The following is a 144,179-nucleotide window of genomic DNA, read 5'->3' as shown; positions in this document are numbered from 1 at the left end:
GTTCTTGTATTTCTGCAATTCAGGTTCCAACAAATACCTTGAAATTACATGAATCAGAGTGAATCCGAGTCACACAGTTGTAGAGTCTGTCCATAAATGAATTCCAGTGTGATGAGGTTCAGTACTTTGTAATGAGGGAAGGAAGAAGACAAGGGGTCGGCGATGACTGGGACTCTCGTTTTATTCACTCAAGTTGAAAACATAAACAAAAAGGTGCGCACGTAGCGCGTTCACCGTGCAACAACACAGCATAAACTCAGTCCGTAATTCAGAATACAAATCGTCAGCTTCTCTCTCTGTCCGCGGCAGCACACGAGGTCCCAGTCACTCTCTCTCTCTCTCACTCTCTCCCGATCGTGCTTATATCCAGTCTCTCCACGCCAATTACTGAAATCAGACACAGGTGTTCATCATCTGCACTTGACCCACTTACTCACCGCTCGCTTCCTTCCTCTCTCTCCCGCTACAGACTCCGCAGAACCACGCCCCCCTCGCCACATACCCCCACCGCCCGACTCAGGCCGGGGAGCCATCCGGTCTGCAGCCTCCCCCCCCCTCCTCCTGGAGAGGAAGTCGGCCACAGCCATCTGTGCACCTGGCCTGTGGATCACCTGAAACTTAAAGGGTTGTAACGCCAGATACCAACGGGTGATCCGCGCGTTGGTATCTTTCATGCGGTGGAGCCATTGCAGGGGAGCGTGGTCCGAACAGAGGGTGAACTCCCGCCCCAGGAGATTATACCGGAGGGTGAGAACGGCCCACCTGATGGTCAAACACTCCTTTTCTATGGTGCTGTACATTGTCTCTCTCTTCGAGAGCTTCCGACTGATGTACAGCACCAGCCGCTCTTCACCCTCCACCTCCTGGGACAGGACAGCGCCCAACCCCCTGTCCGACGCATCTGTCTGCAACATAAAAGGGAGAGAAAAGTTAGGAGCATGTAAGAGCGGTCCGCCACACAGAGCAGCCTTTATCTGGGTAAAAGCCTGCTGACACTGCTCCGTCCACTGAACCGTATCTGGTGCTTCCTTTTTAGTTAGATCAGTAAGCGGGCTGGCGAGGTCCGAATAATTAGAAACAAACCTTCTATAATATCCCGCCAGCCCCAGGAACTGCCTAACCTCCTTTTTGGTCTTGGGTCTTGGACAAGTCGCAACCGCTGCAGTCTTATCAATTTGGGGACGCACCTGTCCATGACCCAAGTGGAAACCCAGATATCTGACTTCCACACGCCCAATTGCACACTTCTTCGGATTGGCCGTGAGCCCAGCCCTTCTCAGCGTCTTCAGTACAGCGCGCAAATGCTGCATATGTCGCTGCCAATCACCACTATAGATGATGATATCATCCAGATAAGCAGCGGCATATGCAGCGTGCGGCCGGAGAATTCTGTCCATCAGACGCTGAAAAGTCGCTGGGGCCCCGAACAACCCGAACGGAAGAGTAACAAATTGGTGTAATCCGAACGGCGTTGTGAAAGCTGTTTTTTCTTTGGTCATGGGAGACAAGGGGATCTGCCAATAACCCTTAGTTAAGTCCATTGTCGAATAAAAACGAGCAGTACCTAGCCGATCAAGCAATTCGTCAACTCGGGGCATTGGATATGCGTCGAATTTCGACACAGCATTCACCTTCCTGTAGTCCACACAGAACCGCACTGAGCCGTCCGTTTTAGGAACTAAAACTATCGGGCTCGCCCAGTCACTGTTGGATTCTTCTATCACTCCCATCTCTAGCATTGCTTCTAATTCGCTCTGAACCACTTTTTTCTTGTGTTTAGGCAAGCGATACGGCCGACTGCGAATTACCACGCCCGGCTCGGTCTCAACATGGTGCTGAATGAGATTCGTTCGACCAGGCAGGGGCGAGAACACATCAGCAAATTCTGCTTGTATTGTCCTTACATCAGTGAGCTGGGAGGGTGAGAGGTGGTCTCCCCCAGGAGCCAGAGCGAGAGATTGGGACTTTGAACTCACTTCTGGACCGAGATCCTCCTCTCCGCTCACTACCATCGCCAGCATCACTGATTCTGCCTCAGACCATTTTTTTAGTAGGTTGAGGTGATATATTTGATGTGCTCCGCCCCTATCCGTTCGAGCTACTTCATAGTTGAGATCCCCAACTCGCCGTGTGACCTCAAAGGGTCCTTGCCACTTCGCGAGTAATTTTGAACTTGAAGTAGGGAGTAATACAAGCACTTTATCTCCCGGTGCAAATTGACGCAGTCTAGCCCCCCTGTTGTACAGCCGACTCTGTTTGTCCTGTGCCTGTAACAAATTCTCCATAGATAGCCGCCCCAACGTGTGGAGTTTTGTTCTCAGATCCAGGACATACTGAATTTCGTTTTTACTATTAGAAGGTCCGTCCTCCCAAGTCTCTCTAAGGACATCCAACACCCCACGGGGCTGACGTCCATAGAGAAGCTCGAAGGGGGAAAACCCCGTGGAGGCTTGCGGGACCTCCCGTACAGCGAACAAGAGGGGTTCTAACCACTTATCCCAATTTTTGGCGTCTTCGTGTACGAACTTTCGAATCATGGTCTTTAACGTGCGGTTAAAACGTTCCACCAGCCCGTCCGTTTGTGGGTGATAGACACTGGTTCGGATCGATTTAATGCCCAATAATTCGTAAAGTTCGCGAATCGTACGTGACATAAACGCCGTGCCTTGATCGGTGAGAATTTCTTTCGGAATTCCCACCCGGGAGATTAGTTGAAACAGTGCGCTCGCCACGCTTTTCGCGAAAATAGTGCGGAGCGGCACTGCTTCAGGATACCGTGTTGCATAATCCACCAGGACTAAAGCAAAGCGGTGTCCCCGCGCTGACCGTTCTAATGGCCCGATGAGGTCCATACCAATTCGTTCGAAGGGGACCTGCATTAATGGTAGGGGGCACAATGGTGCTTTTGGGTTGGCCGGTGGATTCACCAACTGACATTCACGACAAGACGCGCACCACCTGCGCACGTTATCGTGAATGCCCGGCCAGAAAAATCGGGCCATGAGACGGTTAAGTGTAGCCGTTTGTCCTAAATGCCCGGCCATTGGATTACAATGAGCCGCCTGGAAAAGCATTTCCCGACCGCTTTTAGGAATCAATAATTGAGTTGTATCTTGTTTTGTCTGGGAGTCTTGGGTCACCCGATACAACTTATCTTTCAAAATTGCAAAATATGGATAGAAGAGCGGTTGTTCAGGTTGAAGAAGCTGACCGTCGATAGAGCGAACCTGATCAAATGCAATTTTCAGCGTTTCATCCTGGGACTGTTCCAGGGGAAAATCATCACGCTCTGTGAGGATTGTTTGCTCTGGAGCACTCTGTTCCCCTGAAACAGACCCCAGAGGTTCCGGATCAGCCTCTCCCAACTGGGCAACCGCTATTCTACTCTCATCTCTTTTCCCCCAAGAGGCATCCGCACATAAATACCCCAATAATTGATTAAACGCTGGCCAATTGGTCCCCAAAATTATCGGATGCCGGAGGTGCGGGTTAATAGCCACCTCTACACTATGTTTTTCTCCCCTAAATTGAATTTCCACAGGCAGAATAGGATAATTCACCACTTCCCCGTGCACACACCGCACCTTAACCATGCGGCTATTATCCAATGCCCTAGGTTGAATCAGGCTTTGATGTATGGAGGATTGGTTACATCCTGAATCCACCAAAGCCTGATAGGTACCCCCCTTGATACTTACTGGTATTTGGTACAGGCCAGCCTGATCGAGGGCAGCCTGTGGCGCGTCGGGGACCCGGATCAGTGTCCCCACCTCCATCACTGGACACCGGTCGATGAAATGACCCGGATCCCCGCAACGCCAACAGGCCGGCCCAGACTTTACCGCCACCCTGGCGGCAGGAAGTGGGTCAGGTGATTGGCGTGGAGAGAGCGGCGGGGCACTTTGGGTTGCGCACAGCCCAGGGGTCGAGCTCCCTCCCCTGGGAGGTGCCCTGGGCGTCACCGTTGGTTCCGTCGAAAAGCCCGTCCTCCACCTTGGTGCTGGCTTCGGCTGGAACCCTCCACGTGTCCGGGGAAGTGGCACAGGCCTAGGAGAGAGAGAGGGAGAGGGGGGAGAGAGAGAGAGAGAGAGAGAGAGAAGCAGATGGAAGGGGTTTGCCGACCCCTGGGCACGCCATCATCTGGTCCTCCGCCAGCTGGATGGCCCGGTTCAGCGACGTCGGGCGGTGGCACTGGACCCACTGAGCAGTCCTCCTCGGTAGTCTAGCTACAAACTGCTCCAGTACCACACGATCGATGATATCCTCGATGTCGCTTTGGTCGGCCATCAGCCATTTGCGGCAGGAGTCCCGGAGCTGTTGTGCCATGACGAAGGGCCGGCCGGACTCTTCCAGGGTCAGCGACCTGAACCTCTGTCGATGTTGTTCCGGAGTCCGACCGACCCGCTGGAGGATGGCACGATTGAGGTCTTGGTAGACCAGGAGATTCTGGACTGGCAGTTGGTGTGCGGCTAGCTGTGCCTCCCCGGACAGCAAAGGGATCAGCCGCATTGGCCAGTCCGCTTTGGGCCATCCCCGATCCTCCGCTGACCTCTCAAACAGGTCCAGAAACGCCTCTGGATCATCTTGTGGACCCATTTTGTTGAGAGGCAGCTGTGATGATGTGTCTCTTGCTGGGGGGATGGCCCGAACCTCCCGGTCTACCCAGCTCCGGAACAGCTCGCGGTCTTCATGCTGCATCGGAGGAGCGCCTCGAACCGCTTGTCTTGCTCCTCCTTGATCGCCAGCAGGTGTTGATGTTGTTCCTGGTGAAGACCGGCGAGCGACTGGATGATATCCGCAAATGGCGTTGCTGGTGGGGTCTGCATGGCGGCGGCGTTCTTCTCCCTTCCCGGGTTTCGGCACCAGTGTGATGAGGTTCAGTACTTTGTAATGAGGGAAGGAAGAAGACAAGGGGTCGGCGATGACTGGGACTCTCGTTTTATTCACTCAAGTTGAAAACATAAACAAAAAGGTGCGCACGTAGCGCGTTCACCGTGCAACAACACAGCATAAACTCAGTCCGTAATTCAGAATACAAATCGTCAGCTTCTCTCTCCGTCCGCGGCAGCACACGAGGTCCCAGTCACTCTCTCTCTCTCTCACTCTCTCCCGATCGTGCTTATATCCGGTCTCTCCACGCCAATTACTGAAATCAGACACAGGTGTTCATCATCTGCACTTGACCCACTTACTCACCGCTCGCTTCCTTCCTCTCTCTCCCGCTACAGACTCCGCAGAACCACGCCCCCCTCGCCACATCCAGATATCTTGATAGTGAGCTCTTTCTTTAACCGGTGAGCAAGTTGGGCTCCTAGCAGTGCTGCACATAGTTCTAATCTTGGCATTGACAGCTGCTTTTTTGGTGCAACTCGTGACCGTGCGGTTAAGAGTGCTACCTCCACCCGGGTTTAGTGGATCTTCTGTCCGCAAGTATCCAACACATCCGTAGGCATGTTCTGAAGTGTCACAAAATATGTGAATTTCTTGCACACAATCAGTTTGGTCCATCTCAGCACTCATGTAACACCGGGGAAGTCTGATCTCATTCAAGTGTTGGATGCCTTTCCCATATCTTTCAAGCCTCTAAGAGGTCACCAGGAGTAGAGGGTCATCCCATTCTCACTTTTTGTTCCACAACTGCTGCACGATTATTTTTGCCCTGGTAGTAAAAGGAGTGATGTATCCAAGAGGGTCATATAAACTGGCAATCATTCTGTATTGCACAGCCACCGAAGCCCTAAAGCTGGTTCTTGAGGATCCATTTCACTCTGATTAAGTCAGTGTGCTCTGAGATAATACTTCCTTCGGCAGATGATGAATGATAACTGCAGCATTACTAGCCCACTGTCTTAGCTCAAAACCCCTCATTTAACAAGTAGCTTCCTCATTTTTTACACAAGAGCTTGGGCTATCTCATTTGAAGGAAAGCTCTGTAACCAATTGTCAACGTAGAAGTGCTGCTGGACAGCTTTGCATACGTCAAAAAAATCCCTGGTGAAACATCCCTTTAATATTGCTACTTATGGTGAAAGAATGCTCTCTAAAACGCAGCAGAATACCCAAAAGGGATGAACTCAAGTTTGGTCCTGGTAAGAGTTGCTCGTTCAAATTGTGTCCCTGAAATGAAAATGAACAATTAAACACAATTCTGTTCTTTCCATTATGTGTTACTATATGCTGAGGGATAAACCAGGATTCTTTGGGGCATTCCTTTTCTCTGGAAACTTTGGTTGCATATCCTTCATGTTCAAGTTTGGCAATCTCTGCATTATAAGCAGCAGCACATTCTGGATCTTTGATGAGACGCTTCTCAGTATTACGAAGGTTAGCCAGAACTGCTTCAGGGGGTGCTGACAGAGTGGCCATGTTCTTTACACGTAGTAAAGGAGTGAACTCTGAAGGATTACAAATTTAAGAATTTAAGTCAGATATGCTTTAAGAATCTTGTATTTAGCTTTTAAGGTTAAGATGATGATATCACACGAATGATTCTGCTCTGCTCAGCAAAGCTGCAATTCCTGTTTTCTCTTTATTATCTTTAATGGCTCTTGGAGCCAGAGCCACAGCCCAGACGTTGAATCGTTAGGCTGATTGGATTAGCACATATGCGTTTGAATGGTTATGCTGATTGGATTGAGACTGGTAATACTCTGAAGTCTGGGGCGGGTTCCTTAACCTGTATACTTCATTTGCATGCTTTGTTCAGTCTCCACCTCTATGTAATCCCTCCCCTCTTTGAAAAGTATAATTACAATGAATACTGTATTATGATCTGGGTTGCAGTGAATGCTTTCCTGATTGTGTAAACTTTATTTGGCTGGTTAATGGAAGACAGACAGATAGTCACCAAAGAGCCCTGCAACACTCGCAGATCCTGTCTCACGGTTCTCAGTGTGATGCTCTCTGGATCACCTTGTAACTTTAACTTCTCTGCTGCTTCTTGAAGGAGAATCGTCTTCTCTGAACCGTCATCCAATATAGCATAGGTTTCCAGCATGTGATTACCATTACGTAAGAGCACTTTACTGATTTTCAACAAAACTTGAATACATCCAACTCTCCGATCAAGGTAAAGAATGTCAGTTGAAGTAGAACTTACTAGACCACAAGTCTAGTGACCAGTCTAGCTGGCTTGACATTTACTTCATGCAATGCTTGAACATGTTTACCTTTGCAGATGTCACAGGTAATTCTCAGACGACAGTAAGTCGCAACAGCAACAGTAGGAGCAATACGTTTTCGACTTCCCTTGAGGTTGAGGCATTGATTTCTGCTCAGAAGTGTTGTAAGCAGAACCAAGAAGCACAGTTGTTGACTTACTCTTCATCTTTAAAACTCTGACGCTCTCTTTGCTTGGTACCTCCTTTCCATGGCTCATCTGAACACTTGAATATCTCCTCTTGTATCTGTAATTCATATTCGAGCCAATCTGCAAAATCTAGAAGGGATGGTACTCCTCTCTTTAAGGGGTAGAGATATCATCTAAAGTTAGCTCGAAAGTCATACGGTAGCTTGTTTGCTAACCTAGCTACATGTGAACCACAAAAATGTTCGACATCACCCAGTTGTTTTAACATCCCAACCAATGCTTGTACTCTCAATGTGAATTTGCGCAATCCAGTAGAATCACCATTCTGGGCAACAGGTCCATCCATTAATCCAGCAATTCGACACAGAGCAAGCTGATGGGGCTGACCATAAAATGTTGAATAAGTGAAGCCATTGTATCTGAGTAAGGGCGACAGGAATTACAATAAGAATCAGCTATCAAAAGTGCTTCTTTGAACTTCAAATGATCCAGTAAAATCTGGTACTTAAATTGGTCTGTGGAATCTTATGGAAGGATATTCTTCAACAAAATCCTGAGTCTAGCAAACTCTCGTGTCCTCAGATGTAAAATCAGGGATGGACGGCTTGTGTCCCCCGATATGTCATCTCTTGTACACCAGCTTGGGTATTAGAAAAACTGTGGTATCTGTGTGGAGGCACTGGTGGAGGCCTAACATCTCGTCTTACTGGTCGACAACTTGGTGCCATGGTACTGGTACATAGATGGAACTGGTAACCTCTGCATTTCAAGTCTGCAAATGCGATCTCGAAGATCTTCCATCATATCAAGCTCTGTTTCTTTAGAAGGACGCAACTCTTTATTATGAACTATTATCGGAGGGGGTTGCTGTGGCCATTCTTCTTCGACAGCTGCTGGCTGATATACAGTGGGTACGGAAAGTATTCAGACCCCCTTAAATTTTTCACTCTTTGTTATATTGCAGCCATTTGCTAAAATCATTTAAGTTCTTTTTTTTCCTCATTATTGTACACACAGCACCCCATATTGACAGAAAAACACAGAATTGTTGACATTTTTGCACATTTATTAAAAAAGAAAAACTGAAATATCACATGGTTCTAAGTATTCAGACCCTTTGCTCAGTATTTAGTAGAAGCATCCTTTTGATCTAATACAGCCATGAGTCTTTTTGGGAAAGATGCAACAAGTTTTTCACACCTGGATTTGGGTATCCTCTGCCATTCCTCCTTGCAGATCCTCTCCAGTTCTGTCAGGTTGGATGGTAAACGTTGGTGGACAGCCATTTTCAGGTCTCTCCAGAGATGCTCAATTGGGTTTAAGTCAGGGCTCTGGCTGGGCCATTCAAGAACAGTCACGGAGTTGTTGTGAAGCCACTCCTTCGTTATTTTAGCTGTGTGCTTAGGGTCATTGTCTTGTTGGAAGGTGAACCTTCGGCCCAGTCTAAGATCCAGAGCACTCTGGAGAAGGTTTTCGTCCAGGATATCCCTGTACTTGGCCGCATTCATCTTTCCCTCGATTGCAACCAGTCGTCCTGTCCCTGCAGCTGAAAAACACCCCCACAGCATGATGCTGCCACCACCATGCTTCACTGTTGAGACTGTATTGGACAGGTGATGAGCAGTGCCTGGTTTTCTCCACACATACCGCTTAGAATTAAGGCCAAAAAGTTCTATCTTGGTCTCATCAGACCAGAGAATCTTATTTATCACCATCTTGGAGTCCTTCAGGTGTGCTTTCCTGTGTCTTGCACTGAGGAGAGGCTTCCGTCGGGCCACTCTGCCATAAAGCCCCGACTGGTGGATGGCTGTAGTGATGGTTGACTTACTACAACTTTCTCCCATCTCCCGACTGCATCTCTGGAGCTCAGCCACAGTGATCTTTGGGTTCTTCTTTACCTCTCTCACCAAGGCTCTTCTCCCCCGATAGCTCAGTTTGGCCGGACGGCCAGCTCTAGGAAGGGTTCTGGTCGTCCCAAACGTCTTCCATTTAAGGATTATGGAGGCTACTGTGCTCTTAGGAACCTTAAGTGCAGCAGAAATTTTTTTGTAACCTTGGCCAGATCTGTGCCTTGCCACAATTCTGTCTCTGAGCTCTTCAGCCAGTTCCTTTGACCTCATGATTCTCATTTGCTCTGACATGCACTGTGAGCTGTAAGGTCTTATATAGACAGGTGTGTGGCTTTCCTAATCAAGCCCAATCAGTATAATCAAACACAGCTGGACTCAAATGAAGGTGTAGAACCATCTCAAGGATGATCAGAAGAAATGGACAGCACCTGAGTGAAATATATGAGTGTCACAGCAAAGGGTCTGAATACTTAGAACCATGTGATATTTCAGTTTTTCTTTTTTAATAAATGTGCAAAAATGTCAACAATTCTGTGTTTTTCTGTCAATATGGGGTGCTGTGTGTACAATAATAAGGAAAAAAAAATGAACTTAAATGATTTTAGCAAATGGCTGCAATATAACAAAGAGTGAAAAATTTAAGGGGGTCTGAATACTTTCCGTACCCACTGTACTGGTAGAGGAGAATTCTCTTCTGATACCTCCCTAGGTTGTGAAGTACATTCAAAAGATAATGCTTCCGTTGAATTCGAAGTTGCCTACACCCCATCTTGGTACAGCTGCCTCTGTAGCTCTGATACAGTCTGATACAGTCTTTTATTATCCTCTTGCATCTGATGAAAGGAATCTGCCATAGACTGAGAATACTGTGAGGTAATCTGTGGTGAACTCTTACGAACTGGTCTGTTCTAAAGGGGGGGTCTTCATCCACTATGCTCCAATAAGTCAATGTTGAGTATTGAGAGCAAGATCCCTTCTCTTTGGCTCTCTGCATTGACCTATCAGCAATTCTCTCATCAGGAACAAGCTGCTGATTTGCTGCTGATGGTAGTTCCACCTCATACTGACTCATCCATGTGGGTGGGCAAATAAGCCGCTTTGGACGAGCAATATACGACATCAACATCCATAAACATACACAAACAATATTTAATAACAAAAGGATAACAAACAATATTATCCATGGATAAAGATAAAAGGTACCCACCAAACAATCTGTACACATAATCATCCTACACAAACAACAATATATATATGAAAATACAAACGATCAACTTACACTTGATGCACGCACACAGTCCACGTATCAAAGCCCAGTCAAGGCCATCACTGCCCTTAGGCCTCAACTACCATTCACATGGCTTCCACCATGTCTATGTGCTCAAAGAGGAAATGGGGGTGACAGATATTTAAAGGAACAGTCAGTATCGCCCTCTACTGGCTCATTTCCTTCAGAACATTTCATATTTTCTCTCTTTCCGTTAAAATAAACCTACCATAAAAATTATAGATCCTTCATTTCTTTGTAAGTGGGCAAACTTACAAAATCATCAGGGGATCAAATAATTATTTTCTCCACTGTAGGAAAGAGGTGGAGGATGTGCAACATTCATAAAGGAAGGGGTTCCATTTAGAGAACTGGGAAAGGGAATTGATGAGGAAAATGCAGTGACATCAAAGTTTTCTCCAGAGCAGCTGTATATATATAAATGAACTAAATGAATAACTTTTTTTACAACAAAAATGAACCATCACTGAACGTACATAAGATGCTATTTTCTCCTAGAAACAAACTTTGTTGCATTATTTTCCTGTTATCACTGTAAAGCTGCTTTGAAACAATCTGTATTGTAAAATAAAGTTGACTTGACTTGATGGAGATATGGTAAAAAGGGGAAAGAGTGACTATAATCAATTATCATAATGCCTGATAAAGCCTGGAACTAAATAATCTATTAAATGGTGCATTCAAGTCAGGTCGTAAAGATCATATTTACGAGTTGAACATGAACACCACCACAATGACGCAAATTTTCGCGATTTTCTTTAAGCTCCTATCTTTACGTGTTGGGGGCGTGTCAGTGAACAATACTGTACCACAATACTTCAAGGTATTTAGCAGTGATATTGTCAGGCTTTTTTACAGCGAATAAAAAAGCTAGTTAGCTAATTGCCTACACAATACATTATAGCATTATAATATAACAATATAATATGTAACAATCAAATATACAGGCTTCATAAATTAATTAAAAACATAAAAGCAAAACACGCCTGATGCACATTCCTTGTTCTTCATTTTCTAGAAGTAGAGTTTAAGAACCTTGCTGTATTTTTGTGTAATTAAGAGAAAGTACACCACCATCTTACTCAGACGAAAGTGACTTGAACGCACCTGCCGTCGTAAACACGACTTCCCACCTCGTAAATACAAACTTCTCAGGAGGACTTGAACGGGGAAATAAATAATGCAATTGATGAACCATTCACATTGGCAGAGATGATGATAGCAACAAAATGATCAAGACAGGCACCTCTAGGGAAAGATCGGGTAGGCTATGTAATGTTGAAAATTTAGGGGAAGGAGCATTTTTGAAGCTGTTGTATCTCTATAATAAAGTGTGGGAGGAAGGTAGACTGCCAAATGCGTGGAAAGAGGTTTCCTCTCAAAGAGGTGATTCCAATAAAGAAGCCTGGACCCTTCAAAACCCTTCAAAACCAACAAGCTGTAGACCCCATTGCCCTTACCTCAAATGTTTGCAAAATAATGAAAACAATGGTTACAGAAAGGCTAACAAATGAAATTGAGAAAAAAGGAATGCTGGCAAGTATTCAGAGTGGATTTAGGAAAGGAGGAAACACTATGGACTTAGTGATAAGATTAGAAAATGAAATAAGGAAAGCTCAGGCAAACAAAGAGGCGGTAATTGCAGTATTCTTGGAAAAAGCGTATGACATGATGTGGAAGGAAGAAGTGTTAATTAAGCTTCATAAGATGAGAGTTGGGGGAGGGTTTTCAATTGGATAAAGGATTTTTTGTTTGGGAGGAAAATCCAAGTGCGCATTGGTTCGGAAGTTTCAAATCAATATTGTTGGAAATAGTACACTTCAAGGTAGTGTTATTAGTCCATTACTCTTCATAATAATGATCAATGACATATATTTTCTAAGTTACCAGCTGATAAAGGGAGGTCACTTTTTGCAGATGATGGGGCCCTGTGTAAGAGAGGTATGAATATGGAGTATATAACCAGGAGAATGCAAGAAGCAGTGGATGAGGTGACTGGGGATGCAGATTTTCAACAGAAAAAAAAAAAACAAATGGTCATTTTTACCAATAAAAGAGTTGAGGAAGGTCTGAAGATAAGGATGTATGGGGAAGAAATAGAAAGGGTTGGAACACGTAAACTTCTTGGAGTGAATTTTGATTGTCGGTTAACATGGGCAGAGCATATAAGGAGAATAGATGGGAAAGTGTAAAAAAGTAGTGGAAGAGAATTGGGTGCAAGCTGTGCATCATTAAAAAGAATATATGTGGCTGTGAAAAGTGTATATGTCCGCAGCAAGATCTCTTTAAAAAAAAAAAAAAAATTGGATGTAATTCAGTCACAAGCATTAAGAGTGTGCAACTGGGCTTTTAAAACTACATCAGTTGCTGCGTTACAAATAGAAATGAGAAATGCCGCTGGACATAAGGATGCAGATGATCGCTAACTACTGGGCTAATTTGCAGGGGCACAATGATGAACATCCCACAAAAGGGGTGCTAAAAGAATGTTGGGAATATGGGAAATGTAAAAAAGATAGCTTTGGATGAATAGGAAAGGAAATAGTAAAAGTGATTGGGGTGCATGATGTGAAGATTAGCCCTACAGATGTATGCCCAGCAATGGCTCCATGGAAGATGATATGTCCTGAAGTAGATTGGAAATTGTTAAAAATAAAAGAAGAGGCAAATATTGACTTAGCAAATGCTTTTAATGTTCATATAAAGGAAAAGTATAAAGATTTTATATACTGCAGATATATACTGATGGACAAAGAAACCAGAGACAAGAGTGACAGGACTTGGTGTGGTAATTCCAGTGAAAGGAACAGAAGTAAATAGAAGAACATCAAATAATCTAGGTGTGTACACAGTAGAGATGGTAGCAATTTTGGTTGCTCTGAGATGGGTGGAAAAATCAAACAATTAAGTTTTGATTAATGTGGCAACAAGAGTTCATCATAATGCAGAAATTACAAAGACTCATTTTACTGCATCTACGACATTGTGTTGAGTTGAAACAAAGTGGACAGAACTGGGATTACTAATAAACAACTGATTACTCTATGATATAAAATAGTGAAATCATACCTGTTTCAATTATAACAGCCCTCTCAGTCCAGGTGGACTTGAACTTTGGCAGAAGGATTGCTGCAGCAATCAGTTCAGGGTCTTCGATCATCCCACCGAAGCACTTTTGGACACCAACCTTAATTGCTCTGATATGTGGCAGACACATCTTGGAGGATGTCTCCAGTCTGCTGAGTTTTGCTCGTGGTCTCAGACTGAAGAATGTTCAAAGCCTTCACCACAGGCTTCATCACAGTGCAGTACTCAGTCAGGAAAACAATTTCAGCTGGACTCAGCCTGTATGACATAAAATATATACACCTTTTAGCAAATTTCCTGCAGGAATAGGTGTGGAATGTATAGCATGTATAGGTGTGGAAAGTATGGAAATGTATTTTGACAAGTAAGAAAAAACAAAGAAAAGGGTATCAAGAAGGCTAACTTTGGGTACTGATTTTCATTTGTGTCATTTCATACTTGAAAAATAAAAAAAACTCAAATTTTTACTTTGAATTCTTCACAGACATTTCTGACAACCATTTCCCCCCTTATTCTGTACTGACAATGAATGTCATCAAGAGCACCTGACAGGACATTAAAAGTGTGTGACCCTTTCAATCTCTGGCAAGCAAGTGCAGCGGATCTCCTCTCCAAGGTTTCCTCATCTATCCAATGAGCTGTGACCCCTATGTAACTTGGCTGGTCAATCAGTAGTGGTGGCAACATAGCTGACTTTACTGAGGTGCAACATCAAAGTCTTCTTCAGCTGACTGGCAGCTCCCTCAATTCTGGTCCGGAGAGTGGGCCTGGAAATGACCTTGCATTGAGGATTCAGTGTGAGTAAACATTACGTCTCTCATTTTTGCTTGATTGGGATTTCTGATGGTTCCAGGGTTCCCTTCTGTGTTGTCACAATGTCACCGAAGGCCTTTAGCTTTGATGGATGCCTTCTCTGTAACAAAAATATTTTCATCATTATGTAAATCAATGCCATGTTCATTAAACACACTGCATTTTAAATATTTACATTTATAGATAAGGTTTTCTACACACATCACATTTTGTCTTTTACATTTCATAATGCACAATTCTTGCTCACTGAGCCTGAAGATATGAACATGACTGAAAAAAAGTGGAAGTCGGTATGTCTATACTAATGTCAGCGTCATATTCATATTAAAGAGATAGTTCAGTCGTTGGGTTGTATGAGGTACTTATGCCTAGCCAATACCTGCAGTAGACAGTGCTCAGCACTCTCCTTGTTTGAAGGAGCATAGAGATAGCCTACACTGAGAATGAAGACAGCAACAACAACAAAAAACATTTTATCCTCCTAAAAGAAGTCTTTTTGTGTGTGTTGTTGTCCCTGTGCTCAGCATTGTAGCTCTTTGGCTCTGTCCCAGTACCTGCAGACTGGAAGAACTCGCTCTTTGAGAAAAACGTCAGGCAGTGAGCGTTTTCTTTCGACGCAAAAAGGTCGACTTCCGCCCTGCCGAACAGGCGCCACAGTAGCTGGACTGTCTGGGGGTGCAGGGACCATTCTCCCGGGGGGAATGTTGTCTCTGGACAGTCTGTCTGGGCCGACATTCAGGTGGCCCGGCACGTGCGCGGCTCTCAGCGAGCGCAACAAGCGATGAGCCCACACAAGAAGGCGTTCTGTCAGTTTGCAGAGATTCCTGGATCTGACACCACCCTTTCGGTTCACGTAGGACACCACGGACATATTGTCTGAGCGGACTAGCACGTGGTGGTCCCGTATATATGGGAGGAAGCACTTGAGCGCGTTCTCGACCGCTATCATCTCCAAACAGTTTATGTGGAGGCATTTCTCCTGGTCTGACCACAGGCCAAAGACCGGTTTGCCCTCGAAAAGAGCACCCCAACCTAAGTTGGATGCGTCTGTCGAGATAACTTTTCGGTGCGAGACGGCTCCCATTGTCACTCCCCGCTGGTACCAGTCGGCCGCTAACCAGGGTCTCAGTGCTGAAACGCAGCTCTGAGTCACTCTGATTCGTATGCCGCCGGACACCCAGGCTCGGTGAGGCACTCAAGCGTTCAACCAGCGTTGTAGCGGGCGCATACGCAGTAGACCCAGCTGAAGCACTGCTGCAGCTGATGCCATACAACCCAACATCCTCTGAAATGTTTTTAGAGGTGCGGCGCTGCCCAACTGGAAAGACGCGGCCAGGTGTCGGATACGGCGCGTGCGCTGTGTTAACAGCCCGGCCGTCATTGCCACAGAGTCCAGTTCCAAACCCAGAAAAGAGGTTGACTGACTGGGCAGTAATGAGCTCTTGGTCCAGTTGACCGTGAGACCCAGGCTTTCCAGGTGGCTGAGAAGCACTGTACTGTGAGAGATAAGTTCTTCCTCTGACTGTGCTAGAATCAGCCAATCGTCCACATAGTTCAAAATCCGCATGCCCTGAGCTCTCAGGGGAGCGAGAGCCGTGTCCATGCACTTGAATGTGCGGGGTGCTAAAGACAGGCCGAACGGCAGGACGGTGTACTGATATACCCGACCGTCGAAGCGTAAAAGCGTGACTCGCTCAGAGAAGGGGGTACCGGTTCTATAGCCCCTTGCACAGAAGTTTCGTTATTTCTGCACGAAGTAGGTGTACTACTTCCCCATTCACTCTCGTCTCGGTTCGCGCTTGAAAGCGCGGGGACGGCGAGCGAACTGCAATGAATAGCCCTCTCTTACTGTGCTCAGCACCCATTCTGACGCACCCGGAATAGCTTCCCACGCTTTCGACACATATGGCTAGGGGCAGAATGGCCTCCGGGCTCTGATTGCCGCGTTCCGCGGACTCGAGAACCTGATTCGGAGGCGCGGGCGCAGAGCACGCGCTCTCGGTGCTTGGATACGGCGGCTCGCATGCAGCGATGGCTGGCCGGTTTACACACAATGTCCCGGTGGCATATGACGGGGAACATATTGTGCGAGGAACGGCGCGCGAGAGTGGCGCCGGGAGTTAAGTGTTTGTGTGAGCGCTCGAGGGCGGGCACAGGACTTACATTTGACCGGTAGTGAGAGGCCGTGTAACAGAGCGGGCAGTGAGTAGGTGTGGGCACGGGGATGTGGACACGTGACCTACATCTAACACTCGAGCGGCTTTTGTCCGTTTTATGAGAGTGGGCTCTGAGAGAGACAAGGGGTTTATAGTGCTTGTGTGTAGGGGTGAACACAGAAACGTGGGCACATTTTCTACACTTGAAACATGCGGCATGAGCCGGACACCCAGACATAATGCTCTTTTGAGATTTCTCTGGGTCGCCCTGATAACGGCGGTTGTGTGCAGGCGAGCGGGTTGATTTACCGGCTCGTTGGCTGCGAGGTAAACATCTGCAGTAGCCATGACAACAGGGACTGACAGAGCGTTTTTTTTTTTTTTTTTTTTTTCTGGGGTGCCGTAAAGACGGTGTTTGGGTGCGAGCGAGCGGGTTGTATAACGCGCTCGTTGGTTGCAAAATACACATCTGCAGTCGCCTTTTTAAGGGGACTGACTGACAGAGCGAAATGCTTTGACGGCTCATATGTTTAGACGCTCAAAAATACTCAAGCACCATCCTGTGAGTGGGAGGGTGCGAGAGGCGGGTTTGCTTTCTGTATGTAAGAAAGCTGGCCGCGAGCTCGGAGAAGCGAACAGCATAACTTTTATCTGCCGCCAGACCAGGATTCGAACTCGGGTCTCTGTCGCGAAAGCGTAACATTCCGCCACTGAGCCACAGGGAAAACACATAAGCTTTCGGTAGCGCGAGCTTATAAGAGAGCGTCATGTTATGTGTCAGCGTTCGTTTGCAGGTGTGCGTGTATTATAACAGGCTCGTTTACTGCAATATTAGTATTTCCAGCCGCCTGAACTTAGAGGGGACTGAGAAATGTGTGAGAATTGGAGGTTGGTCCGCGGCGGGACTAAAACTCTCTCTTCCTCCTTTCTCCTTTCCTCCTTTCGGCACACGGTACTGAACATTGCTCGTGACTGCTCATTGATTCTCTGACATCCCTTGAGAACGGCGCAACTTGCGCGGCTCAGACAAAGAGAAAAGAGACAAAGACAAAGACAAAGACAAAAAAAGACAAAGAGAGCGGGAAGATGTTGTAATAGGCGAATAGCCAGAGAGCGTCATCATGTCTTGTGTCGGCGTTTATTTGCAGGCGTGCATGTATCATAACAGGCTCGTTTACTGCAATATAGATATTACCAGTCGCCTGAACTTAGGAGGGGACTGAGAAATGTGTGAGAAATGGAGGTTGGTCCGGCCTTGGCGGGACCAAACACCTCTTTTCTCCTTTCGCCGGTGAGTGACGCGCGCAAACGGGGCGGGGTAGCTTTCTTGTGGCGTAAAGGAAGCTAGCCTGTGACCGTCCGTTTCTGACATCCCTTGTGGGGCGCCGTTTGCGCGGCTCGAACAGAGGGGGAGAGTGCGTGTTTTGCGTCAGCGTTAGTTTGCAGGCGTGCGTGTATTATAACAGGCTCGTTTACTGCAATAACGGTATTTCCAGTCGCCTGAGCTAACGAGGGGACTGAGAAATATGTGAGAACTGGAGGTTGGTCCGTTCTTGACGGGACTAAACACTCTATTCTCCTTTCGCCAGCGGGGTAGCTTTCTTGTAACGTAAAGGCAGCTAGCCCGTGCGCTTTCTGACATCCCTTGTGAGCGGCGGTTTGCGCGGCTCGAACAGAGGGGGAGCGCGAGGAAGCTAGCTCAGACGGTCCGCTTCTGCCAACCCTTGTGAACGGCGCAGCTGCGCGGCTCGAACAGAGGGCGAGAACGCGAGGAAGCTAGCCCCGTGACCATCCGCTTCTAACGTCCCTAGTGAGCGGCGCAGTTGCGCGGCTTGAACAGAGGGAGAGAGAGAGCGGGGAGAGAGGTGCGAGGCAATTGAAACAAGCCTCGTAGGAAATTTCTCTTTTAGACAGAATGTGTGTCGCAGAAAAAGGATATGACGCCAGATAGCGTAGCAGGCACGGCAGGCTGAAGGCGGCGAAGACGACCGACTTCTCCAGGAGCTGTCCTAAGCTTGGAGTCCAGCGATGCGTAGAGCTTCGCTGAAGACATGAAAATCAGAATTTCAGCCTGTGAGCCCCTCTTTTATACACGCTAGCCACACCCATTATGGCGGGCTGAGGCGCGTGGAGGGCGCGAAGCGCCCTCATTGGGTGTGACGTCACGCAGGGCTCACTGGTAGGCTGCTGCAGTTGCCGCAGGGCAGCCAATGAGCACGCTTATACAGCCTGCTATGGTCTGCTGGCTGGCGCACTGTGTTGACAATAAATACAAAATTAAGGATAATTTTTTGGCTTCAGATCTCGAGAAAAGACAACTTCACCCGTAGCGTAAGCAACTTACGCAATACGAGAGAACCTCTCGTAAGAGAACAGTGACACAAATAGATATAAAAAAACAGAACAGCAGCTAGCGCTCTTGGGCCGCACCTGCAATAAAAACACGAATAGTACATTAATTGTAATTTCACCCCTCCCAAAAGAAGAAACCCACCATAACGTTTCTTACCTCGTAGGGGAAATTAAGCTATAGTGAACTTTATGCTACCTGCGCTCGCCACTTCACGCACACATTCCTGATGACAAACATATATTTAGACCGTAATCTGCGACGGAGAAAAGGGCAATACGGCAAACAACTCACCAGAGAGGGCAACGCAAATCGAAATGGGTAGCCTGTTCCTACACACAGAGAAGAATGACAATGCCCCACTTAAACAGGCGTTTTATCACGCCACTAGAACCTGACGCACCTCCATGATTGCGCCGCACAGGTGTAGCCTACTCAATATCAAGCTGCGGTTCAACGCCACTTGCCATTTGAAATATACGCAACCATTAAAAGTTACCTACTTCCAATGAGCCAAAACGAACATTACAGATTCTCACCCTGTCACATAAGGGTAAAAATTGTATTGATGTTCAGCAAATAAAAACCAGATATAATACAAATGAGCAAATGATAAAGCTTGGGTTGCTGAGTATTAGATCCCTTACTTCAGAAGCACTTATTGTTAATTATATGATTACAGACTATAGTTACATGATTACATGATTATAATCTAGATGTGCTGTGTTTGACAGAAACCTGGCTAAAACCAAACGATTACATTACTTTAAATGGTTCCACCCCGCATGATTACTAACATGAACCTTGTCTGAAAGGCAAAGGGGGAGGTGTTGCTGTAATTTATAGTAATATTTTTAGAATTACTAAGAAGTCTAGTTTCAAATATAATTCTTTTGAAGTGTTGGTGCTTAATATAGCAATATATAGTGTAAATGATAAATCACGTTTGAGATTTGTGCTGACTACTGTATACAGGCCACCAGGGCACCATACAGACTTTATCAAAGAATTTGCTGACTTTCTATCAGAGTTAGTACTGGTTGCAGATAAAGTCATAATTGCTGGTGATTTTAATATACATGTAGATAACGAAAAAGATGCATTGGGACTGGCATTTAAAGACATTCTTAACTCTATTGGAGTTAGACAACATGTGTCAGGACCTACTCATTGTCGTAATCATCCCCTAGATCTAATATTATCACACGGAATCAATGTTGATGCCGTTGAAATTCTGCAGCAGAGCGATGACATCTCAGATCATTATCTGGTCTCATGTAAACTTAATTTAGCCAAGGCTGCAAAGCCGACTCCGTGTTACAAATATGTTCGACCTATCTCTTCTGCCACTAAAGATTGCTTTATTAATAATCTTCCTGATCAGTTTCATCATCTCAGCATCCCAGATAGCTTAGAAGAACTCGATATTGCGACAGAAACTTTTAACTCTCTCTTTTCCAGCACTTTAGACACAGTTGCTCTGTTGCGCTTAAAGAAGATTAAAGGAAATAGTCCAACGCCGTGATACAACAAAGAGAGCTCGATTGCATACAGAGAGGCCTGAAAAGCTGCTAGATCTGCTTATTTTTCAACCCTATTAGAAGAAAATAAACAAAACCCTAGGTATTTATTTGAAACAGTGGCTAAACTAATGAAAAATAAAGCTTCAAGCCCAGAAGTTTCCAAGCAGCACAGCAGTAATGACTTTATGAACTTCTTAATTTATAAGATTGATAATATCAGGAAGAAAATTATAACTGCAACCATCTACTACAGTATCGCATCAGGGAGTGCATTGTAGTCTCCCTAAGGAAACATTTTATTCATTCATTGCTATAGAAGAGGAAGAATTCGTTAAACTCGTTAAATCATCTAAATCGACAACATGTATGTTAGACCCTATACCGACTAAGCTACTGAAAGAGATGCTTCCAGAGGTCATAGATCCTCTTCTTAATATCATTAATTCATCTTTGTCATTAGGATACGTACCAAACACTTTTAAGCTGGCTATGATTAAACCACTTGTTAAAAAAACACAACTTGATTCTACAGAATTAGTCAATTACAGGCCGATCTCGAATCTACCTTTTCTGTCAAAGATACAAGAAAAGGCGGTATCCTCACAACTATGTTCCTTTTTAGAAAGAAATTATATCTGTGAGGATTTTCAGTCAGGATTTAGACAATACCATAGTCCTGAGACTGCTCTAATTAGAGTTACAAATGATTTGCTCTTATCATCTGATCGTGGTTGTATCTCTCGATTAGTGTTACTCGATCTTAGTGCTGCATTTGAAACTATTGACTACAACATTCTTTTAAATAGACTCGAAAATTATGTTAGCATTAATGGAATTGAATTAACATGGTTTAAATCATACTTATCTGACCGTTATCATTTTGTAGCAGTAAATGAAGAGATGTCTCATCGATCAAGTTCAGTATGGTGTACCACAAGGCTCAGTACTAGGACCATTGCTTTTCATTCTGTACATGGTACCCTTGGGAGATATCATTTGGAAGCATGGAATCCGTTTTCACTGTTATGCCGATGATACTCAGCTCTATATTTCTTCACACTCAGACGAAACTTCCGATTCACAAAATTAACGGAATGTATAGGTGATATAAAAAATTGGATGACTAGTAATTTCCTACTACTTAATTCTGAAAAAAACAGAGATTCTAATTATTGGACAAAAAACGTCCTCACGTAATAACCTAGAATACTGTCTAACACATGATAGCTGCTATGTCAAGTCTTCATCGTCGGTTACTGGAACCTGGGTGTGCTCTTTGATACCAATCTTTCATTTGAAAGTCACGTGTCTAGTATCTGTAAAACCGCATTTTTCCATCTTAAAAATATATCTAAATTACGTCATATGCTCTCTTTGACAAATGCAGAACAATTAGTCCATGTGTTCATGACATCAAGGCTAGATTATTGTAATGCTATTTTGGGTTGTTGCCCTGCACGCTTAATAAACTAATTACAGATGGTCCAAAACGCAGCAGCTAGAATTCTTACCAGAACCAGGAAGTATAACCATATTACCCCAGTTCTGTCAACACTGCACTGGCTCCCTATTAAACATCGTATAAATGTTAAAATATTGCTGATTACTTACAAAGCACAAAATGGTTTAGCTCCGCAGTACTTGAGCGAGCTCTTAACGCATTATAGTCCTTCACGTCTACTGTGATCTCAAAATTCCGGCCAGTTGATAATACCTAGAATATCAAAATCGACTGCTGGCGGTAGATCCTTTTCCTATTTAGCACGGAAACTTTGGAACAATCTTCCTAACATTGTCCGGGAAGCAGACACACTCTGTCAGTTCAAAGCTAGACTAAAAACACATCTCTTTGACCTAGCATACACATAACACATTATAGACTTTTATAATTCAATGTTAGGCTGCATAGATTAGGTCAGCCGGAACCGGGAACACTTCCCATAAATCCTAATTTACTTGTTACATAATAAAAAGAATGGCGTCTACGCTAATATTAGTCTCTCTGTTTATCCCAAGGTTTACCGCAGTCTGCCGGATCCAGGCCGTATACAGATCTGATAAAGGACCTGCGCCTGGATGTGACGACAACACAGTCCTAAAGTGTCAACTCCCCTGTGAAGGCCTCCTTCCCTTACCTTTACCTCTGTACAGATAAAATGTTGTCGGGATAATTCGGGTTCGCGTGGCTATGTGGAAGCGATAAAAATTCTGTATTATAAATTTTAAGGCCAGACAAGTAGTTTGTTGAGGGTTGGATTGTAAAGAAGGACTTCACGCCTGCGCACATATATATTCAAACGCGCATACCTATAGACTAAACATGTAATACGCATGTGCACGCCATCAGCGTTCTCACAGGTTCGCGGTTTTAAAGTTTGCGCAGAGAGAACTTAAGGGTTTTCTGTTAGAACGGTGTTGTGTTAGCGGCCTCTAAGTTAATAACTAATGATCGTTGCAACGGAAATGAATCAATCAAAACTAACTTTAGCTGGACAATAACTTTATTCTAGAGCTGCTATTAATCCAAAACAATCTCTGTTACTTTAATTACCTATTATCACTGTAAAGCTTCTTTGAAACAATTTGTAACAACAACAAAGTTATTGGTCTTAACTCTGTTCTTCGGAAAATTGTGAAGATGGCATTGGTCTCCAGAGTCTTTCCTTGGTGACTCAGAGCCATCTTCACAATTTTCCGAAGAACAGAGTTAAGACCAATAATCTTAGACAACAGTTAAAAACGAACCATGTCTTCTGCGACAGCAGGGGCGGATCTAGAAAAATATTTATGGGGTGGCGAGAGTGGGGCAGGAATTTTTGAGGGGTGGCAACATATGGCAGACGTATATATACTGAATTTAATCACAGTTAAATTGGCCATAACTTTTAATTCGTTGCTGCCAATAGGGATGGGTATCGTTCGGTATTACTACTCTTACCAATACTCCTTACCGATCCGGTACTTTAACGGTTTTACGGTTCTTTTTGTTATATTAAAAAAAGGGAAAAAAATAATTTAGAACACAATTAATATTGCTTTATATTTTGAAATGTAAAATAAATATCTATAGCAAAAGAAAAAGCAATGCTTTAACAAAACAAATAAAACATGTATGTTATGCAGAAGGGTGCAGGCTTTTGTGTTTTATATTCAGAAGACATAGGACACCAAAAACAAAGTACAAACACATGGTCAAACAAAAAAGTATACAGTAAAACAAATATACAAATTATATATCCAGTGCTTTAATTTCAGTAATGTCTACTGACATTACTGTTCAGGAGTAATATGGGCTAAAAAGACATCTAATAAAGTCAGATGTAAAATAACACTGCATAGTTTATCATAGATAGATTAAAGATTATATCATTCAAGAGCTGCGACTGATTTTCTCTTTGCTTTTTGTTGTTTGATTCACATTAATGGAGCAATCGTCAGCAGGATTATTAAGACCAAATGCAGATCTAATCATTATTACGCATCATATTTTCTCCCAACTATTAACGCCCATACTTAATCCTATTGTATTTGTTATTTCCCCAGTTGTAACCTGGTTTCATTGCTGTGATATCTGAGAGGAATTGGATTTAATAGGACTGCTTAGCTAATCAAATGATCTATCTCCTAACTGGCACTGTATTGTGTGTTGTAACGTAACGTACGTTGGCGTAACGGCGACCATCAGTAAACGTTATGGATACAAACAATATTTTATATTTTTTATTAAGCTGTTCTTGTCTTTACTAAAAATCAAAATTAGGCTAATCAAAGTAGAGCTTTAATTCTCTGCCCGAGCCCGAGCCCGGACTCGACCCGACCCGGCCCGTATTTCCCGCCACTGTCCTCGGGCCGGGTCGGGTCGGGCCCTTGATAAAGCACGTCACGTGTCATGCGCAGCGTCTCGTACTCGCACTCGCACGCATGATGCATCACACCTGCTGTGCGTGCTGTAGGCTATTCTGTTGCTATTCTAAGTTGCTATTCTAAGTGCGACATGGATCTTGAAGAAGAAAAGAAAAAAATTAAAACAGGATAATTAACTTTCAGCAAGTTTGGAGGAAAATCGGAGGTATGGACACATTTTAAACTAGTCGTGGGGAGTGACAACATAATGTGTTGGCTTTGTCTCATGCATTAAATGCGCACGCTGCTCGACTAAAAAAAAACAACAAAAACGGGGACTTCGACGATGAACAGACAAGCAGTCTTGCCATGACAGAAATTATTATAGTAGTCAGCCTCAGGCCTCAATATCCGCTTTTGTTACTTTTCCAATCCATTCAACTATTTCTGAATAAACAAACAACGCAGTTTGCATGCTTCTTCCTTGTCGCATTAGGTCTATTCATTAAGATAATAATTAATGAATGCACGCACAATTATGAACTTGATAAATGTTACAGATATGTTTTACTATGCACAAACAAATGCCTTTCAACTTACATGTGCAAAATTCAGAATTAAATGAACGTGCTGCAATTTGTACAAAAAGAGAGTCTGTAGTAGCCTAGCCTATAATTGTTTTAGCCATTAAATAAGCACATAGTTTCAAGTTTTGTTTTGAAGAAAGCTTTTCTTTAAAGTGAATTTCGTTTAGTATAAATTGTATCTTAATTTTAATACATTTTTCATCAACCAATTGCCTGGATTTAATACATAAAAAGCAATATAGCAGACATTATAATCATGACATGTAGTCGCCGCGGTCACTTACACCATTTGAAACTCGTAACACACGCTGTCACCGAATTTACAAATGCACATCTTGCTTGTTGCTCACACACATATTATGTTGAAATAACAATATGTTGAAGTAACATTATTAATAATAATACATCTTTAAGAATATTTGATTGAATGCTGAATGTTGTGCTTGTTCAATTTAATAAAATTAAAACTTTAATTGTGATAATATTGAATATTGAGTGGCCAATTTTTGCTCATTTATTAATAGTATTTATATAATATATATAACTGCGCAGCTCCCCCCTGTAGCCTAAATGAGCACAGCAGCACCTGCTTAAAAAAATTCTGGCACGGCCTGGTTATAACCGCCCACATATTAAAAATGGTCGGGTTTAAATCGGGCTCGGGCTCATAATTACAGTGAACGTGTCGGGTCGGGCCGGGCTCGGACACAACGTGCTCGGGCTCGGGTTGGGTCGGGCTTGATTTTTTGGGCCCGATTTAAGCTCTAAATCAAAGGGAAGAGTGCTCTTACAAATCACGAGGGAGCGATTTGACCGCTGATTTTGGCTAACGTAATAGACTCGCTGTTTTTGCTGATGCTGAATCGTCTTTAGCATACAATACATTCATTACAAATATAACTTTAAGTTAAACGTGTGTTTAAACTACACCTGGGGAAACTCACTTCACCTTCAGAGGCTCTGGGGCAGCTCAGTCTCTCCAGTCGGGTTGCAGGGCCACCGCACCGCAGCAGACTCGCTGTGTGTGAGCCAGACTGAGCGAATGCCACTCTGCACGTTTGAATCAGGGACATAACTAAGTATTTGAGGGGCAGGGGGGAGGGGCTAATAATACATTTAAAATTAAAAATTTAATTGTTCACTTTTGGTAAATGTATTGTTTAGTTCACTGTTTTGAGAAGCTTGTGGACATAGTGGCGGGTTGTTTTTACAAGTACAGTTTTTGGATCATCAAAGTTATGGGGGCAGCTGGGGGGACAAGGCGCTAGAGTGTGTGTGGGGGGGGGGGGGGGGCACCTGCCCCCCCTTGCCCTCCTGTAGATCCGCCCATGTGCGACAGAGAGTTTAGGTCTTCATGGGGCGGCAGAATCATTGGTTCTTCAAACCATTCGGCAAGGCACAGAGAAAATTCCTTTTCCATTTCTCCAGCTTCTCATAAGCAAAGCAAATACCAGATACAAGGTGCCTTTACTGCTCAAATTATTGATATACCTGAACAGACTTATCCAGTGCAGATCCTCCAGTGACACTATCAACATCTAAGATGCATCCCTCTGGAGGAGTTTCAGAAGGTTAAACCTTTGTTATTAGTGGGAGCTGATCATCCTCACCTTCTTTGCTCTAAAGAGTGAGTACATTTTGGGTTTCCTGGAAGTCCAGCTGCTTTGCATGCTGGACTGGGTTGGACATTGCAGGGACCTACATCTTTGGGTGAGAAGCTTAATTCCACAACCCAGTGTTTCTTCCAGGCTTCCCTCTACATGGATCAGTTGCATAAGGATGTGGATAAGTTGTGTACTTCCTTGTGTACTTCCTTTCTCTCGGACTCCAAAGCATGGTCTGCATTCTAAGTGTAGTGGGATCACCTTTTTAACAATAGTTTGCGTGGCCCCTTTAAAAATAGCGCACGGATTGCATAAGTGGGTGGGTACGTCAGGTAATCCCGTAGCTATAAAGACACAGGTGAGAGTAGTTTCCTCATGACATTGTAACGATGTGACCTGTTTGTATAGGTCTTGTATCTCCTTCACTCCTCGGGAAAGATTAGTCGGGTGCGTCCAGGCATTGTAGTGAGTGTGTGAGTGTCATACACGTGAAAGAAGTTGCCAGCTGCTGCTTTGCTGCGGCTTAAATAGCTTTTCCAGTTTGGGACGCGGGATTTTTGCCTTGAACGCTCGTGATTGCATTGAATGCTCGCGATTGCATTGAACGTCCTCGCTATTGCCTGTACAACGCTCACGTTGGATTCGCTAAAGCCGTGGCCTTTGATTCTGGAGCCACCTGGTGTTCGCTCACTTCGCTGGTGTAATTTTATTGATTTGTGTTTATTCGTTGTCTGTGTATTTTGTTTAAGTGTGTGTGCAATGGAGTTGAATTGAAATTGTTTTTCTTTTTTAGTTGTTTATTTTGTTATTTGGGTTGGTTGTATAATTTCTTTGTCTTGTTACATTGATACTGCTCAATTACGGAGCGGATTAATTCTTTTTTTTTGTTCTATTTGACTTTGGTTTATTTGGTTGGTGTTGAGTGGGTTTAAATAATTATTGTATTTTTGGGTTTGGTTGGTTTGAAGTGTTTTTGATTTGTATTTATTTTGTTTTATTATTTGAGCAGTGAAATGTTTTATATAAGACATAATATCAAAGAAAGAAACCAACTTGTTTAGTTTATCCTTTTTATTGTGAATTGTTCTTTTGTTAGTATATTCTTTTTGTGTGTTCGGCCTGTGTATGGGTGGCCGGCCTATGTGAACCGACTAAACGAAGCCCATTGGGCTGATTCATTCACATTGATTAAAGTGATTTTTATCATTGATGTTGAGCTTAAGGTGTTTTTAGTAACCAATTGATAAATAAAATTGTAGTCTGTGGTTTTGTCTCTGCTCGTCCTTTTCCTTTAGTGGAAAGCCTGTTTGGGGAGGCTTGAAAATTTGGGGTCTTGAGTATGGGCCTTACTAGTGTTAGTCGATCGAGTCGTTCGGTCACATAAGCAAGATAAGGATGCTCTCGAGTGTCTAGAACAGAAAACAAAGTGTGAAGAAATGAATGGGATTAAGAGATATGTGACTCCTTTACTTCGAGTTAAGAATGCACCTGTTCTTAAAGCATCCAGAGAGGCAGTAAATGTCAGCTTTGCTTCGAATGGAGAGACAGCTGGCTAAGGATCCCACTGTAAGTAATCCAGCAGATGACATCACTCGAGTCAAGAGACTTGCTGAATTGTCTGCTACTAGTTCTTGGTTTCAAGGACCTACCTTTCTATACTTGCCCCATCAGCAATGGCCAAAATCTCTTTTGAAAAACATTTATCTCAATTCCATACCTGGTCAGAGTTGATTGCAGCAACTGTTGAAAACCTCTCTTTGGACATAGGAGACAAGACCAAACCTTCTCAAACACAAGCAGAACTATATCTCCTGCGTCAAGCCCAGATGAAAGATTTTCCTGTGGAATATAAACTGCTTAAAGATGGTCATGAAGTTCCCTCACACAGCTGTTTAGATGACTCGTCGCCAGAGTATGATCCTGTTACAGAGCTGATAAGAGTGGGGTGACAACTCCGTCAAAGTGAGGATTTGGATCCTCAAGTCAAGTCAAGTCACCTTTATTTATATAGCACTTTTTACAATACACATTGTTTCAAAGCAGCTTTACAGTGATAACAGGAAAATAATGCAACAGAGTTTGTTTCTGCTGTACAGCGGATCCTGGAGCTATTTGATTGTCTTAGACCCTAAGAATTATGTAACCAAACATTTGGTTGCTGACTTTGATTCAACTCTGTGCAATCCTGGACCACAAAGAGGTAACAAATTATGCTCAGCTTCGTCGGAAATACTAGGTTCTGAGAGGGCGACAGTAAAAAGTAGAAAGGTGTGCCTTCCATTCCCAGAATGGCTGATCTTCCAGCTTCCAGACTTTGTCTGTATAAACCTCCCTTTTGGTCAACGGGTATGGATTGTTTTGGGCCTTTAACCATAGTAGACATGAGAAGAGGTGTGACATTATCTTTAAGTGCCAGACAACACTGTGTTTTCATTTGGAACTACTTTCTGGTATGGATACTGACAGTTTCCTTCTGGCCCTTCGAAGATTTGTAGCTCTTAGAGATCGACCCTATGAAATATTGTCTGATCAAGGGACTAATTTCAAAGGAGGAGAAAGAGAACTCCGGTAAGCATTTTCTCACCTTAGTCCCTCTCTTCAGGAGTATATTCTAGCATTACGAGTAACTTTGGGAACACAAGTAGTCTCAGAGGAAGTTCTGTATACAGTGCTCGTTGAAATTGCTTAACTCAAAATCTCTCGGCTATGTGTCTTCAAATATTTCATACCCTGATCCCCAAATATCCTAATGATGGTGCGGTGAGATGCATCTCTCCCACAAGTGATGTATGCAGATTCAGAACTACTTACCCATAGAAAGTGGAGACAGTCAAGTTCTTGCGGATCGATTCTGGGCCAGTTTTGTTAAAGATTATCTTCCAAGTCTTCAGACCCTTCAAAAGTGGAAACTTGATGGTAATCATATTGCTCCTTCTACCATATTCATGGTTGTGGACCCCCCAGCTTCCTTGTGGACACTAGCCTGTAGGGACTGTCAGCAAGATTTTACCAAGTTCTGATGGCACAGTGAGAGTTGCTGAAATTTTCAGAGAAGGGAAATTTTTAATTATGGACTAATCAATTGTTAAGTCAATTGTTCTTCCTGAATGGACTGATGCTGAAGTAGTATGCATTTTCTTGAATAAACATATGTACATATTTGGGGGCAGCTGTAGAAAATTCTGCTACCTTGCAATGTGACTTGATTGACTGACCAAATCCTAACTAGATGTACCGCATGGCGGTACAAAATATGACCGCCGCTCAGGCCTGCACTGGCTTTCCACAAAAATAAATGACGTGGAGCAATTTGGCTGTATTGCGTGTTTATGTATATAAGTTGTATATTTTAAAAGACTGTCTGGAGTATTCCTGTGGATCATGGATAATTTAGAGTGGCCAGTGACGAAAAAAAAAGAAAAAAAAACTGGGGGGATCAAAAATCATAATGATTACACCTGTGCTTACTAATTAAGCTCAATCTCAGTGTGTTTGGATATAAGAAGCCACCTGTATTTGTTTCAGACATGTCCTGTGGAATTGTTGAGTTGTTGACAATGTAAGTTCCTTTTGCTCATTTGTTTGATTTCAAGTTTGATATGTTCACATAAACTGTTCACTTGTAAATAACATATCTGTATATTCATTAAAACAACTATATATATATAACTATTGTATATTATATATATTTTTCTATATTGTTACTACTGTATTTATGATATATCACATTGTTTAAATGTTTGTTTCTTATAATTGTTATTGGCCTATTTTATTTCTACTGTGTAATTCCTATGTATGTTTGCACTATGTCTTTACTTTCTTCTGCACTGAAAGCTCCTGTCTCCAAGACAAATTCCTTGTGTGTGTGTGTGTGTAAACATTGACAAATAAAGCTCATTGTGATACTGATTCTTACCGTTAAACATGGTATTACGTGGATGGGAATATTCATATTGAAATAATATGCAGATGACTTGTTGCATGGCAGAAATAGGCGTTGTAAGCTCCATATATGGTTATTTTGGGGAATAGACGGGGTGGAGATGCATGTTCGCACAAAGTTCTGGTTTTATAAAGGGAATTTTTTTTATGCAGATTCTGGCATAGGCTACACATGGTTTATAAATCTGATAAGTTTGTGTGTAAGCAAAATCTAGCTTTTATGCGTACGCACACTTTTAGGATGAAATCTACGGAAAGTTTTATACATGAGGCCCCAGATGACAGCGTGGCATGAAAATTTACCTGTAAGAAGTCTCACAAGATGGTGCTGCATTACATCAATCACTAAAGAGGAACACATGAATGAGGAACTATTTCCAATGGAAATGAAGGGAAACCGAACTATAATCATGGCCTCCTAATCATATACTGATTGGCTTCATCACTGTCTCCTCTCCACCAGTAAGCTGGTGTGTGGTGGGTGTTCTGCACAATATGGCTGCCATCGCATCATCCAGGTGGATGCTGCACATTGGTGGCGGTTGGGGAGATTCCCCCTTCTATGTAAATCGCTTTGAGTGCAGAGAAAAGCGCTATATAAATATAATGAATTATTATTATTAAAATTAGAGTAGGCCTATAATAGTAAATATTAAATGAATCTTAATAAATATAATACTTAATACATTTTTATATTATTAAATATAATATTAAGTAAATCTTAATAACATTAAATAAAACTTAAAGGGGTCATATAATGCCATTTTTGTACAAGCTAATATGATTCTTTAGGGTATAAATTAAAAGTTTGTAATATACTTTAATTAAAAATTATCATTAGTATTGTAAGAAAACACTCATTTTACCTGGTCAAAAACAGCTGTTTTCAGCACGCCGTTTCAGTGCATGTGTCTTTAAATGATAATGAGCTTTGCTCACCCCGCCCCTCTGTTCTGTGCATACACCGTTTCTAACACAATAACACAATAACCATAACGCGGTGTTCATTATAAACGAGGGATTATGAATTATATTGAGAACGTTGTACATAGAAAACATGCCGTAATTTACCCTGAGTGTAAACAGCCGCATTCATCTTGAAGCGTGCAGCAAGCGATTTGCAAAGATTAATATAAATATTAATATAAAGGTTAATAAAACGTTACACTCACTTCAGTTATTCTGCAGGTGCAGCAGGAACACGAATAGTTGGTACCGATCCTTTTTTCACGAGCAGCTTCTTCCAAAACCAGCGTTATACTGACCTCGTTTGTAAAGCTGTCTGGTGTGAAATGATTCGCGCAAACATGAAAGCATGGACATTGATCGTGGGGAATCCCTGTGTCAATGCTTTGGGAATATTCCATCAAAACATCAAAATGACTGCTGTGTTCCTTATTATGAGTTCCTTATTCCGAAGGACAGAACGCCACAATCGCTTAGACGGCATTCTTCTCCAGCATATCAATGCACTATGATGACAGACAGCTCGCTCACGAGCGAGGGCGGGTCTGTGTTAAAACACTGCTGTCAATCACAATCGTGGGAGGGGCGTCGATTTTGTGACTCTCATCCATTTACTTAATTCTATCGTTGGCAGCAGAGGAACCTGGGCTTACCCGCAGAGGCAGTCTCAAGATATCACTCTTATGAAAATTACTCTATTCACAGTGCACACACACTAAAACACACTCAACGACTCATGTCAGTGAAGACCACGACACACAGTGAGGACGTCACCACCTAAATGGTCACTCATCTGCCCCCGGGTGCCCAGGCCCTGCCAACAAATAAAAGAAAAAATACATCAACCAGTGATATGCAAAAAGAACAAAATGATATAACCATAAGTCACAATAATCAAACCAAAATAAACATACAAATTCAAAAAGATAAATCAATTAAAGACATAAACAAGAAAAAGCAAACAAAAGAAACTCAAAACATATCACTGAGAACAGAATTCACAGTGCACTGGAACAGTTCGCTCGAGACAGTTCACTCGAAACACTCGGGTCAGTTCACTTGAGACGGCTCACTCGAGTCAGTTCACTCGAGACAGTCCACTCGAGTCAGTTCACTCGAGACGGTTCCCTCGAGACGGTTCCCTCGAGACAGTTTCCTCGAGACGGTTCCCTCGAGACAGTTTCCTCGAGAAGGTTCCCTCGAGACAGTTTCCTTGAGTCGGTTCACTCGAAACAGAAGACTCAAGACAGTTCACTCAAGACGAAATTCAAAACAGAACACAAAACAGAACAGAACAGCAGCCGATGAGGAGCACAGCAAACAGCAGTTTATGATGAAGCAACGGGCAGATCATTCTCATGCAGGACGCCGCTATTGTCCTTATCGCGTGCCTAAAAACAAAACAAAAAGGTGTTACACCGCGATTCCCTCTCCCTTGGCTTCACGCTCGAGCAGTATACTCACAAAACATGCTGTCCCGGGATTACTATCTCCGAACTATGCAGTAGATGGAGCCAGATGTCTCCGACAAACTCGTTGGCAGAAAGCGCAGATAGATCTTACACTACGTTAAGCATACAGATTAGTCAGATTACCCGCTCAGCCGAAGCAAAACTTCATTTACAAGACACCGTCGCATGCAAATGCTTCCCTTACCTGTCTCAAATGTCCATACTGAACTCTCCAGAAAGCACACAGACTGGCAAACGGCACCGACAGTGAATAAGCAGCTTCAGCGATCTTTTACGAGCAACACCTGACACTGCACTCCAGCAAAAAGCAGCAGGGCGCCTGGGTGACGTCACGGCCATGGATAGTGACGCACACTAAGGATCCGGTAACCCATGCTCTTATACGCACCGGACGCCAGGCCATTGGCCAAACCATGACAAGTAGGAGGGGTCATAACCCTTCCTGCTACAATCTTCCCCTCACTTCTGTATCGTCGCCCCGACGATAAGCAAACCCTTGCCACTCAATTCCAGGGCCTAAAGTGGGCAGAGACAAAATTAAAAAGGAGCCATCATAGCGACAACACACTTAAAATCATTTACAGAGGGCGATGGATAGGCGTCATCATTCCTAAAATCAGCTACAGAGAACAATGGATAGGCATCATCGAACTCAACTCAGCTACCGAGAACAATGAGTGGGTGTCATCGTTCCTAAAGTCATTTACCGAGAACAATGGATAGGCATCATCGTTCCTAAAATCATCCACGAAGAACAATGGATGGGCGTCATCATTCCTACAATCAGCTACAGAGAACAATGGATAGGCATCATCGAACTCAACTCAGCTACCGAAAACAATGGGTGGGCGTCAACGTTCCTAAAATCATTTACCGAGAACAATGGATAGGCATCATCGAACTCAACTCATTCAAGCGGACTGGCACTCATACCGAGAACCGAGCAACACAAGTTCTCTGCTATGACAGCTACACACTGAGAAACAAGTGATGCACAAGTTCTCTTGCCATGACGGCTACACTCTGAGAAACAAGTGATGCAGAAGTTCTCTGCCTTGACGGCTACTCAAAAAACGCGAATGAGATACTGGTTACAAGTTCTCTTTGCCATGACGGCTACACACCGAGAAACAAGTGACGCACAAGTTCTCTGCCTTGACGGCTACTCAATGAAAAACACATGAGATACTTGTTACAAGTTCTCTTGCCATGACGGCTACACTCTGAGAAACAAGTGATGGCAGAGGGCGGTGGGAAACACACTCTGAGGGGCCTATAAGGACACGGGAGAACTCCAATATGGACTCCCCCTTCCGTTGCTTCATGACATTACTGGAATCTCCGCGCTCCGCCTCAGGGCAATAACAAATCTCCTCTCGGGCTTCCCCCTCCAGGTGGTCGAATAAAAAAAAAGAAAGCTTGTTCAGCGATCCCCATATACCACTCTCTCGAGGCACAAAAAACAATCGTTCCGGTGCACTAGCACCAGAAAGTTGGGGCACTACAGGTGGAGCAGTAGAGACACCAGGCAAGGCTGCATCATACCCAGATACACCAGTTACTGGCGCCTGTAGCTGCTGCATCCCGGCACTATCAGCTCTTAACTGAGCTACCAACTCCCGCAACTCCATTAATTTATCCTCCATTTCGAACGATATTAAGTAAACTTACCACCCCGGAGAAGGAGCCAACTGCCCTTACACCAAGCTGCTGTTCTGTTTCCAAAAAAAAAAAGACAATACAAACACACCACAAACCTATTGTCTCTGACCCAATCTGGTGATAACCCTGCCTACTTATGCCAAAATGTAGCAGAGCGGGCGTGGTTTAGCTCAAATTGATATAATTTCCGACTACGCCACCTGGGGAATTTCACCCCAAGAATTTAACACAACCTCTAAACACAGGCACACACAGGTTCTAATCACTGTTGGAATCAGAGACATAGGTAATGAAAAAGATTGTATTAATTATTAAGAGACATAATGATTATAAAAGGCGTGGACCAGCAATCACTCTCATCTATTTACTTAATTCTATCGTTGGCAGCAGAGGAACCTGGGCTTACCCGCAGAGGCAGTCTCAAGATATCACCCTTATGAAAATTACTCTATTCACAGTGCACACACACTAATACACACTCAACGACTCATGTCAGAGAAGACCACGACACACAGTGAGGACGTCACCACCTAAATGGTCACTCGTCTGCCCCCGGGTGCCCAGGCCCTGCCAACAAACAAAAGAAAAAAGACATCAACCAGTGATATGCAAAAAGAACAAAATGATATAACCATAAGTCACAATAATCAAACCAAAATAAACATACAAATTCAAAAAGATAAATCAATTAAAGACATAAACAAGAAAAAGCAAACAAAAGAAACTCAAAACATATCACTGAGAACAGAATTCACAGAAAACTGCACTGGAACAGTTCGCTCGAGACAGTTCACTCGAAACACTCGGGTCAGTTCACTTGAGACGGCTCACTCGAGTCAGTTCACTCGAGACAGTCCACTCGAGTCAGTTCACTCGAGACGGTTCCCTCGAGACGGTTCCCTCGAGACAGTTTCCTCGAGACGGTTCCCTCGAGACAGTTTCCTCGAGTCGGTTCACTCGAAACAGAACACTCAAGACAGTTCACTCAAGACGAAATTCAAAACAGAACACAAAACAGAACAGAACAGCAGCCGATGAGGAGCAGAGCAAACAGCAGTTTATGATGCAGCAACGGGCAGATCATTTTCATGCAGGACGCCGCTATTGTCCTTATCGCGTGCCTAAAAACAAAACAAAAAGGTGTTACACCGCGATTCCCTCTCCCTTGGCTTCACGCTCGAGCAATATACTCACAAAACATGCTGTCCCTGGATTACTATCCCCGAACTATGCGGTAGATGGAGCCAGATGTCTCCGACAAACTCGTTGGCAGAAAGCGCAGATAGATCTTACACTACGTTAAGCATACCGATTAGTCAGATTACCCGCTCAGCCGAAGCAAAACTTCATTTACAAGACACCGTCGCATACAAATGCTTCCCTTACCTGTCTCAAATGTCCATACTGAACTCTCCAGAAAGCACATAGACTGGCAAACGGCACCGACAGTGAATAAGCAGCTTCAGCGATCTTTTACGAGCAACACCTGACACTGCACTCCAGCAAAAAGCAGCAGGGCGCCTGGGTGACGTCACGGCCCCGGATCGTGACGCACACTAAGGATCCGGTAACCCATGCTCTTATACGCACCGGACGCCAGGCCATTGGCCAAACCATGACAAGTAGGAGGGGTCATAACCCTTCCAGCTACACATGTATAGGGAGAATTCAGGTTGTTTGGGACACTTTTTGCCATTTAGATGACTGTGGAAAAGTACAGAACAATCAAAATAAACACTCAGGTAATAACACATTATAGTCACATAACACATCAACTATAGTTTAAATGTTTGTATCGTATATTTTTTTAAAGCTGACATTTAACATTTAAATACAAAAAAAAAAAAAAAAAAATCCACAACACCCAGTAGGTTATAAAATATACCTTATAAAGTGCTCAAAAGTTATAGGGATAATTAAAGGATGGAGTTTACTGTCCTCCAGCGTTTGAATAATGAAGTGCAATAAAGCCTTAAGGGGGTCATGAACTGCATTATATTATTTTATAATGTTTCCTGGGGTGCACTTATAATGTGATTTTTACATAAAAGAAATAAAAGCCAGTTTTCCTTCCCTGATTTTAGCCCTCTGTTTTGAACTCTCTGTTTTAAGGGGCGTGTCTGTTGTGAGACTTCAGTATAAATGCCCACTGCTGTGATAGGCTAACATCTTTGCAATGGAAAGAGCAAAAGCATGGGACACACTTGACTAGCTGAAACATTCTAAGACTGAACTGAACACACTTAAGCCAGGGACACACTTAACGACTGTAAGGCCGATTATGAATGTAATTTGATAAAAAAAAAAATATTTATTTCAGACTCTCTGCAAATCTAATGCAGCTACTGTGTTTTTCCACAACCTGGCACTGCAAAACATTTTGCAGTCTTCAAAGGCATATTTATCGCTTAGTTGCTCGATCCAGTGTTAGCATCACGTATTGATGCATCACGTATTTACATAGTTACATTCCATTTGAAAAATAAAAATATCCAAATGTCATGTAGCTGTAAATTATGATGTTTTAATCAATGGCTGCATTATCATGTATAGTGTGATGCAGAGTCAGAGACGTTCGGATCCAATTGCAGTATTTTTAATAGAGAATAGTCAGGCAGAAAAATATACAGAGATCAGTAACAGGAATGTCCGAAAAAATCCAGAATCATAAACAATACCAGGCAGAGGTCGGGGCAGGCGGCAGACGAATACACGAGAATCAATAAACAGGCAAGGATCAGATAACAGGGAGACAATCAAAGTAGAATAAACGCTCGGAAATGTTAGCTGGGGCAGAACAAGACTTCGCAATGTGTAATAGTTCGGAGGCAGTTTATATAGAGGGGAGAAGTGGATGCACCTGTGCAGGTGATTAGACCTAGGTACGGGGCTGATGGGAAATGAAGTTCAATACTCTGGTGACGGTGTCCTTCGGTGATCAGAGACAGCCACAGAGGTGCGATCTATGACAGAGCCCCCTCCCTGCGAGCGGCTCCTGAAGCGAAGACCATCGCGACGCTGAGGTCTTCCACGGGGTCTAGGGGCAGGTCTTTCAGGGTGGTTCTGATGAAACTCAGTGGTAAGTGCGGGATCCAGTATGTCTTGTGATCTCACCCAGGATCTCTCTTTTGGACCTGCACTGTAACTCCCTGCCTCGGCACCTCGAGTCGAGTATCTCTCTTACTCGGTAGGCCTCCTCGCCATCGATGATGATGGGAGGGGAGCTCTCTTCCGCAACCTCTTCCTGGTCCCTCTCTCCTCTCGGACCACCGGCAGGTTTGAGCAATGAAACATGAAAGGTGGGAGAAATGTGATAAGTGGATGGTAAGGCTAGACGGTATGAAACTGGGGTTATTTGTCTAAGAATCTTAAAAGGACCCACGTACCTAGGATTTAGCTTCTTGCTGGGAAGTCGAAGACGAAGGTCCCTGGATGACAGCCACACCCACTCAGGTCCCCTTCTCCGGTGACGATCAGCCTGTTCTCTGACTCTACGAACCACTCGTTGAAGGTGTACGTGAGCATTGTTCCAGGTCTCTTCACTTCTCTGTAACCATGCATTAACGGCCGGGAGATCGGTTGGCTCCCCGGACCAGGGAAATAGAGGGGGTTGGTATCCTAGTACACATTGGAAAGGGGTGAGGCCCATTGAGGGTTTGAGCAATGAATTCTGGGCGTACTCGGCCCACATGAGGAAACGGCTCTAGTCCTGCTGGTTCTGATGACAGTAGGTGCGCAGAAAGCGTGTAAGTTCCTGATTTAGCTTCTCTACCTGTCCATTAGCCTGTGGATGATATCCGGAGGTTAAACTGACATTGATATTAAGTTGCCCACATAACGCCTGCCAAACCCGGGAGGTAAATTGAGGTCCCCTATCCGAGACTATATCCTCCGGCAACCCATACAGTCGGAAGACCTGCTCTATCAAAGCCTCCGCCGTTTGCAAATCTGTGGGTAGTTTGGCCAAGGGAATTAATCTGCAGGCCTTAGAGAAACGATCAACCACTGTAAGAATGGTCGTGTAGTTCTGGGAGGGGGGTAGATCTGTGACGAAGTCAACAGCAATATGGGACCATGGACGTTGTGGTACAGGTAGTGGTTGAAGTAATCTGGCTGGTTTCTGATGGGAGGATTTGACAATTTTGCAAGTGGTGCATTGATGCACGAAGGTGATCACATCGGCTTGGAGCGTAGGCCACCAGAAATGGTTTGTCACAAGATGAGTGGTGGCTGTGATCCTGGGATGTCCAGCACTGGGAGTATTATGCACCCATTGTAACACCCGTGTGCGAAGGCATAGTGGCACGTAGGTGCGATCCGGAGGGCATTCGGGCGGTGATTGTTCCTCCCTCTGTGCGGGAAATCTCGGTCATTATGTCCCACTGCACTGGGGCGAGAATAAGTGTCGTAGGAAATATGGGATCAGACGTAGGTGAACTAGAGGAGCTGTCAAACTGACGAGACAGAGCGTCGGCCTTGCCATTCTTCGATCCTGGGCGATATGTGACCTTGAAATTGAATCTAGAAAAGAAGAGGCTGACCTGTCTGGGGTTCAGTCGCTTGGCAGCCTTAATATACTCTAAATTACGGTGGTCAGTCAGAACCGTAAAAGGCAAACGAGCTCCCTCCAACCAATGCCGCCATTCTTTGAAGGCGGCCTTCATTGCCAGGAGTTCCCTGTCACCCACATCGTAATTTCGTTCGGCTGGGGTAAGTTTGTGGGAATGGTAGGCACAGGGGAACAGTTTAGCTGGGCTTCCATGCCGCTGTGACAATATTGCCCCGATTCCTGTATTGGAAGCGTCCACCTCCACAATGAACTCTTGTTCGGGATCTGGATGGTGCAGAATGGGAGCTGTGGTGAATTTCTCCTTGAGCAGTTTGAATGCTGCAATACTCTCGGATGACCACTTTAACCGTTGTCCTCCTCCCTGAAAGAGAGATGTGAGTGGCGCTGCCATGATGCTGAAGTTTCTAATAAACCGTCGGTAGAAGTTGGCGAAACCCAGGAAACGGTGTAATTCCTTTACATTGGTGGGTTGTGGCCAGTTAACTACTGCTCGTACCTTGCCGTTGTCCATGGTTACCCCCTTGGCACTGATGACGTAACCCAAGAAGGCGATCTGTGTTTGATGGAACTCACATTTCTGAATTTTGGCGTATAGTTGGTTGTCTATGAGGCGTTGAAGTACTGCTCTTACATCTTGCACGTGAGTTTCGAAAGTCTCAGAATAGATTAGAATGTCATCGATGTAGACAATGAGGTTCTGGTTAAGCATCTCTCGGAAGACCTCATCAACAAACGCCTGGAATACAGAGGGACTGTTGGCGAGCCCGAACGGCATCACGTGATATTCATAGTGCCTGGTAGTGGTTGAGAATGCTGTTTTCCACTCGTCACCCTCCTTGATCCAAATCAGATTATAGGCATTGCGCAGATCCAACTTTGTGAAGTACCTTGCGGTGCAGAGCTGTTCTAGGGCGGCAGGAACTAATGGCAATGGATAGCGAAACTTCACTGTAATCTCATTGAGACTGCCATAATCGATACAGGGACGTAAACTTCCATCTTTTTTCTTCACGAAGAAGAATCCGGCTGAAGCAGGGGAAGTGGATGGTCTAATGAATCCCTTAGAAAGTTGTTCCTCGATGTAAGTTTTCATGGCGTCGGATTCAGGTTGCGAGAGGGGAAAAATTCTTCCCCGTGTGGGAATGGCTCCTGGAATAAGATCTATCGCACAGTCACAGGCTCTGTGAGCGGGAAGCTGAGCAGCCTTACTCTCACTGAAGGTGAGAGCAAGATCGTGGTATTCTACAGGAACTTTTTGGAGATCTGGATTCTCGGAGTGGGTTGAGATTAGGGGTGTCGCAATATACCGGTATTGACGATAATCGTGATATTCAAAGCATGAAATATCGACATCGTGTTAATTTAGAGCAATACAATATACCGGTATTGGCGATATTGGCGTTTTCTAGACGCAGCGCTCATCCGCGCCCGCGCAGCTAGAGTGAAACACTCTGTCCACACCCGAAAAAAGAAAGCTCGCCAGTAGAACAGAGTTCTTCGGCTTCAAAGAAAACAGCACCTTAAAGGTGGTCGCACACCGGATGAGAAGCGCAGCGCCACGTCTTTTTAAAATACGAACACATTCTGTATGAGTGTACACACACCGGACGAGAAGCAAAGCGCGGTTCTATTCGGCGTCTGTCCGCGGCGCCCAGCAACGGCTCAGGACCTTGTTCAAAATCCTGCCGCGACACAGAGCGCAGAAAAAAAGTGTTGAGATGACAGACTCAGCAACTATTGTATTTAATTGTACAGTATAATCGTAACATAGTACAGACATTCTCTCAATTCCATAATGTCCTTAAACATAATGATATTGCTGGCCATAAACTGAGAAAGTGCGTATCCGGTGTGCGATACCTCGAGTTGTCATAGACGCGACGCGGCTATTATTTTACTAGTCATCATGGAATGGGAAACGTGACATTAACTGTTAACAGGGGGTTTCTGTGTTCATATATTTAATAAGGGGTGATTATTAAAATTAAGAACCCCGTTTTCTTTACTCATATTATTTTTGTAGCCTATTTGTATTTGCACTTGATTTTTTTATTCAAATCTGCTATCTGCATGACTTTACTGGTGCCAGTGCAACCACAGGTTTAAGAGCTTTTCAGTTCTTCAGGAAACCTTCAGACAGTGTTTGGCTTCAGTTTGAAACTAGATAAACTTCACATGCTTGTCTTCCTTCACAAAAATTTGCCATAGATTGAGAACGCAAGAAGTAAAAATGCATGTGCCTTGTGTTTATCAGTATGTTTGTTGGGTAAAAAAGAAAAACTATATAAACAAAGTAAAAATTAATTTGACTGATAACTACCCATCCCCCCCTCCCCCTCCTATAGATTCTATAGATATCGCGATATATCGATATCGTGAATTCTTTTGGCCACAATAACCGTGGTGTGAAAAATCTAACATCGTGACAGCCCTAGTTGAGATCGGAGTGATTTTAGTGAGAGGGTGCAGGCATTCCTTTTGACAGGTATTGGACCACTAGATTATCTGTTTTTCAGTCCATGAGATGGTAGGGTTATGCTTCTCCAGCCAGGGCAGTCCTAGAATGATGGGATGTCGTGGGGATTCGATGGTGAATAATTGAATGATTTCAGCTAGTGCTTAGGGTGATTTCTTGAGGGATGTATTGAATCTTGCCGGTACCCAAATGGCGTCCGTCTAATGCTGCCACTGCCACCCGGGATTTACATGGAATGAGAGAAAGATGATGATCTTTAGCGAATGACAGATCAATAAAATTTCCTGCAGCTCCTGAATCTATCAAAGCAATGGTATTTACTATCTCCTTGCCAAAGCGCAGGGTGACGGTTAGTTCAAAGGATTTTGAAGAACAGAGATTGGAACTCACCGCAGCAGAGTCTCGGGATGCTGGTCTGTCAGGACATGTCGCCCTCATGTGGCCGGATTGTCTGCAGTACAAGCATAAGCGATGACGTAATCTTCTTTCTCTCTCTTCGGATGTGAGCCGAGTGTAGCCGATCTGCATAGGCTTGGATTCCTGACTTGCGGAGGGAGATTCGGCGGCTCGGTGCATCTGAGGCACTCGCCGAGCTCGCATCAAGTTATCAAGGCGAATGGTCAGGTCCATTAATTGGCTGAGTGACTCCCTCATCCCGACACGCCAGTTCCCCTTTCAGATCTGTATTGAGGCCCTTGCGGTAGAGTCATTTCAACGGATCTTCCTTCCAACCAGTTTGTGCAGCAAGGGTGCGGAAGGAAAGGGTGTAATCTGCAGCAGAAGATCCTCCTTGGCGTAGGTAAAGTAGAAGCTCGCCAGGCTCTCTGAACTGGCGGAGAAAACTGTCATATGAGGGAAATGACAGGCGTCCCCCCTCCCAAAGCGCTGTCGCCCACTCCAGAGCCCTTCTGGTCAACAGTGAACAAATGAATGACACTCGGCTGTCGTCGGTAGGAAAGAGGTTAGGTTGTTGATTGATAAATAGAGAGCATTGCAAAAGGAATCCCTTACACCTTGCAGATGAGCCATCATATTTATCAGGAAGGGACAGCGAGGATTGCTAGGATTTGTACTCACACTCTGAATCGGCTGATCTGGAGATGCAGCGGCAGGAGCTGAGGCGGCGGCCTGTGTAGAGAGAGCCTGCATGGATCTCACTAGCTCCTCGGTCAGCGATGGAGGTCAGCTGTTGCTGGTGGGCAGCCAGTATATAGGCTTGAGATGATACTTCAGAGGTAAGACGATACATAGCTGCTGGATCCTGTGGTGGCGAAGTCTTCTGTGATGCAGAGTCAGAGACGTTCTGATCCATTTGCAGTATTTTTAATAGAGAATAGTCAGGCAGGCAATATACAGAGATCAGTAACAGGAATGTCAGAGAAAATCCAGAATCATAAACAATACCAGGCAGAGGTCGGGGCAGGCGGCAGACGAATACACGAGAATCAATAAACAGGCAAGGATCATATAACAGGGAGACAATCAAAGTAGAATAAACGCTCGGAAATGTTAGCCGGGGCAGAACAAGACTTTGCAATGTGTAATAGTTCGGAGGCAGTTTATATAGAGGGGAGAGGATGCACCTGTCCAGGTGATTAGACCTAGGTACGGGGCTGATGGGAAATGAAGTTCAATACTCTGGTGACGGTGTCCTTCGGTAATCGGAGAGAGCCACATCTATGACATGTAGCATATCTTTATATTTACTGTCAATTTTTCAACAGCACCGTGAAATTGACCATTTGATAGTTATGCATGCCAAAAAAGTTTGTAAAACATTGATTGCAGTTTACAGTAAATAAACTAAATGGATTCTGAACTTTCTATTCTCTAGCTCTGGTCTCTCTCTCTCTCTCTTTCTCTCTCTCTCTCTCTCTCTCTCTCTCTCTCTCTCTCTCTGACTGTCTCTATTCATTCTCTCTTTATTATCACCTCAGTACCCCTTCAATCAGCCTTTGCCTCAGTCCTACCCCCCTCTCAGCTAGTTGTGTCATACACATTTTCAGTGTCCAGCAGCAAGTGATTTTCTCGTTCATTTGTCCTTTTCTCCTTCTGGTTCTCTCTCTCTCTCTCTCTCTCTCTCTCTCTCTCTCTCTCTCTCTCTCTCTCTCTCTCTTCATGGTGTAATTCTTAATCTTCTTCTGTGGCATGCAATGGCCTCTCTCTTCCACAATTCAGCTTGCTGGACCATCTTTTTCAGCTACAAAAAAGTACCAAGAATTATTTTTTCTTTGTGAATGTTTTTCGATACATAATTTTTTTCAAGCCATACTGCTATTGACCTTTTAATACCTGGATTTCCACCATTTCTACATTTTTACTGGTGTGTCTATACCAGCTTCTCATTGTGTGAGTGTGTGAGGCCTGTGGAGAGGAGGGTGAAAGCATGGACCTTGTCTGGATAACAGTGTCTCTTTCTCTCTTTTTGAAGTGTGTCGAGTGCTCAGGAAGAGGTAAGACTTAGATTAGTAATATATTATTAATACAATAGCATTTTGTAACAATGATCATTGCATCTAAACACAGATGAAAAGAGAAGAAGTTATAGGAATTATAGTTTTGATGCTTCAGTAACGTTTAATTGTGGAACAATTAAAACAGACTAACTGTTTGAGTAAAAAAAATTAAAAGTGCTAAAATACACTGCAAATCTGTTGCAACCTTAATATATTCTTCCTCTTTTTTTTTAGCAAAAGAATGGACATATGCAGGTAATACAGTTCTTTATTTTTTTCCCTCTTGTTCTCCATAATTTTGTGACAGATTTTATTTCACTTGCATTGTGTTATGTAGTTGCGAATAGGATATCATAGATAACTTATATGCATAATGGAAAATACTTATGATTTACTTTGGTTCAGAGCTTCTGTGAAAAAGCCTTGAATTTGGCTATTTGGTTGTTTATATTTCCATATTTGAATCAAGCTTACCTTTTCCCTCAATTATCTATTTCTTTTTCTTTTCAAACTCTGTTACTTCCATTTAATCTCTTCCATAGTAGCATTACATACTCACATGGACAGAGTGCAGAGTTTAGGAGAGAGAGAGAGAGAGAGAGAGAGAGAGAGAGAGAGAGAGAGAGAGAGAGAGAGAGAGAGAGAGAGAGAGAGAGAGAGAGAGAGAGAAAGAGAGAGAGAGAGATGTCCACCGGTGCAAGAGGCTGCATTTAAGTAGCTTAATTTGATACAAAAGAATGGCATGATGAAGAATAGGAGGCTGCTCTGCTTGAACAGCAATGCCATTTTGGAACAGCATTGTAATCTTGTGACATTCTTGTCGTAATAAGGCTTTTGGAAAAGCTTATTTAGCCATATTTAGCATTGCATGCGCTAAACTGGTACGTAATCTGTACTAATGAGTGTCCAGAACTAAATACACAACAGCTAAAAGAATAACAATATGCTGAAATGCAAAATAATGTCCAGGTGAATCTCATGCAACCGAAAAATTAAGCCTATTTTAAAACTGCTTAGATGGTGATGACAACTATATGTCAATTAAGCCTATTTAATATGCAAATTCTCATTATTGTACAGTAATATAATAATTAAGTATTTATAAGGCATGCTTGTATTTTGCTTATTTAATATTTGCAGATATAATGAAGAATATTTGCGTTTTTATTTACAGTAAATTACTGAGAGAAATTAGGGGTTGTCAAAATGTCCTTCACTGACATATGACAAATAATGTAAGAATGACATGATGTATATTGTTCTTTTCTTTGAACAAAAAAAAATATATATATATTTTTTCTTATATGCAAGATTTCTGTTGGAATGATTTCTACTGTTATACCTACTACACACACATTCCAGGACACTTTTTCAGGGCTGGACAATGTGTGTGCCATTGTTGTGATCCAACTCATTATTTCTGAATAAAACAGTTACTTGGTTGAGTGATGCTTTGTTCCCTGTCCATGTTTGGGACAGCATACAAGAAGTAAACTGACAGAGGCATGGAATATGTGGCTTGCAGTTGTCATAGAGATCTCCTTGGCAACCACAGATCAATGAGAGCAACCCAACCTCCCCCTCCCCACATTTTGGAGTGGAACAGGGGTTTGGGGGATATTCGTGGTCAACAGTGAGACTGAGTGGGCCTCTAATCCCTGTGTACACAGAACTGACTTGGCACCAAGCTGAAAGACCCAGACTCATATGCAAAGTTTTCTTTTGTTATCCAATAAAACAACTTTTTTCTGCCTTTATTTTAAATGTTTTTGTTGCTCAGTCCCCCCTTTTTCTTTCAATAGCTAATTTCACTACAGAATGTTTCAGCACTTATAACGTGTGTAGTCTATGGATTTGTAACCATGTATTTCCTCATTAACTTTGCATGACTTAACACTTAGCTAGTACTTCATGAACTTTCAGAACATAATGTAAACACACACATTCTCCCTAATGCTTTATTTTTAACTTACTAGCATTTATATCATTTATAATTCCACACACATTTTCAATGACTGATTCCCATACCAACAATCTCCTCGCTGTGGCACCCTTTTCTGGTTGTGTTAGGTGCTGTGGGACAGCCAGAATGGGCTGAGTTTTTTCCTGACTGTGGTGGTTCCAGCCAGTCACCCATAAATGTGGACACATCGCAAACACTACATGACCCAACGCTAATCCCTGTGCAGCCCCTGGGATACAACCAGCCTGGTAACAAACCATTCACCCTCTCCAATAATGGCCATTCAGGTAAATTTATCTTTTTCACCCATTCAAAATGGTCACACACTTAAGCTACTCCTAGAGATTTAAAACAAAAACTCTGACATCCACATCAGAGTGGATTATGTTCACCCGTTTGGTGATCATTTTGTCAAGTCAAGTCAATTCAAGTCAATTCTACTACTATAATTCTTTTCATGACTGGGATCTTTTATCGCTAGGACCACTCCATCATTCAGTTTCAAAAGATCTGCAAATCCAGCGTCGAACTGGGCGTAGTTTATAAAACATTCCTTGCTGCCCTGGAAAAACAAACTTCTTTGGTGACATTGTTGATTTCGTGGTCTTAAAACAAAATGACAAATCTTTCTCGAGCAAGTCCTGCGCTGCCGACGACTTCCGTAATGCCGCGTTCACACTGCACGATTTTAGGCCCGATTTTCACTTGATTTTACGAAATTGCCGACAAATGGCCGAAATCGGTGGCAAATCGGTGCTCGTTCACGTGAGTGACAATCACTCAGTGTGAATTATCAAAGACGTGATCTGAGAGCATTGCCGATGAGTCGCAGACGCCCGTGAGATATTTGAAATGCTAAATGGCATGCTTGAACCTTCGATTCAAAATCCTGCTGTGTGAAATGTGTCCTAACTGAAAATTACATCGGCGATGACCTACGGCCAGTGAGAAAGCAAGATACAGGGCGGGAAGTTCGAGGAGGAGTTATAGACAAGAATATCAGTATTTTAATAGATATATTTACAATTATACCAAACAGAAACAAAGCACAAACAGTTACAGTTGGGAGAACAAGTATTTGATACACTGCCAATTTTGCAGGTTTTCCCACTTACAAAGCATGTAGAGGTCTGTAATTTTTATCATAGGTACACTTCAACTGTGAGAGACGGAATCTAAAACAACAATCCAGACAATCACATTGGCGTCTGACGCACGCGTGATCTTGCGTTATTTCCTTATCACTTCTTGCGTGTGTTTGTTTATGAAACGGACCATTTGCCAGAAGTTGTGGGCGATTCTTCCTATTGTAAAGTCATGCAATGTCAAACCACCTGTCGCCGATTTATCGTGCAGTGTGCACTCAGAAACTAAATATCTCTAGACAAAGATCAATACACTGACCGTTGCATTGCTCAAAAATGTTTCTCAATTGAATGCTTCCCCAGATAGTCATGCAGTGTGAAAAGAACAGTGATCTGACGAGCTTGAAAATCGTGCAGTGTGAACTTGGCATAACCCGAAATAAGCACTTTAATGGACGTGCTCTTGCTCTCACTCTGGTTGATGTGTGCACGCGCTCTTCCGGGAGAAGTGCCCATACAAGGAATTCCACCCTTTATGACGTCATACAGGGCCATATTAAAAAATAAAACAATAAAAAAAAAACTTCCCGAAACTTAAAAAGGACACCTGAAGGAGGATATTTTGGCACAGAAGTACTCCGTCATACATCCAAATCGTTTTTTGAAACTTTGGCCATGTTTAGGATGACAATCCTAAACTCTTTAACTCTTTCACAGTGTAAATAAGTCACAATGCATGAAATAGCATTAGACATCCCCTTTAAGATTTAGCATTTACTTTAGATAAAGTGATACTGTTTGAAAAAAGTACTTGGATGCTAAATTCCCTGTTAAAAATTCATAAATGCCTTTGCATATTGCAATGAAATTCATACATTTTTAAGAGTGGCTACTACTTTTAAGTGTCACTGTAACAACATTTTAGCATAAAACTGTGTGACAGTGAAATACTGGTTCCCACTTTATATTAAGTGTCTACTATGTACTAACATTTAATCATTTGATACAATGAACTTATTGTGTACATACATTTTTATGTTGTACTTATATTTAAAAAAAAATCCTGCATGTAGTTAGATCTGTAGCCTAATTAATTTCTGTATTTACATCTACCCACCCTTAAACCCAAACATATCACCAATCATGTGCCTGACCTGAACAGTATCCTACCTTAATAGCAGCAAGTATTTTGCAATACAACATGAACACAGTAAGTACATTGTACTCAACAATTATTTTTAATGTAAGTACATAGTAGATAAAGACAGCTAATATAAAGTGTGGCCAAATGCAGTTTGTTAAACATGACCCTCTTCTTTACCTCGAACTTCCTCTTGTTTTCTCACACAGTGCAGATGACATTGCCACATTGGATGGGCTTGGCTGGGTTGCCATGGTATTATAGTGCTGTACAGCTGCACCTGCACTGGGGTAATGGAGTGGGCGTAGCTACAGGAAGTGAACACACCATTAATGGACAGAGCACTTCCGCAGAGGTGTGTGCATGTGTATCAGTGTAAATATTTTTTAAATACAGCTTAAAAATATCTCTAGACAGAGATCAATACACTGACCAAAAATGCTCAAAAATGTTTCTCATTGGTAGATTACTTATGTCTTTATTTATACTGTATGCTCAGAATAGCATACTACTAGGGGGGTCAGTTTTTGCCAAAACGTGCAGTACATAACAGACCAAACTGTATGGAGTGCAGTTTAACACAATGCAATGCAATGCAATCAAGTTTACTGTCCATTTCCAGTGTGAACCTGAAATAATATCAGCTGTGATTTTTAACATCCTTTTCATTATGTGATCATTTACATTTACATTTATTCATTTAGTGACTTACAAATGAGGTAAAGAGGAGTACGGCAAACGATTCATCGTAAAGTGGCAAATAAACACAAGAAGTGCTCATAATACAAAGTTTCAGACATTGCTTAGAGTAGAATAAACTAGAATAGGGAGGGATTAAAGGAAAGGAAAAGCATAGAATTGTTTTTTTTATAATGAGGTAAAGTACTCATGGAAGAGACGAGTTTTCAGCTGTCTTTTGTATATTGTCAGGGATTCTGCATTCTGGATGAAGGTGGGGAGATCATTCCACCAGCAAGGAACAGTGAACGAAAATGTTCTGGAGAGTGATTTTGTGCCTCTCTGTGATGGTACTACAAGCCGTCGCTCATTTACCGATTGCAGGCTTCTGGTAGGGATGTAGACTCGTAAGAGCGAGTGGAAGTAGGAGGGTGCTGAGCCTGTGATAGATCTGTAAGCAAGCATCAATGCCTTGAACTTGATGCGAGCAGCAAGTGCAGAGAGATAAAGAGAGGTGTGATGTAGGCCCTTTTGGGCTAGTTGAAGACAAGATGTGCTGCAGCGTTCTGAACCATTTGTAGAGGTTTGATTGCATATAATGGAAGTCCAACCAGAATAGCATTGCAGTAATCAATCCTAGAAATGACCAGTGCTTGGACGAGAAGTTGTGTTGCATGCTCAGATAGTTTGAGATAGCCTGATCTTCCTGATGGTTTGTAGTGCAAACCTGCATGACCGAGCTATCTTTGCAATGTGGTGTTTGAAGGTCAGCTGGTCCTCAAAGATTACTCCAAGATTTCTGATCGACCTTGATGGGGTAATTGATGATGAACCTAGCTGGATAGTGAAGTCGTGCTATAGAGACGGATTGGCAGGGGGGCAGAGAAGCTCAGTCTTTGCCAGGTTGAGCTGCAGGTGATGTTCTTTCATCCATGCCAAGATGTCCGCCAGACAGCTTGAGATTTGTGCTGCTACTGTGGAATCATCTGGTTGAAATGAAAGGTAGAGCTGTGTGTCATCAGCATAGCAATGGTAGGAGAAACCATGTGCCTGTATGATGGGTCCCAGTGATGTAGTATATATGGAGAGGAGGAAGGGTCCAAGAACTGAACCCTGAGGAACCCCCGTGATCAATTGATGTACTTTGGATACCTCCCCTCTCCAGGCAACCCTGAAATATCTACCTGTGAGATAGGATTCAAACCAGTGTTTCCATGATGCCCAGTGATGAGAGGGTGGACAGAAGGATCTGATGATTCACATTGTCAAATGTATCAGATAGATCCAGGAGAATGAGACCTGATAATTTGGAATCAGCTTTCACAATCCTCAAGGCTTCAGTGACCAGTTGTAATACAGTCTCGGTTGAATGCCCGGTCTTAAAACCAGATTGGTAAACGTCCAGCTGGTTATTATGTGAAAAGAAAGATGATGCCTTGTTATATACAACTCGTTCAAGTGTTTTCTCTATGAATGGTAGAAGAGAGACAGGTCTGTAACTATCTACAAGTGATGTGTTTAATGTGTGCTGATGGGTTTTTTGTCAGTGAAGAAATGAGCAAAATCATTAGCAGTTAAAGAGGTGTTGGAGGGGGACAGAAGAGAGAGTTGAATGTTTTGAAAAGTTTTCATGTGTTTGAAGTGCTGTTGATCTTTTTGTCTAAATATGAAGATTTTGCAGCATGTACTTCAACAGAGAAGGATAAGAGCAGAGATCGATACATACTCAGGTCAGAGTTTGTTTTTTATTTGCGCCATTTTCTCTCTTTCTCAGTTTGGTCCGGTGTTCACGAAGAATATCAGATAACCATGGGTTAGAGGGAGTGGCACGCAGTGTTGGGAAGTAGCTAACTACAAGTAGCAACGCTACTAACTTAACAAAATTTTTCAGTAGCTTGACAGTAGCTCAGTTGCTTTTAAAACAGTGTAGCTTTTCCACCAAAATTTTGGACGAGCCTGCAAAGCATTGAAGCAGTGCAGCCCCTTACGAAAAAAAAGTATACTTCAAGTTCATTTTATGAAGTATACTTGAGTAATGTTCAAGTATATTTTTAAGTATACTTTATGTAGTAAGTATACGAATGTTCAATATGTACTAGTAGTAAACTTGTAAGTGTACTATTTCAATACCGCTTGGGACTAAATTGGCCCACTTGAAGTATATAAAAGTATATGTTTAAGTGTACTATAAGTGTAACAGTAGTAAACTTTAAGTGCACAACTAGTTCATAATTATGTTTCTCATTTGTACTGCAAGTGAACTTATGGGTATACTAGTAGTTTACTATTTTAATACTTGTAGCAACTTTGAAGTATACTCTCAGTAAACTACTAGTTTAGTAGTTTTATACTACAATTTTTCTTTAAGAGAACTTAACATCATACTTATAGTTTACCATTTATATATTATTTTTGCTCTTTTAGTGTACTCTCAGTAAACTACTAGTTTAGTAGTTTTATACCGCAAGTATATTAGAAAGTTTTCTTTTAGTGTACTCTCAGTAAACTACTAGTTTAGTAGTTTTATACTACAAGTTTTCTTTAAAGGTAGGGTAGGTAATCCTGTTCAGAAACACTTTTTTTTATACTGGGTGAAATGGTCCTTCCATCCTGAGAGTAGTCAATACATTATGTGTTCAGAAAAAGGAATGAAAAAAATCAGACCTCTGTAGCAGCTGCAGGACAGTAAAAACTCTGACCAATCACTGCCATTCGGTGCGAATGTAAAGAACCAATCAGATGCCTTCATGTCTCGTGCCCGAGCCCCACTGCGCGCGCTGCCCTGCGTGCACTCATCACATGTCACCGTTCCCGGAAATATTCAGCTCAAAGCACCTGCATGCAGTCAGCGAAGGCAAACAAGGCAAAAACTACTTCCTCGGACCCTGCCCGCACTCTTGAACGACCTCCTCTGCTTCGCCCTCAACCCCGGACCTGTCCTCGAACTGACGATGCGGTACTTGTCTCCGGACTCGGAGTGTACGTTAGTCTTCATTAGAGTCAACAATGTTTTCATCATGGAAACTCTTACATGCAAAACACCGTATATGTTATGAATCTTACACGAAATTCACCTTCATCACAGTGTAACTGATGGTAATGGAAAAACGTGTATCAATGCAACCTGTTTTTAGTTTTGCCTTATAAATATAGCTCGTTACCGAATGAAACTTTACCATTATCGATATGCTAGCTTGATAGTGAGTACTAAAAGAAATCTTATTTGTTTATATTCATAGTGATAAAGTTAGGTATTTTATTACATGTGATTCTGACATGATGTCACTGTATGTACTGCGCTCCTTCCTCTCCACTCGTCTCAGGTAATAAATGCGTCTTCCAGCTGAGCCTGAGCGTTTGGCGTCGCGCGTTCATGTGTTTTGGGGGCGTCGCTTTGGAAGGAGCTCAGAAGGGAGGGGGTGGGAGTGAATGGAAATAATGAGCTGTGTTTATTGCAGATTAAAAGGTCTACAGTCACTCGATTTTTATATTTTCTTTTTCAGAGTACTTACATTTTAATTATGTATTGGTATATAAAGACAGTTTAAACAAATTTGGAATGTTTTTTTTTTTGAAAAATCCTACCTACCCTGCCTTTAAGTGAACTTAACATTATACTTATAGTTTACTATTTATATAAAAATTTTGCACTTGCAGTAGGCCTATACTACTATGTTCAAATGTTATTTTTTATACTTGAAAAATACCTTTACCTTTAACTCTACTTTAATTTTAAAAACCTTTTATTAGCTTCATGCATCCTTTTTTATTAACACTTGAATGTCGGTAAGTTTCATAAAGAAAGGCAACATTTTAAACAAAATAGTTGAGAAAACGTACTCGGTTACCTAACGTAACCTCGGTTCTCTCTAGAAGAGGGAAGCTATGTATAAGCATGGAGAATACGGCCAGCAGCGCGGGCCAGCACAGTACATAAGCACATCATAGGGAGAATATAGAGCGGCTTCGCCGGTCTATGTATAGAGAGTATAACCCCTAGCGCAGCTGAGTGGAGAATAGGCGGCCAGCAACGCGGGCCAGCACCAGTGCACAAGCGCGTGATGGGGGAAATACAGAGCGGCTCTGCCGGTCTGTATATAGAGAATCTCATCCCTTAGTGCAGCTCACCAGAAAAGCTAGTAGTACACGAAAATAGTTTGCACATGAACGACTGGGCAGAACATACATATCGCTTAAACTGATAACAGTTTAGCCTGCAAGGCGGGAACTTCCAGATTATAAAATCTCACGAATGTAGAGGGGGAGGCCCAGCCTGCCGCCATACAAATGTCGTGAATAGAAATTCCGCTGGACCAAGCCCACAATGAGGCCATGCCTCTAGTGGAATGGGCTCTGATGCCCAAAGGGCACTGCAGGTGTTTGGACGCATAAGCTGCATCCACTATCCATCTGGACAGGCTCTGTTTCGAGGCGGCGAGACCCTTGGTGCGCCCACCAAACGAAACAAAGAGCTGCTCAGAACGCCTAAAGGCGGCGGAGCGTGTGACGTAAACTCTCAGCGCCCTGACGGGGCATAAGAGGTTATCACTGTCCTCGCTATCGGATGCTGGCAGAGCCGACAGGGAGATGATCTGCGCCCTAAAGGGAGTGCCAATCGCATTGGGGACGTAACCGTGTCTCGGTTTGAGGATGACCTTGGAGTCATTTGGTCCGAACTCGAGACATGCGGGGCTAACAGACAGAGCGTGTAGATCTCCCACGCGTTTTACTGACGACAGAGCTGTCAGAAAAACGGTTTTGAGCGAGAGGTATTTCAGATCCACAGAATCTAACGGTTCGAAGGGAAACGCTTTCAGGGCCTCTAGGACCAGAGAAAGATCCCAAATAGGAACCGAGGGGGGTCGCGGGGGGTTCATCCACCTGGCTCCTCTAAGGAAGCGGATGATAAGCTCGTTCCTTCCTATTGCACGGCTGCGCGTCGTCTCCACGAACGCTGCAATAGCCGCAACGTACACTTTGAGCGTGGAGGGGGACCTGCCCTTGTCCAACAGCTCTTGAAGGAAGGAGAGCACCCGTGAAACCCCACATGTGTGTGGATCCAGGCTCTTAGTAGCGCACCATTTAGAGAACACTGACCATTTAGATGTGTAGAGCCTTCTCGTGGAAGGAGCTCTAGACTGCGTGATCGTGTTTACGACCCCTTCTGGCAAATCAGCGGGTATCCGTTGATTATCCACGCATGCAGAGACCAGCGCTCTGGATGGGGATGCCAGATTGATCCACCGGCTTGAGAGAGGAGATCTTTCCTCACCGGGATCGGCCATGGGGCTGAGTGCGACAGCCTCACTAGCTCTGGGTGCCAGATTTGGATCTCCCATCACGGGGCTATGAGGAGCACTGAGTGGCGCGTTTCCCTGATCCTCTTGATCACCTGTGGTAACAGCGAGATCGGAGGGAAAGCATACAGCGGGCGGATGGGCCAGGTTTGGGCCAGCGCGTCCTCACTCTTTGAGAAAAACGTCAGGCAGTGAGCGTTGTCTTTCGACGCAAAAAGGTCGACTTCCGCCCTGCCGAACAGGCGCCACAGTAGCTGGACTGTCTGGGGGTGCAGGGAACATTCTCCCGGGGGAATGTTGTCTCTGGACAGTCTGTCTGGGCCGACATTCAGGTGGCCCGGCACGTGCGCGGCTCTCAGCGAGCGCAACGAGTGATGAGCCCACACAAGAAGGCGTTCTGTCAGTTTGCAGAGATTCCTGGATCTGACACCGCCCTGTCGGTTCACGTAGGACACCACGGACATGTTGTCTGAGTGGACTAGCACGTGGTGGTCCCGTATATATGGGAGGAAGCACTTGAGCGCGTTCTAAACCGCTATCATCTCCAAACAGTTTATGTGGAGGCATTTCTCCTGGTCTGACCACAGGCCAAAGACCGGTTTGCCCTCGAAAAGAGCGCCCCAACCTAAGTTGGATGCGTCTGTCGAGATAACTTTTCGGTGCGAGACGGCTCCTATTGTCACTCCCCGCTGGTACCAGTCGGCCGCTAACCAGGGTCTCAGTGCTGAAACGCAGCTCTGAGTCACTCTGATTCGAATGCCGCCGGACGCCCAGGCTCGGTGAGGCACTCGAGCGTTCAACCAGCGTTGTAGCGGGCGCATACGCAGTAGACCCAGCTGAAGCACTGCTGCAGCTGAAGCCATACAACCCAGCATCCTCTGAAATGTTTTTAGAGGTGCGCGCTGCCCAACTGGAAAGACGCGGCCAGGCGTCGGACACGGCGCGCGCGCTGTGTCGACAGCCGGGCCGTCATTGCCACAGAGTCCAGTTCCAAACCCAGAAAAGTGGTTGACTGGCTGGGCAGTAATGAGCTCTTGGTCCAGCTGACCGTGAGACTCAGGCTTTCCAGGTGGCTGAGAAGCACTGTTCTGTGAGAGATAAGTTCTTCCTCTGACTGTGCTAGAATCAGCCAATCGTCCAAATAGTTCAAAATCCACATGCCCTGACCTCTCAGGGGAGCGAGAGCTGTGTCCATGCACTTCGTGAATGTGCGGGGTGCTAAAGACAGGCCGAACGGCAGGACGGTGTACTGATATACCCGACCGTCGAAGGCGAATCTCAAGAATGGCCTGTGACGGAGTATTATCTGGATCTGAAAGTAAGCGTCTTTCAGATCGAGGGAAATAAACCAGTCTCTCGGGCGAATCTGCGCGAGGATCTGTCTGGTTGTGAGCATTTTGAACGGTCTTTTCATAAGAGCTTTGTTCAAATATCTCAGATCCAAAATCGGTCTGAGAGCTCCGTCCTTCTTGGGCACGAGGAAGTAACGGCTGTAAAAGCCTGACTCACTCAGAGAAGGGGGTACCGGTTCTATAGCCCCTTTGCACAGAAGTTTCGCTATTTCTGCACGAAGTAGGTGTGCTACTTCCCCATTCACTCTCGTCTCGGTTTGCGCTCGAAAGCGCGGGGGGCGAGCGAACTGCAATGAATAGCCTTCTCTTACTGTGCTCAGCACCCATTCTGACGCACCTGGAATAGCTTCCCACGCTGTCGCATGTACGGCAAGGGGCAGAATGGCCTCCGGGCTCTGATTGCCGCGTTCCGCGGGCTCGAGAACCTGATTCGGAGGCGCGGGCGCAGCACGCGCGCTCTCGGTGCTTGAATACGGCGGCTCGCATGCAGCAATGGCTGGCCGTTTTACACACAATGTCCCGGTGGCATTGGACGGGGAACATATTGTGCGAGGAACGGCGCGCGAGAGCTTCGCCGGGGGCGAAGTGTTTGTCAGTATGTGTGAGCACTCGAGGGCGGGCACAGGACTTACATTTGAGATGTGAGAAGGGAGAGATCCGTCGCGCTGCGCAGATCCGTAATAGACGCAGGATCCGAGCCTTTCTCGTCCAAAACACGGAGGAGATCGGCTTGGAGGATCTGCAGTACTGCCATGGAGTGCAGGGCTGATGCAGCCTGTCCGGCGGCGGAGAAAGCGCGGCCTACGAGAGCTGATGTAGTCCTGCAGGCTTTAGACGGGAGGGCAGCCTTTGAACGCCATCCAGAGGGCGGGCAAAGGTGCGCTGCAACCGCCTCTTCCACGGGGGGAAAGGCATTATACCCCTTCTCGGCTCTTTCGGCGGTGACCACTCGAGGCCAAGCTGGTCAACGGCCTTAGTGAGGAGGCGCAGAAGTTCCTCATCCTCGCCGGCTCGAGAACGGCCGGACTCCTGGAGGCGGTGGACCATTCCTCGCTGTCAGAGGCAAGGATGGAACAGCTGTCAGTGTCGGCGTCCTCATCCAGCTCATCCGCCTCATCCCCTAAAGCGGCGGCGGCGCGGGCGTCACGCAGGGCTCACTGGTAGGCTGCTGCAGTTGCCGCAGGACAGCCAATAAGCACGCTTATACAGCCTGCTATGGTCTGCTGGCTGCCGCACTGCGTTGACAATAAATACAAAATTAAGGATAATTTGTCACGCAGGGCTCACTGGTAGGCTGCTGCAGTTGCCGCAGGACAGCCAATAAGCACGCTTATACAGCCTGCTATGGTCTGCTGGCTGCCGCACTGCGTTGACAATAAATACAAAATTAAGGATAATTTTTTGCCTTCAGATCTCGAGAAAAGACAACTTTACCCGTAGCGTAAGCAACTTACGCAATACGAGAGAACCTCTCGTTAGAGAATCACATTTTTGTCAAAGACTATGCCTTGATCAGATTCAGAACGATGATCAAACACAGATGGAGTAAATCGAGTCCGACACCCCCACAGCTTCAGTCGTTTTCTCTTAATGGGTTACGCTTCATTTGGAAACATTAAGCAGTTTGGATTTACACGCTGTTTAATGTTTGATCACATTATTTTACATTTGAGTGAGCAATCTTCTATCACTTGTTTCAGCTTCTTCTCCTGTGTTTTGATCCGGAGATTCTGTACTGGAAGATGTGTCATAGCGCCCCCTACCGTATACCAGTGAAAACATGGATAGCTGGAAAATTCAGTCAATGGTGGGGAAAAGTTGAATTAAAGTAAATTCCTATGTACACCAGTGGACTAGCCTACACAAAAATTCAGATACGCAGAATTAGAAACATATCTGTTTTATATCAATATTTTAATCAATATTTTCAAACAAAGTTTCATAAGACTGTATATGAAAAACGATGTAAAACAAGTATATTTAATAGGCTACTCGATCAAAAGAGTTAACACAACTGCAAGTCAAGTATACTTTGAATAATTAAACTTTTAAGTATATCTCGATCAAAAGATTGAGTACAAGTATAGGCCAAATATACTTGGACTTTTCTCTCAGAATAAGTCAAGTACACTTAAGTGTAATTAAGTATATTTTTCAGAAGTATATAAAATGTAAAATCTTTTTAGTTGAAAAGAAGTATACTAATAGAACACTTGAATAAACTTATTTTCCATGCTTATTTTCCCAGGTGAAAAAAAAGTTCACTAAAATACATTTTATTTAAGTGCACTTAGTACACTTCCATAATGTACTTCCATAATGTACTTAAAGTGCTCTATTTTCGCGCACTTATTTTGTACTTAATATACTAAAAGCTTATCTTTAGTACTTCTTAAGATAACCTTAAAATCATCTTAGTGTACTCAACTGTGCTATTTTGAGACACACTGAAGATGATCTAAAGTGTATTTTTAATATACTATTTCAGCTTTTAAAGAAATGTATTTTGTTACCACTTTTAATAAAACTGAAACCATCTTTAATGCATTTTAAATACAATAATAAATTATTTAAAATATAATAATATATAATAAATATATACAAATTATACTTATAATGTATTAATAGGTTAAAAAAAGTGCACTAAAATACATTTTATTAAAGTACACTTCCATAATGTACTTAAAGTGCTCCATTTTCGCACACTAATTTTGTACTTAATATACTAAAAGTTTTTCTTTAGTACTTCTTAAGATAAACTTAACATTTTAGTGTACTCAACTGTGCTATTTTTAGACACACTGAAGATGAACTAAAATATGCTTTTAACATACTATTTCAGCTTTATTTATTTTTTATTTTTTTACCCCTTAGTACAATCCTTCAAGTGAATTGGAGTGATTGGTCTTTGAGTTTGCCTCATTGTTGCATTTCCTTCGAATCAGTGCTCACACCTCAGACATGTTGGAAATTGTTTGATCACAGTGTCTGTGCAAGGGGAAAAAGATGAGTTTATTTTTATATTAAAGCAAAATTATCCTCTGTTAAAAAAGTAACTGTTCCCTTTCAAAAGGCTGCTTCGATGATGCTATTGGGGAACAATGTTCTCTAGGCGACTCTTTAATACTTCTGAGTCGCACTAGTAGTGTCATAGGCTGTCGCCAGTCAAATTCTATTGCCGTGATTGTACAGCTTTTCAAACACTGGTTCACATGGAGGGTGTTCCCCATAGCGTCATCCATGCAGTGTCTCATTCCCTGTTCTCAGGGAACAGAGGTCGTAACCTAGACGTTTTTTTATTACAACACAGTATGATGTTTTGACATTTCCCTCTGTTGTACATAACAGGTGAAAAAGACGTACTGTTAAATGTATTATAAATGCATTAAAGTACATTTGTTTTGTACTAAAAAAACATACTTAAGTACATATTTAATACATTTAATAGTAAGTCTTTTTCACCTGGTGAAAATGGAATTCTTTAACATGGCATGTAATGCTTAGTTCGTATATTTTAACTAGGGCTGGGCGATTGCAATCGTGAGATTGTTATGCGCATCTCGTCAGTAAAGCCGGTTCCTTGATTAGTAGTAAATCGCCATCACCTGCTTTCAGATGGAGCGGCATTTACTACAAAGAGCCGTAGTTAACTGACAAGCTGAGCCATATCGCATTAATAATCGCTGGCGATACGTCCGCGATTTTAATGCGATATATGGCTCAGCTTGTCAGTTCAATATAAAACATTCGTTAACAATTAATGTTAACAAACATTAAACATTCAATATAAAATGTTCATGTAATTCAGAAAAGGAGTTTGTAAAATATCTCTTGAACAACTATGAAGTCTACATGGTATGTCACTGTATCACAGCAAAAAAAGGGCAATTTAACTGTTAACTGAAAAAGTATACCCAGCCAACAAGAATAATAATTATAATGTACAACAAATGCTAATCTTTATTTGTAGCATTAATGTTTTAGTCAGCCCCCTTTGACTTTGAGAGCAAAAAAAAATAAGTGATGTACAGAAACACATACACTCTTCACCTCTGTTAAAAAAGATTTAAGGAAATAAGAAGTAGTGGAAAATATGGTAAGCCAGGACAAGTGACTTGCAGCTGTCCCAAAAAAACAAAACAATTAAATAAACAGATTTTTACATGAATGAACACAAATTAGCCTAGGAAACTAGGAAAAAAATGTTGGTTATTTTTTTTTTTATGAAAAAAACTAAACAGTGAGCTATTTATTTATGCAAACAGCAACTAAAACTTACCAGTAACTTCTGACAGCAGTATCTTCATCTCTTTGAGTCTGATTCGACTTCGACTTGAAAAGCTTGGCTCTGATTGGTCAAACTGAATGTAGTTGAACTGAAAAAGATGTGCTGTTACACCGAGTCAAAAATACGACTGGCAAAGTAAACGTAAATGTAATACAAATCTTACCTAGAAACATAATGAGGTTCCAAATGTCACACGTCATGCAAACTTGAAGATGGGGAAAAAATTAATACAACACTAAACAGTTACGTTTTCTATTAAAGTTAGATAAAAAATAAAATAAAAAATCTAAATGCTGTCATGATCACTCAAGCTTAAGTAGTTGCAAAACATTTAAGAATTCTGTTAATCTTCGAAAGAAAAACTGAGATATTGTAGTCTAATGAAACATGAGAGATTTAACTTATATCCCTCTGATGAACGATTCACCAAAACTGTTCACGTTTGAAAAAATTAATTGCAAAAACATTACCTAATCCATATGAATCGCGTGGTTTCCTCCAAATCCTCTAAAGAAACATGATCGCTCCAGTTTAAATTTAGATTTCTAATCTAAACTAGAAAAGTGCATTTCCGGGGGAACTGCAAAGTGTGCTTGCTCGGGTGCGGTTCACTAACGTTAGCAGGTAGTGGATAAAGGCCTCATTATACTTCTGCGTCGGACCTACGCCAGAGCCTATACGCCGTAGGCAACGTGTTGGTTTTAATTTATACTTCTGTGTCGTTGTCCGCGTTGACGCGCACCTAGGGAGCATGTGAAACCCCGAGGGAGGGGTTCTGGCAGACCAATCACAGCGCTTGTGTCCGAGTAGAATTGACGCGTTGTTACATTTTTGGAGAGGTGTACGTCAGGGTACGCCGTAGCTACGGCGGCAGTTCGACGCAGAAGTATAAATAGGCCTTAAGGGTGCGTTGAAGTTTGCTTGATGTGAGAATATCAACAATAGTACTTTTTTCAAGATTGTGCATATAAAGTTAGGCAAGGCCAAACAGCGTTATCCATGTTGTTGCGATTGCATCGCTAGAGTAAGCTAATAGTGAAACTGATAGCGTTCTTCATTTAATTACAATATGAGGACTGACGGTAGGCTATAAAAATCAGCGTTTCTGTGTAGGTGTTGACAGTCTTCATTTACTGTATCCAATAAGCCAATACAAAACTCACCCAGCTGTTCTGTGGTTGAGTGTTCCCTTTGATTAGGAACAAATTTACTATCTCAAATTAAGGTCAACCGTAATTAGCGATGCTTTGATTGCTGCTGTAAAGATGGTTGTCATCACCTACACAGAAACGCTGATTTTTATTGCCTACCGTCAGTTCTCATATTGTAATTAAATGAAGAACGCTATCAGTTTCACTATTAGCTTACTCTAGCAATGCAATCGCAACAACATGGATAACCCTGTTTGGCCTTGCCTAACTTATGTGACATATGCGCCATATGCTAGAGTTACACATCCCGCTGCCATTTCAGGGCTTGAATTTACAGGGCTTGAATTACATTTACATGAATAAGAGCGGGATCATATAATGTAACGCTACCCAAGGGATGACAAAAATTAACGAATGCTGTGTTTGCGTTAAATATTTTAACGCGTTAAACTGGACAAAAATAATCTCATGCGTTAACGCGTTAAAAAACGCAAAGTGAGCTTCAACAGCGGATGTCGAGCTGATGAGGGAACGTTACACATAGTTAATTGCTTTCTGCCTTTTACCGTCGACCTGTGGCTGTCAGACTGCATATGAGATTTTACGCCATTGATTCCCATTGTAGCTACCCAATTTAAATACCTTTTTACAAACGCTGCAAAATCCTTCTTTATTTTGACCACCAACCATGTTCTAAATTGTTTGTCTTCCATGCCCTTTCCCAGTTTTCTGGTCTAGTTTTATTCCTGTTGTTCCTGCTGTCCAAAATTACTCGCGCCACCTCCGCAACTTTGCTCCGGCCGGAGGCAATCACCAAACTGTTTCCGCGTGTTTTTAATCACACTAATTACATATTTTGCGATGACAGCAAATAAAAATGATTAATCATGAAGCCTATTCAAATAAATTGATAATATAACATTTTCTTCAAAACCATAAAAAAAATGGAATGCCTGTAGGATTACAATTTATGCTTTTTAATGCCATTTAAGGCCTTAATTATCGCAAAATCCATTTAATGACTTTTAATGCTTTTTAATGCCCCGCGGAAACCCTGGCTGATCATAGCTGTACAGGGCGCCTTATTATTTTTCATCTCCATAAATATATCTAGTAGTAAAGCCAAGGCCGTAACCACGGTTTGAAAATTAGTGAGGTCCGGGGTGAGGTGCAGGGCCCTGATTAAGAAGGCCCTGGCCACAATGTCTATAGGCCCCCCCTAAGGCAGGCCAAATGTATAGTTTGTCCAAGTACATTTTAGGACATTAAAAGGAACTTTGTTGTACTATGCTGGAGTAAAGTTAATAAATTATCGTTCTTTCCCATAGGATTTTTAAAACTATGTTGGGTAAACCTCTGTCCCTCTAGGGGGGTTCGGGGACATGCTCCCCCGCAAGAAAATTTTGTACATTTTAAAGTTAAATGCATCAGTCTGGTGCACTTTGAGAGCTCAAAATTAAGAGCTTCAACGGGCTTCAACCATAGACTGTAAAAAATGGCTTCAACCCATGAACTGTGCACAAAGAAAAAGCATTGACTTGTACCTGGACATTAAAGAGGGCTCAAACTTATTTTTTAGTTATGATATAGAGTCTCAGTCTACATTAAATTATCACTGGTGTTTTAGGATGCCAAACAATTAGTATAATAATATAATAATGATTTATATAATTATTCCTATGACATAAAATAGCCTATAAACGTACTGTATTAAATGAAAATGAATATTTCAAAAGTATATTTTACATTACACTATAGGAAAATTACAATAATTTTGTCCTAATGTCTTCTTCACTTGCAAGAAATAAACCCTTTGATCGCGTGAGCAAAGTGCGCACTTTTCTTTAAATCACGCAGCACAAACATGCCTATATAGGATACTTAAAGTCTTGTGCTGTTTTATAAAGCACAAAACCATATCACGGTTTCGATTTTAGTTCGTTGGCAAAATATAACGCTAGAGACCTTTATGTTAGGCTATACATTTTACATCTCATGTGTATTGGGAAAAGGGAGAAGAGCGAGTTCGGCAAAAGGCGGATTCGAACTCGAGTCGAACACGTCAAAAACTACTTTGTTTTAAGCACCTCACGCACGCTCTCAAGCCCCGTTCACTGTTCTACCTTCTCGCAGCAACATGAATTGCAAACACACATGTGACGTGGTTTAAACGGCTAATTAATCATTCAGAGAGCTTGAAATTTTATTTTTGAATACAAAAAAATTAAATTGAAAATGAGCTCGTGGCGAGAGCACGGCGGGTTACGCAATACTCGTTCCCTCTCTAGAGAGAACAGAGGTTACGTTAGTAACCGAGTACGTTCTCTTACGAGAGGTTCTCTCGTATTGCGTAAGCTAGCTTACGCTGCGGGAACACCTTTGTCAACGCCGTGCGCGCGCCCAGCATCCTGAATGAATTCCCATGGGGAGCCCAGGGGACGCGAAGCGGAGCTGGGCGGCCAAGATACCACAGTACATAAGCACATAATATGGGGCAGGGAGCGGCACAGCCGGTCCAACTAACACTTCCATATAGTGTAGCTCAACCAGTAGAGCTAAATCAGCAGCGTAGCCCGCGCACAGACAGTGGGCTGGCTTACGCGAGACTTAGACTGATAGCACTTTGGCCTGCAAAGCGGGAACTTCCAGGTTGTAAAACCTAACAAATGTGGAGGGGGAGGCCCAGCCTGCCGCTGCACAAATGTCATGAATGGGAATCCCACTGGACCATGCCCACGATGAGGCCATGCCTCTGGTGGAGTGTGCCCGAATGCCCAAGGGGCACTGCAGGTTTTTAAATGCGTAAGCAGCTGCGATAGCATCGACTATCCATCTGGACAGGGTGTGTTTCGAGGCGGCGAGACCCTTGGTGCGCCCACCAAACGAAACAAAAAGCTGCTCTGAACGCCTGAAGGCGGCGGAGCGCGAAATATAGCTTCTCAGCGCCCTAACTGGGCAGAGGAGGTGACTATCTGCCTCGCAGCCAGTATTCGGCAGGGCTGAAAGGGAAATGACCTGCGCTCTGAAGGGAGTGCCCAAAATTTTTGGGACGTACCCATGCCTCGGTCTGAGAATAACTTTAGAGTCATTGGGTCCGACGCAGCGTTAGTGGATAGTGAAGTGAAGGTCTCCCACACGTTTTACTGAAGACAGTGCTATCAGAAAAACGGTTTTGAGCGTGAGGTATTTCATATCCACAGTTTCTAAGGGTTCAAAGGGATGTGCTTTCAGTGCGTCTAAGACCAGTGAAAGATCCCACATAGGAACCGAAGGGGGTCGCGGGGGGTTCATCCTCCTCGCTCCTCTAAGGAAGCGGATGACAAACTCGTTCCTTCCTAATGCGCGGCCCGGCTCTGAAACAGAGAGCGCTGAAATGGCCGCGACATAAACTTTGAGCGTGGAGGGGGACCTGCCCGCGTCCAGTAGCTCTTGAAGGAAGCACAATACTTGCGAGACCCCACATGTCTGTGGATTGAGCCCTTTGGTAGTGCACCATTTGTTAAACACAGACCATTTAGACGTGTAGAGCCGCCTCGTGGAGGGGGCTCTAGATTGTATGATCGTGTTCATCACCCCTTCTGGTAGATCAGCATGTAATTGTTGAGGCTCCACGCATGCAGAGACCAGTGCTCTGGGTGGGGATGCCAAATCGAGCCGCGGGCTTGAGAGAGAAGGTCTCTCCGCACCGGAATCGGCCAAGGGGCTGAGTCTGCCAATTGTATGAGTTCCGGGAACCAAGCTTGGTTCTCCCAGAACGGGGCTATGAGGAGCACTGTGTGGCGCGCTTTCCTGACTCTCTCGATGACCTGAGGCAGCAGAGAGACTGGTGGAAACGCATATAGCGGGCCGCTGGGCCAAGACTGGGCCAGCGCGTCCTCGCTCTTCGAAAAGAACGCTGGGCAGTGTGCGTTGTCTTTTGACGCAAAGAGGTCGACTTTCGCTCTGCCAAAGCGGCGCCACAGCGACTGGACTGTTTGGGGGTGTAGAGACCACTCCCCAGGGGGAACGTTGTCCCTGGACAGTCTGTCGGGACCCTCGTTCAGATGGCCAGGCACATGCGATGCTCTCAGAGAGCGCAGAGAGTGCTGAGCCCATACGAGGAGGCGTTCCGTCAGGGCGCAGAGTTGCTTTGATCTGACACCGCCCTGGCGGTTCACATAGGCCACTACTGAAGTGTTGTCCGTGCGGACTAGAACATGGTGACCATGGAGGAAAGGGAGGAAGTGCATGAGCGCTTTCTCGACCGCGAGCATCTCTAGACAGTTTATGTGTAGGAGATTCTCCTGGTCTGACCAGTGGCCAAAGACCGGTCTGCCTTCGAAGAGCGCTCCCCAACCTAGGTTGGACGCGTCTGTTGAGACAACTTTCCGGTGTGAAACCACTCCCATATTCACTCCCGTGTGATACCATTCGGCTGCTAGCCAGGGCTGCAGGGCTGAGACACAGACCTGAGTCACTCTGATTAGCGAGCCGCCGGTCGCCCAGGCTCGATGGGATACGCGCGTTCTCAGCCAGCGTTGAAGCGGGCGCATGCGCAGTAAACCCAGCTGAAGCACTGCTGCAGCTGAGGCCATATGCCCCAGAATGCGCTGAAATGCCTTCAGGGGAACCCGGTTGCCTTCTTTGAAGGATGCAGCGAGGCGCTGGATGCGGCGCGCGCGCTGCTCCGACAATCTGGCCGTCATCGCCACCGAGTCCAGATCTATTCCGAGAAAGGAAATCGACTGCCGGGGCGAGAGCGAGCTCTTGGTCCAGTTGACCGCCAGGCCTAGACCCTCCAGGTGGTCGAGTAGCGCTGTTCTGTGAGACACAAGTTCTGTCTCTGACTGCGCTAGAACGAGCCAATCGTCCAAGTAGTTCAGAATTCGCATTCCCTGACTCCTCAGGGGAGCGAGAGCCGTGTCCATGCATTTCGTAAATGTACGGGGTGCTAAAGACAGGCCGAACGGCAGGACTGTGTATTGATAAGCTCGACCGTCGAAGGCGAATCTCAAAAATGGCCTGTGACGGGGAGTTATCTGGATCTGGAAATAAGCGTCTTTCAGATCGAGAGAGATAAACCAGTCTCCTGGGCGAATTTGCGCGAGGATCTGTCTGGTTGTAATCATCCTGAACGGCCGTCTCATGAGAGCCTTGTTCAGATGTCTCAGATCTAAAATAGGTCTTAATGCTCCGTCCTTCTTGGGAACGAGGAAGTAACGGCTGTAAAAGCCTGACTCGCTCAGGGAAGGATGCACCTGTTCTATGGCCCCTTTTCGCAGCAGCTTTGATATCTCTGCTTGAAGCAGATGTGCTGTTTCCAAACTCACTTTCGTTTCCGTCTGCGCTAGAAAGCGCGGAGGGCGACGAGCAAATTGGAGCGAATAACCGTGTCTTATGGTGTTGAGCACCCATTCTGACGCGCCCTGAATAGCCTCCCATGCTTTTGCATGTATGGCTAGGGGTCGAATGGTCTCTGGGTTCAGATCGCCGCGTTGCGCGGGATGGGGAACCTGTATCAGAGAAGACGGGGCGGTGCGCGCGCCGCCGATGCTCGGACACGAGGGCAGAAGAACAGGGCTGGCCGACTGTGCAGAATTTAGTAGCTCGATCTCGGACGATGGAGCGTGAACTGCTGTCAAACAACCCAGGCGCGAGAGCGGCGTGGGGATTATGGTGTCTGAAAGTGGGCGCGCGTGCTCGTGAGCTGGCGCGGGATTTGCACTTATGACACGGCCAGTGTTTGGGGGCTTTATGAGGTTTGCAACCTGTCTGGCAGAGCGAGCAGTGGGCAGGTGTGAGCACAGGGCTGTGGGCACATTTCCTACACTTGATACTCGAGCGGAAAGTTTCCGCTTTAAGAGATAGCGCTCTGGACGCGTTGCCATGGGAACCTGGTCTGTGTGAGGCAGTGAGCACACGGGAGTGGGCACTTTTTCTACACTTAATACCCCTGCGGCTTGAGCCGTGGCAATTTGAGGTAACTGAGTGACAGAGCGAGCAGCGAGTAGTTGTGAGCACAGAAGTGTGGGCACATTTACTACATTTAGTACTCGAGCGGTGTGAGGCCGCTTTATGAGAGAGCGCTCTGGGCGCGTTACCATGGGGATTGTACTTGTGTGAGGCAGTGAGCACATGGGTGTGGGCACATTTTCTACACTTAAAGCACTTATACTCTTTTTGAGATTTATCTGGGTCGCCGTGAAAACGGCGTTTGTGTGCAGGCGAGCGAGTGTTAATACTGGCTCGTTGGCTGCGGTGTGTGCTGCTGCAGTAGCCTGAACATAGGGGACTGACAGAGCTGTGCGTTTTGATGGCGGTCCGGCCGTAGCGGGACTCAACCATCTTTTCCTCCTTGCGGATGCTAGGAGGACTTCGCGGGCTCGGGCTTCAACGCGATCTTGGGCCGCGGGCCCCGTGGGGGCGGCGGTCTGTGACGGCTGGTCGAGCGCGACCTGGGGCGATTGCCCTGGCGTCGCTGCGAAGCGCTGGGGGGCCTGGAAGAGCGCTGGTTAGAGCTGCGCACAGGAGGCTGCGTTTGAGGGCGGCCTGTGGCTGAGCTCGAACGGCGGGGCAGGAAGAGGTCCATCGCCCGCAACGCCTTCTGCACTTCAGAGAACCGATCCACAATTCCGCTGACCGCAGGGCCAAAGAGGCCGGTGGGCGAGAGTGGTGCGTTCAGAAACACAGCGCGCTCTGACTCACTCATGTCCGCGAGCGTCAACCAAAGATGTCTGTCGATGACGGTGAGCGCGGCCATGGATCTGCCGATGGCTTGAGCAGCGGTCTTGGTAGCGCGCAGCGCGAGATCCGTAGCGCTGCGCAGATCGGTAAAGGCAGACTGATCCGAGCCCTTCTCGTCCAGTTCACGGAGGAGGTCGGCTTGAAGGATCTGAAGGATAGCCATTGAGTGCAGGGCGGAAGCAGCCTGGCCGGAGGCGGCGAAAGCGCGGCCGGCGAGAGCTGAGGTGGTCCTGCAGGCTTTAGACGGCAGGGCAGACTTTGAGCGCCATCTAGCAGACGGCGGGCAAAGGTGCGTTGCCACAGCATCCTCAACGGCGGGGATGCCGTTATAGCCGTTCTCGGCGGCTCCGTCCACCTGGGAGAGAGCCGAGGAGACTGGCGGGCGGAGTCTGGTGGAGAACGGAGCGTTCCAGGACTTAGAGAGCTCGGCGTGGAGCTCAGGCAGGAAGGGTGCTGACCTAGAGGCAGGCGCAGGGCGGCGGCTAGGCAGAAAAAACCCGTCAAGGCGATTGGGCTCCGGCTCCTTAGGTGGGGACCAATCCAGTCCCATTCTCTCGACCGCTAAAGTGAGGAGGCGGAGAAGCTCTGCGTCAACACTAGCGCGGGTTCGAGAAGACTCCAGAGTCGAGGGGGCGGAGAGGTGAGAGCCCGACCACTCCTCGCTGTCGGACGCGAGCAGAGAGCAGCTGTCAGCGGCATCATCTGCATCGTCCCCCAGGGCGACGGCAGTGCGGGCAGTGGCCGGCCGCTGCGCGTCGGTGAAGGGTGGGGGGGAAGGAGAGAGCGAGGCTCGCGGGAGAGGTTCCGGCGAGCGCTCAGCTGTAGCGTCCAGTTCCGGCGGCCTTTGAGAGCGACGTTTCTTCTTTCGTGGCCCGGAAGAAGCGGCCGGAGAAGGTGGAGTTCCTTCAAAGTTAGCGAGTCGAGCCCGTAGGGTCGACATCGGTAACTCCTCACACTGTTCGCAGCCGCCCTCGGAGAGAGCGCGAACAGCGTGGTCAAAACCCAGGCAGAGAGCGCACAGCACGTGGCGGTCTCCGTCGCTGAGCGAGGCTCTGCACGAGCCACAGGATGTGCGAGGCATTTGAAACAACGCCTCGCGCTCTTTTAGATGCAAGTGTGTCGCGGCGGACACACAAACACACAAACACAGAGCAGAAAAGGATATATATGCCGGATGGCGCAGCAGGCAGGGAAGGCTGAAGGCGGCGAGCGGCCGGCGTCCTCAGGCTGAGATCCTGGGCGTGCTGGTCGCTGGATTCGAACGGCGGCTTCCTCGGAGATCAGCGATGCGAAGAGCTTCGCTGAAGAGACAGAAATCAGCGAAGCAGCCTCTGTTCCTTGCTTATATACGCTAAGCCACACCCCTAATGACGGGCTGTGACGCACTAAGCGCGCCAAGCGCGCTCATTGGACGTGACGTCACGCGCAAGGCTCAGCCATAGGCTGCTGCAGTTGCCGCAGAGCAGCCAATGGGCACGCGACTCGCTTGCCCTAGGTCTGCAGGCTGCCGCACTGCGTTGACAAGTTTTAAAAAATTAGGATAATTTTTGGCTTCAGTATCTCGTGAAAGGAGACTTTCCCGCAGCGTAAGCTAGCTTACGCAATACGAGAGAACCTCTCGTAAGAGAACTATTAATCTTTTGCCGATACTTCCTTGTCATCATGGAGATCGGAGTTCATGGTTGCATAGCAACGACAGACGCCACGGGACAGCAAGTGCTTGTGGAAAGGAGAGAGCGGCGCGCTCGCGCTTTCCACTTGTTTTTACACATCTAGAGAGACGTTGTTGATTGTTTGAGCATGTGACTGCACGTTTCTCCTTGTTTTCTATTGTTATGCGCAGCATATTTCCCGCACGCACAAACACAGCCACAGACAATGAATTGTTCGGTTAGCGAAGAAGACCGAATGTATGATGCATAGGCTAATAATCTTTAGTTCCCCCCCATGTGACCCATGTAAGCGGTGGAATTCCCTCCCAGTTTAAAAAACGAAATTCAGGCCCTGCATTTATTAAGGCAAACCTAGTAAAAACTAATGTAGTCTATTCACTGACTTGGCAGCTCTGTGAAATGTAATACAACAGTGCCACCTACTGTCTAAATGCATTAACATTAAAAGTCTGAGTTGAAACCTAGACATAGGTAAATGGGTTTGTCAATTAGCCTGAAATAAATAAAATAAAATAAAAATATTCAGATCTTGTACATCCTCACATTGGAGTCTCGAGTTAATGTACAAAGTTTGGTTTCGATACGTGACAGCGTTCCTGAAATATGACCTACTTCCTGTTTTGGCGACTACGCAACGCAGCCGATTTCGTTTGGCTGTGACAGGCAAACGCTTCCGAAAATCAAAAATACTTCTAGTAACTTTTTGTGAGGCTTGGTCCAAGGATCATGTACGTCCAGTTTCGTGAAGTTCGGACCAAATTTGTGACCTGTGAAACTTTAGTTTCGCTTTCTGTTCAATCCACTATGGCGGACGAACGACATGGACTCGTGATGTCATCTTCGCGAGCAACTTACACCGGTACTGACCGAACGTTTTAAAATTGGAACGGTGTCTCTGTCTCAAAGGGCCTAGGCCCAGGAGCTGGCCAAAATTTTTCTCCCGGGAATAATAATAATAATAATAATAATAATAATAATAATAATAATAATAATTATAAGAAAACTTAAGAAGAACAATAAGTGTGCGCTTTCAGCAAGCACACTTAATTATTAGAAATCTAATCACATTCAAGGAACGCACAGCAAGCTCTGAGTGAGGTGTGAGCTCAATTATTATCACAAGAACCAATCACAGCCGTTCAACGTGTGTTATTCGTATTTTTCAAATTTAAACAAGTACAACATATTTTTGGACAACATTTAAATGTCTTTGGAAAATGTATCTATGATGCATTTAAAATAATATGATGTTGATATCTTTGTGGGAATTTCAGTAGTAAAAACATATCATGTAATGGACAACAGCCTAGCTCTTTACAAGTATAGCCTACAAACAAGTAAAAGTGAACAACATTAATTATGACCGCCGCTAGCGTAGCTAGCGAAAGCGTTCATATAGGGATTGTCAAAGTTGTTTTTTTTGTTTTTTTGTCAATCTACTGAATTTTCCGTCAACGATACCAGGGACACCGAAACACCGGGGAGCATGAAATTTGGTGAGCATGTAGCCCCAGGGCCGGCGCTAGCTATAGGCAGAGCAGGCGATTGCCTAGGGCCTCGGGAATTGAGGAGGGGCCTCCATAACCGTAACATCCCCTATATATATAGTCCACCAGTCAAGACGGACAGAAATACGAGCCTCATTGTTCATTGGATATTGTTGAATTGTCACTCATCTGCAGTTAAACCAATTAATGTTTCCATTTCAAAGCGGGTGCCGGCTTCTGAAAGTTTGTTTAACGAACGCATCCATCAGGTGCTGCGAAGCAAAAGCCTAAATAGGCACTCAAAGAAGCACAGCTCGTAATGCAGGTGTGTGAGTTGTCATCATCTATTTTGGAGTGATTGCAATGTATTCTAAATATAAACTTGTACTGTAGATCAGCGTCATTTCTGGAAAAATCATTCACCTCTTTATTACGAGTTTAAAAGAGCGCGAGCGTCATCATTAACGTGCCCAGACGCGACGCTTTGAATTTGCGCGTACAAGGAATAACATCGCGTCGGGAGCTGACTAGTAAAAAAGCTACAAAAGTAAAAGACAAGACGTTTGTATTCAAAGCTAAAAAGCCAACACACTACAGCATTTTTAAATGTTTAAATGTTTAAATGTTTAAAGGTCCCGTTGTATGCCCCTTTTCACAAGATGTAAAATAAGTCTCTGATGTCCCCAGAGTGTGTATGTGAAGTTTGAGCTCAAAATACCCAACAGATCATTTTTTACAGCATGTTTAAATTGACATTTTTTGGGGCTCAGAAAAACGAGCTGTTTCAGTGTGTGCCCTTTAAATGCAAATGAGCTGCTGCTGGACGACCCAGGGGGCGGAGCTTCATGAGCTCGCGCTCAGTCTGTCAGGACAAATTCATCTCATGGAATGATGATAATATCAGAAACTCTCAGTAACGGCGTTCATTTCGAGTCGGACAATAATGCCTACAGAGTCAGAGTGCTGTATAGAGATGAAACAGGTATGGTTTAGTAGTTTAATTACGGTTATTATAACGTATTGTCATCTGCTTGTATGTATCCATTATTTATTAACAGCCTACAAGTCTGCTGTTTCGGACCAGGTCCGAATGATGATCAAACATGTACTGATGAGTTTAATAAAGTTTATTGTACATCACACAAAAGATGAAGCGTCAGTTTTACTTCAGAAAATCACGGTAAGAGCTGAGTAAACACAGTAGCCTAAGTTATAAGAAGTGCGCAAGTAGCCAGTAGAGTTGAGGGAGCATTCCTGTGGGCGGAGGTTAGTCTAAACACGGTTCTGGTGATGTCACTAATGAAGGAAGTAGAGGGGTGTAGTCCAATCGAGCCGTTTTATGTAGTCAACTTCTGTTAAATAAAATATCTCGCTTGGCATTGAACTTTGAGCTTTATAATTTTACAGATATTATTTATACTCTAACAACAACATTACACACTAACTAAAGTTTGAAACATGGGATCACGTAGAACGGGACCTTTAAAATAAAGGATCTCATATCTATGGGTCTATCTTCTAAATTCTGCTGATGAGTTTAAAATATTTTATTTTTTCTGCTCAGTAGCGATCGTGTCTTTCTCTTCCACTTGATTTGTGTATAGCATATTTAAGGTAACAATGCAATACATAATATCATAATATCTGCAGTCAATATTGATTAAATGGGAGGGAAAAATCCTGCCCAGCTATGAAAAAAATGATAAAAGCACTTATGTTCATCTACTGAAGTGGTATTCTGGAACTGTGAATAAATTTAATAAAACAGCAAAATAACAACAACAACAACAATAACATCTTCATTAAACAAAAAAGAGATTACCTTAGATAAAGTTTGATTAATATGTACATACAGTACCGGTAAAAAGTCTGGACCCATTACTATTTTTAATGTTTAAAGTTTCATATTATGCTCTACAAGCCTGCATTTATTTGATCAAAAATAGAGAAAAACAAAAACAAAAACAGGAATATTCAGCAAGGATGTGTTAAATATATAAAAAGTGATAGTGAAGACTTTTTTAAAACAACTTTTTAAAAATAAAAAAATCCTGAAAAAAAGTATCACAGGTTATAAAATAAATATTAAGCACAATTTCTAAACATTTGATAATAAATCAGAATATTAAAGTTTTCTGAAGGATCACGTGACACTAAATTCAGTTTTGCATCACAGAAATATATTTTAAAGTATAGTAAAATAGAAAACCATTATTTAATAATATTTCACTATATTATTTTTCTGTATTTTTGATCAAATAAATCCAGGCTTGATGAGCATAAGAGACTTCTTTCAAAAACATTAAAAATAGTAATTTGTCCAAACTTATGTACTGTATAAGTAAAAATATACTAAATTTAAAATTAAATGTTGTATAAATATAAAGGTTAGGAATCATATTTGTTTCAAGTGTTTTTTATTGGGGGTGGGGGGCCTCCAACATGAATTTTGCCTAGGGCCTCCTAATGTCTAGAACCGGCCCTGTGTAGCCCCACTAGACTTTTACGGAAAAATTTCGTTTGGTCCCCGGGGCCACTCCGGGGGCCGCGCTGGGCCCCCCCAAACCCAAAAAACCCAAACCCAAAAAATGCAGTTTTGCCTAAATAATTACCTGAACTGTGGCACCGAGGATGAAGAAATTTGCAAAGTATGTTGGTCTTAAGGGCCCACATCAGCCTAGCCCATAATCGATTGTCAAAGTTTTTTAGTTTTTTTTTCCCGTCAATCTACTGAATTTTTCGTCAACGATACCAGGGACACCGAAACACCGGGGAACATGAAATTTGGTGGGCATGTAGCCCCACTAGACTTTTACGGAAAAATTTCGTTTGGTCCCCGGGGGCCACTCCCCCCCCCCCCCGCGCTTGGCCCCCCCAAACCCAAAAAATGCAGTTTTTCCTAAATAACTACTTGAACCGTGGAACCGAGGATGAAGAAATTTTTATGGTATGTTGGTCTTAAGGGCCCACATCAACCTAGCCCATAATCACTCATTTGTGATTTGCGCCCCTCCCATAAAAAATGAAAATGCAATATTATTCTGCTTTAATCGCCCCTATCTTCAGTGGAGATGTTCAGAACTGCACCATATTTCATGTGTATGATTAACTTGACATCCTCTGGGGTATGCTAAGTTTCGTAGAATATAAAATAAATTCATTTATGTGCACATTTAGTGACTGTACACTCATCGGCCTGTAGATGGTGCTGTTGAGCGAAGGGTTGCTGGTTTAGGATGATACTGTCACACACACACATGCAGGAATACAAACAAACGCAAGCATGCACACACACTGACATCCACACGCACAGACACACACCCATACACACACATACAAATCCACATGCACAGACACACACACACAAACACACACATGCGCACACACAAACACACACACATACACACACACACACACAGACAGACATGCACATACTACTACTTTTTTTAGGTATATACATAAACACGCAATACAGCCAAATTGCTCCACGTCATTTATTTTTGTGGAAAGCCAGTGCAGGCCTGAGCGGCGGTCATATTTTGTACCGCCATGCGGTACATCTAGTTTTAAGTGCTTATTGCAATGCTTAATAATAGTTGACAAATGTTTATAATACATTAGAAGTTGGTACATAATACAAAAATCTAAAATAATAAAATAATAAAATCATAAATATTACAAATATATTACACTAGGCCTAAGTGTTTAAAGTACTTTAAACACACTAAAAGCTTAATCATTTTGCTGTTCTTACAAAACTTCACACAAATGGTATGACTGTGTTTAGCATATTTCTCAAAAATTTAACTAAGCATATATTTATTACCAATGTACTTATTGTGCACTTTTTAGAAATATATTAAAAGTATGCTTGTGTTTATCATATTTCTTAAAAGTATAATTAAGCATATATTTATTACCAATGTACCTTTAGTGCATTTGTTAGAAATATATTAAAATTATGCTTGTGTTTAGCATATTTATTTAAAGTATAATATTAAGCATACATTTATTACCAATGTACTTCTAGTATACTTTTTAGAAATATATTAAAATGCAATTCAATGTATTTTTAATGCACTTCAAATAAGCATGTTGGTAATACAAATGTATTATAAACATACTATTTGTATTTCAAGTATATTTTTAATACATTTAATACTACGTCTTTTTCACCTGGGATCTTAAGAAGTACTAAAGATAAGCTTTTAGTATATTAAGTACAAAATAAGTGCGCTAAAATAGAGCACTTTAAGTACATTATGGAAGTACATTATGGAAGTGTACTAAGTGCACTTAAATAAAATGTATTTTAGTGAACTTTTTTTTCACCTGGGCTATACTTGTTGATCGAGATATACTTAAAAGTATAATTAAGTATTCTAAGTATTCTTGGCTTGTACTTTTGTTTACTATTTTGATTGAGTAGCTTATTTGTCATGCTGATAGAACGAGGAAGCAATAGCAGGTGCAATAAACTCTTTATTGGATACAATGATGAAACATATAAGGCAAACAAACACTGGCGGGTGGCGCAGGGACCTCGATGGTCGAACACGGGTGAGTCTGAGCTGGTGCAGAGTGACGTGATGGTGATGGTGATCTCCGGCGTGAACAACGAACTGAACAATGAACAGGAATCCAGGAACGAACACCACACGATCACAGGACGAGGAACAGGAACACCAGACAGCAAGACATCAAACAACGATCTGACAATGGAGAGGAGAAAACGGTGAGTATTTAAGGAAGTGATGATGAGTCGCAGCTGGCGCCGATAATGATTGCAGATTGATGAATGAGCATGATTGCTCTGGCCACACCCAATCCACGCGACACACACATATACACAAATAACAAACGCACGAGACAAAAAGGAAGCAATGCATTCGTAAACCGTGACAGTACCCCCCCTCCTAGGAACGCCTCCTGGCGTCCCCAGACTCCCTTACCTGTCGATTGTAATCATCGATAAGGGAGTGATCCAGAATGTCTCTCGTAGGTACCCAACTCCTCTCCTCCGAACCGTAACCTTCCCAGTCCACCAAGTACTGGACTCCGCGTCCCCTCCGCCTAGAGTCCAGAATACGATTTACCGAATAAGTAGGTTCCCCATCTACGAGACGCGGCGGGGGAGGAACCGGAACTGGCGGGTTAATCGCTGATCGAAACACAGGCTTAATCTTGGATACATGGAAAACGGGGTGAATTCTCCTGTACGCTGGAGGAAGGTTGAGGCGGACTGCCACCGGACTAATGATCTTGGTGACAGTGAATGGGCCAATAAATTTGGGTGCGAGCTTATTAGAGACGGAACGGAGAGGAATATTCTTAGTAGAAAGCCACACTTTTTGACCAACGACGTATACGGGAGGCTTCGACCGGTGGCGATCGGCTTTAGCCTTGGTGCGCGACCTCACCTGGAGTAGAGTCTCACGGGCTCTAGTCCAGGTGCGGTGACACCTCTGGACAAAGGCGTGTGCAGAGGGGACCGCGACTTCGGACTCCAGACTGGGAAAGATAGGTGGCTGGTAACCTACACTACACTCAAACGGAGACAGGCCCGTGGATGACACTGGTAATGTATTGTGGGCGTACTCCACCATAGACAATTGCTGACTCTAGGAAGAAGGATTCTTGGATACCAAACACCGCAACATTCTTTCCAGATCCTGGTTGGCTCTCTCGGTCTGACCATTGCTCTGGGGATGAAACCCTGAGGATAGACTGACAGTCGCGCCCAGTAGTTTACAAAACTCTTTCCAAAATTTGGACACAAATTGGGGTCCTCTGTCGGAAACCACGTCAATCGGGAGGCCATGTAAACTAAAGACGTGATCTACGACGGTCACCGCTGTCTCCTTGGCTGAGGGTAATTTGGCACAATGGCACAAACAAACTGTGAATGTCCCGGGCCATAAGTGACCACCAAAATCGTTGCTTAACCAGAAAACTAGTACGGGTCACTCCTGGATGACAGGCTACGTTGGAACAATGTCCCCACTGAATAACGTCTGACCGTAATCCCTCCGGCACAAATAAACGGTTCGGTGGGCAACCGACCGGGGGCGTTACCCCTTCTAAGGCCTTCTTGACCTTCGATTCGACCTCCCATGTGAGTGTGGAGACAAATAGGGTCTTGGGTAAAATGCACTCGGGAGTAACCAGGCGTTCGGAACGATCAAAAATGCGCGATAAAGAATCGGGTTTGATGTTTTTGGAACCCGGGCGGTACGAGAGAGTAAAATCAAAACGACCGAAAAAAAGTGCCCACCGAGCCTGCCTGGAGTTCAATCTTTTAGCGGACCTGATATATTCCAAATTCTTGTGATCGGTCCAGACGATAAAAGGTACCCCCGACCCTTCTAACCAGTGACGCCATTCTTCCAACGCTAACTTGACTGCCAACAACTCTCTGTTACCAATGTCATAGTTACGTTCGGCTGGGGACAAGCGATGGGATAAAAACGCGCAGGGATGCATCTTCTCGTCCGTGGAAGAACGTTGGGACAACACTGCACCTACCCCCACCTCTGACGCGTCGACCTCCACCACGAACTGACGTGAGGAATCAGGGGCTATCAGAATTGGGGCCGAAACAAAGCGGTCCTTCAGTTTGGCAAACGCGGCTTCAGCCGCGTCTGACCACCTGAACGTAGTTCTGGGGGAGGTCAAGGCAGTCAGAGGTGCGGCTAGTTGGCTGAAATTACGAATAAAACGTCGGTAGAAGTTGGCGAATCCCAGAAACCTCTGCAGGGCCTTGCGGGAATCTGGGATTGGCCACTCCACCACAGCCTTAACCTTCTCAGGGTCCATACGTACTCCCTCAGACGAAATGATGTCCCCAAGAAATGGAACCGACTGTGCGTTGAACTCGCATTTCTCCGCCTTGACAAAAAGCCCATTCTCTAGCAACCTCTGAAGCACTCGTCGGACGTGCTGCACATGTTCCTGGAGAGAAGAAGAAAATATCAATATGTCATCCAGGTAGACATATATGAACTGATCTACCATATCTCGCAGCACGTCATTGACGAGGGCCTGGAAGACTGCTGGGGAGTTGGACAACCCGAAGGGCATGACCAAGTATTCAAAGTGACCCCTGGGGGTGTTAAAAGCAGTCTTCCATTCATCCCCCTCCCTGATGCGGACCAAATGATAAGCATTACGCAAGTCCAATTTCGTGAAGAGTGACGCTCCCTGCAACCTCTCGAAAGCTGAAGACATCAACGGCAAAGGATAAGTATTCTTTACCGTGATGTTGTTCAGCCCCCGGTAATCAATACAAGATCGCAGAGAACCGTCCTTCTTCCCCACAAAAAAGAACCCCGCCCCCGCTGGAGAAGAGGAAGGGCGAATGAACTTCGTTGCTAAAGAATCAGAAATATATTTCTCCATGGCCTCCCTTTCTGGAGCAGAAAGCGAATATAACTTGCCCTTAGGCGGAGATTTACCTGGCAATAAATCTGGCACAGTCGTAGGGACGATGCGGAGGCAGAGAAGCAGCTCGAGACTTACTGAACACCTCCTTCAGGTCGTGGTACTCCGCGGGCACGTTAGACAAATCCACTGCTTCCTCCTGTAACACAGACATAGCGGTCGAAGACTCGCTTCATGGCGGCGGAGAGTGCCTGGAACGACTCGCAGCATGGGTCTTGGTTTTCCCACACCGCCGTTCCCCAAAGTGCCACTCTCCCAGTCAGCAGTGAAAGGACAAATGCGACCCTGGATCGCTCATTGTTGAAGGTTCTCGGTTGCAGTGCAAAGTGCATTGAGCATCCAGTCAGGAACGCTCGACAGAAACTGGGTTCTCCGGCATACCTCTCAGGTACAGGTAAGCGAGGTTCCGACTGGGAGAGAGGATCCGATGGTGTGGGAGGAACGGCCGGTGTGGGCGGCGCAGTGGGAGCTCACAGTTGTTGGATTTGCTGGGTGAGCTCGGACACCTGCGCCACCAGAGCCTGAACCGCACGGCCAGTGTTGTTAAGCCCCTCCTCCTGGGCGTCCATGCATTGAATGCTGCGGTTGATGAACGTCTCCATAGAAATCTGAGCTCCGCCCGCTGCTTCCATGTCTTGGTCAGATCGTTCTGTCATGCTGATAGAACGAGGAAGCAATAGCAGGTGCAATAAACTCTTTATTGGATACAATGATGAAACATATAAGGCAAACAAACACTGGCGGGTGGCGCAGGGACCTCGATGGTCGAACACGGGTGAGTCTGAGCTGGTGCAGAGTGACGTGATGGTGATGGTGATCTCCGGCGTGAACAACGAACTGAACAATGAACAGGAATCCAGGAACGAACACCACACGATCACAGGACGAGGAACAGGAACACCAGACAGCAAGACATCAAACAATGATCTGACAATGGAGAGGAGAAAACGGTGAGTATTTAAGGAAGTGATGATGAGTCGCAGCTGGCGCCGATAATGATTGCAGATTGATGAATGAGCATGATTGCTCTGGCCACACCCAATCCACGCGACACACACACATACACAAATAACAAACGCACGAGACAAAAAGGAAGCAATGCATTCGTAAACCGTGACATTATTAAATGATTTTTTTAAAAACATAATATTACACACTGTCTTATAAACTAACATGGTCATGTTTATATAGTAACAAGCTTTCAGGTGGAATAGCTTATAGAGTAAATAAAATAAGCATGGAACTGAACCTGATCTTGTACAGCGATAATAATAATGAGTTTATTCAAGTGTTCTATTAGTGTACTTCTTTTCAACTAAAAATAAGAAAGCATACTTTCAGTCTACATTTTATATACTTCTCAAAAATATACTTTATGTACTTCTCAGAAATATACTTAAAATTACACTTAAGTGTACTTGACTTATACTGAGGGAAAAGTCCAAGTATATTTGGCCTATACTTGTACTCAATCATTTGATTGAGATATACTTAAAAGTATAATTAAGTATTCAAAGTATACTTTGCTTGTATAGTTGTGTTAACTCTTTTGATCGAGTAGCCTATTAAATATAAATAATATTGATTAAAAAAAATATATATATATTAATTAAAATATTGATATAAAACAGATATGTGTCTAATTATGTGTATCTGAATTTTTGTTTAGGCTAGTCCACTGGTAGTGTACATAGGAATTTATTTTAATTCTACTTTACTCATTGACTGAATTTTCCAGCTATCCATATTTTCACTGTTATACGGTAGGGGGCGCTATGGCATCTTGTAGTATAGAATCTCCGGATCAAAACACAGGAGAAGAAGCTGAAACAAGTGATAGAAGATTTAAAAAAAATTTATTGCACTTCAAACAAGCATAGTCAATGTACAGTCAGAATTGCAATATATACAAATCTAAAAAAAATAAATAAAATAAAAAACAGACAGCCAGGGGGTGGAGGCTAAACATTATATAAAAATATTTAAATTGCTTTCTTATTGTGGGAATGAAAGATAGTCTTGATATATATTTGCATTTCTTTTTCAAGAACCAAAAACAAAGGTAGGGTTTTATTGAACTTACATTTATGTATATGGAATTTAGCACAATTTTAAATTAAATGTATAACATAGTACTCTTTCCTTTTATTTGAGGGAATATTATTAAAACCAAATATAACATTTTCTAAAACAAGTGATAGAAGATTGCTATCAAAAATCAAAACTGCTTAATGTTTCCAAATGAAATTAAGCGTAACCCATGAAGAGAAAACGACTGTGAAGCTTTGGGGGTGTTGGACTCGATCTACTCCATCTGTGTTTTGATCATCATTCTGAATCTGATCAAAATCTTTTGTCTTTGACAAAAATGTGATTTTCTCAACTTTTTTGTTTAAAATGTTGCCTTTCTTTATGAAACTTACCAACATTCAAGTGTTGATAAAAAAGGATGCATGAAGCTAATAAAATGTTTTTAAAATTAAAGTACAGTTAAAGGTATTTTTCAAGTATAAAAAATAACATTTGAACATAGTGGTATATAGGCCTACTGCAAGTGCAAAAATAATATATAAATAGTAAACTATAAGTATAATGTTAAGTTCACTTAAAGAAAACTTGTAGTATTAGTTCACTTAAAGAAACTAGTAGTTTACTGAGAGTATACTTCAAAGTGTACTTTCATAAACTAAAAATTTGCTACAAGTATTAAAATAGTAAACTTCTAGTATACCCATAATTTCAATTGCAGTACAAATGAGAAACTTAATTATGAACTAGTTGTGCACTTAAAGTTTACTACTGTTACACTTATAGTACACTTAAACATATACTTTTATATACTAAAAGTGGGCCAATTTAGTCCAAAGCGGTATTAAAATACTACACTTACAAGTTTACTACTAGTACATATTGACATTAGTATACTTACTGAATAATGTATACTTAAAAATATACTTGAACATTACTTAAGTATACTTCATAAAATGAACTTGAAGTATACTTCTTTTTCGTAAGGGTAAAGTGCTGGAAAAGAGAGAGTTAAAAGTTTCTGTTGCAAAATCGAGTTCTTCTAAGCTATCTGGGATGATGAGATGATGAAACTGATCAGGAAGATTATTAATAAAGCAATCTTTAGTGGCAGAAGTGATAGGTCTAACATATTTGTTACACGGCTTTGCAGCCTTGGCTAAATGAAGTTTACACGAGACTAGATAATGATCTGAGATGTCATTGCTCTGCTGCAGAATTTCAACGATATCAACATTGTTAAATAATAATATTAGAGCTAGAGTATGATTACGACAATGAGTAGGTCCTGACACGTGTTGTCTAACTCCAATAGAGTTGAGAATGCCTTTAAATGCCAATCCCAATGCATCTTTTTCGTTATATACATGTATATTAAAATCACCAACAATTAGGACTTTATCTGCAGCCAATACTAACTCTGATAGAAAGTCAGCAAATTCTTTGATAAAGTCTTTATGGTGCCCTGGTGGCCTGTATACAGTAGCCAGCACAAATCTCAAATGCGATTTATCATTTACACTATATATTGTTACATTAAACACTTCAAAAGAATTATATTTCGAAACTAGACTTCTTAGTAATTCTGAAAATATGACTATAAATTACAGCAACACCTCCCCCTTTGCCTTTCAGACGAGGTTCATGTTTATAACCGTAATCTTGGGGGTGGACTCATTTAAAGTAATGTAATCGTTTGGTTTTAGCCAGGTTTCTGTCAAACACAGCACATCTCGGTTATAGTCTGTAATCATATCAATAAGAGTACGTGCTTTTGAAGTAAGGGATTGAATATTCAGCAACCCAAGCTTTATCATTTGCTCATTTGTATTATATCTGTTTTTTATTTGTTGAACATCAAATAAAAAAAATTCCCTTAGATGGGTTTGGAAGTTTTTGGTATTTCCTAATTCGGGGAACAGACACAGTCTCTATATGATGATATCTAGGTGAAAGAGTCTCTATGTGATGGGATTTATCTGACCTCGGTGACGTGAGACAGCTAGCAGACGGTCAGTTTAGCCAGCCTGTCTGCTTCCTGACCTGAGCCCCAATTCATGTTTGAGCTCTAAGACTATGTGCCATATTACTAGAGACTAATGTAGTAGATATGTACTAATTTTTAAAAAGTTTCTACTTTTTGATAGTAACTTATAGTGTAGCTAACTACTTTTTCAGAAGGGTAGCTTGACTGTATCTTAACTATTTCAACTTATGAGTAGCTTGTAGCTTGTCAAGCTACAGTTTGAGAGTAGCTTCCCCAACACTGGTAGCACACGTGGCCTGGAAGAGATATTGACTAGACAAGAAGTTAAAGTGTAACATAAAGTGTCCGTTGCGGTATTTACATCCAGAGATGATAATCAGGGAAGAGATGATGACACAACTTAGGAAAGATGGTAGGGAGAAAGTGAGCGAAGGTTATGTCTGAAAGCAACTGGTAGAGGGGTTGGTGGTGCACAAGTAGTGAGTTCTAGATTAAAAGTAGTGAAGAAATGATCAGAAATGTGCAGAGGTTTTACCAAAAACTTTATGTGATGCAGTTGCACGTGTAAATTAGGTCAAGTTGGTTGCCTGATTTGTGAGTACCTGTGGTGATGAGCCGGTTTTAGATCAAATGCGGCTAGGAGAGAGTGGAAGTCTTTAGCATAAGGCATCTCCAGATGGATGTTGAAATCACCAAAGACTACAAGTGGGCTCCTGGATGTGGGCACATACAGCTCCTCTACAAAGGTACTCATTTGACCTGGGGAGCGATAAATTACAACAATATGGATTTTAACAGGAAATGTTTCATGTAAATAGCATGAAATGCAAACGAAATGTTATTGCAAAGAGAAGAGTGAGTTGAGTACTTCTAATTGTTAGAAATGAGAACATCTGTGCCCCCACCCCTCCCAGACTGATGAGGGGTGTGAGAGAAATAGTGAGAGAGCCGCAGGGATTGCTGAGTCCTCTGGACGAATCCAGGTCTCGGTCAAGCCCGAGATATTGAGAGTAGATTGAGTTGCAAAGGCTGGAATGAAGTCAGCTTTGTTGACTGCTGAATGACAATTCCAAAGACCCACAGATACAGAGAGAGGTGCATTAGAAGAGGAGCAAATAGGATGCAGATTATCGGTATTGTGCAGCATTGTTGAGAGACAACAGGAATGTTTTAAAATCAAAATTAGATTAAAAAGAATCATAACAACCATTTTTACGACATAAGTAGTTCCATTCTGGGATATTAATAGAAGATAGGCTCCTAGATCAATTAAAGTAGGGAACACTAGAGGGGCGCAGGAGACCACCAGGGTGGCACAGGCAGAGCAGAAGATCACCAGGGCAGCGCAGACGGAGCAGAAGACCACCAGAGTGCTACAGGAGACCACCAGAGTGCCGTAGAAGATCACCAGGGTAGTGCAGGCGAAGCAGAAGCCCACCAGAGTGCTACAGGAGACCACCAGAGTGCCGTAGAAGATCACCAGGGCAGTGCAGGTGAAGCAGAAGCCCACTAGAGTGCTACAGGAGACCACCAGAGTGCCGTAGAAGATCAGCAGGGCAGTGCAGGCGAAGCAGAAGACCACCAGAGTGATACACGAGACCACCAGAGTGCCGTAGAAGATCACCAGGTGAAGCAAAAGCCCACCAGAGTGCTACAGGAGACCACCAGAGTGCCGTAGAAGATCAGCAGGGCATTGCAGGCGAAGCAGAAGACCACCAGAGTGCTACAGGAGACCACCAGAGTGCTGTAGAAGATCACCAGGGCAGTGCAGGCGGAACAGGAAACTACAGCAAAGCTGGAGACCATCACGGTGGAGCAAGCAGATTGTTTGTTTGTGCAAGCGTATGTTCCAGCATCATTGTTGTGTTCTGCCTTGTCTTGTTGGAGTCCAGCCTCATTGTCTTGTATTCTGCCATGTCCTGTGGGATACTTTGGCAGTTTTGTTCCCCACTGCATTCAGCCCTGGTTGCGCTCCCGATCTCTGATCGTGGATTGTCTTTGTCTCCACCCTGCTTCACGTGCCGCCTGAGTGCTGCCAGCCCCACGCCTCAACAGTGCACTCCACTGCACTACACCGCCTTGTTCTGGCTCTTCAGCCGTTACGTTCATCTACGCTAGATGAATGCTACCACGGAAGTTCCACTGAGATTGTTCCTGTCTGGATTGTTGAGGTCTGGTCTGGATTATTGACAGCCTTTTTGTTGCCTTTTTGAAATGATCTCAGTTTAGAAGGTGTTTTTTTTTTTTTTTTTTTTTTTTTGGTGCCTGCAGACAAAAAGAGTCCTTGTCCTGATCTGACAACAACAACAAACACAGGAAACACTAGGGCTATATGCACACATGTGCAAATCACTCCTCAGATTTCAATGAAGAAAGAAAGCTTTAACAAAGTAGCATGGTCAGCTACGCAATGTCTTGTTCCCCATTAAGTGAACCAAGGTTACATAAGTAACAGAGATGATCACTTTCATAGGTACACTCAATGCCGTATCAGTAGTTGACACTATATAGAACCAACTACTGATACGGCATTGAGTGTACCTATGAAAGTGAACCAAGGTTACATAAGTAACAGAGATGATCACTTTCATAGGTACACTCAATGCCGTATCAGTAGTTGACACTATATAGAACCACGTTCATTTCAGCCATTTAACCAAAAACCTTGACTTCAGGACGATGGAACTGAATGTGCTAAAATGCTAACTTGATTCTGAGTTTGGCCTACAAAGTGATGTCATACCTGCATTCTATAGTGTCAGCTACTTCACAACATTGTGCGAACCTATGAAAGAAAACATGTCTTATTTAAGCTGCCTAAATATATTATAACCTGAACACACACTCTCTCTTTTCTCTCAGCTCCATATTGTCCATTACAATACAGAGGTTTATGCTAATATGTCTGAAGCTGTGACCCAAGAAAATGGCCTGGCTGTGTTAGGGATTCTAATTGAGGTGATTTCTCTTTAAACAAACCCTATATTCATGTAGTATTTATATATATATATATATATATATATATATATATATATGTGTATATATATATATATATATATATATATATATATATATATATATATATATATATATATATATTACCACTCAAACTTTATCTCATTCAGTTGTTTGTTTTTTCAGGCAGGTGAAGAGATTAATCAGGCATACGGTAGTATTCTCAACTATCTGGGCAGCATCAGATATGCAGGCATGTATTTGTGTATATGTGCGAGTATATCTACTGTATACATGTGTGATTTCCGTGCTTCAGCCTTTTGGGTTAGTTTGTAAATTAACATACAACATACAAGACATACAATTTCATTAAAATGTTTACAACTTTTAATATTTGTTTGATTTATTTCAGGCCAGAAGGTGGCTATCCCTGCATTTGACATACAGTCATTGCTGCCTGACAACCTCAGCCAATATTTCCGCTACAATGGCTCACTCACCACTCCACCCTGCCACCAGAGTGTCCTCTGGACCATCTTCAATGAAAGGGTGAAAATCTCTCATTCACAGGTACAGAGAGACTGTGTGAAAGCTCAAACAATGCTAACTTTTCATATTCATTAGTTCAGTCATGACAATTCTTGAGATAAATTGTTATTTTCATATTACTGGATGTGACAGTAGTAGTGGCCTGGGTGTAATATATCCTTTTAGGCTGCTGCTGCTGCTGCAAGTACACTGAACAAAATTATAAATGCAACACTTTTGTTTTTGGCCCTATTTTTCATGAGCTGAACTCAAAGATCTAGGTCTTTATCTATGTACACAAAAGGCCTATTTCTCTCAAATATTGTTCACAAATCTGTCTAAATCTGTGTTAGTGAGCACTTTTCCTTTGCCGTGATAATCCATCCAGCTCACAGGTGTGGCATAGCAAAATGCTGATTAGACAGCATGATTATTGCACAGGTAAATAAATCCCATGTAAGCCAAATTAGGCAGGTGGTGCTGGGGAGGAGGGAGACAAAAAGTCTGATAGCATGCTTTCAATGACTCCGAGCAGCTATATCAGTCATGCAAGTCCAACCTCTAACTTCTTGAATGGGGAAATTCAGAAATCTCAAAAACTCTCATTTCACTAGTTTACACTTACAAATAAGTCAGATAGAATAAATGCGTATTTGGCATGCTGTCCGAGGAGAGGGCTCCGGGCTCGGTATTCGGCCCGAACCCAGAGTACTCTCCCCGTATTCCTGGCTGTGAAAGAACAAGCCAAGGGTGAGGAGTCGGGGTGGTGGAGGGATGCTGAAACTGTCAAGGAAGTTAGGTGAGTTGTGAATTCAGAGTGAATATATATATGCTTCCTCTCATGCTGATAGGGTAGACATGGTAATTGTTTGATGAGATGATTGATAGATTGGTTGATTGATTGATTATTTGAACGTGCTCCTCCCGAACTTTGTTTATAAAACATCATTTAAAAAATATATTTCAAATCAGCAACAAAATCTGACATGAACTGTCTGATACTTTTTTCTTTCTTTTTTTTTGTGCTCAAATAAGGCTAAAATCAGATATTTCAAGTTGGTCCAGCACATGTGTAGTCCCAAGTGCAGGTATCAGGACACTGACTGCTTCTATGGGAACATGAGCTTCTTACAGAAACTGCAGTAATGCAGGTCATCGGAGTGCCCTCAGAACTCTGGACAGGTCCCAGGATGGAACCATGTGGGGACAAGGCAAATTCAAACTTGACGACCAAGTCATCTTCCCCAATTGATTGCCCTGCTATAGGAGCGTATGGGAAAGAAGAGAAGGCTCCCGTTGAGCGGCCATAGATGGAGGCTCCACAAGTCAGGTTGGGGATGCCAAATTGTCCCCCCTGCTTGGGAGAGGAGGTCCCTCCTCAACGGAATTGGCCATGGGGCTGCTGACAGAGCTGAACCATCCCTGGGATCCACGACTGAAATTATGAAATGATCTCGCAGTGAGAAAAGCTGGTCTCTGTGAGTGTAGCCTCTGTCTGGGCACGGCCTAGACAAGCGATGTACTCTTTGTGCTGATCTGAGGGAATTAGGAGAGCACTGCATGAGCCACACTCGTGGCGTGACGTTTAGCAAAAAACATTGCTTATAATTTGCTCTTTTTAAGTGAAATTTGCTTTTAAATAGTCACTGAATAGCTGCAGAGTAGAAGTGCCAAGTCAGCTGCAGTCACTGAAGCGCCGTTAATCCGCTGCTTGAGGTTTGTTTCAACGGCGAGCAGAAAGACTTCTGTCTTCTTCTTCTTCTGAGTCAGCGAGGAGATGATATTCGCGCTTGAAGGAGAAAACTTCTGATGAAAATGGCAATCAGCGCGACTTAAAAAGACATTAAAATAGGCTATAATAAAATATAGTTGTGTAGTAATGGCTGAAGACTGGAACTGTACTGAAGATTATAAGGTTGATAGGATTGGTGAAGAAACTCATTTTCAATCAGGTGTAGTACTTTCTAAGGTGATTCAAGAACATGATTTGAGTGATACAGTGATACAGAGTGAACAGTATACAGTATGCATTTATCAAATTAAGAAATAATAAAGTTAAAATAATAGTTCACCCAAAAATATTTCTGTCATCACTTACTCACCCTCAAGTTGTTCCAAACATGTATTCATTTCTTTCTTCTGCTGAACAGAAAAAATATATATTTAGAAGAATATGGTTAGCCAAACAGTTGATGGACTCCATTGCCTTCCATAGTATGGAAAATACTATGGAAGGCAATGGGGTCCATCAGCTGTTTGGTTTCCTACATTCTTCAAAATAACTTATTTTGTGTTTAGCAGAAGAAAGAAATGTTTGAAACAACTTTAGGGTGAGTAAATGATAGATTTTTCATTTTTGGGTGAACTATCCCATTAAGGGGGCTAGATTAGACAGGATTTATGAGTAAGTCTTTTAATAATAGAGTGATGAATGCTGCTATCATTCCTAGTGGTTTGTCTGAGTAACTATAGATATGGTAACTATAGATAAACTACTATATAATAAAAAACGACTTTTAGATTGCAGTATTATTGGTATTTTAATAAGAATGTATAATATAATGTTATTTTGTAAGAGTTTTACTCATCTTTTGGATAAATGGAGGTTACAGAAAAATAATTATGACAAATAATGATTAAAAAAAATGACACATTGATAAAAGTCAATGGGAGGTTTGAAAGGCACATATTATTATTTTTTTTGTCAAAGTTATGAGTCTCAAATATAAAAAGCTATGAATACAGTTCAAAATTTGCAATGTGAAATGGGAGAAATGGAAAAGATGTTGCTGGACAATGAAGAAGGAATCAATAAAAGTGGTGAATTAAGTAAGAAGCAGCTAAAATTTAAACATCTATTGCAAGAACAAGTTAAAATGCATTAAAGGGTATGTTCACCCAAAAATGAAAATTCTGTCAGTAATTACTCACCCTCATGTTGTTCCAACCCTGTAAGACCTTCGTTCATCTTCGGAACACAAATTAAGATATTTTTGATGAAATCTGAGCGCTGGCTCACTCCTCCATAGACTTCTAGGTGACTGAAACTTGCTGGCCCAGAAAATGTATTAAAGAGCTCGTTAATATAGTCCAAGTGACTACAGTGGCTCAATCTTAAGTATATCAAGCGACGAGAAAACTTTTTGTGCGCAAAAACAAACAAAAATAACGACTTTATTCCACTATTCATTTCCTTCTATCTGGGCCTCGAGTTAGTTCACGTACTGTTTTTGCGCAGCGCGTCTTTGTTGTTCGTCACACGCATCACACACATGACCAGCGTCGGCCAATAGTGAGCCTACGTGGTGACGTTTAACACAGACGCGCTGTGCAAAAACACTACGTGAACTAACTCGTGGCCCAGATAGAAGGAAATGAATAGTGGAATAAAGTCGTTATTTTTGTTGTTTTTTGCGCACAAAAAGTATTCTCGTCGCTTGATATACTTAAGATTGAGCCACTGTAGTCACTTGGACTATATTAACAATCTCTTTAATAACTTTTCTGGGCCAGAAGATGAACGAAGGTCTTACGGGGTTGGAACAGCATGAGGGTGAGTAATTACTGACAGAATTTTCTTTTTTGGGTGAACTAACCCTTTAATAAGGTCACATTTTTGTTCAATCAAGGATATGGATGCTCCTAGCAAGTTTTTTTTTTTTTTTTTTTTTTGCAAAATGTGGAGCATAATCCTATGCTTTAAGACGTCCAGATGGGACAATTATGGACAATCCAAATGAAATTTGAAAACTTGCAGTTGATTTTTACTCTAGACGTTTTAATGCTGGACTATGTGATGACGAGAAGGTAGCTTAGGCTAACCTGAAGTACTTCCTCCACCAGTTAAGGGGCTATTATGTCCTAGTGCGGGTGGACAACACTGCAGTAGTCGCCTACATAAAATTGCCAAGGCGGACTGCGTTTGCGCCGTTTAAACAAACTAGCGCAGCAGATTCTGCTTTAGGTTCCTGTCCCTCATGACGATACATTTCTGGAAGCACAAATGTTGCAGCAGGCTTACTGTCCAGATGGGAGGTGACACACAGGGATTGGAAGCTCCAACTTGATGTAGTCATTCAGATCTGGGAAAGATTTCACGAAGCAGAGGTGGACCTCTTCGCTTCACAGGAAACACTAATGAACATGCAATGTCCCCTTTACTTCTCACTTTACTACTTGCATGGCCCAGAAAGCGCCTTTTTGCGTTTCCACCAATCACTCTGCTCTCAGGAGTCCTGGCCAAGGTCATCAACTAGGGTCTTGCCTCTTGCTGATAGCGCCTCGTTGGCAGAGAGTTTGGTTCTTGGAAATTATATCCCTCCTCGACGGTTCGCCATGGGCAATACCGAACAGGAGGGACCTTCTATCTCAGGCACAGTGGATGATATTCCATCCCCGGTCCGAACTTTGGAACCTTCATGTTTGGCCCCTGAGGGAGACCAGCTAAGAGACGCTGGACTTCCAGCGAAAAAAAGATTGTTCCGGTGCTAGAGTTTCTGCAGGAAAAGTTATCAACAGGCATATGTCCTGCTACTCTCAGAGAATTTGTGACCCCCATTTTGGCTTGCCATGCTCTTATGGACAGGGTTTCAATGGGTAAACGCCCTCTGATTGCCCACTTCATTCTTGGAGCTAGGCGACTGAGACCACCCGACAGAGTGAAAGTTCCCTCATGGGACTTAGCCGTGGTCCTTGAGGGGCTAGTCAACAACCCCTTTGAACCACTAGAATGAGCGCCAGTCAAGCTTCTGACTCTAAAAATGGTTTTCCTTATGGCTATCTCGTCGACAGGCTCTATCGGTTTTGCCATCCTGTTTAGACTTTGCCCCTGGACTGGTCAAGGCTACTTTGCACCCTCACCCCGACTATCTTCCCAAAGTTCCATTTTCGACCGTGCATCCGGTCATTCTCGAAGCCTTCTGTTCTCCGTTGTTTACTACGCCAGAGCATTTCAGATTTACGTCCACGGCACTAGCCAGTGGCATAAGTCAGAGTAGCTGTTAATTTGTCATGGGGGCTGTAACCTTTGATTCTTTGATTCTTTTATTTTGGATAGCCCCTTGAGATGTACCATCTCATTTTCAAGGGGGTCCTTTCAATCACTAATTGAAAATAACACCAAGAGCCACACATGCTCAAAACATAACAATATACAATAACACATGTAAAAAAAAAAAAAAAAAAACAGCACAAAAATAAAGACCAAACTCAACAGGACATCATTCACAGCATTTTCCCCCATAAGACCCACCACCTTCCCAAATTATACAATAAATTACATGGTTTACATTGACAAAACAATAAATAAAAAAAATAATAAAAAATAATAATAAAATAATAATAATAATAATAATAATAAGGCCTCATAAAAAGATTTACTACAATATGAACTGAGAAAAGGAATCCTCAATTAAAACATGTACATGGTGTCTTTAAATATGAAAATAGAGCTGATTTAAATAAATGTAAAGATGTAATAGATCATCTGGGGGTGGCCGCCACACAGCAGACTATGTCGCATTGAGTGAGGGATGTCATTGCCCCAGCCTATGAGGCGTGTGGTCAAGCTTCACCTCCGGGCGTTAGGGCTCATTCTACTAGGGGGGTTACATCCTCCAGGCCTTTAGCAAGAAGCGCCCCCTTGCAGCAAGTATGTGATGCAGCAGGCTGGTCCTCTCCACACACATTTATGACACACACACATCTTTTTTGAGTCGACATCCCAAACTCATGTATGAGGGTCCAGACACTTCCAGTGCGAAGGTGTTGGTATTCTCGTTCCCATAGCGCTTAAATCAGCGCAGCATTGAGAGTAGCATTTGAAAGGGAACGTCTCAGGTTACTTGACTGTAACCCTATTCCTTGAAAAAGCGGGAATGAGATGCTGCACTGCATTGCTGCACTGGGCACGGTCAGGAGGTTCTTCAGAAAAAGTGACCTAAAAGTGCACCTGTATCACATCTATTTATAGCCTCTGACGTGCGCATTCCGATGACGTCATCATCAGAGTTTATTTAAGCCAAACTCTTGATGTGTTTGCCACACGTGTTCACAACCGGTCAAACAAAGATGTTTTCCCATAGCGCTTAAATCAGTGCAGCATCTCATTTCCCGCTTCTCAGGGAACAGGGTTACAGTCAAGTAACCCGAGACGATTTGTATTGTCATTTTTGGAACATTTTGGGAAAAGATTTTTATGAAGTAACAAAAGAGTGTTTGTTTTGAAAATGATTCATTTCCAAGCAGCTGTATATGAGCAGGATTATCCCTGTTACCTAAAAAAGGGGATTCAGGATTTTTGAATACTTGGAGACATGTTTCTCTTTTAATTATGGATTACAAAATTTTAACCAAATATTTAGAGAACCGGATGAAATGCTATCTGAACAAAATTATTCATAGTGATCAGACTTATTGTGTACCTGTATTATGGATAGAGTTTTAAAGAGAATATTAACAAGGTTTTTTTTTTTTTTTTATAAATAGATCACACATTTTTTGATAGGGTGGACCATGGATATTTTTTCAAAGTTTTGAGTGCTTTTGGTGATAGGTTTATTTCTTGGATAAAATCAAAACAAATTATTGGATATTGTGATGTTTCTGTATTGTGATGGTGGGAGGAGGGTTGAGAGCCTCAATCCCTGTAAAAAAGAGGAATTAGGCAAGGGTGCCCACTCTCTGGTCAATTATACATCATTGCCATTGAACCATTATTAAGAAGAATGAGAAAACATCTTAAAGGGTTTTTAATACCGAATTATTCTAATTGAAATAGAATTGAGCTATTAGTATTTTTAAGTAGACATGTACTGTAGATGTCAATAATCTTATAAAAAGCATAGAGGTATATGAAAAGGTATCCACTGCTAAAGTAAATTGGAGTAAGAGTGAATGATATGCAGTATGTTACCAGGAGTTACCAGGAGGATTAAAGTGGGGCAGAGAAGGTTTTAAAGCCAGAAGAATTGGTGATTTCTATACAAAGGACACTAGTAGAGTGAAAGGGAAGGGAAGCGGGTGTTCGGATGCTATGAGATGTCACACATTAAACCAGTTCATCACAAAGTTATTAAACGACTCCTCTGTTTTGTGCTCATCTACATGGTGTCAGAAGTGGGATTTTCAGCATGTCATAAGCAGTCCCAATTACCCTAGGTCAAGTGGTCCAATGGAGCGTGTTTTCAGGTCTGCAAAGAATCTCCTAGAAAAATGTGAATGTGATGGTTCTGACATTCATGCAGCCTTGCTCAACCTACGAAACACACCCAGGGTTGGCATGCCTTCTCCAGCGCAACGTCTACTGTCCCGACGCACCAAGTCTCTGATCCCCATGGTACCATCCCAGCTCACACCGAGAGTTGAGACTAATGTTCAGGCTGCTTTATTCACACTCAGACAAAAAGGAAGGATAAGCCATGACAAATCTGCCAGACGCCTTTCGCCTCTGGAGCCTGGGCAGACGGTACGCATGGAAACAACCTGTGGGTTTGACAAACTGGCCACGGTTTCAGGAAATGCCCTCCAACCCAACAGTTATATTGACCAGTCTCATGGTAAGACCTATGTAAGGAACCGCCGTCAACTTCTATGAGTAACTGAATCACACTGTCCTACCACCACCACGTCCGTGCCCATGATCCTTCCAGAACCCCAAGCAAGCCCATGTGCTGCGATGCTACATCACACTCCGAAAAATGGATGTGACATGCCGTCACCACAAAACAGTGACAGTTTCAGGCAAGAGGATCCAGCTCCACTTGTTGTCACTCGATCAGGAATGGTGTCCAATTCAAGGTTCAAAGACTTTGTTAAACACTGACTGCTTACACAGCACGCCGTTGTTCATAAAAGATGGGAGCACGTGCTACAGGTTGTTAGTGTTTATTTCTATATTGCACTTGTTAAAGTAAAAAAAAAAAAAAAAGGGAAATATGTAGAATATGTGTATGTTGCACATATTCATATTTGTATGGTAGCCGGATGTTTGCAAATGGACAAGGTGGGGGGTCGGAGACCAGGAAGGGAAGCGGGTGTTCGGATGCTACGAGATGTCACACATTAAACCAGTTCATCACAAAGTTATCAATGACTTCTCTGTTTTGTGCACATCTACAGTAGGTGACAATGACTTTTAGAGAAAAGTGGTGTGTAAGAGAAGTTTTATGTTGTATTAAAGGACAACTTGTTTTTAATTTTTCAAAGAATGTCTTTTTAAAAATTATTTATACTAAAAGGCTAAAAGATAATGTGATGCGAATGAGGAATTTGTGAACAGTGATGTATTGAAGAGGAATTGTATTTAATAAAGATGTGTTAATCTTCTCTTCTCTTCTCTTCTCTTCTCTTCTCTTCTCTTCTCTTCTCTTCTCTTCTCTTCTCTTCTCTTCTCTTCTCTTCTCTTCTCTTCTCAACATATTAGCTAATGAAATTAGAGACACTGTTGTACTCCAGCAAAGCAGAAGAAGCAGAGCCCATGGTTCTCCAGGATAACTATCGTGCCACCCAGCCACTTAACAACAGAATTGTCCTGTCCTCTTTCATATCTGGTAGGAGAAAGAGAGAAAGCATGAAAGAGGGAGGGGGGGGGGGGGGGTGTAGGGTCGGGGGGGAGAGAGAATAGGGTCGGGGGTGGGGGATTATGGAGCTGTGCTCTTTGTTTACATGATGGCTGATTAGTTTTTCAAAAACGCCTGTGAACACAGAGTTTATTGTAATCATGTGAGCCTGTGTGTGTGTGTGTGTGTGTGTGTGTGTGTGTGTGTGTGTGTGTGTTTGAGTGGGATGAGCAGCACAAAGTAACAAAAGCAAGAAAATTTAATAGTACTTGAGGAAGTAATTTAGGATATTTTCAAATGTTTCCAACACAAACAACAGTATTACATGGTAAATGATCAACAGACAGCCCCCCACCCCCACATATTCTGTCATCATTTACATTCTTTCATTCAAAAAAAGACTTTCTTTCAACAATGCTAAAGAATGTTTGAAGACTGTATATGCAACTCTTATATCATAACAACAGTTCATAGCAATCATGTCTGTCAAGCTCCAAAAAAGACAACATAAAAAAAAAAAAAAAAAGGCTTCCGTGGTCCTCTGAAACTAGCTTTGCTGAGGGAAAACTATTTGTCATTAGTTGTTCCAATTTAGCAGACTTTAACAGTTTAGTACACCAAAAGTACATCATGTAAATGTATTTGTAGTATACTTAGCACAACATAAATGTATTTCAAATACATTTTAGTATATTTTTTTTTCACCTTATGCTGCTTTCACGCCATGTCGTAATTACCGTAAATAAAGCTCTGTATGCTTTTGAATCGCTCTTGCAGTACTTTGATATCATAAACAGATCGGTCTGCACAGTGCCGCTTCACACCTTCGAACACACCTTTAATCTGAAGTGGTTAGGTGGTACAGCGGCCACGTGGAACAAATTTGTAGCTCTCAGAAAATTACGGGTTTACACATTGTAATTAAAAGTTCTACACACACGTGAAGGCTTTTTAAAGTTCAGAACCATTATGGTAATTACGACATGGCATGAATGCTGCATTATCAAAGGTGGGAAGAGTATCCAAAAACTGTACTCAAGTAAAAGTACAAGTACTATACATTATTTACTATTTATTTATGGTGTATATTTATATATACATATATTTATACATTATTCAAATATATCTATATTGTCTATAAATGTTATTCAAAATAATAACTATAAATATTTACTCAAAGAAAAAGTAAAAGTAATAATCTTAAATACCCTGTGAACCGGAAGTAGCAACAAATTTTTCTTCAGTGCAGAATATTGAATAGAGGGTTTTACTTCAGCGCACCTCCTCTCCAGCTCTCGTTCATAGCAGACTAACAGTTGGAGGAGAGTGGTTAAGTGTTTTCAACCCAAGCCGTCAAACTGACGTCATCAGAGAAGGAACGACATTCCAGACCGGAAGTAACTTTTCAGATTTTGATGAAAGATTACCATGACAAACTATTTTCTCTGTGTATTAATGTGCACGGATAATTGTTCACCCTAAGTCCAGTAATGTGTGCTGACAAAGTAAATAGGGTCAATTTTGATTTCATGAGGACTTTAGTTACTTGAGTAAGAGTAAAAAAGTATCCAATGAAAAATCTACTCAAGTAGCAATTTACTAGTTACTTCGGATCATATATAGCCTATATAACAATACAATAACATTTTTAATATTTAGATAGATATTGAATTTAAATGATTATTATTATTATCATAATTAGATATCTCTGCAACAAACATAGAAGAGATTAGGCAGCTGTAGCCAATATCATTGCATGTCCTTTGCTTTGTATAATAATAACGAATACAACTACATTTGGATTATTAGACAATGTCGAAATAAAGTGAACCTGCAGAGTTTTGCATTCAAATGCATGTAAAGGGAACATGGTGCAAACAATAGGATGTATTTGGTAGTGTATTGAATTGTATTTGGCCAGTCTAGAGATTAACTCTGGGTTCGATTTTGGTTGGCCAGTTCATTGTCCAAAATACCTTTGTTCACAAAGTTTGGTAATTCATATTGCGCAGTAAACCAAAAGAAGAACACTGTTGTCCCGACTTATTTGTGTTATTTGAACAGTATCAAAACACAGCAGGAACCACTGACAGTGAAAACTCTTCACATGTGCTCGCACTGAAATCCACTACTGAATATCTGAACACAAACAATCCTCAAATGCACATTGACGGATCTTCTTCTGTGCAATATTTAAATTACTGCGAGTTGGCCGGTGCTCATTCATCAAATGTATAAATTAAGGTTTATGTAAAACAACAACTGGTAATGTTATACTTTGTAGTAGTGTTAGTGTGGCATAATATCTATTTGGTTGTAAAACGTATTACTCGAATGAATTGAAATTGAAGCTATCATTCACAGACAGCATATACAGATGTTCAACAAATAAAGATCTTTATCGCTGGCAAACAATAGGATGTATTTGCTGATTTGCTTTTAATTGACTAGGTCCACGACCTTCATCCAACACTCATGATGTTCTTAAATTTTCTTAAGCCTTCAGTTTTCCTCAGTTCAAGGTCTTGCGTTAATGTTATGTGTAGTGTGCTACCGCTCTCTGTGATTATTAAACATTGTATCTCTTCGTTCATTCTGCATCACGCATCTCTTTGTTAGAAATACTATACAGCAGTCTGTGACACTATTCTGCATATGTGTACTAGAGTGCCACATTCTGCTATAGCACAATGTCAAACTATTATGTGACAGTTGAATCTGACATGCTTTGGCAAAAGGGAAGATTATAAGTGAATTTATAACAAAAAAAATCAGCTTGTCTCACACACAAAACTATTGTATGAATTAAGAAGACTTGGAATTTACAGATTTAATCTTGAGTCTTTTCCTTTTTAAATCTGACATACTACGAACTGTCACTGAAAAGAGCAACTTAATGAATCTTCAAAAATTTGGCCTTTTGTGTTCCACCAAAATAACAGCACACCATTTTGGAATAACATAGGGATGAGTAAATGGTGACAGAATTGTCTTTTTTGGGTGAATCGGTTTGTCATTGAAAAGATATGAATATTGCTTAAAAAATAGCATCATGCTTGTACTGTGTCTAATTCTTCTTTGTTTCACTGTTTCTCTCCCCAGTCTCAGTTAAAATTTATACTGCAGGTGAGAAACATTTTATATTAAACCAATTATTATATTAATCATTTTACTGTCTAAACATTCAGTATTATTTGTTAAATTGTTTTTATCTTTTCAATCAGCACTTTTAGAAAACATCTATGCTAAGTATTGCTCAATTATTATAGTTCTCTTGAGAAATGTAACATTTTGTCTCTGTGTCAGGTGAAATCACAGCGATTGTGATCGGGTCTCTGTGTGGATGTATAGGTTTGGCTGTTATCATCTACTTCATTGTGAAAACTATTCGGTAAGAATTTTTAACAATTCACATGTCTCGTGAGCTGGTTAGAGACGTTATATATTGTTTTTGTACATTCTTAATTACACACAATATCCCCAGTGTTAAATGAACACTCCTCAGTGTACATATGTGTCCAACTACAGGGTGTTAAAATTAACACTGAAGCAGTGTTAAAGTTAATGAGACAATTAAGTGATTAATTAAGTGATGATTGAGCATTATTGAAGATACCTGATGTTAATAAGCGGAATCATTTAAGGAAAGAGAAACAACAATAACAGAAAAAAGAGAAACACAAGATCTACTGACTTCGAGCCATTACACATTATTGCACTTATTATTACCAGTTTGACTTTATTTCTGTCATACATCTACACACATTCTTATTTCAATTTAACAGAAATTTAGATGGTAATGTTTTATGGAATGTTTCGTTTCATGTCATCATTATGGTGATCGGTATTTGCTTTAGTTGGGCTCTTGACCCTTTACTTTTTAATATTAGTTTTTCTCTGGCTGCTCCAGCTCTGTGTTTATAAAGCACATTTGTTACTGCAAGATAAACTATGACCTGGGCTGCATTTCCTGAAAGCATCGTAAGCATAATTTGATCGTTCAGACCATTTGTTGCAACTGTTTGCTTATTAACATCAGGTGTCACCACTAATGGCCAATTATCACTTAATTAATCACTTAATTATCTCATAAACCTCAACACTGCTTCAGTGTTAATTTTAACACCCTGTAGTTGGACACATATGTACACTGAGGAGTGTTCATTTAACACTAGGGATTTTGCTGTTCTGCTTAAACCTTGCCAAGAATGTGTATTTCCTCAAATAAATTCCAGTTTTTTTTTTGTCTTATCTTAAATTCAGTTTACGTTCATAATTGGATGTAAGTCACTAAACAACAAGATTATTCTTATTCCAATCAGGAATAAATGAATAAAATACAAGAAATTACATCAGACGTTTAAAAGAAAGAAATAATATAATACAAACTACATGGATTATCAGTAAATGTTGATGTGTCAACGCTAATTGCATTGAATTAATGTTATAGAGTAATGTTGGTTCAGTATCACTTTTGCACCCACACTTAATGTTGAAACAATAGTGAGATTTCAACAAAAAATCCATGGTAATGTTACTGAATCAACATTACACTATGATGCTGATTCTACATCATTGCAGTTGAATCAACATTGAAATTAACAAAAAGAATCCTTGGTAACATTGTTGGATCAATGTTACATTGTCAGAAGTCAGAAGTCAGAAGTAACTTTATTGCCAAGTAGTGTTTTACACATACGAGGAATTTGTTTTGGTTAAAAGGTGCTACATATAGACAAAAATACAGTTGACATAAATAAATTATAAAAATATACAAATATGAAATGGACAATAAAAATACAATATAAAATGGACAAAAATATAAAGAAATAATCAACATCATTAAAAATTCATATGCAAAAAAACATTTGTATAATTTGCAAGGGGGGACGTGTCAATAAGGGACCCTGGGTTTGTTAATGAGGCAAACTGCTGATGGGAAAAAACTGTTTTTGTGGCGAGAGGTTTTGGTCCTGATGGACCGCAGCCTCCTGCCAGAGGGGAGAGACTGAAACAGTTTATATCCGGGGTGGGAGGGGTCAGCTGCAATCTTACCTACTCGCCTCAGAGTCCTAGAGGCGTATAATTCCTGAAGTGATGGAAGATTGCAGCCAATCACCTTCTCTGCCAAGCGAATGATACGCTGCAGCCTGCCCTTGTCCCTGACGGTAGCAGCATTGTACCAGATGGTAATGGAGGCGGTGATGATGGACTCAACAATGGCGATGTAAAAGTGCACCATCATTTTCTTAGGTAAGCTGAATTTCTTCAGCTGCCGCAAGAAGTACATCCTCTGCTGAGCTTTTTTGATGATGGTGGTGATATTCAACTCCCACTTAAGGTCCTGGGAGATGATTGTACCCAGGAAACGGAAGGAATCCACCACAGTGACTTGAGAGTCACACAGAGTGATGGGGGACGGTGGGGCTGTGTTCCTTCTAAAATCCACGACCATCTCCACTGTCTTCTGAGCATTAAGCTCCAGACTGTTTTGGCTGCACCAGGTCACCAGATGGTCGATCTCACACCTGTAGGCAGCCTCATCACCACCAGAGATGAGCCCAATGAGGGTGGTGTCGTCCGCAAACTTCAGGATCTTGACGGTCTGGTGACTGGAAGTGCAGCTGTTGGTATACAATGAGAAAAGGAGGGGAGAAAGAACGCAGCCTTGAGGGGACCCGGTACTGATGGTCCTGGAGTCAGAGGAATATTTTCCTAACTTCACATGCTGCTTCCTGTCCGTTAGGAAGTCAGTGATCCACCTGCAGGTGGAATCAGGCACGTTCAGTTGAGAGAGCTTGTCCTGCAGCAGGGCTGGGATGATGGTATTAAAAGCACTGCTGAAATCCACAAACAGGATCCTGACGTAGGTTCCAGGGGAATCCAAGTGCTGGAGGATGTAGTGAAGGGCCATGTTTACTACATCGTCTACAGACCTGTTGGCTCTGTAGGCGAATTGCAGGGGGTCCAGGAGTGGGTCTGTAATGGATTTTATGTGGGACAGCATAAGACGTTCAAAAGACTTCATAACCACAGAGGTCAGAGCTACGGGTCTGTAGTCTTTTAGTCCTGTGGTCCTTGTTTTTTTGGGGACAAGGATGATGGTGGAGGCTTTGAAGCAAGCTGGCACATGGCATGTCTCCAGTGAGATGTTAAAAATATCTGTGAACACGGGAGACAGCTGATCAGCACAATGCTTTAAGGTGGATGGAGACACATAATCCGGTCCAGCTGCTTTGCGGGATTTCTGCCTCCTAAATAGCCGGTTGACTTCCCCCTCTGAGATGGAGAAAGGAGGAGAGGAGGTAGAGCTGACCAGCTCTGATGAAGGGGAGGAGAAAGTGGTGGACTGAGGCAAAAGCTGTGCGGAGGAGTCATTGGGGATGGTGTCCGTTTGACTTTCAAAGCGACAATAGAAATGGTTCAGCTCATTTGCCAGGCGAGAGTCGTTCATGGAGTGGGGGGCTTTGGGTTTGTAGTTTGTAATCTGTCTGAACCCCCTCCATACAGAATTGGCGTCGTTTGCTGAGAACTGGTTCTTTAGTTTCTCTGTGTACATCCGTTTAGCTTCTCGCACCTCCTTGCTAAACCTGTACTTTAACACCCTGCACCCGGCCCAGTCACCACTCCTAAATGCCTCCTCCTCCTTGTGGTGTTCATTCTAAATAATATTTGATCAAACATTGAAAAAACAGCTGAAATGTACTGTCAACAGAAAACAATGTTGCCATCTGATGTACCCAAAGAAACAACATTCATTGGTCAATCAACAAATTCCTGGCCGTTTCAAAGTTTGAGGAAAAAACCTTTAACATATTTTAAAATTACACCTTTTTAACACAATCAGTGACAAAAAGATACAAAGATCATTCTTAAAAAGTAGAAATACGACAAAAAGGACAAAAGCACCAAAAATCTATTGTTTTAGGAGTCTGATGTCATTATAACTACAAGTGGTCTAACAGTTCAAGTTTAAAAAAATCTGGCTTACATCAGACTTCTGCCTTTTTCCTTTCGGTTCTCTGAAATCTGAAAAAGAAAGCAGGATGTCACTTAGAGCAAGTCATACATACAATCACGTTCAGAAATATGAATATGTTACACACATATCTTTTACATAACACAAAACACAAGTTTATATAACTATTTAAATTGCTCAACACAAAGATATTTTAACTATGATTTTAGTATCATCAAAAAAGGGATAGTTCACCCAAAAATAAGCATTTTGTCATCACTCACCCTCAAGTTGTTTCAAACCTGTATGAGTTTCTTTCTTCTGCTGAACACAAAAGTAGATATTTTAAAGAATGTAGTGTAGTTTTAAAGATGAAGTTTTTTATGTGATTGTGTTTCAGTGAGAACAGGCTAAACTGAATGGAGATCAATTACGTTCCTCACATTTAATGGTGATTCAGGAATATTAACGATTGCCTTGTAAAGCAGTAATCAGGGAGCAGGAGATAAGGCACAGGATAGCATCAGGTCAGGTGATTATGCTCTTGACTACAACTCAATGGGTGCTTCTCATTTATTACTTGTGCATTCTCGTTTCCTCACGTGAGAGGATCTGTGAATGGCAGTGAAGCGTGACTGACGCCGGTAGGTCACAAGATAATGACAACATGGCGAATGTAGTATGTTCAGATAACATTCATACTATATAGAACATACTTTTTAGTGGTTAAGTAATTACTTATTATAATCAATGTCACCATTATCAGGAGGGCGCTTCTCATTTCTTTAATTGTCATCAATTGTCTTCAATTTCCTCATCTGCCTTCACTCCTACTAAAAAAAAGGTGTTGCTACCATTGAGTAATAGAGGCAAGACATGGGCTGTCACTTGCACTTCAAGAAATCTGCTAAATATTGTTGGAACTTTAATCAGGAAATTCCTGATAAATGTTACCAAAGCAAGATGCACTTTTTAAGTGTGTAGGAAAATGTATGGTTTATTCACTGTTTGATTTTCCAGCCAGTCATCAGTTGTCATGGACAACTGGTGACCTAAATTGAAGTCTCTATTCATTTTAGTTTTGGTTGCCTAAATAATAAAAAAGATGAAAAGCTTATTATGCGATGTAAAAATTTGTAGACAGACATCTTTGACCGTTGCGCCTCCTTATTTCCACTGTCCTACATCTTGTGTTTTTGAAATACGAGTTGTCTGAACGAATTCATTCATCTTACTGCAGTATAGTTTTTCCATTTTGTTGTATTGTGTTTTACAACGCATTTGTAGTAAGACACTCTCATTTGAATTGTTCAGCTCTTGAGTTAAAGGGACAGTGTACTCAAAATTTCAATTTACTTACCCATATGTTGTTCCCAACATGTATGCATTTCTTTAATGGAAAATAAATGAATATATTTTTAAAAATATATATATTCTGATGGATTTTTTTTTTTGTCAATACAATGAAAGACACTGGGGTTCAGTGTTGTTTTTGGACCCCTTTCATTGTATGGAAAGAATAGCTTTTCTTCTTTAGTGTTCTGCAGAAGAAGAAATTCCTACAGGTTTGAACTTCAGCGTCAGTAAATTATGATATAATTTAATTTGTGTGTGTGTGCACAATCCCTTTAATAACTCTTACATACCCTAACGCAGAATCTCAGTTAGGTTGCTGTTACGTAGTGGCAGAGACGAAGTGGAGAGATGAGAATTAGAGGATGGATACCCGACCCGAGCCCGACGGGACCCGTCGGTACCCGACGGGCCGGGCCGGGTTCGGACAGATATTTAGAAATGATGTTCGGGTTCGGGTCGGGCTCGGTCACATCAGCGCGATATTGAACATTTTAAATTTAAAACAGCTTATTATGTAGGTAGCCAATGTGATGCTTTCATTTGATGCAAACGTTCGTTTTTGTGATTAAAATGCATGTGAAATTTTACCATAACATCTGTCATCCTGTGTGCGCAAATTTCAAATTTGTTTATGTAGCCGTGACAACCAAACACGTGCATGCGCGCCAGTGCGCTTGTTTCTCCGTGCGCGCTGATGCACTCATCCTGTTGACATTTCCGAATGCCTTCCTACAGTTGCTTAATAAAAGCGGGCTTTCCACACAAACGTACATGTGTCATTAGTATGAGAAAAAAATGGGATTTTAACTGTCGGTCTCGGGTCGGGCTCGGACATAAATATCTTTATGCCTGTCGGGCTCGGGTCGGGTTCGGTTACTGCTCTGTCGGACGCGGGCCGGGCTCGGACAGAAAAATTCGGCCCGATCCGCACTCTAATGAGAATCCAGTTGTAGCAGTATTTATTGAAAACAAAAATGAAGATAATCCAAACAATGGGTCAAAAACAGGAACATAATCCAAAGCGCAGGAGCATAATAGCTTCACACAACTTGTAAAGACAACAACCGACAAACCAAGACTAATGGAGCCTTCACGTGCTATGGAAAAGATGATATTTTCCACTTGTGAACTGGTATTTAACCAGTGTGTTGTGTTCAAGTGCTTTTGTTGTCGTAATGTAGTACCCGCAAGGTCTGTGTCAGTAGAGTATCTTTTTTATCTTAAAAAAAAACAAAAAAAAAAAAAGTGGTGCTTTCGGATGATTAAACCATAATTAATAATAAAAAAATAAATAAAACATGACATAAAATGATTAAATATGAACCAAGGAAATTGCGGGGAATTTGAAAATTGAGTGTTAACGCATTATAATTGTTAATGACACAACATTGTATAGGCTGCAAAAACTATCCGCTAACAGTATTCACGACTCTTGCGTTGCTCTCCGCCATTTTGAAAAGGTCAAAGGTTATCTCATCTCGGCAACTCGTGCATCAAAATATTCTACGAGCTGCCCAGTAGAAAATACCACATGAGGGGGTGTTCATGTGCATTTTCCATGTCGGCTTTTGGTATTTACCATAATTACCATAGCACGTGAAGGCTCCATAAAGCACAGGGGAATATACACAGGATAGCAAGAGGTTAACAAGGCACACCTGACACTGATTAATCACTATAGGAACAAACAAGACATTGGCTGTATCTCATTATGCGTTCTTCAGCAATCTTGCGTCCTTGTGTTCTCGTACTACGTCATCATCAACCGTCGAAGTTCAATTCCAATACTCAAGACCACAGGTACAGAGGACGCATGAAAGTGCCCGGATGTGTTCTTGATATCGAGGATGCATCGAAGGCAGATTGAGAGAATCGAATCGTTAAAAGGTCCATGGAGGGGAACAGTAACAGGGGGTGATGGCTTTAGCCGGCGGCCAGGGCAAAGCAGACAGTCTTTAGGGCGGCCAGGGCGAAGCAGACGACCCATTGGGCGGCCAGGGCGAAGCAGACGGCCAGGGTGGAAATGTCAGTCCATCGGGCAGCCAGTGCGGAGACCTCCCCTCAGGCGGCCAGGGCGGAGCAGACTGTGCAGACGGCCAGGGCGGAAACGCCAGTCCATCGGGCGGCCAGGGCGGAGACGACCCATCGGGCGGCCAGGGCGGAGCAGGCTGTGCAGACGGCCAGGGCGGAAATGCCAGTTCATCGGGCGGCCAGGGCGGAGACTTCCCTCGGGCGGCCAGGGCGGAGACTCAGGAACAGACACCGGCTCAACAGACACTGGCTCAGGAACAGACACCGGCTCAGGAACAGGAAAAGACACCGGCTCGGCTGCGGCCATCTTGTCCGGAGACACTGGCTCGGCAGACGTGACGTGAACAGTCTCTGGATCGGCAGACGTGACGTGACGTGAACAGTCTCTGGATCGGCAGACGTGACGTGACGTGAACAGTCTCTGGATCGGCAGACATGAACACTCTCTGGATCAGCAGTCTCAGCGGAGCGAGATTCTGGCCTGGCGGTCTGGGGAATAGATAGCGCTGAGACTCATGAAAATCTCAGGCTATTGGCTGCTCGGACAGATCTCAGTGGCAGATCAGTGGCACCAGTCCACTCCACCCTCGGATGGTTCCAATGGAAGTGATTGTGCTGGCTGATGGTGCAATCTGCGGTGGGCCATGCTTCGCAGCTGACGGAGACACTGGCTCGGCGGTGGCCATCTTGTCCGGGGACACAGGCGCAGGGTCCGTCCTCTCGTCAAGAGACGCCGATGTGGACTCAGCCTTCCTGTTAGAAGAAACCAACGGGTCTGACGTAATCCACTGGCTACGCTTCTGCAAATAATTTGTGAACCCCCAAAAGTCCAAAGTCTCCAGCCCCATCATCTCACATCGAGGTAAAGGGTTGTCAAGGCAGTTATTAAAAAAGTCTTTTAGTGCCGCATCATTGTACCCCAAACCTCTCTCTCGTCCAAGAGTCCAAAAAATTTAGATAGTCCACCCACCGACTGGCCCTGCTGGCTTAAAGCCATTAAATTACTAAATCGTCCCCTCCTCTCCTTCTCAGTGGTTGGGGGACGGATACGAAAACCCGTACTGCTGGATCTATACATTGTGCTGGTATCCTTCTGTCACGACACGCACATGAAACGGCAATAGTCCAAGTGCAGTTTTATTTAGGGTAATCCGTATCATAATCCAGTAACAAGCAAAGGTCGAAATCCATATAGCAGTCCAAAACACAGAAAATTAACAGGCATGAAACACAGAGAAGCGGGTGACACAATACAAGGATACCAGAACGAATGATACAACAGGCAGGGTATAAATACACAAATACTGACAAGGTAAGTGAGGACAGCTGAGTGCAATGATAGTGATAAGTGCCGACAAAGGATTGTGGGAATTGCAGTTCATGAAGATGTGGTGACGGTATGGGGAGAGACCTCTAGAGGACAACCAGGGAACACCAACCAGACACTGTGACAGACAGTTGCCATTGTTAGAATCACCTGTGCCATTATTTATAAAATTTACCTGTACTTTTAATACTTAAGTACTTTTAATATCAGTTACTTTGATAATATAGAAGTATATATAATAAATATAAGTATTTTTCTTATGAGCAACTTTAACTTTTACTCATGTCAATTTCCATAAAGTTATCTGTGCTTTTACTCGAGTATGACGATTGGATACTTTATACAACACTGGAAAACAGCCCACTGATTGGGAAACACCCACGATTATTACGCAGAAATATAGGCTACGTTTAAGTTAAAAACAATTATGCCCTTCCCTCGCTAACTTCCCTCCATCTCATTCACTCTGATAGAAGTCCTTTCCTATGTTGCACGAGTGCCCACTACTAGCGGAATACTTGCAATGAGTTTAAATGGAACACCCTACGCCCTTATTTAAGTGTGAGCATTGTGGTCTATGGATCTGCCTGAAGTGTACATATGAGTAGACTCGCTCCCTCGGTCAAAATCGGTCGACTTTCATCAAAATTTCAATGCTGATCCAACAAACTTTAAACATTTAAATGTCATTCTCAAACAAAATGATGGTTTAAATGAAAATGTCTCAGGTTTAACCCGGTTCCCTGAGAGGGGAATGAGATGTTGTGTCATGGCTTGACGCTATGGGAAGGCTTTGCGTGAGCCGGTGTCTGAAGCCACGTGTTTACACACGCTAATCTGTGTCTGGCTTAACGTGATAACATAGCGACGTAGTAGCATAGCATGGTAGCGTGATGTGGTGTTTCATTCCCCTCTCAGGTAACCGGGTTACATACGTAACCTGAGAAAATCCCTTTCAAGTGGAACTCAACATCGCGTCATAGCTTGACACTATGGGAACTTTAATACCAATGTCGCCATGCCAAGGGGCAGTGCCTATATCTGTATAGACAGTTGTTGAGTACCGGCTGAGACCGAATCAACCCTGAAGGACTTGAGACCCTGTGGTTGAATCCATGTCCAGACAATAAAACCTGTCTTGCCTGTCTATCCTGAATCACTATGGTAAGCCTGTAATAAGCGTTTATACTCGGACTACTTTACACCGGTAAGGTCGGCACCGCTGCGGAAAAGCCCAGTACCTGGACTGAAGCACACTGGGTACCACTTCGGTTGATGTTTCAAGCGAGCCATACCAATACTAAAATGTGATGTGTATACACTGCAGATCACTGATTGCTCAGTGAGAATCGTCACCACCAGCATCATTGGATTTGGCACAACTATAACGATCAGTCTGTAATCCCACCCACTTTGAAGCAGTACTAAACTGCAGTGGAAAAGCTAATCGAGCCAAAGTAAAGCGTGCCGAGCCATACCATGGAGTAGAAAGCGCCATTAGAGCCTGACATGTTGGAAACTACCTCCTGACTTATGATAGACAAATCACATTCAACAGGAAACACGTGCTCAAACAATGCAGCTACTGAAGTCAAGTCAAGTCAAATGAACCAGCACAATGTGATTGTGTTTCAGGCTGCATCACAAGTCAGAAATCATATTGTGAATCGGTAGCATTCAAATATTTCATCCAGTTCCTTTTGCTTTAAGATTGTATTTTATTTGAAGACAAAGCTGACGACACGCTGGTCTGGGGTTGGCTTGCTGCGGTAGTCTGTGTTACCGCTTATTGTAAAAAGCGCTATATAAATAAAGGTGACTTGACTTGACCGGTGATACACGGTGGTCAGCTGCACACCGATTACATCACTTGCAAGTAGTAATTTTTATAGTAATAAAAATAATTTAGTTAAGTTAGAGAACAGATACAACAATTAAAAACTGAACGCGTCTCCTAAATTCAGCATGAGCCAAACAACAACTGCAGCACAGATCAGCAGCAGGAGTCAGATTTCATTTATCAAGGTTATCATTTACCAGTCAGATTTATTTCAAAGCATATGTAAAAGCGCCTATTTAAGCAAGGTTTGTCATTGTACTGTTTTGTTGTTGTGTTTTTCATTGAGAATAATAATGAAGTATACTGTTCATTAACTGTTAGTAATACTATTTGTAATTACATTATTAATTAAAAATGAATACATCAATTATCAAATAGTAACATTTACTGAAAATAGTGTGGTAAAAAAGATCCCACAGCTGATTTGGATTTCATTCATTAAAAACTGATTTAACTTAATTATTAAAACGTAGTTTGTCTTGTATTTCTGTTTTCGTCTTTAGCGATAACATTCTTTGATCATGTTTGTCTCTGATTACTTTGATGGATTGTGATTGGTGATATGATTGTTTCTCCTTATAACATGACAGCTTAACTTCAAGCTGGGATGTCCTGCCAAGTATCCGACCTGCTCCTGAGCCCAGGTCAACTTTTTCAATAACCTTTGATTCATGACCTCTAACCCCTAACCCTTAACCTCAGTAACCTCTAAAATCAACTCTACACGGATAAATTACTTAAATCACTTTAAAAAGTCAGGAAATATATTTTTGCTCATGAAAAAAAAGAACAGTTGACCAAAACCATACATTTTTTAATAAATTATTTATTACATTGGGCACATAAAATATGGTAAACAAGAAGCTCACCAGTACTTGACATGTGAGAACAAACCTCGTTGATTCTTGTGGAAGCTCAAACTTGCTTGTGTGACATGTGAGAACAAACCTTATGGGTTCTCACACATCAAGCAAGCATGTTTGAGCTTCCATTTACCACAATTTATGAGCTCAATGTACTTAATATGCACATGTGTATGGTAAGGGATGCGTGCAGTGTAGGAAAATTGAATCATCAGCATATTACACTGTACTCTCAGCTCACACATGAGGCTTGGTTGTTGTTGTTGTTTTTTTTCACTAATCAGTTGTTCCACACTAGGGTAACTAGACTAGAGCAACTCCAGGATTAAATTGAGGCTTAAATTAAACCTACCAGGAGGCATGTTTAACTTAAGATTAATGTTGTGTTTCAAATAATACACATGTATTATTTGTACTATGTCCGTGAAGAACAACACGTGTGTGTGTGTGTGTGTGTGTGTGTGTGTGTGTGTGTGTGTGTGTGTGTATATGTGTATATATACATACACACACACACATACGTTGATGTTCACTGACATAGTATATGTATATGTATACACTCACCTAAAGGATTATTAGGAACACCTGTTCAATTTCTCATTAATGCAATTATCTAATCAACCAATCACATGGCAGTTGCTTCAATGCATTTAGGGGTGTGGTCCTGGTCAAGACAATCTCCTGAACTCCAAACTGAATGTCAGAATGGGAAAGAAAGGTGATTTAAGCAATTTTGAGCGTGGCATGGTTGTGGGTGCCAGACGGGCCGGTCTGAGTATTTCACAATGTGCTCAGTTACTGGGATTTTCACGCACAACCATTTCTAGGGTTTACAAAGAATGGTGTGAAAAGGGAAAAACATCCAGTATGCGGCAGTCCTGTGGGCGAAAATGCCTTGTTGATGCTAGAGGTCAGAGGAGAATGGGCCGACTGATTTAAGCTGATAGAAGAGCAACTTTGACTGAAATAACCACTCGTTACAACCGAGGTATGCAGCAAAGCATTTGTGAAGCCACAACACGCACAACCTTGAGGCGGATGGGCTACAACAGCAGAAGACCCCACCGGGTACCACTCATCTCCACTACAAATAGGAAAAAGAGGCTACAATTTGCACAAGCTCACCAAAATTGGACAGTTGAAGACTGGAAAAATGTTGCCTGGTCTGATGAGTCTCGATTTCTGTTGAGACATTCAGATGGTAGAGTCAGAATTTGGCGTAAACAGAATGAGAACATGGATCCATCATGCCTTGTTACCACTGTGCAGGCGGTGGTGGTGGTGTAATGGTGTGGGGGATGTTTTCTTGGCACACTTTAGGCCCCTTAGTGCCAATTGGGCATCGTTTAAATGCCACAGCCTACCTGAGCATTGTTTCTGACCATGTCCATCCCTTTATGACCACCATGTACCCATCCTCTGATGGCTACTTCCAGCAGGATAATGCACCATGTCACAAAGCTCGAATCAATTCAAATTGGTTTCTTGAACATGACAATGAGTTCACTGTACTAAAATGGCCCCCACAGTCACCAGATCTCAACCCAATAGAGCATCTTTGGGATATGGTGTAACAGGAGCTTCGTGCCCTGGATGTGCATCCCACAAATCTCCATCAACTGCAAGATACTATCCTATCAATATGGGCAAACATTTCTAAAGAATGCTTTCAGCACCTTGTTGAATCAATGCCACGTAGAATTAAGGCAGTTCTGAAGGTGAAAGGGGGTCAAACACAGTATTCCTACAGTATTATTAGGTGTTCCTAAAAATCCTTTAGGTGAGTGTATATATGAAGAGTTCAGATGCAAAAGCCTCTAAGTGCCATCTGAAATTTTCTTCTAGAATGATCATTTTTATCAAGCTCGTATATTTAAGTTCAGAAATTTCACTTAAATGGCAATGAAAATTACCTATTAATTGTCATTTAAGTGAAATTACTGAACTTAAATATACGAGCTTGATAAAAATGATCATTCTAGGAGAAAATTTCAGATGGCACTTAGAGGCTTTTGCATCTGAACTCTTCATATATATGTATGTATATATATATGCCTCTCTCTCTCTCTCTCTCTCTCTCTCTCTCTCTGTGTTTGTGGGGGCCTATGTATGTAACAAAGGCAAGCTATTTAGTTGTATACTGTTATTATAGGCAATAACAATATACTCTCAGTTTATTCAGTTCAATCAAATCATTCAAATAATTTTTTGTTTGTTTGTTTGTTTCAGCAGAACACAAGATGTGGCAAAAGAACTCAAACAGGATATGGCTTTACAGATTACTTCTAACCCAGGAAAACCAGAGGAAGATGCCCCTCAGCCTAAAACTTGATTCACAGTCCATGTGTATCTTGGCCTTTTTGTCTTGTGAAAGTGCGATGAGAAAATATGGTTTCACTTTATTTTGATAGTCCCTTTAACACATTCTGTTGACAATAAGTATAGCAGCTACTTGTCTACTAACTCTCATTAGAGTGTTAATAGACTGGTAGGGTTAAGGCCCCGATATACTCAAGACAAAGTTCTTTTTCGTTCTTCGTTTTGGGTTAAAACAAAGTTCAAAATATGTGAGCAGCGATATACTGTTAGTGAACATCTGATGCCACCAACACTACTGAAAGCAACGGTTAGATGAATATGTAAATACGTACTGCAGGCTTACCTCTCTCAATAACAAAATAAACACACAATAAAACTGAGAAAACAGTATTTTTTTAAATAAAGCATAAGAAAAGCATCTGATCATTACAACGTGGTTATTGTTTGCACGAGTTCTGCAATTCAGTCCCGTCGCATTTATTTATAGTAGGCAATAGCACTTTATACAAGATACAGATTGCTTGAAATCAAGCAGCTTTACCATATTAAACATGAAAAACAGTGTCAGTGTGTCTTTTCATCAGAAGTACAACTTCATTTTCTACTATAAAGCAGCTTTCCAGCGTGTTCATGTTTTCACTCGCAAGTCACATCTCACCTCGACAGACTGGAACAGGACAAATTAACAGGAAAAGATTAACACGTGAAAGAAGGTGGAGCCTCCGTGCACACCTACTTTTTATTGCCATGGACCAATGGTAGTACAAAGGTGTTTACCAGCTGAATCAAACTTTTCTGGAAAGTTTGCTTTGTCAACCTGTTTCAAACTTTTTTTGTTCGAAATGACGTTACATCAGTTCATTCTTCGATTTTGCTTGAAGTATATCAAGTATAACCTCAAGTATATCAAGAATAGCCTTTAGGGTTAGAATAAGTTGACATGCAAAGTTACTTATAGTCAGTTGAATGTCTGTTGGGGGACCATCACAATAAAGAGTTAGCAGGTATTAAGTAGAGAGTCTACAATACTCTAATGAGAGTTAGTTGACATATAGCTGCAAAGTTCTTTATAGACAACAGAATGTTTCAAAAGGGGACCATCAAAATAAAAAGTGTTACAGAAAATGTATACTTTTAACTGTTTCTCTAACTATCTTTTTCTCATTTCATAGTAAATTTAACCCCTTTTTTATTTTCACCTTTTTCCTCAATGTTATATTAGTTGAGGGCTTCTATATGGGCTCTCACTGTGTGGTTTTGTGGAGATACTTGTTTTGCATTCTCTTCACCACAGCTATATCGATTAACTTTTATTAAAATTACCTCTTATGACTGTGAATTTCACCTGTACATACTATAAATAAATTAGTAGATTACTGAAATGATATCATGATTTCCCCCTGTGGTGAAATGTTGTGATATTGTAGGCAGATATAAAGTGACTGTGGTGTGTGTAGGATGACATGTAAACACTGAACCATTTAATTAGTACTGATCAGGTGGGTTAGGGCAGCTCACTGTCCCCGAGCAAGTCACTATAAGCTGGGAAAATGCAGCAGCAGTGGTAACTCTGGCAGGTACTTGGCTCTGAGATGCTAATACAAGTGAAGCAGGTTAAAATGGCAGAGGTGACTATAATCATCTTCTCTATAATCTATAATCTATAGCTGTGTCCACCAGCATTTTCACAGTCAAAAATAGTCGATCTCTGAATGTGAATGAACTGACTCTGAATTTTAGTATTGCTTCTTATGAGCATCCTTTTTCAAATACAAGGTCAATATTGATTTTCACTAACGACAAAACAACTAATTATCGGTGAATTTATATGGAACTAAGCTTTAGGAGCTTTCCATCTTTACTCTCCTCCCTGTTACGACTATTTTTGACTGTCAAAATGCCGGCGGACACAGCTACAGTGAGTTGTTCAAAATCTTTCTTTTTAGTAAACTCTGTGTACACAAACAATGTTTTCAATGCTCAAGGTCATGTGTAGAGCCCCTGGTGATACTTCAAACAAAGTTTCATGCTGTGTCGAGCCTTCTTAGTGTTTTAAAAATAGCGATTTTTGATGCTATCTTAGAAGTGCCCCAAGCACTCCCATTCAAAAGGCAATTTGACCGAAAACGAAAATACGGTCAAACTTAAAAGTGGCGTTTCCATTCTAATTATGCTTTTAAACGAAAGTTCGCCTAAGATAGATTAACAAAAAGACCCTAGGTTGCATTTTGGCAAGAGTTACCCTTTAAGGCCTGAGTTTTCCTTTGTTCCCTGTCTGGTATTGTCAACTTCTTAGTTAATGTGGTAATGTTTTTTTCTCCTGAGAACTCTTGAGTTTTCCATTGTGGATTTATTAATTAAAGACTCTTGTTTTCATCTCCTTTGTCGTGCACATCATTACAGCCACACCTGACAACCACATAGCTGTTGGATTTAGGAGTGAGCTAAAGTACAACGGTCAGTTTGTGAAAACCCCAAGCTGTCTGCATCCTTACCTGACCTGGTTGTAAGCATACAATAGGCTGCCCTTCAGCTCAGTAATAAAGGTTCTTTTAAGCCTGGAAGTAGTTGGGCATGGGATGGCAGGCTTAAATTGAATAAGATTACGAAGATGGAGTAAAGAAATCGGAACACTGAAATCTGAAATGGGAACACAATGCGTTGAGCCGGTGCCATTGTACATAACTCTGCTGAGAAACGACCACCTTTGTCAGCTCTACACAGGGTTGACATTGGATGCATTCCATTCAGTTGCCGAGCACCTTACCAATTCATACACCAACAGCTTGCAGCTACACACTTGGGATCAGCTCCTAATGACTCTGATTAGGCTGCGTCTTAATTTATTGCAGGGGGATCTTGCTGAAAGGTTTGGTGTTTCTCAGTCCATTGTAAGCAAGGTGATTTCGTGTTGGCTTGACATCATGGAGGAGAACATGAGGTGTTACATACCATGGCTTCCCAGGGAGACAATCCAGGCAACAATGTCTCAATGTTTCAGAGAACAATTCCCAAACACAACATGTGTGATCGACTGTTTAGAGACACCCCTTCAAAAGCCACGCAACCTTGACTCGAGAGATGAGTCCTACAGCCATTACTACGGCCAGAACACTATCAAATATCTAGTGTAATGTATATCTAGTATAATGTGGACTGATCATGTTCATCAATATCTGGTCTCCATTGCACCATATGGACTGATCACGTTCATCTCATCAGTGTATGGAGGAAGGTGCAGTGATAAATTCATAACTGCAAATTCAGGGTTCCTGGAATACATTCGTCAAGGCAATGAAGTAATGGCAGACAGAGGCTTTACCATTACCGATCTCTATGAAAGGACTGTGAAACTTGTCATTCCAGCATTCACCAAAAGAGACATGCAACTCTCTGAAGAAGACACCACTAACACTAGGCGCATTGCCAATGTACGTGTCCACATTGAGCAGGTCATATGCTGACTGAAAAACACCAAAGTCCTTTCTCAAACAGTTCAAATTAACCTCACCCCTAAAATTTTATAAATAGTTATTTTTATAGACCTTTACAATGTGACCAGATGTTACCTGCTGTAAATAGTTATTTTAATAAACCTTTACAATGTGACCAGATGTAACCTGTTGTGAATAGTTTTTTAATCTTTACAATGTGGCCAGATGTTACATGTCAGTAATTTCTTATAAAACCATATAATGTGAGCTCTGTAGATTCCCAGTAAAAAAGGAATTAAGTCTTCTGGTTAGAAGGTATAATTAATGTCAAGTTCGCAAATTAATTCCATTTTGATTTAATATACAGTATATGAAAATTGAATGGTGAAATATTACCTCTACATGAAGGTCAGTAGAAGGTGTCTCTAGCTTACTGAAAACATGAAACACTTTTTATAACTGATTTTATACAACTTATATTTAATAATTTATATTTTCTAAAACACAGATCACAAATGTATCTCTTGTTTAACACAACTGATTTAAAACAACTGATTTAAAATACATCCCACCCCAATTACTTAATATCCTATCCTTAACCCCAATTATTTTCGTTCCTGCTTATTTACAAAGCTGCAAGGATCTTGTGGAAAGCAAAAGGCAGAAACTCATCTGACACATGAAGGTGCATATACTTAAAATAAAAGGCTTTTAGTCTAGTTACAGTCTTGGCAAGACAGGGCAGCCGACCCCTCGACTCGGAACTGGACTCGGAACTGGACTCGGAACTGGACTCGGAACTGGACTCGGAACTGGACTCGGAACTGGACTCGGAACTGGACTCGGAACTGGACTCGGAACTGGACTCGGAACTGGATCTGGCCTCTCTGGGCCAACAACTGTCTCAGGCTCGGCGGGCATGACGCGAACTGCCTTGGCTTCGGCAGATCTGGCGTGAAGTGCGGGCTCGGCTGGACTCGGATCTGGACTCGGAACTGGATCTGGCCTCTCTGGGCCAACGACTGTCTCAGGCTCAGCGGGCATGACGCGAACTGCCTTGGCTTCGGCAGATCTGGCGTGAAATGCGGGCTCGGCTGGACTCGAAAATGGACTCGGAACTGGATCTGGCCTCTCTGGGCCAACAACTGGCTCAGGCTCGGCGGGTATGACGCTCTCAATCTCAGGCGCGGCCAACATTATGAAGCTGCAGACTCGGAGCCTGCATCTACAGTCCCGCACCCAGAGTCCCGCATTCTCAGACCCCTCATTTTTCGAGACAGCGCCTCCTGCTGTTCGGAAAATCGTATAACACCCTTATCCAAATGCCATTGAAAACAATAGGATGCAATACGGTCTTGTTTTATTTAAAGTTATCCAAATAAATATTTGTGTTCCCTGCTTAATGCATGTGCCAAAAAAAACTCATTGTGTTCTCTGACTAACAAATTACCCAGTAGTTATTTTTTGAGCGTGGGTGTAATTGAAAGAAAATTACTGATGGAAGGGATACAATTACTATGGAAGCTTGACTCCGCCACTGAATAATAAATAAATAATAATAGCGACTTTTTATCTCACAATTCTGATTTTTTTTTCTCACAATTGCAATATATCAAGTCAGAGTTGTGACTTTTTCTCAGAATTGCGAGATATAAAGTCGCAATTCTGAGAAATAAAGTCGCAATTGCATATTGAATATCTTCTGAAAAATATTATGTGATATTATACTGTATTGCTACAATGTTTTTTTTAAATTCAAATTCCAATTTTTCTTTCAGTTCAACCTATGGTAATTACCATTATACCATTCTAACATTACAAAACCTGTTTTTTGATATTTTGAATGCAAAGCAAAACTCAAATAAGAATAGACAAAACACCAATAATAAACAATTCTGTACTTTATTTAACGATCACCTAAGCATCATCTTGCTGTAAACAGGACAAAGCAAAGAAAAAAGGAAAGAATTGTGTTAGTGACTTTACTTTTCGTCTTCAGTTGCATAAAAAAAAACTCCTCATTTATAAGTCGCTTTGGATAAAAGCGTCTGCTAAATGAATAAATGTAAAATGTAAATGCATAAGGTAAAATAATTTCTGGTAGGCGAATGTTCCTTCTTTTTGCAATAGCTCTGTCAAATTCCTCGACTTCACTAAAATAAAAGATGAATGCCATTGTCAAAAATATTGTGTAATAATAAATAATATTTTTTCTACAAATGCAAATTACAAGCATACCTAGGGTGATAAGTAGGGCCACGGAGGAAATGGCCGGCAACAACTTCATATCAGTTAAATTAATATTGATTCATTTTAATACTACGTTTTATAATAACTAATTTAAGTAGTCTACATAAATTATATAAAGTAAAATAATTACTCCGGCATTAATTAATTCAACTTAATAGTTTTAGGAAAAAAGGTCCGGTAATTAAAAAAAAGGTAAAATGGTAAATCTGATTAAATAATTAATGATGACATTCTTTGATATTAAGACACTTAATGTATTTAATTGGTCTACTTTAATGTCAACTAATTTTAATCAAATTTTTACAATGGCTTGTAAGTCCAAGGTTAAAGGCTAACGTAAGCTATCAAAATATTTTCTGGGAAAAAAGGCGAAAAAACATACATTAACGGCTCAAATTTTGTTACAAACTACTTTACAAATATTAAATGGACTATTCATATGTTGGTGTATCGATGAGCTATAAAGTAGAATGATTAAAAAAGAAACCGAATGAGGTAGCCTATGATTCGCTAAATAAAATTGAATACTCACGTTTCGGCTTAAGTTCTTCACATGTTTATCCGATCTAATTTGATAGGAGGCGCTGTCTCGAAAAACGAGGGGTCTGAGAATGCGGGACTCTGGGTGCGGGACTGTAGCTGCAGCAGGCTCAGAGTCTGCAGCTTCATACTACTCGGCGCGGCTGGCATGACGCGAACTGCCTTAGCTTCGGCAGATCTGGCGTGAAGTGCGGGCTCGGCTGGACTGGCGTCAAGTGCAGGCTCGGCTGGACTGACGTGAAGTGCAGGCTCGGCTGGACTGGCGTGAAGTGCAATCGCGGCTGGACAGTGCAGGCTCGACTGGACTGGCGTGAAGTGCAGGCTCGACTGGACTGGCGTGAAGTGCAATCGCGGCTGGACTGGCGTGAAGTGCAGGCTTGACTGGACTGGCGTGAAGTGCAGGCTCGGCTGGACTGGCGTGAATTGTAGGCTCGGCTGGACTGGCGTGAAGTGCAGGCTCGGCTGGACTGGCATGAAGTACAGGCTCGGTTGGACTGGAGTGAAACAAGAGATCGCGGCTATCCTGAGCCAAAGCCGCAATCTGTCCAGTGAGCTCCCAGCTCATGATGTGGTCGGTTATTCTGTAAGGACCGGGTGAGGAAGGAGACAAGCCAAGCGAAGTACCAAAATAACAAAGGTTTATTAACTGGAGAAAACTCAAAACAAACAAGAAACAGTGTGCTGGTGCACAAACAATAACCGACAAGGACTGAAGGAACACACAGGACTTAAATACACAAGGAAACAGATCAGGAAAATAAGACACAGCTGGGGCAAAACAAACGAGATAACTAAACGAGGTGATTAACAAGGCACAGGTGAGACAAGTGAATTGAAAACAAAGACAACACAGTCCAAACATGAACGGAAACATGACAGACGCATGTATCATTCCTATTTTGCACCCACGCAAAGCGGACTTTTCCCTCCACAGACGTCGGTTAACTAAGAAATACACTTGCGCTCCCCGGGGCGGTTCAGCGCAAAGAGGCGGCGTGTTCCGGCGCAAACGTTCCCTCATGCTATTTTACAGGTTTAGAAAACAATTGCGCCACTGACCGAAAAAAAAACAGTTTAAAGTCAGTGGTGCGTTGCGCATGTTATTCATATGCTATTTTAAGGGCGCATGCTTGGCCTTAATCAATGTAGCGTGTGCACAACGCGCATACACTTTGATTCTCTCATCTACACACAGACGCAGCAGTTATCATTTTTGCAAATCATACATTATTACGATAGATAGATAGATAGATAGATAGATAGATAGATAGATAGATAGATAGATAGATAGATAGATAGACATTTTATTATAAAAGCATACATCTAGCTTACACATTTACCCAAATTATCATACGCCTGTTTAACCGAAGTTAATTTGGGTGTGTTTCTCCATGCCCAACGTCCCTGACGAGAACGTCGGTCTCCTCAGCTGTGAACCGCTCCTCGCGTGCGCCCGGCAAATCCGCTGTTATAATAGGAATCCGCTTTCGCGTCTGCTCTTAAAGGGAATGTGAGATGTCGCTCTGATTGGTTTATTTCACGTTACGCCCAAACCACACCTATGAATAATGAAACTACTTCAGACCAACCCCTTTTAGATTTGCGCCGGGCGCAAGAATCATTTATCTCACCAGGAAAATAGCAACAGCGCCCAAGACCCGCCCACAAAGTTACTTGCGCTTTGCGCTTGACACTTGCGTTTCAGATCGTTAAAATAGGGCCCTTAATGTTACACTTAATGTACGCCGACCAAATTAACCTTTACCTTACCTTTTGCATATTGTTCACTCCTCTGTTGACCAGTGTAAAGATTGAGGGCATATACAGCTCTTTAATCACTGTCACCCCAGTTGAGCTAGTTGATACTCAGCCTTTAAATCCTCCAACCACTACCTTTTTGAACTTTGACATGATGATTATGATTTTATTATAAGTACAGTTAAGTCCATGAACTCAACTACCAGTATTTTAGATCTGGTTCCCTGCTCGGTTATTATGAACTGCCTTGCATCAATCTGCCCTCATATGACTTCAATTGTGAATTTATCATTGAGTTCTGGAATTATTCCTCCAGATTTAAAAATAGCTGCCATTACACCAGTCCCTAAGAAGCCTGGTTGTGATGTTTCTGATTTGTCCAATTAAAGGCCTATTTCAAACCTTCCTTTCTTGGCTAAAGTTCTGGAGCGTGTTGTGACTAGTTAAATCATCACCTAGCACTGAACAGTCTTTTTTAACCTTTTCAATCTGGGCTCAGAAAAGGGCATAGTACTGAGACAGCTCTAGTGAGGGTCGTAAATAATCTTCTATTGCAGCAGATTCTGGTGTATGTAGTATTTTGGTCTTATTAGACCTCAGTGCTGCTTTTGATACTATATAGCCGCGTTTCCACCGCAGGAACTTTCCCCAGGAACTAGGAACTTTGGGCTGGTACTCGATGTGTTTACACCGCAGGAACCAGGGTCTAAATGAAGTTCCGGGTAAATATTTCCCCCTCCGATAGTCCCTGCTCACGAGGTAGTACTTTTTCAAAGTTCAGGAACTTTCAGGGGTGGGACTTGTGCGCTGCACAAGCTGATTGGTTGTGTTCACGCCGCATTTTGGTTGGATGACTCCACGCAGCATTTTCTTTATTTTTAACCTCCCTTTTAAAAAGTGGCTTCATGCAGTAAAGTTGTCTGTCTGCAAATATGGAATTTAATAAAAAAAACTGGGGGACTGGCGACGAGTTTCAGGCTTTATTATTTGGGTATTTGTGGAAGAGGAAACTTTCTGCGCGTTCGTCACAGCCATCTCACGGCCAATGTCCGCAATAGCTGATAACATACAATTATATATCTAACGTTAGCATTACGAGCTCTGAACACGCTTTATCAGTGCTCGTCTCTTTTCTGCCACAGCTTTTAATATTAAGTCATTATGTTTACACATTGTCATCTATTGCAAGGCAAACCATGTTACAAATTTACTATAACAGGATTGAAATAGCGCTTTGAGGTTGGTAACAAAACTATTTACAAGACTGTCACTATTTATGATTGATAGACGGGAACGTTCAGGCTTTTTTTAAGCGTATTTGCGCAAAAGGAAATTTTTGCGCGTTCGTCCCAGTCATCTCACAACATACCTTGTCTAATTTTATACGCATACGAGCTTTCTGAACACGCTTTAGTATCAGTGCTCGTCTATTTTGTTATGTTAATTACCTCGTTAGTAAACCAATAACTGCAGCACAGTTTGAATCTCCTCCATACTTATAAATGTGGCGCTCAAAACTGATTACTGTCCGTCGCAGACTGGGAGGAGCAGTTGCGCGCAGTTTACCTTCCCGGTACTTTAGACCGCGGTGTAAACGCAGAAAGCAACCGGTCTGGGGCAAAAAAGGTTCCTGGGAAAAAAGTTCCTGGGACAAATTGTTCCGGGTAATTTCGGTGGAAAAGCGGCTTATGTCACTCTCTTCTGCTAGATAGGCTGGAAAATTGGCTGGGTCTTTCTGGAGCAGTATTCAGTTGGTTTCGGTCTTACTTAACTAATCGTGCCCAGTTTGTAAGCTTGGGTAATTACAAATCTGATACCGTGCCTGTTCGACAGGGAGTTCCTCAGGGCTCAGTGTTGGGTCCAATTTTATTTAAGATTTACATGCTTCCACTTGGGCAGATCATCAGGAAATATGGTCTTGGATATCACTTCTATGCGGATGATACACAGAATTACATTACTACTAGTCCTGATGTCCATTGCTCATTAAGCTTTGTGAAGTTGTCTAGCAGAGATCAGTATATGGATGCAGAATAACTTCCTGAAGCTGAACGGTACAGTGGCGGCTACTCGTAAGGCCGAGCAAATTAGTTTGATTGTTGACTCCAGCATGGCAATTCCTACTTCACAGGTGCGGAATCTTGGTGTAATTTTTTATCCTCAGTTAACATTTGAAGCACATATAAATTACATCTCTAAAACAGCTTTTTACCATCTGAGAAAGACTCAGACCTTTTCTCTCTTTTGCAGACACAGAAAGGCTTATACATGCCTTCATTACAACTAGGTTAGATTACTGTAATGCCTTGTTCTCTGGCCTTCCAGCTAAATCTCTGAGCAGGCTACAGTATATTCAAAATTCTGCCGCCCGTGTGCTCACTCGTACTTCTCCTTGTGAACACATTACACCGGTGCTTTCACAGTTGCACTGGCTTCCCATAAATGCGGGAATTGATTTTAAAATTCTTATTTTAACATACAAGGCACCATATGGGACTGCACCAGAGTATCTTTGTGATCTCATTAGCCCTTACACTCCATCACGTTCTCTCCGTTCTGCTAACTCTTTTTTGATTCTCTCAGATCGCGTCTTTGCTCATTCATACTGCATGATTGTCACTCGCGTGAACGAGCACCGATTTGCCAGTGATTTCGGGCATTTGTCTGCGATTTCTCAAAACCTGTCGGCGAGCCAAAATCGGGGCTAAAATCGTGCAGTCTGAACTCGGCATTAGACACATCTGTTTAAGGCTGTTTTTCTTTAAAGTCGGCATGAAATCAAAATGGACCCTATTTACTTTGTTAGCGCATATTACTAGTCTTGTGGTGAACAATTAATCCGTGTAAGTTAAAACACAGAAAAAAATTTTTTGCCTTCGTAATCTTTAATCAAAATCTGAAAATGCCCCTCCCCTCTGCCTTGGAGGACCTTCTCTGATGACGTAGGTTTGACGGCTTGGTTTGGGAAACGCTTAACCACTCCCCTCAAATCTGTTAGTCTGTAATGAGCGAGAGATGGAGAGGAGGAGCGCTAGAGTAAAACCCTGCCCTCAATATTCCTTTTGACTGGGAAATACGTCACAGCACTGGAGAAAAGTCGTTTGCAACTTCCGGTTCACGCGGACTTTAATTAATTGTTGTACTGCCCTTGTTGTTTCTGTTTATTTTACTCTAGCGTTTTGGGTTTAAGAAAAGCGCATTACAAATAAAATGTATTATTATTATTATTATTATTATTATATTCAGTGCATGCATAATAGGGGTGTAACGATTCATTTTAACAACGATTTGATTCGTATCGCGATTCATGGTTGTTGATATGATTCAAGGACGATATTGGTTCATTTATAATAGTGGTTCTCATCGGGGCGTTCAGAGAACAAAGGGGGGCGTTGGAAGCAAGAGGGGGGCGTTCATGTATTAATGGGGGGCGTTCACTAGTTTAAATATGTAACGCAAATTTTTGTTCATTTACTTTTATTCATTTTAAGCATTTAGTAATTTAGTTGTAATAAACACTTTAAGTGGGCTATTTAAAAAGTGTTAGGACTATGTTTTTGTTAAATTATGTTGTAAAACATGTGCAGAGTGTGATATCATATTGCGTGACGCGCATCTATGGTGTGCGTGAAAGAATACGTCAGCAGCGCAAAAAAACAAAACAAAAAAAAAAAACATTTGTCCGCAGCCGCTCTACTCCTGACCGCAAGTCCACCTTCAGTGTTGTAGGTAGGCACTAGGCAGGTTTTTTGTGTTCATTTCTATTGCTTTACGATTGAAATCAGTATCAATAATGTCAAAAATATGATGTGCAGTCAAGTTCGGGTATGTGTTTGTTGTGTTTGGTATGTGAGTGTTCTCACCGCGCGCGCTTGTTGTGATTCGCGGAGTTTTGACGAGTTGTATTTTGACGACTTGACATGAAATTTCGTTTTTCTGAGGTGAGAGACTTTATTTCGTTACAAGTTATGAAAATAATGGTAGAATAATGACACGGACATATAGCCTGACAACACCCAGTCAGCAAATTACCTTTGGCACAGATGTGGGCCAGATAAACAGCTGAGCTGTGGCCCAGATTAGTTTGTGTTTGCCGGCCCAGATATGGCCCACATCTCCTTTGCCAGAACTGAACCAAAGGACTGCCATAACTCCACCAAGCATGAGCCAAATACTACAAATTCATGTGGCCCATATGTGGGCCTGGTATGCAACTTTAGTATGGTTGAGTTCTGTTAAAATCTAACGGCCCTTATGTGGCCCACATGCAGCTGACAGTATTTAAAGTCTTAACTCACAGGTAAATTAAACACTCAACAACAAATGTACTCAAAACTATTTATTTTGACAAGCATTTAAATAATTACAGCTAAAGTGTTGTACTTAATTACAGCAGTATTCAGTTGAAAACATTTCATAAAAATAAATATAATTACAGCAAGAGTTGAATAATAACAGTAGTATTCAGTTGAAAACATTTATCAAAATAAATATAATTACAGCAACAGAGTTGAATTTAATAATTACAGTAGTATTCAGTTGAAAACATTTAAGAAAACATAATTACAGCTACTGTTTTAGTTGTACTTATTTTAAGTAGAATTCAGTTGAAAACATTCAAGAATACAAATTAATAATATAAATAGCATTCAAAGCTAATTTTTTACACTAAAGTTCAAAACACTCGATCAAAGCTTGTATTAATGTTATGTTTAATTAGTCCAATGAGAGTAATACAAATAAATCACAGTTGGTAAAGAGAACTTTAAAGAGAAATTGAGAAAGTTAAAGCAAACTTGAAAGGTAAAGAGTTGAGAAGTGTGTTGATGTGCAGAGAAGTCTCCAATGAGGGTCGGCAATGTGTTGACCTTTTCCAGTAAGGGGATTCTGCCTGACTGCACCTGCAATAAAGAAGAATTTAAATAATGTTAGCAGCAATACAACCTGGAAGCTAGAGCTGCAGGATAATACAAAAAATCATTAATGTAAATATCCTTTAATATTTTAATTGCAATTATTAACAAATTAAACACCTCTGAATTACCAGTGTATGAAAGTTTTTTTCCAGTAAATTTTCAAAAGGAATTGCAAATTGTATTTTTTAATATGTGGGCCAGAATTATACCGTAATTCCTTATGACAAATTATTTCGATTTTTAGAATACTTTTGCACCAACAACCGGTTAAAATTTACAGCACTGCATGTATTCTGCTTCTTTTTTAAAAAAAAAGACATGCACACTCTAATGTAAAAACACACCAACACAGATAGCATTAATGTCATGTTTTAGTCCAAAGACAGAGTCTACAAAAATAAGTGTTTTTACTAACAAAAAATAAACTCAAGATAATCCGCAATGATGCGAGACAATTTGAAAGCAGAAACACAAACAATAATGGGCCAAGTACTGAATGCAAGGAGGAACATAAAGGGTTAGTTCGCCCAAAAATGAAAATTCTATCTGTAATTACCCTCAAGTTTTTCCAACTTCTGGGTTGTACGTCAGAGCGTAGACTCACTATTGGCCGACGCTGGTCATGTGTGGGATGCTGGCCAGTCGTGAGCCTACGTTCTGACGTACAACACAGAAGCGCTGTGCTGTTACACTACGTTGAATAAAGCCTTTATTTTAGCTTGTTTTGCGCACAAAAAGTATTTTCGACACTTGATAAACTTAAGGTTCAGCCACTGTATTCTTGGACTATTTTAACAATGTCTTTACTAACTTTCTGGGCTGGCAAGTTTCAATAACAGAGAAGCCTATGGAGGAGTGAGACAGCTCTCAGATTTCATCATAAATATCTTAATTTGTATTCCGAAGATGAACGAAGGTCTTACGGGGGTTGGAACAACATGGGTGAGTAATTACTGACAGAATTTTCATTTTTGGGTAAACTAACCTTTTAAATACACAGTGATAATGAACTAAATACAGATAGTTGTAGGCATGCGCTGGTATGAGACTTTGACAGAATGATAATCTTATATTGTGATTACAGCTTTAAAATGTATGATTGAAACAATATGATTTGCAATATATAAAAAATAATTTTTTTAAAAAACAAAACATAAAACTTCTAAATAAAAAAATGCAGTCACTTAAGTGAGCCACGGATGTGATCAGGTAATGACAAAAAAAGTTGTTTGGTTCGATACTGAGATAACAGAAATAAAAATACAATGTTCTGTAAAGCGGTTTTGAAAAGTTGTGAATTGTGCAAAGTGCAATACAAATAAAAGTGACTTCTAAAAAAGGTCTCACCAATGACAACTTCCTTTACGACCAGGCGTTGGACACCAATCTTCCCATTGACTTCTCTCCAATTCATAACGTGCCACAGCAGTTGTAAAAGTGCCTTTCAGCACTCTCCACACGGTGTTATCCAGGTCAAAGCCACCAACCAAACCCACATAGGTAATCTGATAGGAAAAAAAAACATTGTGTAAGTGGTTGAAATATGCATTTAAATAGACCACCCTAAAATGAAAGTGCTTTTATATTCAAAAATTAACTATAAACTATTATTTACTCCATCTGAAACCATATTTTCTAGGTTTTTAATATGGAAATGATTGTCATTGCCCCACCCATACCACACATTAGGGCTGGGTGGTATGACAGTATACCATAGCATGGTATATAAACTATATCGTGAGAAATTAGAGTAATTATAAAAATGTCCTGCCTCTTCCAAGCTTTATAATGGCAGTGAATGGCTGCTCAATTCATTGATAGTTAACAGAAATACAGCAATTCATTGTTTGTTCATGTTAGTTCACAGTGCATACTAAAGTTAAAAAGTACAATTTTTTATATTGAATGTGTTAGTAAATGTTGAAATTAACATTAACACATATTAATGTATGCAGTAGAAGTGCAGTTCATTATTAGTTCATGTTAATGTTCAGGTATTGTATCGAAAGTCATAATTTTGGTATTGTGACTTGACACTAATAGCCTAACGTTAACATTACAACTTTAATTTTAAAGAGGGAAAGGTCATGAGAAAAAGTCTTGGTTGAATATCATTTCAGAGTTAAATAAAGATACATACAATAATGCACACGTATTAATGTGTTTATTCTTGGCATTTTTATATTATTAGTTGAATGATTGTGAACACAAATTAGGATTTAGGTTTTCTGACAAACAGTAACACCGACATTGGACCGCGTCGCCTTAATTCACAAATAGGCTACTACACAATGACAAACTATACTATTTTATTGTGTACGACAGTGAGCTGTTGATTTATAAACAAAAACATCTTAATTTAAAACGGCAAACCAGCGAACTGCTATAGCCTAAGTTAACGGTTAAGTTACATTAAACTTTATTGTAAGTTATAGCAGTAAACTGAGGAAAATATTAGCTAGTTCAACCCCTTCCTCGATGGAACGAATAACTAAACGCATAATAACATGCAATATTGACACATAATGCTGCATATTTCATTTATATGACTTTAAAATGCCAAAACATCACTTACCTGAATGTACACAGTCGTGAGGAAAGCAGAGTAAAAGGCGTCAGCTGAGCTGGCCAGCGTCGCAGTCAAACTCGCGCCGTAGTCTCACTCCACCAATAGGAGGGAAGATGCAGAGCAACCTGAGGTGTGGAACGGCGGATGTTTGCCGCACTTGATTTCAGGATTCCTGTGTTTTTCCACGTACAAGCCAAATGTTTACCACAAGTCGGTGTTTCTCACTGTGTGCCATAGCTCAACCACATATGGTCCTCATGTGTTCGTTGTTATCTGGGCCATATACCTCAAAATCAGTTGTGAACCAAGAGAGCATTTCCCGCAGATTTTAAAGTTATGGCAAAACAAATATGGCTACGATTTGGCCCATATCTGTTCAGCCATGCCACATCTAGGCCATATGTGCCAGATAATACCTGCATGTGGCCCACATGTAATTGCTATCTGGGCATCATCTGACCGCAGATACTGAATCTGGACAACACGTTTTTTTTCTCATTTAAAACGTAACAACGTTGCATGCTTGTAGTTTATTTTGTGCTTTATATATAGTGAAGAGATAACGTTAGGCCTACAGCGCGCTCCCCTGCATTTGCGTGTGCAATTGACCTATGGCTAAGCCACCCCCCCAAACACGATGAGCCAATAACAGTGCGCATAGCTAACCCAATACACTCAATTGAAGAGTGCGCGCTACTGCAGCGGCTGAGTGGACAGGAAAGCCCGTTTTTCTGAGGTGAGAGACTTTGCGCTGCTTGTTGTCTTTGCGCTGCTGCTGGCGCGTCACGCATGGCGACGATGTCACAGATAGGCAGACTGAATCGAGTAACGTTTAACGCCTTTATCATTAAAAGTGCTAAGAAAAAACATCCATATAAAGTCTGACGTGCTTAAATCCAATGCGCTATTTCCTAGTATCGATACAATCGATTCATTACCTTTTAAAACGATGTTAGATCGATATATGTCGTCCAGAAGGCCAACTTGCCGAGCACAGATCGATGTAGTTGGATCATAGGAATATAAATCGATACATCGATGTAGTTGATGAATCGTTACACCCCTAATGCATAATTACCTATGTAATGCAAATATTACTTAGGTTACCTCTGGCCACTTCTTCATACCGCTACCCACATTAACAATGACGTCAATATGAGACCATCTGATTGTCGTACAAAGTTTTCTCCGTGCTCCCAATTTAAATAATTTACTGCATTAACGTTATTTGTCATTTCGCTAAAGTTATAGATTGTTATAAACAATCTTCTAACTGCTGAACTAGCTACCGGATGTGCCGTGTCAGTTTAGCGGAAGTCGGATGACAAAATGTGGAAGAGCGAAGTATTAAAAGTGGGCAGGGCGGAAAGAGGTGAATACCTTCTGTAAGTAATACGTTCTCGGTGGTGACAAGTATCTGGATGATCGGAAAAGAACGTTGCTAGTCCACTGCTTAGGCACGGAAGGACAACGCCTGTACAATACACTGCCACTCAAACAACACTTGACAACCTTCTTTCAACCCAAGGTTAATGTGGTTGCAGAAAGGTACCAGTTCAGACAACGAGCTCAACATGTGGGTGAGTCAACGGATCATTACATAGCTGCTCTTCGCGAGCTAGTTGCTTCTTGTGCATTCTTGTGCATGCTTCAATCTGATTTGACTCTTGATAAAGCCCTGGACATTGCCAGGCAAATTGAAACTGCCAGCGCTGTGAACCATCTAAACTATTTCATGGGAGATAAATGAGAACAAAGCTTCACATAATAAACTTTCCTGAGTCTAATGAGGAGAGGATGAAAATGACCTGTGTGAAAAAGTGAAATTGAAACAAACCAAGGTGAAGGAGTATACAGAAAGGCACAGGAGTGCTTTGCAGTCTAACTTTCAACTAGGTGATGAAGTGAAAAAACCCTAGATGATCAAGAAAGGTGAGCAAAGATACACCAAACCACAGAAAGTGATGGAAAAGATGAGGCCAAATACTTATCTCCTGGAGGACGGCAGAAACTGGAATGCCTCACGTCTTTCAGCAATTCCGAACTCTGTTCCTGTGGAAAAGTCAGACGAGGCACAGAGAGACCCCCCTTTATCCTCTGAGCATGTGATTGTTGACAATACAGTCACAAAAACCATTAGACAAAGGAACCCTCCTTCATGGATGAAAGACTATGTGACTTAATGTTGATTTTAATGAGAACAAAAGAGAAATGTAGGGTAGAGTGGGGGAAAACGCCCCCCACCTGTTTTTCCCAAAATAACCACTAAAAGTAGTCAAGATACATTTTTACTGTTGCTATGCACTACGTTGATAACGGGGATGTACAAATCTCTATGGAGAAGCTGACACCAGCGACACATTTGAAGAGAAGAGGATTACATGGTAAATGCTATAATTTTCAGATATTAGTAAATAAGTGTTTAAGAGAATATTGTTCTGCAGGATATCGCAGTGATGTATGATAGATGAATAGTGAAGTCTAGTTTGAGATCATATATTATTTATAAGGAATATAATTATATTTTAAAAATTGTAAAAAAAAAATTAAAAACTCATAGCTTGTGGGGTAAAACGCCCCCTACGCTGAGGGGTAAAACGCCCCCCCTGGGGGCATAGTTTCTCTATCATTATTACTATAATAAAATATTTCTGTCTATCAAATCCTTTGTTTTACACTTAATGCAGTATAACTAGGTGGTAAAATCAAAATATTTGAACAAAACATGAAAAAATTACCTCAAGTGAGCATTAACTAGCTAGCTTGCTAGCACAGTTAGCTCACTGATGGAAGGTAGTTCATTTTGCCTATTTTGAACATTGCTGAAATAAATATTAATATATATACATGTTGATACATTACTTGCCTTTTACCTTTAGAGATTAAAAACTATTGTCTGTTAATTTTGCTGTTGATCTATGAAGCAAACTGGTTGGTAAGAAAGGGGGCATTTTACCCCACCTTGGGGGGCGTTTTACCCCACCGCTGGGGCAAAACGCCCCCTTTGTACAAAAATATTTTCAGTGAAAATACTAATTAATTATGAAGGCTGAGCAATTTTAATATTTGGTGAATAACTCCTGCCATAGTCACTCAAAACCGGGATGGCAATTCTAGTCACATTTATGTTTTGTTTCACTGTAATGTCACATTTTCCTTAAGGGGGGCGTTTTCCCCCACTCTACCCTATTAGTAGTGTACGTTCAGCTATTCACCCAGTTTATTGATAAAGGCAGAGTAACAACTGATATTAAATGTTTCTTCTTTAAGGGTGGTTTTGATGTGGTTAATGCTAGTGTTCATTGGACATGGTTAAAAAGAAGAAAAGGGGAACATATTATGTTCTGTTTATTACACTAGCCCTTTAAGAAATGGTACAAGTACGAGTTACTAAAATGCGCAGAACAGTTCAGTAAAGTGAATTCTGGCTTACAACAATGTCTCTTTATTGACTTGCACAAACAATACAACAGAACATCAGCTGACAAACCATTAGGCAGTGAAGGCTTAAGAGTCTATTTAAAGGGAATGATTGTGGTGGGGAGTTTGTTCAAACTATGGCAGCGATTCAGCGAATAGTTGTGCTAAATCAAAGAAAGCACTTTCAAAGGCCAGTGAAAGCATACTGCCAGTTAAGCCCTATACAGACGGTAATTGCTTCTCATGGGGTCGTACAACATTTTCAACATTTATTTTTTCAACAAGTTATCATATTTGTGTATTGTCATACAATATTTTGGCAATTTTTTGTGTTGTTTAGTGTTTCATTAAAAATATTCATCAAAAAAACAGATCAAGTGTTCCATAATAAAGCATTACTTGCAATCTCCTGTCTGTGTCACAGGATGAGCAAACACAGACTCAACCACAGTCTGAAGACTATCTTCCACAGTCCTGGTTTTTCTGCCAAGTACAACACATACAGTCTTATGGATGACACGTCAGAAAAAAAGTGTTCACTTTGAGTTGAGTTGGTGAGTGCATATAATGCTGATAATGTAACAATTTCATATTAATTTTTGGTAGGAAGTAGTGCAATATTTTAACTGGTAATATAGTAATATTTAGATTTTAAATATGTATTAAAAATACAGCTCATTATACTTATTTTAACCATTCAGAATATACTATGAAGACAGGTGAAACATGTTTGAGCATTATTTGAGGAATTGATTTTCTATGTTTCTTGTATATCTTTAGGTAACAGAAGCATCTCAGTGGCTTTAAAAGGGTGGTCTTAAATTGGTCTTAAAAGAGGCCTAAACAAAATTCTGGAGAAAGGAATCAAAGTAGATGTGCTGACCACGGATAGATCACCGTCTATTCGAAAGATATTGCTTGTGGATTATCCGTTCATTCAACATGAGTTTGACATTTGGCATGTGGTAAAGGGTAGGTAAATGCCTCATTTGCAATAACTCTTTATAAATTAAAGAGCTTTTTTAAATTATTGTCAGAAAAGTACTGTCTGTGCTCAGTTATTCTCTAAGATACAGTATAATTATTCTTATTTATATTTTAGTTGGTTATTGCTGTTTTGATCACAATATAATGCCAGGAGGCATGCGGGGCCAGGGATAGTGGGCCGCCGTGCCCGGGCCATAAATGCTGCGACAGCTTTTAAGTTCTCAGAACAGTACAATACCTACAAGCTAGCAAATAAGCTACATTTTTTAAACCAGAGTGTAGAGGAACGTGTCCTAGACTTTAATACGGGGTGCAACCATATATTGGATTGTATCGCCCCCTGGAGACAGGTAAAAGCAAAAACTGTATCTCAGCCCTGGCTTAATGACGAGAGTCGATTGTTGAGGCAATTATGGAGGCAGGCAGAGAGGAAATGGTTGAAGGACAAACTGCAGGTCTCTTACGAGATTTTAAGAGAGCGCATGCTGTCTTATCAACAGCTTGTAAAAGCGGCTAAGGCGAAACACTTCTCGGACTTAATCTCCAAAAACCAGCATAGCCCAAAAATTTTATTCCATGTGATTAATTCTGTTATGAGTCCTGCCAGCCCCTTTGTTTTTGAGCATTCTGGGAGAGCTTGTGAAAAGTTCGCTCAGTTTTTTATGGATAAGATTACAACTATTAGAGCCGGCATCTTGAATTCTGTCAGTGTTCAAAGCAGCCTGGAACCACCACTCGATTCGTGTGCTGGGGGTCAGTTGACCACATTTGAGCCGGTTTCTTCGTCTGATTTGCTGGATATTGTCAAACACCTGAAGCCAGCTTTTGGTTCGCTGGATATTCTACCGCCCCGTTTGTTAATTCAGGTGTGGGACGTGGTGGGGTCCACTATAACAGTTTTAGTAAATCAGAGTCTTACGGAGGGGAAAGTGCCATCTTATTTTAAGCACGCTCTTGTACTACCGCTTTTAAAGAAAACGAGTTTAGACCCCTCTGTGTTAAACAACTACAGACCAATCTCTAAGGTACCTTTCTTATCCAAAATGCTGGAGAAGGTGGTACTTAAACAACTCTCTATATTTTTAAACAAAAACAATATTTTTGATACGTTTCAGTCAGGTTTTAGATCGCAACACAGTACAGAAACTGCCCTTCTTAAGGTGTCAAACGATCTGCTTTTATCGGTGGATTCAGGGAATTGCACAGCGCTAGTGTTTCTGGATCTTAGTGCTGCCTTTGATACAGTGGACCACGGGATTCTTCTTGAACGATTGAGCAAGTGGGTGGGTATTGGGGATCTGTGTTAGCCTGGTTCGTGTCCTATCTACAGGGGAGAACCGTTGCGGTGGAAATAGGGACTTCTATCTCTTCTGTTCGCCCCGTTGTTTGTGGGGTCCCTCAAGGCTCATGCCTCGGCCCTGTCCTGTTTTCTTTATATATGCTCCCCCTGGGTTTAATTTGTCAGAAACATGGAGTGGCATATCATTGTTATGCTGATGATACCCAGTTGTATTTTCCATTGAACTCTGTGGACAAGGCTAACGGGTCAGCGTTGTTCAAATGCCTGGATGAGATAAGGCAGTGGATGGCAGACAGTTTCCTTCAGTTGAATGAGTCAAAATATGAAGTGGTGGTGCTCGGCCCACCGAAGTTAGCTAAACAGCTCTCCGAAGAGCTGGGCACCCTTGCCTCCAATGTTAAGACTCAAGTTAGAAACCTTGGAGTGATCTTCGACGCCGAATTAAAATTTGATCAACAGATTAATGCAGTGGTGAAGGGCAGCTTTTTTCAGCTAAGAGGTATTGCCAGATTGAAAGGTTTTCTGTCTACTAAAGATATGGAAACTGTTATCCATGCTTTTATCTCGTCCAGACTAGATTATTGCAACTCCTTGTATGTGGGTGTGTCCAAAAAGTCCATGGCACGTCTGCAGCTAGTGCAGAATGCAGCGGCCAGATTGCTGACTGGAACCAGAAAATATTCCAGTATCTCTCCAGTCCTGGCCTCTTTGCACTGGCTCCCTGTGGAGTTTAGGGTGCAATATAAGGTCCTTTTAATGGTTTTTAAAGGTTTACACGGACAAGCCCCTGTATATATCTCTGAACTATTACAGCATCACTGCTCCACTAGACCATTAAGATCCAAAATCTCGCCTGAAAACAAAGGGAGATCGAGCCTTCTCGGTGGCGGCACCGAGGCTTTGGAATGGCCTCCCTGTTTACATTAAGTCCTGCGATTCCATTGAAGGTTTTAAGTCTATGTTGAAGACATATCTATTTTCTGTTGCTTTTAACTGTTCCTAGCTATATGTGGTACTGAATGATTCGTCTATTGATGTTTGTTTTAATGCTACTGAAATGTGGAATCTGTAAAGCACTTTGGTCAGCTCGTGTTGTTTTTAAATGTGCTGTAGAAAAAAAATTTGATTGATTGATTGATTGATATAGTTCCACAAAGAATGATGAATTTTACAAAAATGCAATAAAAACATAATATTAATTGTAAAATGTTTTCTTTTTTTCAAAATAAATTACTGTTTTGACAGGGCTATTGAAGAAGTTGTCCTTGTCAAGATACAAGGACAATATCTCCAGCCCTGGATCAAGTGCATATGCAGCCACTTGTGGTTTTCATGCTCTAGTAGTGGAGGTGACCCTGACCTAAGATTTACAATTTCCACCGGTAAATTATGAAATTACAGGGTTATCCAAAAATTGCTAAATTGTAATTGTAAGTTAAAGGGATATTTTACCCCCCAAAAAATTTATTCTGTCAATTTACTCGCCCTCCAGTTTGTTACAAACCTGAATAAATGTATTTGTTCTGCTAAACAAAATGCAAGATTTGTTTTAAGAATGAGGCAAACCAATCAATTTAGGGTCACCATTGCCTTTTGTAGTTCTTCTTTTTCCTACTATGAAAGGCAGTGGAGCCCCCAAAACTGTCTTCAGAATATCTTTCTTTATATTTAGCAGAACAAATACATGAAAACAGGTTTGGAAGAACCTGACGGTGAATAAATGATTACAGACTCTTCATTTTTTGGAAGAGCTATCACTTAGTATATCACTATAAGTATTATACTGGCAAAGGTGTAAAGTTCAGGTTCAGAAAGTAAAAGTCCTCCTCAGTATTTTGTTCCAATCACCTGGATTTGCTAATTAGCACAGTTTTTCAGCCAGGAGATCAGCTGGCTGAGGTCATGGGTGGAAAAACATATGGCAGGACTTTTACTTTCTGTCCCCTGGACTTTACACCTCTGTATACTATATTGTGCATTAATGTATATGTCTTATTTTTTTAGGCGTACCTCTGTACTACGTTGTATTTCCTAAGCACTCTAAAGAGTGGGTTGCTAGGAAACTCTTCAAACCAACCACGCAAACATTTAGAGAAGCCCTGGTTCATAAAGTTCTGGAATGCCGGGAGGACCCACAAATTAATTTTAAGGACCAGTCATTCCATGTGACAGTTCCCAGTAGGGGTGCAACGGATAAAAAAACTCACGGTTCGGATCGTTTCTCGGATCAGAGTCACGGATCGGATCATTTTTCGGATCAGCAAAAAAAAAAAAAAAAAAAAAAACACACAATACAAATAAACATAAGTTTTGTCTTTTTGTTTATTAACACTTTTAAATTATTAAATTGAAATATATAAAATCAACAGTGGGTGCGCGACGGGATGTCATAACGTGGCTCAAGCACTTTCAGCATGTGTTTAAAGCCCTCGTTTTGCACAACCGAATATGGCCTCATGTCTGCACCTATAAACACACTGATAGTGTTTGTGATGGCTTTAGCCCGGTCTGATTGTGCAACGTTGAGCAGCCTTCATTTTCACTCATGTCAGTGAAACACCGGGGTGATGTCGCTTCAAATGCGTGGTCATAGGGATGTCCTGATACCACTTTTTCACTTCCGATATGATACCAATGCCGCAGCTTTGGCTAGTTGCCGATACCGATATCAATCCGATATTTTTATTTTATTCTTGAATATAGTCTACAACAACAGTTGATAATTAAAGACTGCCACCCTTTATTCAAAAGGCCTTGAGATATGTTTGGTAATTGTACCTGAATGAATTTAAAATTAATTTGCTATATTTCAGATCAATATATTTGTCTCCTTAAAATTTTTATTAACTTTAACTTTATTCTCATCTGAATTATAAATAATTTATTTCTGTATAAAATAATACTACCATTAAAAACGCACTTGATTTTCTATTAGTATTAGTGTTTGATTAGTGCTCTGTTTTAGGACAAGAAATGAAAACCAATGCAATATGATGAATGTCCAAAAGATGAGATAATTTTTGCTTTTAAACAGTGTGTGTGTGTGTGTGTGTGATTTTGGTTGGGTGTCAGTTGTAGGTTACAGTTTGACAAGAGTTTCACGAGTTCACATGTTAATGAAATCTGATGTAATATTATAATGCGTATTTGGCTTGCTGTCCGGGGGGAGGGCTCCGAGCTCGGAATTCGGCCCGACCCCAGAGTACTCCCCCCTATGAATGTATAGATCATGGGTATCTATGAGCAGACCCATCTGAATGTGAGGTGATGGGGTGGTGGTGGGATGCTGAGAAATTTGTCATGAGACAGGAGGTAAGGGAAGGCTTTATTTATACTGGCTTCTTCTTGTGCTGATTGGATGATTACCTGAACATGCTCCTCCCGAACTTTGTTACATAAAACTTAATTTCACGAGTTCACATGTTAATGAAATCTGATGTAATATTATAATGCATATTTGGCTTGCTGTCCGGGGGGAGGGCTCCGAGCTCGAATTCGGCCCGACCCTAGAGTACTCCCCCCAAAAAGGCCAGATGAACGCAGGACAGCGAGCGTAGAATTTATCTCCCCAAAATGTGAAGGGTATGTATTTACCAAGGAACGAGCTTGCCTATTCGACTGGGAAGGCTCTCGTAACGTCCGACGGGAACTTGGATGCTCACGGCATCGGACGGATGAGCCCATTCTGCAGTTGAACTGACAGCTCGATGACACAAGGATTATGCGAGCGTGAATTTGTGAACGAGTTTAACCGTTCACCCAGGAGGGCTCTCGCAGCATCCGACGGGAACTTATATGCTCACGGCATCGGACGGGTAAGCCTCGCCAGGTTGAACGGAGGGCGCACGCTGGACTCGGTCGGGAGGGCTCGACCGGCGCTTCGACGGGGCTGGGGCACGGGAATAGACCCCTCGCGGCCCGACGAATGGGGAGCCCACCTAGCGACACGAGCGCGGCCGTCCGGCGACGACTAAGACAGGCAGGCTCTCACTGCAATTTGAACGGGAGGGCTCGACCGGCGCTTCGGAAGGGGGACTGAGCCCGGCCCACGAACGGGGAGCCGTCACTGCGTGCGAACGGGGGAGCCTGCAATAGTTTGTAAAAATGCTATAGAATTATTGAAGCACGTGTAAATACGGCGAGCAAATAGATTCGGAAAGTGGGTTTGTACTGGTATTGGTGCGGAAAGTGACGAAGGATGTGACGTTGCAGGTGATGGAAATGAATGATCTAATTAGTTAGGGCTTGGTGAGCGTTTCTGATGTGGAAGCGGCTGGATCTAATATAAGTTTTGAAAGCTTCAGATGACCAGCGACCGAGGGTTTGAATTTGTTGATGGGAGAGACCTTTTTGTGCGGCTGTGGTAGCTGCTCCGATACGGAATGAGTGGCTAGAGAAATTATCTGCTGTGACGCCGGATTTGATGAGGACTGCTTTAAGGTGCTTTTGGAACCAAAATCTCGTAGCTGGATGATTGGTGTCGTTAGTGAAGAGTGGGTCGAGTGGGGATTTGGACGTGGAACGTTTGTACTGCAGGTAGTTCAAAAGAGCATGGTACGGTTGGATGGGAGTTTGTAAATTGAAAATATAAACGAAGTGACCTTTTTTAGCTCTGTCAGTTTTACTTTGTTTAATGAAAAATTATATGGTTTCATGATCTATGATCTGTAGGTCTGAAATTGTAGGATGAATGTTTGGGTCGAATAAGGAAGTGATGGTCAGTTCGGAGCAGCGGAGGAAACCGAAGAATGCTAGGATGAACATAGCTTCTAATGTATAGGCGGTGTTGGTGGAGTGGTATCCAAGACGGAGTGATGAAATGCATCTGGTGAGTATATCGATTGTGATTGGTTGTCTGGTGTCTGGGCGAGTGGGGCGGGTTCTTTGGATTCCCTTAATTAGAAGGGACGTTTGGGAGTTATTAATTGCAGGTGCAGGTTTACCGTGGATGAATTTATGGAAGAATTGAATGCCGCTTAGATAGCTTTTTATGGATCCGGCTTGGAGACCCTTAACTGAATTAAGGTGCGATATGAACGAAGTAACGGTTAGAAGAGAGAATTTGGGAAACGGCAGGTTGTGAGAGAGGTTGAATGACTTGAACGATTTCCACGCGGTGTAATATGTTTGCAGGGTTCTGGGAGAAACTGCTTGGAGGATGGAATCAATGGACGTGTCCAGGAGGGATTTTAGCGAATGGTTTATGGGAAGATCAGCTGAGAATAAGGAGGAACTGGGGTTGGAGTGGGGTCTGCATCTGGTGCCAGCATCCTGAATTTCTGAAAAGAGAAACGGGAGAGAGAGTCAGCGATTTGGTTTTGAACCCCTGGAACATGTTTTGCAGTTATTAAGAACTGGTCACATGCGGAGATCCAGATAAGGCTTCTGAGGAGTGGCATTAACGCAGGTGAGCGAGAACGACCTTTGTTAATGCAGTGTACGGTTGCTTCGTTGTCCGTTGTTCGTTTGTGGAGCTGCGTCTGTAAACAATTTGATGTCGAGGGGGAGAGAGATAAAGTCGTCGTAAAAAAAAGTTAAGCCGTTCCACTGGTTAAGGAAATTCATCCATAATTTTAGCTCGTTTTTGGACTCGTCAGAAAGGATGATCCAATCTTGCAGTGCGTGAACGGATGAAGTGAGGGCGAGAAGATGCGCGATAAAGGGGCGGCCCTGAGGAATAATGCGTATAGCATAATTTAGGTGGCCCAGCAGCGAGAGAAGTTCGCGTTTTAAACCATCTGAGCTGTCTGTAAAATTGGATGCGATTAAGATGATACGATCTATTTTTTCCTTAGGCAGTGAGGCCTGGAATTTAACTGAGTCCAAATTGATTCCTAGGAACTCGATGGACGTAGTTGGACCCAATGTTTTCTCCTGGGCTAACGGAATCCCTAGTTCGGCGAAAACTTTTTGCACTGTGAGGAGGTGAGCCTCGGGGATGGCGTTGTATGGTGAAATTATTAGGAAATCGTCGAGCAGATGGAGAAGATGAGGAATTGCATAATTATTGGAAAGGATCCAACATATAGCTTCAGAGAGAGTGTCAAAGATTTTCAGGCTGCTTTTGCAACCGAAAGTTAAGCGCACGGCGAAATAATACTTGTTCCGCCAGTTTACACCGAACAAGTGCCACGAATCAGGGTGGATTGGCATTACTTTGAAAGCAGAGGAGATATCTACTTTTGCAAGCCATGCGCCTCGTCTAGCTATTTTAATCATGGTTATGGCTTGTTCGATGTCATGGTAGTTGAGAGAATATTCTTCGAGAGGGATGAGACTATTGATGCTCGGATATGGAGAATTATGGGGGGCTGAAAGGTCTATTATCAACCGCTTTTTTCCCGAGAATTTCCTGGTAGCCACGCCTATAGGGCTGATGCGAAATTTGTCGAACGGGGGAGCCTCGAAAGGGCCTATCATAAAACCGGATTCAATTTCTTTTTTAATTAGTTTATCTACTACTTCAGGCTCCGCTAAGGAGGACTGAAGATTAGCGCAGATAATGTTTTGCGTGGGATGACTTTCTACGCCGGGTTTAAAGCCTTGGTTTAGACCTGTCAGCAAATAATTTGTGAAGTTGACATCTGGGTGGTGTGATAATTCCTCGGCCAGGCGGAAAACATTCACAGGAGTCGAGAGATAGTTTTTTGCATTTTTATTAACAGATTTTTTGACTGGACATACCACGCGGGCATGTGCACCGCCACAGTAATCACAGACGTGGAGAAAACGACAACGTTGTCTTGGGCATCTCCCTTCATTGAAGTTTCTACAAACTTGTCTGTCGGGTGCCGTGTAAGTTGCTCTGATCGAACAATCTTCTCTTGCGGGTCGCGGAACGTAACTTGTGGATTTTATGGCATTCTGCTCTGAGCCGGGAGGGATCGATGGATTGATTTGGGGGCATGCCGTGGTGACATGGCTTGTGGATCTGCAGATTGCGCAGGAGATGTTTCTGCACCCGAGGAAGACTCGGTTATGGAGATCAGTGTCCAACGCTCCCCAATAGGGACACTGATTCCATTGGGAAACGCGGATGGCGCATTTTGCGGAAAACAATTTATGGTAAGTATAGAAATGACTACCCCCATAGGGCAACGCGAGCTCCGCTATGATGGCAAGATAATCGTTTAGCTCGCGCCGTCTATGGGGGAAAGTCGAGCATATAATTTCTGTATAGCGGCTGAAAGCGATACAGAATTCGGCCAGTGATAATGTGCGTGATGTAACCCGTGAATTATTTTTTTGAGTGACTGAGATATCGCCACAGTCCACTTGGCGATTGGGCTCGACTGGGGGAAACAGGGACAGGAGAGAACCCACATCTACGTCTGCACCTGCGAGGATTTGGGCTCTGATGTTGTTCGTCACTGGAGGAGGTTCTGCGGCAACTGCATTCGGAGGGGCTGGTTGAGGAGTGGCTGAGAAGAGAGAAAGGAGAGCGCACTTGGAGTGGGTTAAAGGGAGGAAAAGTCGGGGCTGTGGCCGATTGCGGAGGCATCCTTGCGCAGAGATCGGCCCTCGGGATAGAAGGAGGAGGAATTGGAAGAGCATAGTGTGGAAGGGGAAGGGGAAGGGGAAGGAAATGCGCCGGCGATTGATCAGCTAACAGAGGCATCCTCACGTTAGGGTGAGTACCTGGCGCTTGGGAAGGAGGAAAACTGAAAGAAGTAGAAGGGAAGAAAAACATTTGGGGATCTTGTGTGAAAGTAGAATTGCAGAGATCTGGAGCGTGAGGTACCACGGTGGGAGGGGCTGAGGAGAGGAGTTGACCCGGAAAAGTTTGGCTCCCTTCCGCGACTGGATCCGGGGCGCGGCCCAGGCTAGCGGAAGGTCTGCGACGACGTGGCGCGGGGGCGGGGCCCGGCGCTGCAAGTGAGGAAGGTGTAGACGCTGCGGGACGAGCGATCGGGGCCCGGCGGGCCTTGCTCGTCCGAGCCGATGGGATTGGAGCTGAAACAGAAGGGTGGGAAGATTGTAAGGTGACATATAAATCAAACAACTCTGCTTTTTTCATCCTGCGGGAAAAATTTGCATCTGAATTAATTAAGGCTTGTCTCAGCCCCTTAACTGTCCACTTCCCTTTGGGAGGGATGTTTGGGGGCACTGAAAGGTGAGAAGGCGCGGAGGAAGACGATGAGGAAGATGATGAGTTCCTCGCTGGCAGTGGTGAGGGGAGTCTTCGGCGTCTCGGAGTATGCGGAGAGGATCTAGTGGGCCGGCGTCCCCTGTTTGAGGATGGAGGCTCAATGTTGTTAGCTGCTGGAGAGGAAAAGGCCGCTGGATCAGCGGTTTGCGATGGAGACACCTCCGTGATGAAAGAATCATCGTCGGAGGGGAAGAGCTCTAACTCGGACATGACGGCACGAAGGCGGAGTCCAATGCTGAGAAATTTGTCATGAGACAGGAGGTAAGGGAAGGCTTTATTTATACTGGCTTCTTCTTGTGCTGATTGGATGATTACCTGAACATGCTCCTCCCGAACTTTGTTACATAAAACTTCATTTAAAGTTTGACAAAAGTACGATTTTGTGTTTTACACACATATAATTAGGCTAAACACTTTTTGCAGTTTTAATGATGTCCTGTACAAAATGACGGAGTATGTTTTTATGTTTCCACTGTTCGATCGTGCCCGTGCCTCTCTCTCTCTCTCTCTCTGAAACACACACACACACAATCCAGCATTGCAATCTTGACAACGCAGTCTGTTCATTTTGCAGCGTTCACACCAAACGCGAATAGAGCGTCAAATTTGCGTCTAGTTCTATGCTTGAACAGTTTGAATCCATTCGCGCATCCAAAGCGAATAGGATGCGCACGGCGCGTATAATGATAAAGTGAGCATTTGAAGCGAAATAGACGCGTGTTCAGAGCTAAGGCGGGGCTACAGATTCCTAGTTTCCACTGTAATATGGCTTTCTTATGCCACAGTGCCTACACACCGTCAAGGTTTTATCCACTAACCTTTTTTCTTCATCATTATATTTGACAGGGAAGCCAAAATGCTCCCATACAGGGGATCTAAATCAGTGTTCGAATTGAGGGGGGGCTGGGGGGGTCAGGGTTTTCTTTTTGTTTGTTTTGTTACTTTCTTTTACCACCATGCTCTGCTTATGACAAATTATTTATCATTTAAATCATTTTATAAATAAATAATTTATGCACCGTCACTGAATCTCTGTGGTCTTTATATGTTATGATGTTCCATTTTAATTCATTTGATGGGCTCGTAACAGAGAGCAGCCAGAAAAATGGAGCGCAACTGGAAGAAAACAAAACTAGAAGTATTTCGCATTTCATGGAAGGAGAAATCGATTGCATACAGAGAGGCCTTAAAGTAACAACATGTAGTTTTTCAACCTTCATAATATATTTCCAAGACCCTTGTGATGGTACATCGACTTACAATAGGTTGAATGAGACGTCTGCCAGAGCCTGACGGGGTCTGTATCGCTTTTACTGGCACTACAGTATGTAACTTCGGGGTGCGGGTAGTAACCAGAGCTCAAAAAGAACTACAAAATTCGACTGCTTTACGGCATACGTCACTTCGCCCACCACTTCCTCAAATTCGGCCGTGACAGGCCAACCAGCGCGTTTGTTTTCGTGCGTCTGTTTTCGTCATGGCTGAAGCAGCAGCGAAACGTAAGAAGTCCAAGGTTTTGTCGGAGTAGAGTCGGAAGAGGAAAAGGGAGAGTGATAAACTGAAAGGCAGGACGAGGATCAATATTGGTCGAGCGTTTGCTCGCTGGCGTGAGCTTATCGTCAGACCGATGCTGACTTGGCCGTCATGCTGTTGAACTAGTAAGTAAATTGCTTGCATACTATCTTTAGTTTTTCTAATCTGTTGTCTGCCTGGCTACGTTACGGAAACTGGTCCTCCATTTATCTTCATGAATCAGCTAACGTTAGTAGATGAGCGAATTATCAATCTGGTAGCTAGTAAACACTAACATGCTAGTTTTAGATGGTTAGGATGCTATCGCTATCATTCTCGTTCAGATTTGAGCATTGCAATCGACATGCAAATCGCAAATGTTTGAGTTAAAATGTTTAGTCTACTAAACATGTATAAATTATGAAAGGAGGAAGATTAATAATATTATCATTGCCCATATGAAAAAAAACCTACATGCTTCATATACAGTAACAGCCCGTTCTCATCCCAAGTCGTCATATACTGACGCTTTCAAAATTTCTTCAATATCTGACGCACAAAGCATCCTTTAGCGTCTATATGAGACGCATAACCCTACCACAGACCTAAACCTACCCATAACCGAAGCGTCTCATATTGACGCTAAGGGTGCTTTGTGCGTTGGATATTGAAGAATGTTTGAAAGTGACGATTTGGGGATGAGAATGCGTTGACAGTAACCGTAAATCATTTTACGACAGCGGTAATGGACAATTCCAACCTGTAGGGCGACCGCAGAGGAAAAGTTCCATGTTGTTGCTTTAACGCTTGTCCGGGACACGTGCGTGTGTTTTTTAAGGGACAAGTGAAAGAGAATTGTACTTGCCCAACCGGACAAATGCCCTAATTAAAACTATTTTCTATATCAAAAAAATTAAATAAGAAATAACGTACTCGGTTACTAATGTAACCTCAGTTCCCTGAGAGTAGGGAAAGGGTATAGAGAGTAAAAATTAGGGAAAGAAATGCCCTTTATAAAGCTAAAAAAATTATTCTGATAAGAGTGTTTTCCAACAGTGATGTAATGAAACATTGACAATTTAAGTTTGAAGGGAGTAAAGCCTCTGTTTAGGCTGGAAATGTAATTTTGACAAAAGAAGAACTTTTATTTTGAATCAGCCTACTTCAGTGTGATATTTTATCATATTATCATGCTTAACACTGAGAATTTGAATAATTGACATGTGATGATCAGATGCAGATATCTAAATCAGAGAATATCATATAGGTTCGGGAGGTTGGCGGGTGGATTATTTATTTTTAACAGCAGATTCGGGGGACTCAAAGTGCACCAGATTAATGAATTTATCTTTAAAATGTACAAAATTTTCTTCAGGGGGGCATGCCCCCCGGACCCCCCCTAGAGGTACGAGCACGACCCACAAAAATACTATGGGAAACACAGGAGGCTATATGATGGTCTACACATTTAATTATCTTATTAAAATACATGATCAGGATTTTAGCACCTACGCCTCATTTTGAGCCAGGAAAAACCCGGATTATTACATAGATTTTGGATGGAGAAAAGTCTTTGTTGCAACCTGCAACCTGGAGAGGGGGCGGGGTATGAAGTGTCTCAATTGTATTTAAAGAGACCGCACCAAAACGAGTTGCTCTCAGACGCACATCAGAAAAGGGGTAGAAAAGAGGCCTGTGGAGCTATAATAATAAGGAATTCAGACCCAAGCATTGCAGTTCCGCTTTATAAAGACTACAAATGTATGATTTATATGTAAAAAGGAACAATTTAAAAGCATGATATGTCTCCTTTAAGTTATACCTTTAGAGTTTTCGTAGCGCACTAAGAGACAACGTTATTAGGAAATCCAGGCCAGACGTCCAACTTCAAACATCGCTCCAAACGTTAAATCCAAGTAGGAGGTGGGAAAAATCTGAATTTCGAGTTCTCTGTAACAGAGCATAATGGTGTGTTGCATTTGTCCTCAGATTTCTAGTTCCCAGCAGCTTTTAACTGGGACCTCCCCTCAAGTCAGAGTTGCGACTGGGAAACTGGGGGGAAGCTCAGTGCATCAACCATACTGAAACAGTAGTAAAATTGTGTATATCAGCGCATTTTTTAATATAACTCTGATTGTATTTCTCGTTTGAATTATTTGTCTTATTTGTCTTGATTGTATTTGAATTTGAATTTTTGGGTGAACAAACCCTTTAGTAAGTTCAGTGTTGTTTCATTTTCATTGTAAAAATCATTAGTTCTTAATTTTATTTATTTATCTATTTATCTAGCTGAAAACAGTGATGTCATCGTCCAGCTCAGTTCAGTTCTCATATAATGGTGTTAATACAGTCAGATCAATAA

The 144,179-nt window shown here is 42.3% G+C and overlaps 2 protein-coding genes and 1 long non-coding RNA gene across 7 annotated transcripts in view; 2 read left to right on the top strand and 1 right to left on the bottom strand.

The window, feature by feature from the left end:
• Positions 1–43,490: 43,490 nt before the first annotated feature.
• On the top strand, positions 43,491–113,360 carry ca14 (carbonic anhydrase XIV). Of its 4 annotated transcripts, none has more exons than XM_084435550.1 (12): positions 43,491–43,951; positions 44,189–44,209; positions 46,025–46,204; positions 48,353–48,498; positions 85,110–85,205; positions 85,389–85,455; positions 85,615–85,772; positions 94,153–94,279; positions 97,391–97,414; positions 97,595–97,679; positions 108,391–108,444; positions 110,893–113,360. In XM_084435550.1, exons 1-12 carry the CDS (start codon positions 43,885–43,887, stop codon positions 110,993–110,995), a joined length of 1,128 nt encoding a protein of 375 aa, XP_084291676.1. In that variant the 5' UTR covers positions 43,491–43,884; the 3' UTR covers positions 110,996–113,360. The 4 variants fall into 4 exon arrangements, with proteins under 4 accessions (XP_084291676.1, XP_084291679.1, XP_084291677.1 ...); XM_084435551.1 differs by having other exon boundaries at positions 43,625–43,951; positions 110,896–113,354; XM_084435553.1 differs by lacking the exon at positions 108,391–108,444 and having other exon boundaries at positions 43,617–43,951; positions 110,896–113,354.
• On the bottom strand, positions 59,823–60,262 carry LOC311306924. Its single transcript, XR_014630233.1, has 3 exons — positions 60,229–60,262; positions 59,922–59,963; positions 59,823–59,846 (listed from the first exon to the last, which is right to left on the bottom strand). It is a non-coding gene; the product is annotated as an uncharacterized lncRNA (long non-coding RNA).
• A 30,729-nt stretch (positions 113,361–144,089) lies between the features above and the next one.
• Positions 144,090–144,179, top strand: part of LOC311306918 (C-C chemokine receptor type 5-like) — a 1,969-nt gene continuing 1,879 nt past the window's right edge. The window contains exon 1 of one of the 2 annotated variants that reach the window (XM_084435548.1): positions 144,090–144,179. This exon is cut by the window's right edge and continues 386 nt beyond it. The gene's annotated coding sequence lies outside the window, so the exon portion shown is untranslated. The other variant, XM_084435547.1, reaches the window with a different exon arrangement.

Source organism: Rutilus rutilus (assembly GCF_951802725.1).
Source record: "Rutilus rutilus genome assembly, chromosome: 17".
Lineage (NCBI taxonomy): Eukaryota > Metazoa > Chordata > Actinopteri > Cypriniformes > Leuciscidae > Rutilus > Rutilus rutilus.
Note: the sequence above shows the minus strand (reverse complement) of the source record. Positions and strands in the feature narration are given on the sequence as shown.

What these genes read in the sequence shown, in the direction of transcription:
- ca14 (XM_084435550.1), top strand. Translation starts at nt 43,885, where the DNA reads ATGGACCTTGTCTGGATAACAGTGTCTCTTTCTCTCTTTTTGAAGTGT. An exon ending in AAAAGAATGGACATATGCAG is followed by an intron (nt 44,210 to 46,024) that starts GTAATACAGTTC and finishes TGGTTGTGTTAG; the next exon opens with GTGCTGTGGGACAGCCAGAA. An exon ending in TGAAAATCTCTCATTCACAG is followed by an intron (nt 85,773 to 94,152) that starts GTACAGAGAGAC and finishes TCAACATATTAG; the next exon opens with CTAATGAAATTAGAGACACT.